At 41.2% G+C, this 144,179-nt stretch overlaps 1 protein-coding gene across 2 annotated transcripts; it reads left to right on the top strand.

The window, feature by feature from the left end:
- Positions 1-29,697: 29,697 nt before the first annotated feature.
- Positions 29,698-133,385, top strand: mtmr12 (myotubularin related protein 12). 2 transcript variants are annotated; one of them, XM_059989572.1, is made up of 17 exons: positions 29,698-29,849; positions 63,674-63,725; positions 65,213-65,352; positions 70,428-70,500; positions 74,224-74,360; positions 84,938-85,031; positions 91,980-92,118; positions 94,413-94,488; positions 111,316-111,422; positions 117,973-118,103; positions 119,295-119,373; positions 121,512-121,582; positions 121,797-121,966; positions 125,835-126,005; positions 127,102-127,260; positions 129,973-130,029; positions 131,510-133,385. In XM_059989572.1, the coding sequence occupies exons 1-17, from the start codon at positions 29,781-29,783 to the stop codon at positions 132,089-132,091; spliced, it is 2,307 nt and encodes a 768-aa protein (XP_059845555.1). In that variant the 5' UTR covers positions 29,698-29,780; the 3' UTR covers positions 132,092-133,385. The 2 variants fall into 2 exon arrangements, with proteins under 2 accessions (XP_059845555.1, XP_059845556.1); XM_059989573.1 differs by lacking the exon at positions 129,973-130,029.
- The last annotated feature ends 10,794 nt before the right edge of the window (positions 133,386-144,179 follow it).

Genomic DNA, 144,179 nt, shown 5'->3' with positions numbered 1-144,179 from the left:
TTAATTATGGGTTATATGTAAAAATATGTTAATTGCATACATCATACACGTCACTGAAAGTAAACTTGAAGTTACACCCATATTTTCAGACTCCCTTGAGTTTATTTGAACTTGTTTTATGTTTTTAAGTTACAAACATAACAGTCCCCCATTACTCGTCCCCCATTGCTACCTCTCCAGACTCATTTCCCAGCAGGATGATATCCATTATCACCATTCTTTTATTCTTTATGTAGTATATCTTAAAAAATTGGTTTTCTCTTTTATATTATTGGCTAGTTTACTTTCATATTTCATCTTTTCTCTCCTTATAGCTTTTTAGTTGCCTTCTGTTGATCTTTTAAAGCTTCCCAATCCTCTAACTTCCCTTTAATTTTTCTCTGTTTTATGCCCTCTCTGTGGCTTTTATGCTGTTCCTGAGTTCCATTGTCAGCCACAGTTGCCTTGTCCTCTCTTTAGAATACTTCTTCAACCTTGGGACTTGTCAATCCTGCACCTTCCGAAATTGCTCCTGCAAGCTCCAGCCACCAGCTGTTCTGCCATCATCCCTATAAGAATGAAGGTGTTATATTTGGATGCTCACAGTGTACGGAATAAGGTAGATGATCTTGAAGCACAGTCAGAGATTGACAGGCATGATGTTGTGGGCATCACTGAATGAAGATCATAGTTGGGAATTTAACATCCAAGAATACACTTTGTGTGTCCACTTTCTATCAGCTTTGTCCAGCTCCTCTCTCATGCCTCTGTAAATCCCTTTACTCCACTTTCTATCAGCTTTGTCCAACTCCTCTCTCTTGCCTCTGTAAATCCCTTTACTCCACTTTCTATCAGCTTTGTCCAACTCCTCTCTCTTGCCTCTGTAAATCCCTTTACTCCACTTTCTATCAGCTTTGTCCAACTCCTCCCTCCTGCCTCTGTAAATCCCTTTACTCCACTGTAATACTGATACATCTGACTTCAGCTTCTCCTTCTCAAGCAACTTGGTGAGTTCTATCATATTATAATCACTGCCTCCTAAGGATTACTTTACCATAGGCTCCAAAGTCAAATCAGGTTCATTAAAAAACACCCAGTCCAGAATTGCCTTTTCCTAGTGGGCTCAACCGCAAGTTGCTCTAAAAACACATCTTGAAGGTATTCTACAAATTCCCTCTCTTGGGGTGCAGCACCAATCTGGTTTTCCCAATCTACCTGCATATTTAAATACCCCATAAATATCATAACGCCGGTGTTTTGACATGCCTTTTCTATCTCCCATTGTAATTTGTGTTCCACATCCTGACTACTGTTCAGAGGCCTGGATAGAACTCCTGTCAGGACCTTTTTACACTTGCAGTTCCTTAATTCCACCCACAAGGGCCCTACATCTTGCAGTCCTGTGTAAGCCTTTTTCTGAGGATATGATTTCAGTTTTTTACCAACAGAGCCACCTCACCACCTCTGCCTGCCTGCCTATCTTTTCAAAACAATGTGCATCCTTGGTTGTTAAGTTCCCAACTATGAACTTCCTTCAGCCACAGTTCAGTGAAGCCCACAGGATCATATTTACCAATCCCTAACTGTGCTACAAGATCATCTACCTTATTCCGTATATTGCATGCATTCACATATGACACCTTCAGTCCTGTGTTCATCACCTTTCTGATCTTACCACCTTGTCACACTTGAACTCCTCCCCCTAACTGCAATTTTGCCCTATCATCCACCTGTCCTTCCTGACAGTCTCACTACACACTGCATCTACTTGTATAGCAACTGTCACATTCTCAGCAAATCACAACTCCCCGCAAAGCAATGGCGTTTTTTTAAGGCAAGATATACAGTGAGGGTTTGCCTATTCTCTTGGGTGTTTTAAGAAGGTTATGGAAACTAATTCCTGAAATCCCAGTTGTGATGTATCCCTCAACTAAAAGAACTGGAAGATCTGTTCCCCTTGTTATTATGGTATGTGTGTGTGGGGTGGGGGGAAGCATCCTGTTATATGCATATCAGTTTCAGAATCAGGTCTATTATCACTAACTTATGTCATGCGTTTTATTGTTTTGTGGCAGCAGTACAGTTCAAGACATGAAAACTTACAATAAGTTACAATTTTTTTAAAGTGCGTAATAGGAATAACAAGGTAGTGTTCATAGACTGTAGAGAAATTGAACAGTGGAGCAATTTCAATGCCTGAATTACCTAACTCCGTTCCGTCCTCAGTATGATAGTACAGTTCTTTCACCACCAGCAATCACAAGCCATGTATAAGGACTTTGGACTGTCTTCCCATGATTCAGTGCGTGCTCCAGTTTCCTCCCACACTCCAAGGACATACAGTTAGGGTCAGTGAGTTGAGGACATCCTATGTTGGCATTGGAAGTGTGGTGACTTTTGCCCAGCACAATCCTCACTGATTTGCTTTGATGCAAAACAATGCATTTCACTGTTATGTTTTTGATGCACGTGCGACAAATAAAGCTAATCTTTATATCTAAGAGCATTGTGGTATTAACAGTAGCGAGGAGGAAGCTATTCTTAAATTGCTGAGTGTGGGTCTTCAGGCTCCTTTGTTTCAACAGTGTTTATCTGTTGAAAGCTGCTTATCGAACCATGAAAGACACTAAATAAATTATATGTATCTGCAGAGTAAATGTCAAAAACAATATTTCCACAGAGAGTAGCCTGAACAGTTTGCTGTCTTGTTCAGTGAGCACAGGTATACAGCCAGTTTTTAAAAATAGGAATGCTGCATGACTGATGATCCTACTGTGGTGAACTACATATACCTGTCTGGACACGCCCCCGGCTGACTGCTCCAATGTGGTGAACTACATATACCTGCCTGGACACGCCCCCTGCTGACTGCTCCAATGTGGTGAACTACATATACCTGTCTGGACACGCCCCTGGCTGACTGCTCCAATGTGGTGAACTACATATACCTGTCTGGACACGCCCCCTGCTCCTGTGGCCCCTCCCACTGACCGTGGCTCCTCCCACAGACCCCGGTATAAAGGCGATTGAGGCCTGAGCCTGGCCCTCAGTCTCCAGGATGTAATATGGTGTTCAACTACTGCTTATTCTTTCTTCCAGTCAATAAAAGCCAATATCTCACCTTCACATCTCAGAGAGAGTTATTGATGGTGCATCACCCACACAGAAAGAAAGGCCAGTCTATTGAACAATCTGCCTTGTGGTCACCATCTTCTCCTGGAAGTAGTTAAATTGATTTTCAGGCTTAAGGAGGAATTTCATTTTCTCTTCACTCCACTTGCCCACCCACAATTCGGCCAAGAGATTTATTTTCTCCTCTGTCCTCCCTGAAGATTAATATCAATGAGTGTAGAGCCTGGTGGGTTGGAAGACTTTAGGGCAGCAAGCCTTATTCTGTCAGCAATGCTTTTACTGTTTGCCATTTTTATACATACTCCCTGTATGCACCTATCTCCTCGGTACATTCTTCCACTGTGCTCACAAAACACTGTTGGTAGATTGTAGATTTAGATTGATTTATCACATGTACATCAAAACATACAGTAAATTGCATCAGTGTTAACAACCAACACATCCAAGGATGTGCCGGGACTGCCCGGGGTGTTGTCACACACTCCGGCGGCAGTCGAGCTTGCCCACAATGTTCAGCAAGACAACACAAGCAGCAACAGCAGCAACACAACAGGAACAAAACAAGCCCTTTTCCCACCCAACCACCTACCCGGACAGACGTCCAATCCCAGAACAGGCCTCCAGTCCTCGGCCATGGATACTCAGACTCACAAAAATCAGGCCTCCAACATTGGACTTCACCCCAATCACGGGACTGACAATCGGGCCTCGACTTTTAAACTAAGACGGTCCTCTAGCCGTGGTGACCCAGGCACTCATGCCTCCTTTGGGACTTCCCCTTTGGCTTTCGTACTTCAGGCTCCTGCCTCCAGGATCACCATTCTTTGTACTTTGACCTTCGGCTTTGCCCTCTGAATCCCCAGGACTCACTGATGATGCCTTGGGACCTTCAGGCCTTGACCTCTGGAGCCCCCACGGACCTACAACCCCAGTGATTGGTCTTTTGATCTTCCCTAACACTGCGTCCTCATTATAATATCCTTTACACCATCACCAGTTCAGACTTGTTCCCTGGGCCACCAAATCTGTATTTCTCAGATTCCGCACTCTTCCCTCCCCGCTCAGCCAGCATTGTTTTAAGACTCATCGAACAACCTTTCCATGATTCTTTTCAGCCTTGCTATTGTTTAACAACTTGGCTCAGAATTTCCATAAGACCATAAAACCACCAGATATAGTCAACGTCAAAGTAGATTTATTATCGAAGTATTTATATAGGATATAAGCATATTTTGATAATAAAGATAGGAGATATAGGAGCAGAATTACTCCATTCAGCCCTTAGGGTTGCACAATCCTAAAGGCTAATGCTAATCCAATCATGCATGATTTAATTTTTCAACCCCACTCTGCTGGCTTTTCCCTCCAAAACCTGATGTTGTGTGTGTAAAATTTCAGTAATATTTGAGTAATCTTGACTATATACTGTATATTTGATTAAGCATACTTGTTCATTTATATAATTCATTATGATTACATGTATAAATATGTGAATTGCATACATCATTGTGTACCACATGATGTGTGTGCACCTCGATTAAAGTAAAAACATGAAGTTAGACCCACGTTCCCAGACTCCCGTGTCTTCCTTTGAATTAGTTTAATGTTTTGAAGTTGTGAAACAAAACACTGGCGACAAGGTATTTTAAAACAAACCAAAGACAGCTACCGGCCTCTTGCAGCACGGCAATATATTTGAACTAAAAACAACATAGCGAGGAAGAGTTTGCTCTGTTTGGGTGTGTTGACTTCTGAGTCTGTTTGTAGCAGCCCAGTTTTTCCCTCTGGTAGCTGTAGTAAAGACCAGGAGAAGCGAGGTGAGATCGTCGATCAGATCTCCGCCAGGGTGGGGAGGGGGTTGTTGAGTCAAGAAGTTGGAGCAGCACTTTCAATTAGTTTATGAACTGGAATGCTGTTGGACGTATTTTGGATATGCTTGTAGAATTTTGCTGAAATTCTCTTCTACAGATCTCCAGGGGTGCCTTTCTGCTCATTGTTGGGAGCCATTGGACAGGTGTGGATTTTAAGGCAATGATGTCCCCCAGGGGTTAGTTCTGGCTCCAACCTTGTTCGATCTGTTCCCCTGTGTGAAACCAAATCTACTTGGATAGGCTGATAACTGGGCCATGGCCTTCCAATCAAACGATTTCAAATCCATCGAAAAAAACTTAACTCAATATACCAACTCCCTATCCAACTACTTCTCTAAGTGGTATCTAAATATGAATGTCAACAAAACAGTAACTTCCATATTTCATCTGGCCTACCAACTAATCAAACTTAAACCAAGTCAGTGAGGCAAGCTGGCGCTGCTCTCCCTGCGCCTGCCCACTCTCCCATCTCCACTGTTTCTGTGATCCTCTTCCACACACAGTTTTCACTTCCGGCTCATGAACGGTTCTCTGGAACTGGAACCTTATCATAACCTGGGGACTACTTGTCAGAGTATAGATCCATAATACACTCAGAAAGGATTCCATCAAGCCCATTCATCAAGATAATGTCCGATCTTGTCCCTCAGTGCCATTTTCTATTGCAACCCCCATATTCCTTATTTTAATGCCCTTTAGGTCCCTGCATTGGATGAACACTATGACTAAGTCTATGCAACCATCTGGAGTGGAGAATTTCCTGTCTGAAACAAGAAATACCTCTTCTTCTGGGCTCTAAATGACTCAAACTATTCTCTTCATTGCTGGATTCATCATTCAGAGGAAATATCCTTTCTACATCCAGCCTTTAAGATAGTTGTGATTTTTGCTGAGATCTCCTCTGATCCTTCTAAACAACACAATTCCAATCTTCTCATTCTGTCTGTATATTTCAAAAAAGTTATCTGTTGAACTAGTAAATCTTGGCTGCTCTCACTGGACGGTAAGTAAATTCATTCTTAGGTAAAGGAATCAGAAATGTACACCGAATCCAGATGCTCCACCCAAATCCTCAACTGCACAGGTGACACGGTAGCAGAACGGTTTACAGCGATTGCGACTGGAAGATAAGGGGTTCAATTCCTGCAGCTGCTGTTAAGGAGTTTGAACGTTCTCCCCAGAACTGCGTGGATGTTGCAAGGATGTGGCTGGAGATGAACCCAAGTGCAGAACACAGGTGCTGAGGCAGAGTCGTTAGGCATTTGCACCACTGCAAACGGAGAGCCGGTATCCAGGAGAGTCTTGATACAGAGACAAGGTTCACGTGGAGAATCCAGGAGATGATGCAGAATTTAGAACTGCCAGTCCTAAATAACCATGAGACAAGGTTACTCATACAGGAGTCGGCCAATGAGCTGGCAGCTCCTTGTTGTGATTACAGAGTTTTTATCCTGCAGTCACTGATGGAAGGCAGGTGTGTGTAATTAGTGGAACTGGGAATGATTGGAAATTAGATGAGGGGATTGAAGCCCAAGTACTGAGGTAATATCAAGGTGGGGAATTGCCAGACAGAACCCTGACAGTGGATTTCCTGCAGGTGTCCCAGGCTCCTCCTGCATTCCAAAGGCGTACAAGTTAGAGTTGGTAAGTTGTAGTCATGCGATGTTGGCAATGGAAGCATTACAACACTTGTGGGCTGCCCCCAGTACATCCTCAGACTGTGTTGGTTGTTGACACAAATGATGCATTTCACTATGCTTCAATGTATCTGTGATGAATAGAATGAATTGTAACCCAGGTTAATTAAACCCAAAGATGTAATGGTAGAAAGCTCCACCTGGGGGAGGGATGGATACAAGGTTTACTGAATTGAAAAAGAACTTGGAAAAAAAATCTATGTGAGAAAGAGGCATGGACAAGTGACAGAAACTCAGTAAACTATTAGAAGCTAATTAAAGATAAAAACTATTAAAAATGGAATTAGTGGTTAGTATCTTTATGCTACTTACTGGAAATCCTCAGGATGAAACCCCCGGAGGAAAGACGTTATTGATAAAAGATTTATTGAAACCATGGCCACGACGAGCATCAGCTATAGGAAGAAGATATCGGCAGAGAGTAGTGTCCAAGGTCTCTACTGCGTAATCTGTAATTAGTTCTGTTAAATCACGACCAAGGGATTTGGTGAGTTAAAACACTTACTGTTCTGAGTGTATAACTTGTGTGTGAAATATGTTCTGTAGCGTAGTAACTAAGAAATGTTTGGAAATGACAATGTGATATTGAGTTATTTTGAAATAGTAAATAGAATATATATATATATGTAGAATTTACGGATTGCAATGCTGTTGTATACAGGTCAGGCATTTTTGCATGTGAGTATTGTGAATTGATTTTCCATGGATGACCAACCACTTCATCCAATGAACCAAGAATCAACATGTCGAGCCACCCAAGGTCGCAGATCCAGTGCAGGAATGGAACGTTCCAACGCACAGAGGATTTAATACGGTTGGATGTACAAGTTTATTTCTCATTTGAAGGATCTAAATTTGTTTCTCTGGAAGAGCTGATTGTTCTTGCAAAGATTTGGATAAGTTGCTGAATGAAATTTATTTTGTTTAAAGGTTGTGATGTTGAAGAATTGTCATGAAAGAAGTTAAGCTGTATTTCTATATATTTTGGGTGTTGAATTTGAATTTGTAGTCTTACTGACCTGAAATGAAACTGAAGTTAACCATTACACTTAAGAATAGGCATTCAATTAGCTTTCTCATTAACTAGGGATAAACAGAAAGGCAATTGTTAGTCTGTAAACCTTTAAATTGGGAATAGCACTAGATCTAATTAGTTAGAGAAATGGGAGTAATAAAGGTCACTCTAATGAACCTCACTGATTTAACTAAAAGGAATTTGGTTTTCATTGATATCTTAGACTTGGAACCTAAACAGAATATTGGAATTCTGAATTTTCCTTACTCATGTAAGTATTTTGTGTATATTGCTAATCTTTTTTATAAACAAACTTACCTTTAGAAGTGTGTAATTTCTACTCACTGCCTTCTTCAATACCTAGAGCTTCTGATGGCTTACTAGTACCTAGTGTAGTACTATGCAATGTGATTTTCTCATAAAGAGTGCAGAGACTAGTCACACAAGATAAGACAAGCACTAAACAGGTATTACTTAATTTTTATTGTGCTCCATAGATGCTGCCTGACCTGCTGAGCTCCTCCAGCAATTTGAATGTATTAGAGTCACTGAAACAGATCCTTCAGTCATCTAGTCCATGTCAAACCATTAATCTACCTACTCACATCACCTGCAGCTGGACCATAGTCCTCCATCCATGTACCTATCCAAATTTCTCTTAAATGTCGAACTTGAACCTGCATCCGCCACTTGTGCTGGTAGTTCATTCCATACTCTCACCACCCTCTAAGTGGACCATTCACGATCCCCTTCAAAATTCCCTTCAATTTTTTTTCACAGCTGTGTGAACCAACCCTTGCTCCGAGCAGGAAATCTTTACTCAGTCTTATAACAGCACAGCACTTTTTTTTGTAATATGCATACTACGAATATTTTGAATGAACATAGAAACTTCACATACTTTAGATTTTATTGAATTGAAGGGTGTAATGAAATACAGTACAACAAAGAAAATCTTTCACGCTTCATAAACTTTTCCTCATCTAACTTTATTACAAATCCGTTGTCTATAAACACTGTCGGGATTAATTTTGCATTCAGATAAAAAATGTCTACACCCTCATTAGATAATGTTAATGTTCTGCTTCTAGTCTGTTCATGATTTCCATTTGATTGAATTCATAACACATCACCAATATCCTGATGTTATCACCAATTGTTATTTATTTGTCATGATGCAAAGGTGGTAGTTCAGTATCTAGGAGTTGTAAAAGCCATTCTACTTAAAATGTGTACAAACTTTGCTCTTCAAAGCATTTAACTCTTCTGCTTTTCTTTACAACATCCTTAGGATACAAAAGATAATAATTATTATTTGAGAATACTAAAAATAATAGTAATTATTATTATTATTTGTAAAATTAACAAAGTTAGTCAAAACTTTAAAACTTTAGTAAAATAACCAGAATCATGCAAGCAATTTTATAGAAATTAATTTTTACCTTGTTCTAACAGTGCTTAAAACAGTTCTTAAATTTTAAAAATCTTACCAAGATAACGATTTTTTTGAAAGATTACTTTTTTAATCAGAACGTACAATATTTCACATCCAGACAAACACAAACACAACACAAGTAAATGATGTCAGGTAATCAAAGCAATCACAGGCACAATGGTAAAAGTAAAATGTTTTGACGAGACAGTGTCTGCATTCAGCGGGCTGGCAGTTTCTTAACATGAGCTACTGACTTAAATTCTGTGTTTATTGTTAAAATGTGTAACAGTGAGTTGTGATTTGTGTTTGTCTGGATGTAAAACACTGACAATGTAAATACATTGAAGCTCTAAAACGTTTCAAAATAAAGGATGTGGTACATTTATTTAGAAAAGTTATGGATTGTATTCATTAATATAGAATACACAGGGTATTCCACAATTATATTAACATAGGTTTCAAAATTATCATAATTTCAAAATTACATCAACATTATATAAAAGAAAATTCCAGCTGTGTGGCAGCAAGATTTAAAAGGACAGAAATCCAGATCTGGGTTTAATTTGGAGAAGGAAGTCTGAGAATCAGAACGGGAGTGTTGCGGGAGCCATTTTGATTTTTTCTTCTCTTCGGGGTTAAGAGAGGCCGGACTGCGCAGGTGTGTGACGTTGGGCAGTGAAGCGCGGAAGATTTAAAAGGAACACAGCCTTATACAGCGGGCAGCGGAGTGAGCCAGGAGCAGAGTGAAGTCTTAAGGGCTTTGGCTCAACGGGCTTAGGCGGAAACAGGCGAGGCAAGGTAGGTTTAGTTTTTAATTTTTCCTGTTATTTGAGGAAAGGGGCAATTATAAGTGTGAGGGCAACTTGTTGTTCTCAGTGTCGGATGTGAGAGGTCCTGGAGTCTCGTAGCCTCCCGGAAGTCCATATCTGTGCCAAGTGCGCTGAGCTGCAGCTCCTAAGGGACCGTGTTAGGGAACTGGAGCTGCAGCTAGATGACCTTCATCTAGTCAGGGAGAGTGAGGAGATGATAGAGAGGAGTTACAGGCAGGTGGTCACACCGGGGTCACAGGAAGTAGACAAGTGGGTCATGGTTAGGAGAGGGAAGGGGAAGAGACAGGTACTAGAGAATACCTCTGTGGCTGTACCCCTTGACAGTAAGTACTCCTGTTTGAGTACTGTTGGGGGGGGGACAGACTACCTGGGGGAAGCAATAGTGGCCGTGCCTCCGGCACAGAGTCTGGCCCTGTGGCTCAGAAGAGTAGAGAAAGGAAGAGGAAGGCAGTAGTAATAGAGGACTCAATAGTTAGGGGGTCAGATAGGTGATTCTATAGACTCAGCCAGGAGACCCGGATGGTAGTTTGCCTCCCTGCTGCCAGGGTCCAGGATGTTTCTGATCACGTCCAATTTATCCTGAAGTGGGAGGGTGAGGAGCCAGAGGTCGTGGTACATATAGGTACCAATGACATAGGAAGGAAAGGGGAAGGGGTCCCGAAAGGAGAATATAGGGAGTTGAGATGAAGGACTGCAAAGGTAGTACTCTCAGGATTATTGCCTATGCCACGTGACAGTGGCAGTAGGAATGGAATGAGGTGGAGGATAAATGCACGGCTGAGGGATTGGAGCAAGAGGCAGGGATTCAAGTTTCTGGATCATTGGGACCTCTTATGGGGCAGGTGTGACCTGTGCAAAATGAACAGTTTGCACTTGAATCCTAGGGGGACCAATATCCTGGTGGGGAGATTTGCGAAGGCTACTGGGGAGACTTTAAACTAGAATGGTTGGAGGGTGGAAATCAAATTGAAGAGACTAGGAGAGAGGAGTTTAGTTCACAAATAGAGAAAGCCTGTAGACTGTGTGAGGGAGGATAGGCAGGTGATAGAGAAGGGAAGTACTCAGACCGAAGATGTAGGGAAGAAGGAAGAAAAAGAAGATAGTACAGTTGTTTGCACAGTTATGGATAAACAGAGAGTAAGAGGTGGAGAATTTCTTAAATGCATTTATTTTAATGCTAGGAGCACTGTAAGAATGGTAGTTGAGCTTAGAGTATGGATTGATACCTGGCAGTATAATGTTGTAGCTATTAGTGAAACATGGTTGCAGGAAGGATGTGATTGGCAACTAAATATTCCTGGATTTCGTTGCTTCAGGTGTGATAGAATTGGAGAGGCAAGAGGGGGAGGTGTTGCATTGCTTGTCAGAGAAAATATTACAGCGGTGCTTTGGCAGAATAGATTAGAGGGCTCGTCTAGGGAGACTACTTGGGTGGAATTGAGGAATAGGAAAGGGGTAGTAACACTTATAGGGGTGTACTTTAGGTCACCTAATGGGGAGCAAGAATTAGAGGAGTAAATTTGTAGGGAGATAGCAGATATTTGTAGTAAGCACAAGGTTGTGATTGTGGGAGATTTTAGTTTTCCACACATAGACTGGGAAGCCCATTCTGTAAAAGAGCTGAATGGTTTGGAGTTTGTAAAATGTGTGCAGGATAGTTTTTTGAAGCAATACATAGAGGTACCAACTAGAGAAGGGGCAGTGTTGGATCTCCTGTTAGGGAATGAAATAGGTCAGGTGACGGAGGTATGTTTTGGGGAGCACTTCGGGTCCAGTGATCAAAATACCATTAGTTTCAGTATAATTATGGAGAAAGATAGGTCTGAACCCAGGGTTAAGATTTTTGATTGGAGAAAGGCTAACTTTGAGGAGATACGAAAGGATTTAGAAGGAGTGGATTGGGACAATTTGTTTTATGGGAAGGATGTAATAGAGAAATGGAGGTCATTTAAAATTGAAATTTTGAGGGTACAAAATCTTTATGTTCCTGATAGGTTGAAAGGAAAGGTTAAAAGTTTGAGAGAGCCAAGGTTTTCAAGGGATATTGGAAACTTGGTTCCGAAAAGGAGAGAGATCTACAATAAATATAGGCAGCATGGAGTAAATTAGCTGCTTGAGGAATATAAAGAATGTAAAAGGAATCTCCAAAAAGAAATTAGAAAAGCTAAAAGATAAGAGGTTGCTTTGGCAAGTAAGGTGAAAATAAATCAAAAAGGTTTCTACAGTTATATTAATAGCAAAAGGATAGTGAGGGATAAAATTGGTCCCTTAGAGAATCAGAGTGGACAGCTATGTGTGGAGCCAAAAGAGATGGGGGAGATTTTGAACAATTTCTTTTCTTCAGTATTCGCTAAGGAGAAGGATATTGAATTGAGTAAGGTAAGGGAAACAAGTAGGGTAGTTATGGAAACTATGATGATTAATGAAGAGGAAGTACTGGTGCTTTTAAAGAATATAAAAGTGGTTAAGTCTCCGGGTCCTGACAGGATGTTCCCTAGGACCCTGAGGGAAGTTAGTGTCGAAATAGCCGGGGCTTTGACAGAAATACTTCAAATGTCATTAGAAACGGGGATGGTGCCAGAGGATTGGCGTATTGCTCATGTGGTTCCATTGTTTAAAAAGGGTTCTAAGAGTAAACCTAGCAATTATCGGCCTGTAGGTTTGACGTCAGTGGTGGGTGAATTAATGGAAAGTATTCTTAGAGATGGTATATATAATTATCTGGATAGACAGAGTCTGATTAGGAACAGTCAACATGGATTTGTGCGTGGAAGGTCATGTTTGACAAATCTTACTGAATTTTTTGAAGAGGTTACTAGGAAAGTTGACAAGGGTAAAGCAGTGGATGTTGTCTATATGGACTTCAGTAAGGCCTTTGACAAGGTTCCACATGGAAGGTTAGTTAGGAAGGTTCTATTGTTAGGTATTAATACTTAAGTATTAAAATGGATTCAACAGTGGCTGGATGGGAGATGCCAGAGAGTAGTGGTGAATAACTGCTTGTCAGGATGGAGGCCGGTGACTAGTGGTGTGCCTCAGGAATCTGTACTGTGTCCAAAGTTGTTTGTCATGTACATTAATGATGTGGATGATGGGGTGGTAAATTGGATTAGTAAGTACGCAGATGATACTAAGGTAGGTGGTGTTGTGGATAATGAAGTAGGTTTTCAAAGCTTGCAGAGAGATTTAGGCCAGTTAGAAGAGTGGGCTGAAAAATGGCAGATGGAGTTTAATGCTGATAAATGTGAGGTGTTACCTTTTGGTAGGACTAATCAAAATAGGACATACATGGTAAATGGTAGGGCATTGAGGAATGCAGTAGAACAGAGTGATCTAGGAATAATGGTGCATAGTTCCCTGAAGATGGAATCTCATGTGGATAGGGTGGTGAAGAAAGCTTTTGGTATGCTGGCCTTTATAAATCAGAGCATTGAGTATAGGAGTTGGGATGTAATGTTAAAATTGTACAAGGCATTGGTGAAGCCAAATTTGGAGTATTGTGTACAGTTCTGATCACTGAATTATAGGAAAGTTATCAACAAAATAGAGAGAGTACAGAGGAGATTTACTAGAATGTTACCTTGGTTTCAGCACCTAAGTTACAGAGAAAGGTTGAACAAGTTAAGTCTTTATTCTTTGGAGTGTAGAAGGTTCGGGGGGGGGGGGGGTGGGATTTGATAGAGGTTTTTAAAATTATGAGGGGGATAGATAGAGTTGACGCTTTTTCCATTGAGAGTAGGGGAGATTCAAACAAGGGGACATGAGTTGAGAGTTAGGGGGCAAAAGTTTAAGGGTAACATGAGGGGGAATTTCTTTACTCAGAGAGTGGTAGCTGTGTGGAATGAGCTTCCAGTAGAAGTGGTAGAGGCAGGTTCGATTTTGTCATTTAAAAAACATTGGATAGGATGTATGGACAGGAAAGGAATAGAGGGTTACGGGCTGAGTGCAGGTCTGTGGGACTAGGTGAGAGTAAGCGTTCGGCACAGACTAGAAGGGCTGAGATGGCCTCTTTCCATGCTGGAATTGTTATATGGTTATAACAAAGGCTATGTGCACAGGAACATTTCAGTCATTGTGTAGCTGCACACCATGCAGCTTGGGGGAACTGTATTTCACCTTTCACCCTTAACCCATGACCTCTAGTTCTAGTCTCACCCAGCCTCAGCAGAAAAAGCTTGCTTGCATTTAACCTTATCTATACCTTCAAAATTTTGAATACCTCTATCAAATCTCCCCTCAATTTTCTACATTCTAGGGAATACAGTCCTAACCTATTTAACGTTTCCTTATAACTCAAGTCCTCAAGACCCAGCAATATCCTTGTAAGTTTTCTCAGCACTCTTTCAATTGTATTCACATCTTTCCTGTAGACAGTTGACTAAAAATGCACACAATACTCCAAATTAGGCCTCACCAACATCTTATACAATGTCAACATAACATTCCTACTCCTGTACTCAAGACATTGATTTAATAAGGCCAATATGACAAAAGATGTTTATATGACCCTGTCTACCTGCGGTGCAACTTTCAAGGAATTATGTATCTGTATTCCTAGATCCCTTTCTTTTTAACACACTCCACAGTGCCCTACTGCTCACCATATAAGACGTAGCCTAGTTGGTCTTCCCAAAATGCAATGCCTACACTTGTCTGCCTTATATTCCATCTTCCATTTTTCAGAGCAAACACAAGGAAATCTGCAGATGCTGGAAATTCAAACAACACTCACAAAATGCTGGTGGAACACAGCAGGCCAGGCAGCCTCTATAAGGAGAAGCACTGTCGACGTTTCAGGCCGAGACCCTTCGTCAGGACTGACTGAAAGGAGAGATAGTAAGAGATTTGAAAGTAGTGGGGGGAGGGGAAAATGCGAAATGATAGAAGAAGACCAGAGTGGGTGGGATGAAGCTAAGAGCTGGAAAGGTGATTGGCGAAAGTGATACAGATACTCCTCTACTGTCAAGATGAAGCCACACTCAGGTTGGAGGAACACCAGCTTATATACCGGCTGGGTAGCCTCCAACCTGATGGCATGAACATTGACTTCTCTAACTTCCGTTAATGCCCCTCCTCCCCTTCTTACCCCATCCCTGACATATTGTTTGTTTTTTTCTCTCTCTCTGCCCATCACTCTGCCTGTTCTCCATCTCCTTCTGGTGCTCCCCCACCCCCTTTCTTTCTCCCGAGGCCTCCCGTCCCATGATCCTTTCCCTTCTCCAGCTCTATCCCTTTCGCCAATCACCTTTCCAGCTCTTAAGCTTCACCCCACCCCCTCCGGTCTTCTCCTATGATTTTGCATTTTCCCCTCCCCCACTACTTTCAAATCTCTTACTATCTTTCCTTTCAGTTAGTCCTGACGAAGGGCCTCGGCTGGAAACGTCGACAGTGCTTCTCCTTATAGATACTGCCTGGCCTGCTGTGTTCCACCAGCATCATGTGTGTGTTGTTTCCATTTTTCAGCCTATTTTTCCAGCTAGTCCAGATCCCACTGCAAGCTTTGATAGCCTTCCTCACTGTCCGCTACACCCAAAATCTTGATGTCAGCCGCAACTTTTCTGATCCAGTTTACATTATCAACCAGATCGATTAGATAGATGATAAACAACAACAGAACCAGCACTGATCACTGTGGCACACCAGTAACTTCACTTGTCCCATCATTGAAATTGTGGTGTTCTACATATACCTGTCTGGACACCCCCCCCCCCCCCCCCCCCCCGCTGACTGCTCCTGTGGCTCCTCCCACAGACCCCTGTATAAAGGCGACTGGAGGCACTGCTCCTCCCTCAGTCTCCAGGATGTTGTGTGGTGGTCACTTGCTGCTGATGGTGCTTTCTTCCAGCCAATAAAAGCCTACCTTGACTCACATCTCCGAGAGTTATTGATGGTGCATCAGAAATGTTCCCACAACCAACAGGCTCACTTCTAAGGACACTTCACCTCATGTTCTCGATATTTATTGCTTATTTAATTATTATTATTTCTTTTTTTTCTCGTATTTCCACAGTTTGTTGTCTTTTGCACACTGGTTAAACGCCCAAGTTGGTGCAATCTTTCATTGATTCTTTTATGGTTATCATTCTATGCAGTCATTGTGTATACCCACAAGAAAATTAATCTCAGGGTTGTACATGGTGACATAAATGTAATTTCAATAAGAGGAACTCTTATTGAAAGTGAGTCTTATCATTCACTAGAAAGATGAAATTATGAACTGGTAAGTAATTCCAGTTTTTCCAGTGATCACATGCTGCATATTCAAAAATCAATTCTTATGATAAGATATTCTGGGAAAAGCATTTTTAATGTTTATTACCAAAGTTTATTGAATTTTTTTCTCTTTTTTCTCAGCAATAAATAACAGGGAAGTATCTCTTTGATTGCGAAATAGTTTGAGAATTTTTGAGATATCTTAGAAGCTACACAAATGTAAGGTTTTTGACTTACAACAACATGACACATTTGTTTGAAATGCCACATCTTTAGACTGTTATTTTGTTTGTGGCCTCTCTGTCTACTGTGAAGATTTATGAGGGATGAATTAGCACATGGTTTCAATCCGTACTGCAAAGCAATATAGTACATGGCCCAACTATATCAAAAACTATGTGTCAAATATCCACACAATTTCCTTCCCTTTCCATTTTTCATGTTAATTGCATTCTTGCTTCAATACTTAAATGTATTTCCTAACCAGTCTGGGCCACATTCTGGAGACACCCTGTTCAGGGGTCAGATGCCCGTCTGTTTATGTGGATGAGTATGGGGGTGGGCAAGAGGTTTGTTTTGCAGTTGTTGCTTGTTGCATATTTGCTGTGTGTTCTGCTGAACATGCTATGTTGCTGCCGGAGTGTGTGGCAATACTTGCAGCACATCCTTAGGTTGTTAACGCAAATGGTGCATTTCACTATATGTTTCGATGTACATGTGATTACTAAGTAAATCTAATTTGATGTCATTTAATATGTTAATTTAATAAAGATATTTTGCACCAATTGCTAAATAGGTCACATCATTAAATTTCAAAACACCCTGAAAATTGTGAAGTCAACTTCTCTCTGGAAATACCCACTTTAAAAATGTCAGCGGACTTCACTTTTTATGTTGTTATGGAGTCCTAGAGATCACAGTATGGAAACAAGTACTTCAGCTCAACTGCTAGTCCTGGTTACCCATTTCCGGTCCATAACTCTCAAAGTCCTTCCCCTCCATTTACCTATCCAAATGCCTCCTAACTGTTGCAGTAGCATTTGCCTCGAACAATCTCTTTGGCAGCCCATTTCAGGCATTCACTACTCTCTGTGTAAAGAAGTTATCGCTCGAGTTTCTTTTGAACTTATCTCATCTTATCTTGTGTCTGTGCCCTCTAGTTTTTGACTCCCCATCTCTGGCGAAAAGACAATGACCATCCCTCTACAAAAGACTGCAAAGCTCTATGAGATCACCCCTCATTCTTCTGAACTCCAGAGAATAAAGGTCGAGTGTGGCCAAGCTCTCTCTGTAATTCAGACCCTCTAGTGCAGGCAGCATCTTTGAAAATCTCTTCTGCACACACTCAGCTTGACAATGTCTTTCCTATAACATAGTAACTAAAACTACACACAATACTTCAAATGCAGCCTCACCATTGACTTATAAGACTGCAACATAATGCCCTATTCCTAAACTTGATGCCTTGACTGATGATGGCCAGCATGCTAAACCTCTTTTCATTATCCTGTCTGCTTGGGTGACTGCTTTCAGTGAATTGTACACTTGAGCGATCATCTAACAAGGCCATTTAGATAGAACCTAGAAATAAGAAGGAGTTGGCCACCTTAGTAGAACTATATTATAGAACACCCAATAGTCAGTGGGTCCCAAGTCCCAGGTCGCTCTATTTGACAATACGTGTCAGTGCTCTGCCATTCACCGTATATGTCCTAATCTGACTTGACTATCCAAAATACATCACCTCACACTTAACTAAGCTGAAGTTAATTTGCCATTCTTCAGCCCATTTCCCTAACTGACCAAGTATCTTTGCAATTCATTGTAACCAGCTTCACTATCAACAAGCCCCCTTCAATTGTTATCTTCAGCAAACTCATGCAAATTGACTAATCATGCCATATCCAAATTATTTACATGGAAACTGATTAGCAGAAAGCATTCCACTAGTCACGGGCTTTCAGTCCGAGAATTGACCATAAACCATCATTCTCAGCTTCCTATTGTCAAACCATTTCTCGTTTCCCTGAATCCCATGTGACCTAGCCTTCCTGATCAGCTTGCCATGTCGGACCTTCTCCAAGGCCTTAATAAAGTCCATATATACAACATCCTACTTTAATTTATCCCCATAGTTACCTCTTTGAAAAACACCAAAAGACTCATCAGACATGAACTCTCATGCACTAAACCATGCTGAAGATTCCTGATCAGGCCCTGACTTTCCAAGTGCTGGTGAATTGTGTCCCTCAGAATTCCTTACAGTAACATCCTAACAACTGCCCTGCAATTCCTTGGCCTATGTTTGCTACTCTCCTTAGACCAAAAGATATAGTAACAGAATTAGGCCATTTGGCCCATTAAGACTGCTTTGCCATTCCATCATGGCTGATTTATTATCCCCCTCAGCCTTATTTTTCTGCCTTCTCCCCGTAACCTTTGATACACTTACTAATCAAGAACCTATCTATCTCCATTTTAGGTACACCTACAGCTATTTGAGGCAACACATTCCACAGATTTGACACCCTCCGGGTGAAGAAATTTCTCCTCATCTCTGTTCTAAAGCGACCTCCTTCTATTCTGAGGCTGTGCCCCTGATCTTAAGCTCTCCCACTGTAGGAAACATCCTCTCTACATCAAGCATTCTTGGACAATAGAACAAGATTAATTATCCTCTTGTCTTCTGGAACTTCGCCAGTGGCTAACAATAAAACAGTTATCTCTACAAAAGACGACACAAGACTCCTTGCCTCCCAGAAGGTCCAGGGTTACACTTGGCCTGGCCCTGTAGATTTTCCCACTGTATTGCACTTTAAGACTACAAATACCTCCTTCTTCATAATATGCAAATGAACTTAGACCTCACTGCTTAATACCCTCATTTATTTGGCATCCATAATATTCTCCATAGTAAACATCAAGAAGAAATGAACATTAAAATTCTCAGCCCTCGAAGTCTCCGCACACAGGCAGCCCTGGTGGGTTTTAGGAGGAAATGGCCTCTCCTTAGTCACACTTTTAGTTAATAGATTTGAAGAAGCTCTTCAGATCATCTTTAACCCTGACTGCCAAATACATCTCATACAGTCTTTTTCCCCTCCTGATTTCCCCCTTAAGTCTGCTCTTACACTTCTTATATTGGTTGAGGGATTCATTCACACTCAGCAGCCTAAACAAAATGTACACCTTTTTCTTTTTCCTTACATTTTTACAATTTTTCTTTTACCTCAACACCTCGTCAGCCAGGATTCCCTGAACTTGGTATATCTATCTACCCTTCACCCTAAAATGGATGTTGTTTTTATTTTTATTATTTTCTTCCTCATAAAAATTGTGTATATTCTATGTTGTATTTTTGATTTTCTTGCTGCTTATATGATGCTGCTGCAAATAGGTTTTTCATTGTACCTGTGCATACGTGTCCTTGTACAGATAACAATAAACTTGACTTTAACTTTAATTTGATATATACTGTTGGTGCCTAGGTAGATTAGTAAGGAAAGTAAGAAGTATGGGCATAGCAATATTGACTGAATAAATGAGAGGCTAAGAAGGTGGCTGGTTTCTGTAGCTTTGATGGACTCTGGATCAAGGTCTCTCTGAGGGGCTTTCTGCTGTGGCTTCCGTGGTGCGGGGGGAGGGGGGGTCAGTGTTTCTGCTGGCATGAGTGGGTCAATGCTTTTGATGCTACTTGTGCAAAAGGGAGGGGGAGAGGGGCTTTGGGACTTTGATCTTTCTATCATTTATTCTATGGTGTTCCTGCTTCATGGATTTCTGGAAAGAGTAAGAATTTCAGGTTGTACAGTGTATAAATTCTCTGACTCTAAATGAACCTTTGATGCAGTATCTGCAGGTAAATGCACAATATTTCACTTTGGAAGGAAGGAGAAGGACAGAGTATTCGTAAAGAACACAAAGCTAATTACTAATGTATAGCAATAAAAGACAACTTGGATAACTTGACACTAAAATGCAATTTGATGTATTTTATTTTAATTGTGTCCTCTCTTGTTAAAAAAAAGTCCAATTTGTTTGTGTTTTATTTGTGAATGCCATTTTTATGTTGCTATGTGCCTGCGATACTGCTGAAAGTAAGTTTTGTCCATACATGTAGTTGCGTATATGACAACAAACTCGAATTTGAAATAGTGCAGCAAGAGCTGATAGATTTGTGTAATTCTGTGCACTTTGAAATTCTGAACTTTGGCCACTAGATGGCTCTGTACCAGTGCATTACTTAAGGTAATTTTTGTGTTAATTTATGGACACAGGTGTTACCAGGACATTTATTGACCTTGATGAAGGACTCCCTGGCTGAGGACTTCCATAACTTACAACCAATGCTGATGAAAGATATATTTCCAAGTCAGGAAAAGGTGATCTTTGCAGTCGGTGATGCTCCTTTTTTATACAAATCTACAAGAGTTTATTCACACATAAATACAAACATCAAGTATTTACAAGACAGTGAACAAATTCTAATTAAAATATTATTATTACTGTATATAAAACAGTCAATTCCCTGGAGGATCTACCATTCCCAGAAATTCCCCACTGTACCCATGGTGACCACATGCTCTCCCTCTCTCTCCAAGGACAGCCAGGCACAAATGTATGCCCGAGGATAGGCATTTAGCCTCTGCACAGCCCTCGACTGCCAGCCACCTGGACCCATGAAAGGCCTTCTTGACCAGGCCTGGGAGCAAGCCTCCCAGTAGGTCCTCCAAGCCACCCACTCCCTTCTGTACTGAATGCTCAATGGTGTTCCCTTGTATTTGCTGGCCTTGACCTACCAGATGATTGGTATTTCTATTGGTTTATTATTGCTGCATGTACCTGTGCCAAGAATGGAAGCACCAATGAAATGAAGGTACCCATGCACAGGACTAGAAAAAGCTTCAAAAAGTCTTAAGCTCAGCCAACTCCCTGTAGCCCTCCATCAAAAGTTGCCTTGACGCCAAAGACAGTCACGTCTAGTAAAGAGTTTAAAGATTAACTTTACTTGTTGCATGTCCATCAAAACATCAATACAGTGAAATGTGTTCTTTGCATGAACGACCGGTACACTCCGAGGGTGTACCGGGGCAGCCTGCAAATGGCGCCATGCTTCCAGCTCCAACGTAGCATGCCCACAACTTACTAAACTGCACGCCTTGGGAATGTGGGAGGAAACTGGAACACCCCGAGGAAACGCACGTGGTTACGAGGAATGTACAAACTCCTTACAGACAGCGGTGGAAGGAATTCCCTTACCAATACTTGGACAAAGACCAAGAAGATACCTAGAGCTGAGTGCAGCTAGTATATTCCAAACTTGGTACTGATGGTCAGACAACTGGTTAACAAGTACTGCTTGATGCTATTGTTTATGCTTGAAACTACTGTTTATGGCACCTACCATCCCTTTGTTGATGATTACAAAAGGACTTCTCGGGTGGTAGTTATCCAGAATAGTTTGTCTATCTTTTTGTGAAGAGAACATACCTGGGTAACTTTCCAGATGGCAGAATAATTTCCAGTGTTGTCTCTGATCTGAAATAGTTGGACCAGAGGTACCGCTAGCTCTGCAGTGCAGGTCTTTAGTGTTACTGACAGATTGGTGTTACAGGTCCCATAGCTTCTCCCCCTCTGCCATCAGATTTCCAAATGGATAATAAACCAACGCAGGAACACTACCTCACTATTTTTGCAGTACTAATTTAAAATGTTATATATAAACCTCCTCTACCTAATAATGAGGCCACTGAGTGAAGATTTGTAGTCTTCTGCTGCTTAGCCCATCCACATCCAATGTCAACGTGTTGTGCATTCAGGGATGCTCTTCCACACATCACCATTGTGATGCATGGTTACCTGAGTTACTGTCACCTTCCTGTCAGTCTGGCCATTCTCCTCTGACTTCTCTCACTAACAAGGCCCATAGAACTGCTGCTCGCTGGATGCTTGCTGGTTTTTTGCACCATTCTCTGTAAACTCTGGAGACTGTTGTGTGTGTGAAAATCCCAAGTGATCAACAGCTTCTGAGATACTTAAACCACCCATCTGACACAACTATCTTGACCATGTCTGCATGCTTTTATACATTGAGTTGCTGCCACATGATTGGCTGATTAGATATTTGCATTAACAAGGAGATGTACAAGTGTCCTAATAAAAAGGCCACTGAGTATATGTAGTGCTGTACTGCAAATCAACTTTCCTTCTAGTTTAAGATGGTGCGACTGAAGATGAGCGACAACTTACTGGCAGTTCTGAAAGCAAGAAATAAAACTAAATACTTTATTAGTACACTTCTGTAAAAATTGATGGTAAATGATCACAAACAATGAAGGGGCAAGCAAGGGGCAGGCTGACTTAGAGATCGAGGCAAGCAGCATGCAGAGTGAGGTGAAGGTATGTTGGGGGAGAAGTGGTCAGAGAGAGGCTGAGATGGAGTGAGGCCGTGTGAAGCGGAGAAGAGGGAGAGGGCGAGAGACAAAAAAAAGAAAAACACCATGTCAAAATAATGACAGTGTTGCTTGCTGCACTGTTTGCAACAGTGACTTTTCTATTGCCCGTGGTGGGTTAAATGACTGTAACAGACACGTTGAGGTGAGTTTAACAGGTGTCATTAATTTATTAGCATTGCTAACTTTATTTAAACTGGCTGGCTAGCTGCTAAGGAGCTACTCTATTGCAGACATCCCATCTCTCCCGGGAGTCTCCCACAAATTGATGGTGCTACTTCCCTGAAATGAGTCTTTGCAGGGTGCAAAAACTTTTTTTAGGTCTGCCATCAGCTGAACCGAGAGCGAGGTCTGATCGATTTAAGTGCCAGGTCAGTTTGGAAAGGATGGGTACAGGACAGAACGTGTCAGTGAGGTACAGGCCCAGATTGTATCGATGCGACAGGGCCCAGGTCTTACAGTGAGGAACAACCCAATGTTTGGATGATTTAAATGCTGGATTGAAAAGGCAGGGCATTGGGCTGGCTCTGCTTGCTGCTGCATGACGCTTGCTCTGTTCTTGGCTGCACTAAGGCTGAGGCTGTGGGCCCACTCCAGCTCATCCAGGTTTCGTGTCTGTAGACTCACTTTTGTTCTGAATGCTGTTGCTTGTTTTTATTGTTAGCACAATTTTGTGTTTTTTTTTTTCCTCTCTCTCACTGCACATTGGGTGTTGGACTTTTTTTAATGGGTTCTCTCAGGATTCTTGTTTTGTGGCTGTCAGGAGACATACACCAAGGTTATGTAATGTATACATAATTTAACAATAAATGTACTTTGAAGTTTTAAAGTTTAACAGTGGTAACAAATCTGATTCAGATTCTGGCATAGAAAACATAGAAAATAGGTGCAGGAGTAGGCCATTTGGCCCTTCAAGCCTGCACTGCCGTTCAGCTCTTCGAACCTGCACCGCCATTCAGTGTGATCATGGCCGATCATCCAACTCAGAACCCTGTACCTGCTTTCTCTCCATACCCCCGATCTCTTTAGCCACACAGGCCATATCTAACTTCCTCTTAAATATAGCCAATGAACCAGCCTCAATTGTTTCCTGTGGCAGAGAATTCCACAGATTCACCATTCTCTGTGTGAAGAAGTTTTTCCTCATTTCGGTTCTAAAAGTCTTCCCCTTTATCCTTAAACTGTGACCCCTCATTCTGGACTTCCCCAACATCGGAAACAATCTTCCTGCATCTAGCCTGTCCGATCCCTTTAGAATTTTATACATTTCAATAGAATCCCCTCTCAGTGAGAAATTCCAGTGAGTATAAGCCTAGTCGATCCAGTCTTTCTTCATATGAAAGTCCTGCCATCCCAGGAATCAATCTGGTAAACCTTCTCTGTACTCCCTCTATGGCAAGAATGTCTTTCCTCAGATTAGGGGACCAAAACTGCACACAATACTCTAGGTGCTGTACAACTGCAGTAGAGCCTCCCTGCTCCTGTACTCAAATCCTTTGCTATGAATGCCAACATACCATTTGCCTTTTTCACCGCCTGCTGTACCTGCATGCCCACCTTCAATGACACCCAGGTCTCGTTGCACCTCCCCTTTTCCTAAACGGCCACCATTCAGATAATAATCTGTTTTCCTGTTCTTGCAACGAAAGTGGATAACCTCACATTTATCCACATAAAATTGCATCTGCCATGAATTTGCCCACTCACCTAACTTATCCAAGTCACCCTGCATCCTCTTAGCGTCCTCCTCACACCTAACACCGCCGCCCAGCTTCATGTCATCCCACAAACCTGGAGATGCTGCATTTAATTTCCTCGTCTAAATCATTAATATATATTGCAAACAACTGGGGTCCCAGCACTGAGCCTTGCGGCACCCCACTAGTCACTGCCTGCCATTCTGAAAAGGTCCCATTTACTCCCACTCTTTGCTTCCCGTCTGCCAACCAATTCTCTATCCACATCAATACCATACCCCCAATACCGTGTGCTTTGAGTTTGCACACTAATCTCCTGTGTGGGACCTTGTCAAAAGCCTTTTGAAAATCTAAATATACCACATACAACCTGAAATTCTTACTCACCACAGACATCCATGAAACAAGAAACCCCCAACGATAGAGTCAGAGTCCTGAAGCACCTCACCGCCCCCCCGCCACCGAATTACACAAGCAGCAGCAGAAGCATTGACACTTAGAGTCCGGTTCAGACGTACTCAAGGACGTCTTCCTTCGAAAGGGATACCCAAGGATGCTCGGTGCTATTACAGACATTGAAGTGGAACGGCCAGAGGGGACAGATGTCCAGCACAGGAAACTGGACGCTGACCTGTTTGTTTAGCACAGGCTGCTGCAGCCCTTCAAACAGCCGTCTCACCCCCCTCGTACTTGGCCTCTTCCCCAATGCACTTCACAAAATAATCTGCCAAGCAAAGAAACAATTGTAAAAACCAACAATATTTACAGAGAAAGTCAACCGGATACCCTTTGAACAAATCGGAATATTAGAATCGTTTATTATCACTGGCACGTGTAACAAAATTTGCCGTTTTGAAGCATCAGTACAGTTCAATACATAAAAGGATATGGCAAATTCCATCATAAATTAAAGAAGTAGCACAGAAAGAGAAACCCTGAAGGGCAGTATTCAACCAGATGGGATTTTACAACAGTTGCAGATTTTTAGGAAATTATAAACGATTAGTTTTTAAAATAGGGACGGAGTTCCAGGAATAAGGTCAGCAACAATGAAGGAATGCTTATGTACTTACACATCAGTAAGTGTCATTTAAAAAAAAATTGGATAGGTATATGGACAGGAAAGGAATGGAGGGTTGTGGGCTGAGTGCAGGCCAGTGGGACTAGGCGACAGTAAGCGTTCGGCACGGACTAGAAGGGCCGAGATGGCCTGTTTCCGTGCTGTAATTGTTATATGGTTATATAAGTAAAAAGAACTATAATGCTGAAAGTCTGACCCAAAGTGGGAAATCCTCAGTCATAAAAACCTCTAAAGATGTACTGTAGAGAGCACTCGAACTGGCTGCATCACCATCTGGGATGGAGGGGGTCTGCACAGGGTCGAAATAAGATGCAAAGAGTTGTAAAATTAGCACCATCATGGGTACTAACCCCCATAGTATCCAATACATCTTCAAGGAGCGGTGCCTCAGAAAGGCGGCTTCCACCTTTGAGGACCCCCCCACCACCACCACCCAGGACATATGTGTAGTCCTGTGTTGTGATTTGGTTACAACAAAATGGAGGTTTAATGTTCTTCTCTTTAATGTGCACCTTGCCAAATCCTTCTAGAGCTTCTCTCTTGATCATATTAAGAGAGGGAGGGATGTCTTGGACTGAGACATTCCAGATTTCACTTCTGTTTGAGTCCCACAATGCCTCACGGATGCAGTTTTGGTTGTTCAGGTGCATTTACATTTAGCCCATTTGACAAATGTTAGTGTCAAGAACGACCAAGTCCACAAGACCATCCAGCACCACATTGGCCCCCATGAAGACCTTCTCACAACAGTGAAGAAAAGAAAGCTGAGATGGTACAGCCACGTAACAAGATCCAGTGGCCTTGCAAAGACCGTTCTACGAGGAACTGTGGAGGGGAAAGGAGGAGAGGCAGACAGAGGAAAAGATGGACGGACAATATTAAAGAATGGACAGGAGGAAAACATTTGTGGTGACCCAGGCCCTGGCACACAACCGTGACAGATGGAACAGACTGGTGCAAAGCTTGTCACGACAGTGCCCCGACGACTCCACCAGGAGTTAAGGGCGCAAGGAGAAGAAGATGTGTCAAGAGTAACATGAAGATGTAGGAACGGATCCATGTCTTCACAAGGAATGAGTATACAGTGTTCATATCACTGTGATGGAGTGGTAGGACAATGAAATTTCATTCAAATCTTAGTTCACTCATCACTGACTGTTTGACTGGAGGAACTCAGCAAGTCTGGCTTCTTCTCCCTTCTTTTCCAGTCCCGATGAAGGGTCTTGACTGTTTATTCCTCTCCACAGATGCTGCCTGATTTGCTGACCTCCCCCAGCATTCTGTGTGCGTTGCTCATTATATCCAGCATGTACAGAATCTCTTATCTTATTTTGACTTTGTCCTTCAGGACTTAGCCAACCCTTTTAGAAGTGGCAGTATCAAATTAACAACCATAAACACATAGAATCATAGAACACTAAAGCACAAAAACAGACCCTTGGGCCCATCTAATCTGTGCTAAACTATTAATGCTGCCTGGTCCTATTGACCGGCATTTGGACCTTGGCCATCCATATCCCTCCCATGCACGTACCTATCTAAACTTCTCTTAAATGATGCAATCCGCCACTTTGACTGACAGGTCGTTCAACACTTTCAGCACCCTCTGAGCGAATAATTTCCCCCTCAGGCCCTCTTCAAATATTTTGGCTGTCATTCTAACCCCCTAGTTCTAGTCTCACCAAACCTCAGTGGAGAAAGTCTGCTTGTATTTGCCTCTCGCACATACAAGGGGATGAGTTATACATTTCTCATTACATGCACGTGCAGTTCAACTCTCTGAGTGATTATGCAGTAAGTGTGAATCATCTCTTTCTACCTTAAGCCATGAACTTATCAATCACCCCTGCTGTGGACCACCTCTGGAGGTCCAAGACGCCGACTTCTACAAAGAAGGGATCCGCATGCTCCACAACCGCTGGACTAAGTGTGTAAATGTAGGAGGGGTCTATGTTGAAAAACAGATATGCTAGGTTTTCTAAAATTGACGCCTACTTTAGGTCACAAACTTATCAATCACCCCTCGTACTAGGAGAAGCAAGACAGCCTGTAGATGCTCCAGATGGAATCTGAGCAAAGAAAATTACAAAACAAGCGACCATAAAAGCAAACTACTGAGGGAACTCAGCAGATCAAGCAGCATCTATGGAATCAAAGAGACATGGGAAAGGGACATTTCATCAGGAGTGTAGAGAGGGGAGAGGGAGGAAAGGATGAGGAAAGGGCTGGCAGGCAGTAGGTAGAACTCAGTGACGAGGGAGATGATGGGAAGATGGAGCCAGGTGCAGCTGAGGGAGGGGTGGACCATAGACAGCAGAGGGGAAGTGATGGATAAAGGCAGATGGGGTGGGGGGTAAGAGGGCAGATGGAGCCATCTGGGAAATGTAAAGATAATGGGAAGGTGATTATAAGACCATAAGTAGAATTAGGCCATTTGGCCCATTGAGTATGCTCTGCCATTTCATCATAGCTGATCCATTTCTATCTTAGCCCCAATCTCCTGCCCTCTCCCTACATCCTTTCATGGCCTGAAAAATCAAGAATCCACCAGCCTCTGTCTTAACTATACCCAATGACTTGGCCTTCACAGTCATCTGTGGCAATGAATTCCATAGAATAACCACTCTCTGGCTAAAGAAATTCTACCTCAGCTCCAATCTAAATGAACGTCACTCTATTCTGAGGTTGTGCCCTCAGGTTCTAGCCTCCTCCACCATGGGAAACATCCTCTCCACATCCACTCTATCAAGGTCTTGCAACACTTGATTTGGATCCCCCCCCCCCCATTCTTCTTAATTAAAGGGAGTACAGGCCCAGAAACATCAAATATTCCTCATATGATATGCCTTTCAATCCTGAAATTATTTTCATGAACCTCATTTGAACACTCTCGAATTTTTTTCCTAGATAAGGGGCATAAAATGCCTCACAATACTCCATGTGAGGCCTCACCTTATAAAGCCTCAACATTACACCCTTAATTTTATATTCCTGTTCTCTCAAAATGAATACTAACATTACATTTGGCTTCCTCACCACCGATTCAACCTGCAAATTAACCTTCAGGCAACCCTGCACAAGAACTCCCAAGTCCCTTTGCACCTCAGATTTTTTAAATTTTCTCTCCATTTAGAACATTTAGGAAACAGTCTACACTTTCATTTCTTCTACCAAAGTGCATGACCATACACTTTCCAACACTGCCCAATCTCCTAATCTGTCTTTCTGCAGCCTCTCTGCTTTCTCAAAACTACCTGCCCCCTTACCCATCTTCATATTGTCTGCAAACGTCGCCACAAAGCCATCAATACCTTCACCCAGTCATCGACACATAACGTAATAAGAAGCAATCCCAATACAGACCCCTGTGGAACACCACTGGTCACCAACAGCCAACCAGAAAAAGCTTTCTTTCTTTGCCTCCTGCCAACCAGTAACTGTTTAATCCATGCTAGAATCTTTCCTGTAATAGCAGGTAACTTGTTAAACAGACTCGTGTGGCACCTTGTCAAAGGCCGCCTGAGAATTCAAATAACTGTACACATCAACCGATTCTCCTTTGTCTATCCTGCTTGTTATTTCATCCAAGAATTCCAACAGATTTGTCAGGCAAGATTTTCCCTCGAGGAAACCATGCTGATTATGGACTATTTTACTATGATTGGACAAAAGAGGCCGCAGATACTGGAATCTGATCAGGAACATAGAACATGGATGACGGGCAGATGGAACCAGTCGGAAAAGGAGTAGCGTGTGGGTACTGGACAAAACAACGTGGGGAAGGAAAGCGTGAGTTACCTGAAAACGTACATTTCAATGTTCATGCCCGGCAGGAATTTGAGTTGCATACTTCCTCCACCGTTAGTGTATCAAGACTACAGCGAGCCTCGTTTTGTAATTTTGTAATTCTAGAGAGTGACACAGCCGATCTGTCAAAGCAAGCTCTGCCCCAAAAGTGAATGAAGTCACCAGCATTGGCCGCACACCGAAAGGTTACACCGAGTCAACCTTCAGAGTAAATGACAGACTTCCAGCAAATATCGTTGGCCAAGACGCCAATGATCGATACTTCAACTGACCAATAAACGGAGAGGCCACTATTTTCTCAGCCCATAAAAGGAGCGCACGGAGCCAGCGGCGGGCGAATAAGAATGGAGTGGGATGGCTGGTGGGAGGGGAAACGCGCTCACGTTGATTGGCACAATTATTAACCAATAAACCGGCGGCTGGAAGAAGCGACGTCTCGAAATCGGAAACCTATATTTGACCTCGTAGAGCCAATCAGAGGCGTGCGGAAGGCGGGTTTGAGACGGGCACAAGTTTAATTAGTGGCCGCACCACCTAAGGAATCAGCAACAAAGTAACCCGGAAAAATCACGAAATGTTGAGTTTAGGGTCGGGAGGTGGAAAAACAGCGAAGCCTTCTTTCGTGTCTTACGTTTCCCCTGAGGTGGGTCTGCACTCGTTTAATTAACTAAGAGCCAGGGCTTTGGTTGAATCTCTGGCTGGCGGTGTGAGTGATTGAAAGGGACCTGCGGAATGGGTGCGGTGATTGTTTATTGCTGTTGCCGCAGCACAGGCTATGCCCTGGCATGACAAGGTTTGCAGTAATGGATGTAATTTTAGACCTTCTGCTCTTGCACTAGTATTCTGTCTGTAAACAAGGTCAGGAAAATCAAAACCACCAACTGATAATTGTCACTGTGTTGAGATAGATGCCGTCATTCGACACTGGTCATACGGCGAGTGGAATTTAGATCCGAGCTGAGATCCTTTTAATTAATATTGTTCTTTTGATTAAGCTACAGGGAAGTTGGTGACGGAGGCGCCTTTGGTAGCACAGGAAGACAAAGTGGCAGAGCGAAGCAGGAGAATTTAAATGATTTAGTTCAACTTGAACTAAACATGGGAGTTCAACTTGAAACTGAATGGAAACTGGTCTATGTAGCTATATTTTGTGTCGATAAGTGAAATACAGATCACCTAGTCTTAAGCTCTGGCAATTCACCATATTGTGACATATATACTTACTTAAACTATTCGGTTATTTCAATAGATCTCAAATGTTTTTGGTTTCATGTTAGGTTGAGCGAGCTAGGAGGAGGATGAGAGGAGGCTTGATAAAGGTGTACAAGATGATAAGAGGTATTGATAGAGTGGATGGCCAGAGACCTCCCAAGGTGGAAATGGCTAATAGGAGAAGGGATAAGGTTAAGGTGTTTGAAGGGAAGTGTTGGGGGGGGGGGGGGGGAAGACTGTTCGAGGTGTGTTTTTTTATTTCAGAGGCAAGTACATTGAACACACTTACCAGAGCTGGTGGTGGTAGAAATGGATACGTTAGAAACATTTAAGATATTCCTTTGGTTGAAATAAAAATGGAGGGCTACGTGAGAGGGAAGAATTAGATTGATCTTGGAGTAGGTTCAAGGGTCAGCACACCACCATGGGCCAACGGGCCTGTGCTGTGCTGAGTTATCTATGTTAGATTCAGTTTTGTGTACTTTCAGTGTCTGTGAAAGTATCTTCTACATGCAATAGTTTATCATCAGGGATCAATGAAATACCCTAGATAAATGTTTTACTCACTTAGGCTTGTTTAGTTATGGTGTAAAAGTAGTTTCTTAATTGCAGAGCTCTTTGTTAGAACAAAACTAAATGATGGCCACATTTTTCTCCAAATGATCTTTTCCTAATGTTATTGTTTTGAGATGATGACTTTGGCTTTTCAGTAAAGATCTAGATTGCAAAGTGTAGGTCTCATTTAAATTATCAGGTAGAGATTCTTGAAATTCTACTTTCTTTTACCGGGGAAATCCTGTCTCACAAGTGAGTTCTTTAATTGGATAATTAAGATAATGTAGCATGACAGTCATAGTTTACATCGTCTTTAGCATTTCTTTTGACAAAGTCCTGCGTGGTGGGCTAGTCTAGAAGGTTGGAGCACATGGGATTCAAGGTGTATTGGCACACTGGATCCAAAATTGGCTTGTTAATAGGAGCTGATCGATAGTGTTGGGGTATTTCCTGACTTGAAGTCTGTAACCAGAGGTGTCCAGTAGGGGTTAGTGCATTGTTGTTTGACCATTGTTTGGCTTGATGACAGAAAAACCAGTGGAATAATAGATGGCAAAAAAATGAAAAGATACTGGGACAGAAATCGGTACAAAAGTTGGGTAGAGTGGTGGCCAATGGAATTTAATGCAGACTTGTGAAGTCACTACTTCACTACTAAGTCACTACTTGGTGATGTCAAATACTAACATGATAACATAGGAAATGGTATACAATCGCATTAACTTGCAGTGCTAGTTCATAGCTCCCTGAACATGGAGGAGAGCATTTGCTTTGCTTGCCTTTATCAAGGCGTTGATTATAACAGTTAGAATGTTATATTACAGCTGTATAAAATATTGGTGAAGCCACACTTGGAGTATTATGTACTGTCTGGCTGCCAAAGTACAGGAAAGATTTGTAACATTACAAATGGTACATAGAAAACTTCACTAGGATGTTCCCTGACTGGAGAGCTTTAGAGGAGAGATTGGATAGGCTGGCCTTATTCTCACTGAAATGTAGGAGACTGAGGAATGAACTTTGAGATTTACAAAATTGAAGGGCATAGATCAGTAGACAACCTTTCTCCCAGCATGGAGAAGTCTAAGAATAGAGGGCAAAGATTTAAGTTAAGACGGGATAAATTTAAGGGAGCTCTGAGGAGCAATTTTTTTCAAACAGTGTAGTGGTTATATACAATGAGCTGGCAGTGAAAGTGGTGATTAAAACCCGCTTTCGCAATGTTCGGAAGGAATTTGGACAGGTGCTTAGATAAGAAAGGAGAGGAGGAATGTGGGCCTACGGTGGGTAAACATGATTAGTGTATTGGTTTATTATTGTTACATGTACTGAGAACAGTGGAAAATCTTTGCGAGCCGTCCATGCAGATCGTTTTAAGGCATAAGTACGTTCAGGTAGTACAAGGGAAAAGCAACAACAAAATGCAGACTATGGTGTTGCAGTTGGAGAAAAAATGCAGTGCATGTAGAAAATACAGTACAAGCGCCATGACAATGTAGAACGTGAGGTCACGAGTTCATCTTTAATGTCCATGGATATTAAAATGGGATAGAAGTTCTTGACCGTAGTGCTGAGTGTTTTCAAGCTGGTTTCTTGTGTCTGATGGAAATTGGGTGGGGGCAGGGTAGAAGATAGAATGTCCAAAGTGAGTTGAGCTTTAATGCTGGCTGCTGGAAGTGTGGACAGAGTCCATGGACGAGAGATTGGTTTTTATAATGGTTGAGCTGTGTCCGTAACTCTCTGCGATCTCTTGTGGTCTTAAGCAGAGCTCTTGCTGCTCCAAGCGATGATGCATCTGGATAGGATGTTTTCAGTGATACACTGAGGGTCAGCTGGAATATGCCAAACTTTCTTGGTCACTGAGCTTTCTGAGCTATAGCGTCCACGTGGTTGGACCAGGATAAGATGTTGGTGATGCTTATGCCGAGGAACTTGACCTCAGCACCAGAGCGACGTGTGTTCCATTCTGCTTCCTGAAGTCAATAGCCAGCTCTTTTGTTCTGCTGATATTGAGGGAAAGGTTGCTGCCTTGGTACACACTGGACTCTCCTTCTTCCTATACTCTGTCCTGTTGATTATTTGCAATCCGGCCCGCTGTGGTGGTATCATGTAGATGTAGTTGGAGCAGAATCTGGTGACACTGTCTCGAGTGTATGAGGAATTGAGCAGGAAGTGGAGGACACAGCCCTGGTGGGACATCAAGATCGGGGATAAATGTGGCAGAGATTTCTCATCTGTTGGTCAGAAAGTTAATGTTCCAATTGCAAAGGGCGAGGGGGTAGTTGCTGAGCCTTAGGTCTTGGAATTTGGAGGTAAATTTACTTGGCATTATGTATCGAAGGAGGTACTGTAGTCAACATAGATGTCTTTACTACCTGGATGCTGAGTGTTCAGCCAGGGAGATGGCATCAGTTGTGTTCCTATTTCAATGGTAGGCAACTTGCTGTGGATCAGTTGCGTGGAAGGCTGGAGTTGATGTGGGCCATGACCTGCCTCTCAAAGCACTTTGTGATAGTGATAGCAGACCCATCAGGTGATAGTCATTAAACATGTTATCTTATTTTTCTTCGGCGCCAGGATGATAGAAGCTTCAATGCAGCTGAGAATCTCTTGATTGGAATAGAGAGACGTCAAAAATGTCTGCAAATACTACTACGAATTAATCAATGTCGCCTGATGCCTTTTGTGGATTTACTGAAGGCTGCAATGGTGACTGATGGTACTAGAGCATTAGAGGTTGTCAGGATAGACATTACAGTCAGCATACATGAGTCAAGCAATGTGCCATCTCTGATTCTATGACTAAATCATAAACACAGATCCTGCAATTGCTGGAAATCCAGAGTAACACATACAAAATGTTGCAGAAACTGATGTTAGGCAGTATCTGTTGAAAGGAATGAACAGTTGACTTTTTGTGCCAGGACCCTTCATTCAGTCCTGATGAAGAGTCCCAGCCTGATACATCAAATGTTTATTCCATTCCGTAGATGCTGCTGAGTTCCTCCAGCATTTTGTATGTGTAACGCTGACTAAATCTTTGTTTTTTATCAGCAATGTATACACTCTTGTTTCAAGACTGGCTTGGTTGATGAGTGAACTATCTTTTGTGAGAACTTAAGGTATGATTATATCAAATTTTGAATTGCTGATGTGTTGTGGCATCCATTTTGAAAGGGAATTCATGATTATAGTCGTGTGATTTGTCTGACATGACTAAAACTATATACATTTTCAAGACACTGTGTTGGTTTCTATAATTAATGTGTTTAAAGAGAGCAAGGTTGCATTTGTATCGAGTTTCTTGCAACCTATCCATAATCTGATGCACTCACAGCAAGTTAACTTTGGAAGTGTAGTTATATTTTAATTTCAGTAAATAAGTGAGCTGATATAAGCACAACTCAGCATGATGCAACCATACCATTTATCAGAGCTGTTTTTAACATATTAGTTGAAGGATATATATTAACGATGGAACAACATGCATAGTGCTGGGGAAATGGTTCTCGTGTGTCTACGTTGACAAAGGTTCTGCAGAACTCCCAAAGCTGCTCCGTCCTCACTGATTTGGTTTGACTCATTTTGCTGTATTTACCAATGACGTGACAAATGAAGCTAATGTTGGTCTAATTCAAAAGGTGGCTTCTAACACTTAGCTCTGCTCAGAAATATGGGGTAGGATTCTGTTTGGTAGCTCTTCTACAGTTCCTTCTTTGACTATGATTGTTCTTGGCAGATTTTTCTACTGAGATGGTTTGCCATTTCCTCCTTCTGGAAAATGTCTTTACAAGATGGGTGACCATAAGATATAGGAGCAGAGTTAGGCCATTCAGCCCATTGAGTCAGCTCTGCCATTCTATCATGGCTGACCTGGGATCCCACTCAACCCCATAAATTTGCCTTATTGCCATATCCTTTGATGCCATGACCAATCAGGAAACTACCAACTTCTACTTTTTAAAAAAATATATACCCACAAACTTGCTCTCCGCCAGTGTCTGTGGCTGAGCATTCCACAGATTCACTACTGTAGCTAAAAAAAAAATTACTCCTTACCTCTGTTCTAAAAGGTCGCCCCTCAATTCTGAGTCAGTGTCTTGTAGTTCTGGATATCTCCCACCTAGGAAACAGTCTCTCCACATCTAGCTTATCTATCTAGTCCTTTGAACATTTGGTAGGTTTCAATGAGATTTCTCCCCCCCCCCCCCCCCCCCCCCGTATCCTTCTAAATTCTAGTGACTACAGACCCAAAGCTGCCAAATGCTCCTCATATGTTAACCCTTTCATTCATGGAATCATCCTTGTGAACCTCCTCTGGACTGTCTCCAATGAAAGCACATTCTTTCTGAGATGGGGCCCAAAACTGTTGACAATATTCCAAGTGCAGACTGACAAGTGTCTTAAAAAGCCTCCGCATTATCTCCTTGCTTTTTAGTCTATTTCCCTTGAAATAACTGCCAACTTTGCACTTACCACCTTTGACATTTGGAGCATGATGGACACCTGCAGTAACACAGTTTTGTACCTATAGTATCAGTAACTGATAGAAACATGGTACTGCTGTGGCCCATTGCTTTACGTGGGGCAGCACAGCAGTGTAATGGTTTGCATAATGCAGGGGTTGCCATTAACTAAGTGGTCCATGGACCCCAGATTGTGTCCCTGCCTGGCATTACGCGATACAGGACCTGCTGCAAGATCAAGATTTGATTCCCGCTGCTGTCTGTTGGAGTTTCTGCGATTTCCCTGTGACTGCATTAGTTTCCTCTCGGTGCTCCAGTCTCCTCCCACATTCCAAAGACTCGTGGGTCAGTGTTAGTGAATTGTGGCCCATTTTGAAACATAGCAAAACTTGTGGGCTGCCCACAGCTAATTTGATATGACTCATCTTGCTGTGTTTTTATGTACATATGACAAGTAAAGATAATGCTTATCTCATTCAAAAAGTGGCTTCTAACACTTAGTACTGCTTGTATTTTGGCTAGGATCTAGCACTTCTGCTGTTCTTTCATACAGCTTTAATCAGAGGTGTACTGCTTTTTGAGGAAGTTATTATGAGTATCCTGCTAGAACATTTAGTTTGCATATTAAAGACATACATGCTGTAGCGTATCTACAAAGGAAAATGAATTTAGAAAAGTGCATCTTTTGTACGGTGTTTGGTTTGACATGATGGCTACTGAAATTGATCTTCTTGGGCCCCTTATCTAAGAAAGAATTGGTGACATTAGACAGGGTTTAAAGGAGGTTCAGGAAATTATTCCAGGATTGAAAGGCTTGTATGAGTGTTTGATTGATTTGGGCATATACAGACTGGAATTGAGAAGGATGGGGGGGTATCTCATTAAAACATATTGAATGTTGAAAGACCTTAATAGAGTGGATAAGTTTTTAATGAAGTGTATACTCTTGATCATGTGACCATTGCAATTTACTACCTAATCAAATGTTACTAATTGAATGTTCCAGCTTGCAGTGACTTTTTTTTATAATCCAGATCTTGATAGTGCTGGGTCAACAATCTGTTGAATACCTAGACACAAGATTCTACAGATCCAGGGGCACACAGACACACAAAATGCTGGAGGAACCCAGCAGGTCACACGGCAATAACGGAGAGGGGGTTTAGAAAAAGTTGATATGTCAGTCTGAGGGTCTTCATCAGTACTGGAATGGAAGGGGGAAGAAGCCAGAATGTGGGTTGAATAGAAGGAGTACAAAAAGGTGGGTGACAGGTGAAGCCATTGGGGGGGGGGGGGGGGGAAGGTGGATGATAGGCGGGTAAGGGGAAAAAGCTGACACGAAAAGGGGAATGGTAAAAGAGAGAAGCGGAATGGAAAAGAAATTGCCAGAAGCTGGAGGAAATCGATGTTCGTGTCATCGATTGGAAATGACTCAGAATATGAAGTGTTGCTGCTCCAACGTGAGTGACCACATCATGGCGCTTGCAATCTAGATTGGAATAATGTTTAGTCAAAATGTTCCTGAGAGCCAGATGAGCTTAAAGGAAGCAGGAAATAGAAAAGCAATCTAGCTCTGATCACAACTTTCCCACAGCCCTGACCCATGCTTTTCTGGTATACCCTAGCCCTTGGCTGTAGGTGTACACCTGGTCCACAGTGTGGGCCCTGGCTGCACTCACTCCCTGCACTCTGGAACCCCGGCTCACGTTCCAGATTAATGAGTAAGCCAGATGCCAAAGCTGTCAGGCTTCTGAACAGCAAACACGAGGAAATCTGCAGATGCTGGAAATTCAAACAACACTCACAAAATGCTGGTGGAACACAGCAGGCCAGGCAGCATCTATAGGGAGAAGCATTGTCGATGTTCCGGGCCGAGACCTTCGGCTTCTGAACAGTGGAGGTTTCGAATTTATTTATCACTTGCACATCGAAGTGTACAGTGAAATGTGTCATTTGCATTAACAACCAGCACACCCAAAGATGTGCTGGAGCAGCCCACAAGTGCCGCCACACATTCCAGCACCAACTTTAGCCCACGGTTCTCAGCAGAACGCAAACAACAGCAGTGAGACAAGCCCAGTACCTCCCTTCCATCCTCATGTGTATACTGTCATCTAACCCCAGAACAGTTGGTCTTCTCCAGCCTCCAGTGGACTCTGACTCGGGCTTGAGTTGGATTCCTGAGTGTAAATTTTATGAGGTGATCTTATTCATTTTTGTGAGCCAATTTATAGTTTCACAGGTTATACAGATACCGTTTTGGCTAGGTAATCTGTTCTAGCCTGTAAGTTTGTGTGGTATCTAAAATTAAACATCTAATATAAAAGTGAAGTGACTGGAGCATTGGAAATGAGCACTGGCAGCTTTCCATTACTTGTGGCAAAAAATAATCTCTGCTCGTTTACCTCTCCCCAAAAGATTTCCATCGCTGGTGAAGTTTTAATTCAAAATAAAGGCTTTTGATTTTTCCCGCTATAATGAGATTCTACAGAATATTATAGTACTTCAATGCCTTTTTTTAGTTGACCAGGTTAAGAAGAGATGTATTTAAGCAGTTGTAAAATGCCTTCATGTTTCTTAGTGCCTCTGATGGAGTAAGCGGTTTAACTTCAAATTTGAGCTGTTGCCTTCGGGAGTATAATTTAATCCATGAAAATGTATACAGGGAGAGCAGTTTAGATTTGGCACTCCCATCTCTCCTGATCCTGCTCATCACTCTCTCAACTTTCACACCCGCATTGCTAGGAGAGCCTTGGTCTCTCAGAGCTGGAGATCTTGTTCAGTCCGACTTCAGTTTCTCTGTGTGGAGCTTGCACACTTCCCTGAGACTTTGTGGGTTTCCTTGTAGACCCTCGGAAGGTATCCAGGTTAATTGGCCACTCTAATTGACCTCGAGTCTGTGAGGTGTTGGTATAAATGTGGGAAGGATAACTTTTTTTTAATTGGTTAGGTTCAGACTAGTGTAAACAGGTGATTAGTACTAAAGGACCTGAGGTAAATGAGACTAGGACTAGAGGTCCTAATTTAAAGGTGAAAAGGAGGACCTAAGGGAGAACTTCACTCAGAGGTTGGTGTGAGTGTGGAATGAGCTGCCAGTGGAAGTGGTGGATAGGTTTGAGTTCAACATTTAAGTTAAATTTGGATAAGTACATGGATGGGGGGAATATGAACGGCTAGCATCCATGTACGGGTTGATGAGACAAGGCAAATCAATGGTTTGGCATGAACTAGATGGGCTGAAGGGCCTGTTTCTGTTCTGTAGTACTGATGACTGTGAATAGATGGGACAGAACATGCAGGTGTCCCGCAGTGTTTTCCCAGGCCCTACTGGAGAGGAGGCAGCACACAAATTCCGGTTGGGAAATGAGGGCAGGCAAGTGGCTGAAGGTTCAGTGGGGCAACATTTTGGGCCCTTTGACCATTCATCTACTACTGGTGGAAAAACATGGGACTGGTCCACAAGTTAAAATCTGGATTTTTACGGTATGAAACAAGACCTTGCAAAGATTGATTGGGAGAGATTGTTTGCAGGTGTAGCACATCTGGCAAGAAGGAAGCTTTTAAAAGTGAGATGGGGAAGAGTTCAGGGTCAACATGTTAATGTTGGTATGAAGAGTAAGCTAGTCAAATTGATACAGAAAAGCTAGGGTGCACAGTCTGGTAGTAATTTTATGCATTGCACAACCCTTGCATTACAAGATCAGCTGTAACATCAGGATTTCATTTAAGCCAGTCTGTAGGAGTTTGCCCTCCCCATGCCATAGTTTCCTCCAGGTGCTCCAGCCTCCTCCCACATTCGAAAGACGTACGGGTCAGTGTTTAGTGAGTTGTGGCCACATTTTGTTAGCACCTGAAGCATGGCAACACTTGCGGGCTGCCCCCAGCACCATTCTTGCTGATTTGATTTGACTCATTTTGCTGTGTTTTTTTTTTAATGCACATATGACAAATAAAGCTTGTCTTATTCAAAAAGTGGCTTCTAACACTTAGTCAGCACTGCTAGGAAACATCGCCTTTTGAGGAAGTTATTCTGAGTATCCTGCTGGTATGGTTAGTTTTAATAATATTAAAGGCATTATGTGCTGTAGAGAATCTGCAAAGGGCAGTGCTGTACAAAAATGTACCCTTTACACAGGGTTTGGCTTGACAGCTACTGAATGAATATTGTAATGCTTTGAACTGTAAAAGGTTTATTGTTTTATGAAGTTGTTTTAATGTAGTGATTTTGAACTTTAGCATGCATTTCCCTTTGCAAAGTGGAGATCTTTGCAAAGCTTTTAATGAAGTGTATACACTTGATCATGTGACTATTTTAATTTACAATCTGACCTAATGTTATTAATTGGCTGTTCCAGATTGCGGTGATCTTTTTTCTATGATCCGACTGTTGATAGTGCTGGGTCAACAAACTGTTGAATACCTAAACACGCGATTCTGCAGATCCAGTGTCACGCACACAAATGCTGGAGGAACTCAGCAGTTCGGGCAGCATCTATTGAGAGGAATGAAGAGTCGACGATACAGTCTGAGACTCTTCACCAGTACTGGAATGGAAGGGGGAAGGAGCCAGAATGTGCTTGAGGAGAATGAGTACTAGAAGGGAGATGATGGGTGAAGCCAGCTGAGTGAGAAGGTTGGTGGGTGGAGGAGAGAAGCTGGGAGGTGATGGGTGGGGAAGGTAAAGGGCTGAAGAAGATGGAGAGGAGAGTGGACTGTGGGAGAAATGAATGGCATGGAGGCACTGGAGGGAAATGATAAGTGGGTGAGGAGAAAAGGAGAGACAGAATGGGGGATGTAAAAGGAGAGGAGTGGGATGAAGGAGAAATTAGCAGAAGTTGGAGAAATCGATCTTCGTGTCATTGGTTGGAAATGATGCAGGCAGAATATGAAGTGTTGCTTCTCCAAAGTGAGTGACCACATCATGGCACTTGCAATCTAGATTGGAATAATATTTCGCTGAAATGCTCCTGAGAGCCAGATGAGTTTAAAGGAAGCAGGAAATATAAAAGCAATCTAGCTCTGATCACAACTTGCCCAAAGTCCTGGCCTACGCTTTTCTGCTGTTCCTTAACCCCTTGCCCACGGTCTAGGCCCTGGTTGCACACATTGCCTACACTCTGGAACCCCGGCTCACGTTCCAGACTAATGAGTGAGCCAGATGCCAAAGCTGTCGAACTCCTGAACAGTGGAGGATTCAAATTTATTTATCACTTGCACAGCGAAGTGTACAGTGAAATGTGTCATTTGCATTAACAACCCAAAGGTTGTTTTTGCAAGCAACAACAAAACAGCAGGAAAACAAGACTCATTCCTCCCTCCATCCACGCATACATACTGTCATCTAACCCCAGGACAAGCTGTCTTCTTTGGCCTCCAGCCTCTGGCAGACTCTGACTCAGGCACGAGCTGGATGCCTGAGTTTATTTTTGTGAGCCGATATATGATTTTACAGACTGTAAGGATAATATTTTCACTAGATAACATGCTGTTGGGGCCTCTACATTGGGTGGTATCTACAACTAAACATCAAATATAAAACTGAAGAAGGGACAGTGGAGTCTTGGAAAAGGGCACTGGTAGCTCTTCATTACTTGTGACAAAAAATATTCTCTTGCTCGTTTACCTCTCCCCATGAGCTCTCCATCCCTGGCGAAATTTAAATTCAATATAAAGGCTTTCAATTTTTCCCACTATAATGAGATTCTGCACAATATTATAATATTTCAGAGTCTTTTTACTTGACCACATTAAGATTCAAAGTACATCTGTATCAAAGTTTGTATGAATTATACAACCTGGAGATTCATCTGCTTGCAGGTAGCCACAAAAGAAGAAATGTGAAAGGACCCAATTTTTTTTTTAAAAAAGTCCCACACCCAAAGCAAAGAGAAAGAGGAAAAGAAAAGCAAATCATGCAAACAGTAAAAGCAAGCAGAAGCGTTCCAAACCAAATTGAGTCCACGGTCCCGAATCCCAGTGCAGCCAGAGTAGGCCCATAGCCTCGGTCTCAGTTAGTCATTTAGTGGGGCAGATTGTCAGAAAGCTCGCAGACATGAAATGCGTAGCAGCTGGAGCAATCCCTCTACCAGAGCCTCAGTGCCAAGGAGAGTGAAGTAAAACATCACAGAGCAGAACCAGGCATCGGGGTTTCTTTCCTTCAGAAGGAGATGTACTAGCACTTCTGATGGGTTAAGGGGGACTTGAGGTAGAACTTCTTCACTCAGAGTTTGGTGTGAGTGTGGATAGTGGAGGACCAATGCAAGAGGTAGATAGGTTTGATCTCAACGTTTTTAAAGTCTAATTTGAATAAGTACATGTTGGGAGGGATATGGAGAGCTGGCTTCCATGAGGCAAAATAATGGTTTGGCGTGGACTGAAGGGTCTGTTCTGTGCTGAAGGACTGTGATTCTGAATAGATGGGATAGAACATGCGTGTGTCCAGAAAAGTTTTACTCAGGTTATGTATAGATTGCCCTACTGGAGAGGAGGCAGCACATGAACTCCATTTGGGGAAATGAGGCCAGGCAAGTGGCTGAAGACCCAGTGGGGCAACATTTTGGGTCCTTTGACCATTCTTCCATAAGTGATGGTAAAAGGTGGGACTCTTCCACAAGTTAAAGCCCCAATTTTGATGGTATGAGTCAAGACCTTACAAAGATTGATTGGGAGATGCTGTTTACAGATAAAGCATATCTGGCAAGAAGGAAGCATTTAAAAGGGAGATGGGGAAGAGTACAGAGTTAACATGTTAATATTGCTATGAAGAGAAAGGCTAGTCAAATCTTTTAATGGTCCATGAACACTATTTTGTTAATCTTTTCTTTCTTCTGTAAATTTTATAATCATTATATCTTGCACTGTACTGCTGCAACAAATACAAATTTCTTGACATGTGATGACTGATTCTGATGTGGGTCTGTTGTGGACAGAGTGGGAAGGGGGCAGGGAGAAGGGAATTGTTTGGAGAAAGGGAGAGAGAGAGAGTGGGAAGCACCAAAGAGTCTTTCTGTAATGATTAATAAACCCATTATTTGAAATCAAATGACCTTGCCTGGTGTCTCTGGGTTGGGTGTGTCTGCACCCATGCCCCGGCACTCCTCTGCCACCTGTCCCACACCCCTCCCGCAGCACTCCATCCTTGCTTTTCCCAACGTTCTTTGCTCCCATCTGATTTACAAAGTCGCTCCTCACACCACATTCACAAATACAGTACTGTGCAAAAGTCTTAAGCACCCTAGTTTTCTATATGTGCCTAAGGCTTTTGCACAGTACTGTATGTCAGCAACCATAAACCTGAATCTGATATTGAGCAAATCTGCAGATGCTGGAAATTCAAACAACAACACACACAAAATGCTGGTAGAACACAGCAGGCCAGGCAGCATCTATAGGGAGAAGCGCTGTCGACGTTTCGGGCCGAGACCCTTCGTCAGGATATTAAGGTTCTCTTCAGCAAAATTAGAGGCTTGGTGCAGTGTAAGAAGCTTAACCGATCCCCTTAAAGAGTATAAAGGATTACACTTGAGGAGACAGAATAACAAGGGATATGAGATGTCCTTGGGTAGTGAAGTCAGGGAGAATCTGTAGAGGTAAGGGTATAATGAAAGCAAAAGTGTGACGTTGAGTCTGTGAGGTTGTATGTTATGCTGAGATGTACAAGGAATGAAACAACTGACATGTCATGGGACCATATCTAGAATATTGTGCACAGATAAAGTTCACTAGGATGTTTTTTGAGATGGGTGGGGGTGGTGAGGGTGTGCTTTGTGAGGAGTGACGAGAAGGCTGGGGTTGTTCTCACTGGAAGGAAGGAGGCTGAGGGGGTGACGTTGCAGAGTTGTAGACAATCACGAGGAGATGGATGGCCAGTTTTTCCCCTCCCCCCCTCCCCCTCCCTGGAGAAGGCAAGAGAAAGACTAGTGGGTGTAGGCTTGAGGTAAAAGAGGAAACATCCAGAAGGTGGTGAGTATATGGGAAGTGCTGCAAAAGGAAATGGTGAATTTAACAATGATACCAGTGTTTGAGGCTTTTCGGCAGGAGTGGAGGGATAGGCCAAATGCAGACAAATGGGACTCGCTTAAGGTTCCTTTGTTGACATGAGTGAATTGGGCTGAAGGGCCTGTTTCTGTGCTCTGTGATTGTTCTGCAGCATGGATTGCCCATGAGTACAAAATATCAGTTTGGCCCTGCAGGCTGGCTTGGGCACTTTAAGATTCCTCATATGGTACTGATTTTAAAACCTTTTTTAATATAATAAGTGACATACACTATGCCCTGCTATGTTCTAAAATTTAATGAAATGACCGTATACCCCCCCCCCCCCCAAACCCCACTGTGTTTGTGCTAACCATCAATATCTATCTGTGCTCAAATTTCTTTTTCAACATGGTAGAATGCTGTTGCAGGGGTTTGACAGTTAACTGCTCTGGTGTAATGTAAAAGTTGATCTGTAAATCTGATTTATTTTAGTTGACCGACTTGTTTTATTGTGATGTTATTTATAATGCAGGATGGAATTGAAGGATTGCTGCGTGGTATTGGTTGGTTTTTAAGTGGTCACTTTAGAGCTGCTCCTTCCAAAGGAATTTTTTTTTTTGTTTAAGGAATCTTACAAACCTCTGCACAGCTGTCTTCTTAGCTTTGATCGTTCCACTGCATGGTGGGCTGATTTGTCACAAGAGTGAAGATTGGCCAGGCTGTGATGCAAATCTACAGGAAAGATCAGTGAAGGAGAGAGAGAGAATATACAGTGTATTGTGAACTGTGCAGAAGATTTCAGTGGAATTGTTTGCTGCAAATGGTGTATCGTTTGTGATAACATAGCTTCAGTGTTGTGAATGACAAGTTTTGCTGTAAGAGAATGTGGCTTTAGATCACTAAGGACCCTCACCATCAGGGATGTGCCCCTTTCTCATTGCTACCATCAGGGAAGTGGTATAGGAGTCTGAAGGCACACACTCAATGTTTTAGAAATGAGTTCTTCATCTCTGCCATCATTTGTGTATGGTCCATGAACCAATGAACGTTGCCTCACTATTTTGCTCATTTTTTTCACTAATATTTTGTCTATGTCTTAATGTAACTTTTTTAATATATTGCACTGCAGTGGCTATATACGTTTCAGTAGGAGTTTGGGGAGATCTGGTGCATCTCCGAAAATGTGCTCTAATTTCTACAGATGTACCCTGGACATTCTAACTGGCTGCATCACTGTCTGGTATGGGGGGGGGGGGGGGGAGGGGTTGCTGGAGGTCTACTGCATAGGATCAAAGTAAGCTATGTAAGTTGTAAACCTGGTCATGGGCACGAGCCTCTGTAGTATCCAGGGCATCAAGGGCGATGCCTAAAAAAGGTGGTGTCCATCATAAAGTACCCCAGGTCACGCCTTGTTCTCATTGCTACCATCAGGGAGGAGGTACAGAAGCCTGAAGGCACCCACTCAACAATTCAGGAAAAGCTTCCCCTCTGCCATCAATTTTCTGAATAGGCATTGAGCCCATGAACATTACCTCACTACCATTTTTATTTCTGCTTTTGCACTACCTATTTAATTTGTGCTTGCTGTAATTCACAGATTTTTTTTCTATTATGTATTGCAGTGTACTGCTGCTACAGTCAACAAATTTTATGACAAATGTTTGTGATATTAAACTGGTTTCCAACTCTATACTGCTGTAAAACAAACTTCATGATGTATGTCGATGGTAGTAAACCTGATTCTGGGTTGGGGTGAGGAGATATTCAAGGACTCGGCTGAAAAAGAAGGAAGTCCACAAATAGTGCAGTAATTTGCAAGAATAATGGAGCAAGCACTTGCTCTGATAGCAGGACAGTGATGGTTTAGTTGGGAAAGGTGCAATATTTTTTTAAAAATCATCAAACCCTGACACAGCCTAGTGGTCAATAGGCACATTGAGTCTTTGGCTTCTTGTTGAGCGATTATTTTTAAACTCCATTTTCCATTACCCCTGCAGATTATTATTTCTTGATTAAATGTGTTTTTGATTCCTATTTTTCCACCATTCAACCTATCATTACTAGAGTAAAACTCAGTACTGTAAGTCACTGAGTGTTGTGAAATCCCAGTGGTTTGGCATCTAGTACACTGAAAGATGCTTGCCATGTTCTCCTACCATGCTCACTGGGAATTTTATTGTAATTATTAAATGTTTTAAGAAAATGAATTGAAGGTGTGAGCTTAACATCCAATAATCTGGAAAATCTGTGGGTTCAGAACCTCCAGAGCCTGAGTGTGCCAGACTAGCAGGGTTTGTGTTATTAAGAAGTGTATCCACTGTATGTTGAGTACACCACTCCTAGATGTAAAGATTAGGAACACTTTTTTTTTTCGTTTCTCATGTCTAAACTTGTTATAATCTCTCATTCCTTTGTCATATCTTGACTCCAGCTTCCCCAGTCTAATTCTTGTGTCTAAGATGGCATTGTAGTAAATCTCTCTCGCGCCATATCTGTGATCTTTGCACCCTCTTAAAGTGTAGCTGCAGCAAAAAACTGCAGATGCTTGAAATCTGAAATAAAACCTGGGGATGTTCAGTAAATCAAGCTGCATTTTATTTTGGGACATGCAGGGCGGATAGGTCATTCAGGCCCTTTGAGACATGCTGCTCAGCAATCCCCTATTTTAATCCGAGCCAAATCATGGGACAGTTTACAATGACCAATTAACCTAACAACCAGTACATCTTTGGATGGTGGGAGGAAACTGGAGCACCCAGTGGAAACCCACAGGGAGAACGTCCAAACTCCTTACAGGCACTGTGGGAATTGAACCCAGGTCGCTGGAACTGTAAAGCGTTGCGCAACCAATTACACAACTGTGCTGCCCCTCACAGTTCGTTTCTCTTGTGGGGAGAGAAACATCGAAAGTCTGGCCCAAACTAGACATGCTATTCCAATTGTGGTCTAACAAGATGGTAAATTTCAGTATAACTTCCCATTTATTTAGCATTGCCCCTTTTGAAGCCCAGTTTCCCATTAACTTATAAACCACCTTCATGGTTTCCTGCAGGTTTCACAACTTTCTTTGTGCACTTGTATACTCAGTCAGTTCCTAGATCTTTTTAAAGCTGTTCTGTATTGTCTGTAATGCTTTTCATTCTGCAAAATGTATTACAACATAGATGCATGTTCGCTTCCATCTGGTCACCTTGCTGGTCAGTTACTATCTCTCTCCGTTCCTCAAGTCTGCAGATTTTCCCTGCGTGCCCATATCCTTGTGCCCTATTACCGATTCCCTAGGCATACCAATGTGTTTTGCCTCATCTGCCAATGTGAAAAAGCACTCTTTACCACATTATTGAGAATGCCAAATCATCTATCCCAGCCAGTTGCACTCACTATTCTAAACATGAAGCGTGTTGAGGGAAGAAAGGCTAAAAGAAAAATATTAGATTTATTAGTCACATGTGTATCAAGACAAAGTCTGAAATGCATTGTTTGTATCAAGTCGGTGAACATTGTGCTGAGCAGCCCACAAGTGTTGTCATGTTTCTGATGCCTATGTAGCATGCCCATAATTTACTAACCCTACCCACTTAACTTTGGAATGTGGAGGAAATCTGAGCACCAGGAGGAAACCCGCATGAGTATGTGGAGAATGATAGATAGATAGATACTTTATTCATCCCCAAGGGGAAATTCAACATTTTTCCAGTGTCCCATACACTTATTGTAGCAAAACTAATTACATACAGTATTTAACAGTATAAATATGATATGCATCTAAAATCACCCTCCCGAAAAGCATTAATAAATAGCTTTCAAAAAGTTCTTAAATAGTTTACTAAAGTGCATTGAGTGGTAACTTAAGCTCAGTCCTAACCCCGGCACTTAACATGTCTTGCCCCTGGTGGTTGAATTGTAGAGCCAAATGGCGTTGGGGAGTAATGATCTCTTCATCCTGTCTGAGGAGCATTGCATTGACAGCAACCTGCCACTGAAGCTGCTTCTCTGTCTCTGAATGGTGCTGTGCAGAGGATGTTCAGGGTTTTCCATGATTGGCCGTAGCCTACTCAGCGCCCTCCGCTCTGCCACTGATGTCATACTCTCCAGTTCTGTGCCCACAACAGAGCCCGCCTTCCTTACCAGCTTATTAAGATGTGAGGCATCCCTCTTCTTAATGCTGCCTCCCCAGCACGCCACCACAAAGAAGAGGGCGCTCTCCACAACTGACCGATAGAACATCTTCAGCATCTCACTACAAATATTGAATGACGCCAGCCTTCTGAGGAAGTACAGTCGACTCTGTGCTTTCCTGCACAGGGCATCTGTGTTGGCAGTCCAGTCTAGCTTCTCGTCTAACTGCACTCCCAGATACTTGTAGGTCTTAACCTGTTCCACACATTCTCCATTAATGATCATTGGCTCCATATGAGGCCTAGGTCTCCTAAAGTCCACCACCATCTCCTTGGTCTTAGTGATATTGAGACGCAGGTAGTTTGAGTTGCACCATATCACAAAGTCCTGTATCAGTTTCCTTTTCTCTTCCTCCTGACCATTTCTGACACACCCCACTATGGCCGTGTCATCAGCGAACTTCTGCACATGGCAGGACTCTGAGTTATATTGGAAGTCTAATGTGTACAGGGTGAACAGGACCGTGTAAGAGGAATGTGTAAGAGACCTTGTAGACAGAGGTGGGGAATGAACCCTGATCTTGTATCTGCTTGTGAGGCATTGTGCTAATCACTGCAATACATCATAGCATCAGCTTATGCTACACATTTCCAATTGTAATAATGCAGGCATGATGCATTACTTCCATAATATAGGACTTGTTCATTTCCAAAAGAATGAAGTGACTTTGTACTGTATTTTAAATGTATCTCGAGTTTCTGTGGTGGCAAAAAATAAAATGATCTTGGTCTGTTGACCAGCTGCTTGTACATGTGAATACTGAAATGGTTGCACTTAAGTTTGCAGCACAGGAAGGAAATATTGTGATGGTGTACTGTATTGCATAGTCCAGCAGCTGCAACGTTACTTTTAGTCTTTTCTGTCTATTAGATTGTGGTTTAAATATTTTAAGTCTACTTGTTTGTTCTTCAAGACAACACAATGTGGCCTCTTTTAGCCTCTTTTTGAAGAATACTATGAACCCCAGAAAAACTGTTTCTCTTTATTAAAAAAAGAAAGTTGTCCCTTCATTCATTCATTCCCTCATTAGAAAAGCTTTCAAATATCTTTTATGTTCTACATCATTACTCAATGGATAAATGTAAAATAGTTTATGGATTTACTGGAAGTTGCCTTGTCGTTTACTAAAGTGAACTTTTTCCATCCTGATCAATTTAATCCATTCTTCCTCATAACTACAACATCTGTTTTGGCTGTTGATTGAATGCGCTGTTGATGCTTGATTATTGCCTTGTGGTGTTTGCGCTTGCTAAGTACAAATCTGGGGAAAAACTTTCAATTTTTACCTTATTTTTCAAACCTTAATATTCTTTTTTTTTCCTTTTGAGACATTGTCAGTGTTACCTACTTCGATGTACTCTTGTTATTTTGGATAATAATAAAAAGATTTGAAAAGAAAGAAAACTTGCAATTTGGTCATTTATTTCTATAAATTAAAAATTGACTAACTTTTGTTTTACTAACCTAAGCTCATCTACCTCTCAGTCTGGTTTTCCACATTATCACCTTCTGTTTTAAAAAGACTTAACATACTTTCTCATTAGTTGGATGTCCCAGTTTTCTACTTCTAAAATGTTTGTGTTCTTCTTATTAGATTAGCTTTATTTGGCACATGTTTATCAAAACATGTAGTGAAATGTATTGTTTGTACAAAGACCGAGTCCAAGGATTGGGGTGAGGGCAGTCTGCAAGTGTTGCCACACTCTTGCTCGTAACTCTAACTATACCTCTTTGGAAACGGAAGTACCAGGAGAAAACCCATGCGGTCATGGGGCAAACTTAGACTCCTTAGAGACAGCGGCAGGAGTTGAACCCTGATTGGTGATTGTTTCCTCCAAGAGGACCACAAACTTGCCGTAGGGTTTGGAGGCTTGCGTACCTCAATGACCCGGACAGCTATGTTGGCTGGAGTCTGGGCTTTGTGCTTTCGATCTTGGTATGGTCACTCATGCCAAATAGGTTAAAGGGTAGAAGCCAGAATAGGAGTGGTCCAGTGGTCCTACAGGTTCGTGGGTTCAACTCGGGACCAATAACACTGGTTGTTATTTCTGTAATGATTGTTTTTTTGACCAAAGAAGAATCCCTCTGTACAAACAGATGAAGGAACTTCATTACTGCCCAAACACCAGTGGCGTAGCAGGCACTAATCAGGGTGATAATTGGTGCTGTAGAGCATTGTGCTAACTGTTATGCTACTTTGAAAATGCTACTTTTATTTTGGTGACTGCTTTGAGAACAGCAGTTCAAGGTTTTAAAAACATCAGAATATCAAAGAACAAAATACAGACATCTTTGTTCTCATTTCATAGCATTTGTGCCTGAGGTGCAGTATTGTGCTGACATCCTACCTCAGAGATTCAGCCACCAGAAACCGGCTGTGCTTTGCAATATGAAGGGAATGTGCCATCCCACTGATGTGCTGAAGCAAACCAGTTAATTCGGAAGACCTGGACAATTCCCCCCCCCCCCCCCACTTTCTATTTATTGTTTGAGCTTCTTTCCCTTGTTGGCTATCAGATATGATTGTGATACTTGTGTTCGTGGATGCCTGTGTTTTATACCTGGAGTACTTTCACTTTTGTTAATGCTGTCAGCATTTTCAGTTTTTGTTTCTCTTGGGATAAACCAATAGTTGGCAAAGGAAAGTTACTTCTGCAACCACCCCACCCCCCAAAAAAAAAAGACTATGATGGGGAGAAGTGGGGAAAGGGAGAAGATGATACAAGTTGCCACAACAGTATCTAGGCCTATGGAAAACTTCTGAAGCTGCATGGGGAGAATAAGTGAATCTGTTGTAAAACAGTTTTCTGTATTTTTCCCTATATAAGCTGCAATAAAAACTAGCCGTGTTCAGCTTCTCTAATGTTTAACAAAATCAGTTCCTAATGTGTACATAAAATTCCATATTTTTGTTCCTTTTATTTGGATTCATTTACTGAGCATGGAATTGGCCCTTTGAGCTATGCTGTACAGCAATCCCCTAAATTAATCATAGTCTAATCACAGGACAATTTACAATCAGCAATTAACCTACCAACAGGTACCTCTTTGGACTGAGTGGAAACCCACGCAGACACGGGAGAGCTTACGAACTCCTTCCGAGTAGCAGCAAAACCCAGGCCACCTGTACTCTAAGGAGTTGTGCTATCCACTACACTACCATGCTACCCAGGTAATTTGCAATAGGCAGTCTGTTGGATTCAACCTATTAATGCAGCAGTCACATTTGCGTTCTCACTGAAGGGCTCAAATTGTCACATAATCTCTCAAAGAATAGGGAAAACCTAATTTGTGTTGATCTCCTGCTAGGGCAGGATGTATAGGTAACACTTCATGAAAGTGGGTGACACAGTAGCGTGACAGTTGGGCTACGTCCATACTAGATCGGATCATTTTGAAAACGCCGGTTTTGTGTAAAAACGATGGGCGTCCACACTATGCATTTTTAAAGATATCTGTCCTCATTGAAACGGATATTTCAGTGAATCTCCTCCTACTGCGCATGCGTAGAATACATCTACCAAAAACAAGCGACATGTTTGGTGTTGAATCTTGCTGTGAAAGACGGTGCGTGTTTGTTCAGTTACAGACTAGAAAAACTTAAACAACGGGCAGATGTTGGCTCTCGCGCAGGAGGACTTAAAAGTTTAAAAAAAAATAATATTGGAGCATATGGAGACAACCGACAGGGAGTTCGTGGACAGTATGACCCGGCTGACGACGAACATTGAAAAACTGACTAACTCTGTTGCATTAATAAAGCACCTTGTTAAATGTATGAAACATGTCTGCATCAGTGTTATCTTGTATTTCCATACAATGTTACATTAGGCTGTTACACATCTATTGTCAGAGAAGTACTTGCATAAATAGGTAAAACACCTTCATATCAGCAAGGACAGAAAACAGGGCAAAGTAAGTATACTTATTTATTCAGTGAGTTATGGGTCAAAGTATTTGGTGAGTACATTTCTAACTCTTCTGGCTTTAGTCTCGTTGCCGTCTGTTCTGAAATTGTTAGGTTGCGTTCAAGAAAACCATAAAATGGTGCACTGCCATCACAATCTGTTCTGGCACGTCATAACAGCACTTTCAGATTTCTCCGATTCCCCCCCATCCACTCTGATCTGATCTGCCCAAGCGGCATTTTCAAAATTACACACCCTGGAGAGCGTTTCTGAAAAGCTCCGGTTTAGGAGGATGAAAACACTGTTTTAGTGTGGATGGAGGGTAAAAATGAACAGAGAAAGCTTTGATTACGGACTTATCTGGTGTAGGGTGGACATAGCCTTAGTGTACCGCTCTACAGTGCCAGAAATCAGCAGTTGGGATCTAATTTCCCCCCTTGCACAATCTCCCCGTTTCATCCAGGTGCTCTGGTTTCCTCTGGTTGGGTTAGTAAGCTGTGGGCATGCTACATTGCCTCTATAAGCATGTTTGGACTTGCAGGCTGCCCTCAGCATCCTCTTGCTGTGTTGCATCATTCATTATATTCTGAGGTGCATGTGGCAAATAAAACTGAACTTTATCATCTTTTCAAAAACATGGCTGGAAAAAGAATGTCTTAAACACATAAAGACTTTCAGATAAATAAGTAATTGACAGAAAACTGAATTTGTTTTGGTAGATATGCCCTGCTCGGAGTTTCAGTACTTTCTTGGACCAAGCGTGACCAAAATGAAATGAAGAGGTGGGAGTACCTATGGTATTCCATGACACTGGATAGGATTGTAAACTGGCCTGAATTGAGTTTGAAGGCATCCTGTTTCTGAAGTATTCATAAACCAGTTGTCTAACAGTTCGTGTTTAACTTTTCATGCCAGATTTATTGAATTCTAATTGCTGATTTGCCATGGTAGAACTTAAACTTGGAATTCCCAAGATCCTAGCCCATACATTATTTTCGTAGGTCACAAATATATAAGGGTTTAAAATTGCATAAAAGATCTTCAATTCCTTGTTCCTGGAGTTTCAGTCACTCAAAGGTCAAGTGTAATGCTGATAAATAATGATCTTTACGAGCAATTGCATGTACAGCAATTTATGTTTACATCATAAATTTCCAACTGCTATTGCTAACATTTAATGAAAGTTGAGTGTTGACATACAAGCATGAAGTGAAGTTTGTGTACAGGAAGTTTGCACCCTACATAAGGTTAAATGTAAATATTAACAGCAAAGTTTATTCATACAATGAGAAGGCACTAATCTGGTTTCATTATCATGTTATAAATGTCTTTTAGACCTGACACAGTAGACCAATTGTGTGCATAAGGTGAGTGCAGTTTCCACAAGGGCCAGCTTGTCACCACGTTTATTTATAACTGACCCTGTTTACTTTCTCCAGATAATGCCAACAGAATTCTTGGTGTAACTCTCCTGAATTTTCAGCTTTTGGATTGGAGAGTCAAAATTAACTTGAATATTTATCTAAACTTGGATTTTATTGGAAATGGGAAATTCAATTAAATTTGAGACAAGAGGATTAAGGACAGGGTGATAGACACTGTGTACGTGGACTTCAGCAAGGCTTTTGATGAAGTTCTGCTTGCAGGCTGGTCCAGGAGATTAGATCATGTGGGGTGCAGGCGCACACAGTAAGATGGGGTGGTTGTTTTTCAGATTGGAGACCTGTGAAGAGTGGTATGCTGCATGATCGGTGCTGGGTAGCCTGTTGTTTGTCAAATATATTAAAGAATTTGGGTGGAATATATTCACCAGGTGGAGCGTGGTGTATGAAAATTGAGAAATCTTTTTGTCATGTAAAAGACATTGATACCACGTGAGGAATACTGTGGGTACAAACAAGAGAAAGTCTGCAGATGCTGGAAATCCAAGCAACACACACAAAATGCTGGAGAAACTCAGCAGGACAGGCAGCATCTTCGGAAAAAGAGTAGTCGATGTTTCGGGACGAGACCCTTTGGCAGGACTGAAACATCAACTGTAGATGCTGCCTGGCCTGCTGAGTTCCTCCAGCATTTTGTGGATTACTCTGGTGCCTGTATTGAAGGAAGGAGGTGATTAAGTTGGAGAGAATGCAGAGAAGATATACAAGGATGTTACTGGGACGAGAGAACTTGAGTTAGAGGAAAGGTAGGGACTATTTTCAATGAAGCAAAGGAGCCGGTGAGGTGAACTTGTACATCCTTAAGGCCATAGATAAAGTGGATGGTCAAAGATAGTTTTTCCAGTTTTTTTTTAACTGGAAGGCATACGTTTAAGGTGATGGGGGTAGAGGACCAGGGGGAGGCATGATTTTCTACAATGAGGCTGATGGAAACATGAAATGGCTTGCCAGAGGAAGTGGAAGAATTGTAATGTTGAAAAGACTTTTGGGTGTATTGATGGACAGGAAAGGTTTGGAGCGAAGTGGCCAAACGCTGGTAAATGGGACCAGTTCAGGAAGCTGACTTGGTTGGCATAGACAAGCTGAGCTGAAGGTCCTGTTTAATCTGAATCTACACAATTCCTAGGAGATCATCAGAAGTTGGTGCAGACCATGTTAGCATGTTTTAATCCTGGCCTTGCATTTGTCTGTTTTCAGGCATTTTTTCCTTCATCTGTTTTCATTTCACTCTCCCAATGCTGATAAATGCAAAGACTGGAAAATGATTGAAATCATAACTCGTGTTTATCATCAGACTCCAAATCTTGGTAGTTGACTGACTATTGGATTTTGGTGGCTGTACCAAATTTGATATCATTACTTTAGGCTTTTCTTTTAGATTACTTCCCTACAATAGAGTAGAATTTCTGATTTGGGTGAAATTTGCCAATTTGAGTACATCTGCATTTGTGTATTTTTTAAAAAATGCTTTGTTTTATCCCCTTGTCTTTCAACATATTTTGCTTATTGGCGAATGTCACATTTGATAAATTGTTAAAATAAAGAGAATTATTATTGTGTATACTTGTGACTAATGTTGAAAACATCTGACCCAAACTAATCATTTTTTACTATGTTAGTCATTTGATTTTAAGTTGTTTGAGTTAAAAAGAAAAATTTGCCTGGTGTTTGGAATGTAGCAGGCAGTTAATTCAGAAGTTATTAAAGTTTGTTGTCCTTTTTTGCCCACAGAAACAGCTTAAGATTTTTAAGCCTTCAAAATGAGTACATTGAGCAGAAGTAGCAAATGACGGCAAATTCCTCTGCATCTGGAAAGTTTTGTGGCTGGGACAGACTCTAATTTATCATTTGCTAGCTAACACAGAAATGTGGGAACTTTCAGCGATGAACATTTGTGTTTACGCACTTCAATAATTTTTGGTTGCAGATGGTTTTGTCATTCTCGCACATACAGAAACTAACTTCCAGATGCTTGATAAGAAGCTTTGGTTGTATGGAGGAACTGTGACTGCCTCAAGCTGACACGCAGCAGTGAAAATTGGTGAATCTGCATGTTATGCACACTGCGGCAAGCAGAAACTTGTGCATTTAAGTGCATCGTGCTCAACATTGCAGAATCACTTTAAATGTGAAATTGATTTGAGTTCAACAGTTGGGTTATGTTGCAACTTTATAAAATTCTGGTTAGGCCACATTTGTGTATAATTCTGGTCGCCCCACCATAGGAAGGATGTTGAGGCTTTGGAGAGGGTGCAGAAGAGGTTTATCAGGATGCTGCCTTGTTTAGAAAGCATGTGCTATCAGGAGAGGCTGGGTAAACCTGGGTTGTTTCCTCTGGTGTGTTGGAGGCTGGGGGAAGATCTGATGGAGGTTTACATGATTGAGAGCATAGACAGAGTGGACAGTTTCCTGGTGTTGAAATGTCTAATACCAGAGGGCATGCATTGAAGCTGAGAGGGGGTAGGTTCAAGGGGGATGTGAGGAGTACATTTTTTTTTACTCGAGTTGTGGATGTCTGGAATGGCTCTAGAGTCAAATGCATTGGAAACTTGAGAAGTGTTTGGATAGACGCACAGATGTAAGTAAGATGGAAGAGTTGCAGGCAGGAGTGATTATTGTTTGGGTGTTTTTGATTTGCTGTTTAGCTCATTCAGCACAACATTGTGGGCCGAATGGTCTGTTCTTGTGCTGTGCATATGACAGCATGAGAAAGTACTTTTGGAGGGAATTAGAATTTCAGTTATGATTCTTTAGGGCTCTACAGGGAGAAATAGTTTGTGTTTCAGTTTGATTAATGTTTCATCTGCTCAAATGAAAGATCAGACTGTGGCCTGGCCTGTGCTCCCACAGCGAAGACCTGGCTAGCTGCAAGGCTGCATTCTCGATGTAATTAATGAGGGCTGATTTTATTTGTTTGGAACACCCTGAGCTGAGGGACTGCCCTGCACCTCTAATGTGGCACAGTAGCTTTATTCCAGCCATATAATTGGTTCCTGAGTTTGCCCAAAAAAAAGTAAGAAGATTTTAAAATTTACCATGTAACTTTAAATGAATTCAGTATTGATTCACATAGATTAACACTACAGCACAGTAGAGGCCCTGCGGCCTACGATGTTGTGTCACCCTTATAACCTACTCTAAAATAAATCTAACTCTGCCCTCCCATATAGACCTATATTTTCACATCCATGTGCCTATCTGAGAGTTTTTTAAATGCCCCTAATATATCTGCCTCTATCACTACCCCCAGAAGGGCATTCCATACACAACCACTTTCTGATTTTTAAAAAAAAAAGCTTCCCTCTGACATCACCCCTATAGTTTCCTCCAATCACCTTAAAATTATGCCTCTTTATCCTAGCTATTTTTCCCTGGGGTGAGGGGAGCAATGTTCCCTCTAAGGTGTGCATGCACATCTTTTGTCACTAGCGCACAAAGGAATTTAAACTGCGCTTAAAAGGTTGCCACGCTCTACCTTGTTGGCATATGAGAAGGTTGATAATATTACATGCTGTAGGATAGTATATGAGAAATGAGACACGTTGCTGAGTATTTAATTTCTTTTAAACAATGAACAACAAATACGACTTGGTGGTTTCTTATACAAAGAATAGCTTCAGGTTTACTTCCACTTAAAAATTCAGCGCACGCATGTTGTTGTCACTGGGCAAAAAAAATTGCACAGCACAAGATTTTTACACACTCCTCATTACAAATTAGAGGGAACATTGTGGGGATGATTATCCACTTGATCTGTGCCTCTTATGTATACCACTGTCAAGTCACTTCTCTTCCTCCATCACTCGAAAGAGAAAATCCCTAGCTCGCTCAACCTATCCTAATAAGACATTCTCTTTTAATCCGGGTTAAATTGGCACCCTCTCTAAAGAGGCAACAAGTGCGGTCTGACCAGGGTTTTGTAGAGCTGCAACATTACTTTGCAACATTTCAACTCAGTTCTCCAACTAATGCAGGCTCACACACCATACACCTTCTTGATAGCCCCATCAACTTTTGTGGCCACTTTAAGGACATAGACTCCAAGATTCACACCTCTATCCCTCCGCACTAAGAATCCTGCCATTACACCTGCAGGCTAATTCTATTCAATGATCCCAAATACATCACTGATCATAGTAAAATGCCTTCTGAGATCCAGCCCTGTGCAGCTGGATCCTAGACTTCCTATCGGTTCGCAGAAAGGTGGTAAGGATGGGCTCCCTCATCTCTGCCCTTCTGACCTTCAACACAGATGCTCCCCAGGGTTGTGTCCTGAGTCCCTTCCTCTGCTCCCTTTACACCCATAACTGCGCTGCCATACACTGCTCCAAACTGCTGATCAAATTCGCAACTTTGATCGGCCTTATTTCCAGCAGTGATGAGACGCCTTACAGAGGAAAGGTTGACCCCCTGTCAGAGTGGTGCCAGGATGACAACCTCTCCCTCAATGTCCAAAAGACAAAAGCTGATTGTGGATTACAGGAGGAATGGAGGCAAACTCACCCTGATCAATGTCAATGGGACTGCAGTTGAGAGGGTGAGTAGTTTCATGTTCCTTGGTATTCACATTACCAATGATCTCACCTGGATTGTACACACTGGCTGTCTGGCAAAAAAAAACACAACAGCATCTCTTTCACCTCAGACAACTGAAGAAAGTTTGGCGTAAGCCCCCAAACCCTCACTGTCTTCTACAGTGGCACCATTGAGAGTATCCTGACTGGCCGTATCACCTCCTGGTACGGGAACTGCACCAACCTTGATCGCTGGGCACTGTAGAGAGTGGTGTGGACAGCCCAGCACATCTGTGGATGTGAACTTCTCTCCATTGAGGACATTTACAGCAGCTGGTGCTTAAAGAAGGCCTGGACACCAGTCACCCCAACCATAAACTCTTTCAGCTGCTTCCGTCTGGCAAACGGTACCACAGCATTAAAGCTGGAATCAACAGGCTACAGGACAGCTTCTTTCTACAAGCCATTAGACGTTTAAATTTACATGTCTGTACATTACAATGGAGTCATAACACAAAGATTTTTACTCCCCCACATTGTGGGATGGATGTAAGATTTAAATAAATTCAAATATACAATCTGATGCCTTTGGGGCAGTGTATGAATGTGGCTATGATTCTACTTGTGGGCTGCCCCACCTACTGTCAGGATATTGTGAGCTACCTGACCTAAGAAGCCAAGTAGAGTGTGAGAATGCATTTATTAGATTCAGATTTGTTTGAGATATACATGGAAACATACAGTGAACTGTGTCGCTTGCATTAGCCAACATACTCAAGAATGCGTGGGGGGCAGCCCGTGAGTGTCTCCACACATTCTGGCACCAACATAGCACTGCCACAGTGCTAGGCAGAACAATGCAGGGTACAACAAAACAACACAACAAGCACTAAATGACAACAAAACAAGCCCCTTGCCTCTCTCCCACCCATGCACACAGAAATCAAAGGAAACCTTGATGTCAGGGTAAAGCTTTTTTTGACTTTGGAGCTTTTCACAATGAGCAATGCTACAACGATGTCACAATACATTTAAGCTATAATAATGTTAGTTGATGACCAGAATTGCATATGCCATGTTATTCTCAGCAGGAAAATACTTTTCATTCTAAGTACTGAACATCTACATCACTGATTCTCATTTTTATTTATATAGAGATATGACACAGAACAGGCCCTTCTGGCCCAACAAGCCCAGCAAACCACCTATTTACACCTAGCCCAATCATGGGGCAGTTTACAAGGACTAATTAACCTAATCACTGGTATATCTTTGGGCTGTGGGAGGAAACCCACACACTCATGGGAAAGTTCAATAATTCCGTTTGGTATCAGAGAATGTATATAGTATACAACCTGAAATTCTTGCTCTTCAGACATCCACAGAATGGGAGAAACCCAAAGAATGAATGACAGAAAACATTAGATACCCCAAAAGCACCCCCCCATGCAAAAGCATCAACCCCCACCACCCACCATGCAAGCAATATCAAAGCCTCCAGAGATCATGATCTAGAGCCCATAACAAAAAAATTACGGTCCTTCTCAACACTTCGACATCTCAGACAGACTCTCTCTCTAGTGAGGGGAGAGAGAGAGATAGCTCCTGCTGCAATGAGAGATGAGACCAACAGCTTGCTGTTTCAGTGTTACAATCTGCCACATCACTTGTCTGAGAGCCCCCGGATCAAAGATCGACAAACTCTCATTTACCGTCGAGAGAGTGAGTGATCGTTTGAGCGCAGGGGCCTCCAACACGCTGCGCCCACCGCCCTCTGTCTCAGAGTTTCATTCTCCTGTGAAGATTCAGTCAGCGACTTCGGTGAGCAATCGGGTTGTCCACAGGGCGGCATCCTGATGGCGCACGTTTTCCAAGCCGGATCTGGAGAGAACGAAACATCAGGTTGCTCAGCAAGTTCCGAAAGTGAGAACCCACTGTCCGTGAAGAATGGTAGTTTGAGCTGCAGCTGTAGATCACAGACACAGGTAGAACTTCAGCCATCTTGGAAAAAGAAAAGAGAGGCATGAGAAGAGGAGAATTAAACTTTTCGCAGATGAACTGAAGTTGCCTGGGTCTGCAAAGACCTCTGGTGCCATCTTTAATCCTCCCTGTCCAAAACTCTGACAGATGGTGTGAACTCCAAACTCAACCGCCCCGAGCTGTAGTAGTGCAGCACTAAGCAGTATGCTACAATGATGCCCAAATTCATTTCACCAAGAGAAGAGGAAAAAGTATACGTGGTTCTGTTTTGACTTGCAACTCAAAGGAAATGAAGAATGCTTTTAATCAAATGTACTTTCTTTTATTGCCGAGAAAGAAGCTAATGATTTAGTTACTCTGGGTAGTTGGAGGTCAGTGCAATGCTTGAAAAATCACCATTTAGTCTGCAAACTGACTTAATTTCACCAAATATGAATTGATGCTGCAGCAGCTGTGACAGGACTATTGTTGTTTGCCATCATTGCCCTGTGTAAGTATTTGTGAATGAGTATTGTTTAATTTAGAAGATGGCCAACTTTTTTTTTTGCAGCATTCTTCAGTGTAGTGGAAGGAAATTGAATTGTTCTTGTGCTAAAATACTCTGGGGAAATGTTGCACTTTGCTGAGCGCGAAGTGAACATAAAGCTGTACAACTCACTATATACACCTTTTAACCTACTCAAGATCCATCTGGCTCTTCAAGTTGGCTTGCAAAGGCATGTTCACTTACCTTCCCACTCAATTATCCATTGCTGTCTTAACTTAGTACTCTGCACAATGTTTAAAGTGTTAATTTTTTCCCTCCTCCTGAAATCAAGTGGCTTAGTTAGGTTAACTCCTTAAATAGATCTCTCTAGGTATAGAGAGAGGCAGCAGGTAGCATTAAAGCAAAAACTGTTAGGATGGGAAACAGTTCCTTCCACCAGGCTGTAAGACTAGTGAATTCCCTGCCATCACCCAGGTCTCATCACCTATGAAGTGCCTGTAGGGTTATACTGTTTGTTTTAACTTCTGTCGTTAATGCACCTTATTGCATTTATTTATGGTAATATTACTTTGAGTGTGTGTGTTTTGCTCCTTGGTCCAGAGAGACACTGTTTCATTTGGCGGTGTGCATGTGCAGGATTGAATGGCAACTAGCTTAGCTTGAACTTGAGATCTGTGCAAATGTAAGTACATATCTTGGCGAGATTTTTTTTTGCTTGAAGGTAATGGCTACTGATGGGTTGCAATGGGAGTGATTGTCTCAGGAGGGTAAAGGAAATAGCTCTGCACCCAGACCATTGACAGTTGTATGATTGGAACTAGTTCAGAAGATGTGTAGCTTGGAAGGTTAGGTTGAGTCGTTCTTCAGTCTTGGAAATTTACCTGCAAACATTTCATCACCCATGCAAGGAGACATTGGTAGTGCTCTGTCAATTTGTGGAGTGCCCTCTGAATGCTTGCTCTTTATATACTTTTTAATCAGCTGATTGGATGTCATTTTAGAAACTTGTGATATGGAGAGGAAATCTCATCACTGACTAGCTGTGTGCTGTGGTCTGGAATTTTGCCTGCATTGGCTCATAAACAGGATTGAGGTCTATGTGTTTGTTTACAGAATTGTTTGCAGAAAACCACACTTGGGAGTATTTCTCTAGCATGCCGTGCGTTTGCTTGCACCGTGACATTCACTGATGCCTGGTTGAATTTGTGCCCCTCCTGATCTTCACAGGTAGAGACTAGGGAGAGTTGGTCATGCCGTTTCACAGCCCGTTGATGTTCCTGGATCCGTGTGGATAGTTTTCACTCAGTTTGGTGGGTGTAATATTTGCTGCAATCCCCACATTGGGTTTTGTAGGGCAAGTTGGAGGACACAGCAATATCAACAGAGCACTGACTTGTATCATTGTGATTACAAAATGATTTCAATTGTGGTTAAGAAGTCTTCGGAGTTGAGGTGGTTTTTAAAATTCTACCCGATTACAATCGCCAAAAGTATATGAACCAATGGACTCTGCAGTGTCTAAGAGGATTCTAAGAAGTGCACAAGAACTGAGGGATGTTGGAGCGTAATGACCTATGGTTCCTTTTGAGTCGGGTCTGGGTTCATGGTCCAGTCCAGTAAACTGAACACAAAAACCCAGGCTGATCTTTCAACGTAGAAGCAAGTGAGTACTGCCTGTTTAAATGGTTTTACTTGAAATGAGGCACTCCCTGCCTGATGGACTGTCAGGAAATTCTGTGACTCCCAGTTCAGAGAAAATAGAGATTAGCTTTATTTGTCAAATGAACATGCAGTGAAATGCAACATTTGCAGATTTCCACGTTTCCAGTGTCAAAACAGCATGCCTACAACTCGCTAGCCGACCCAAGTGTGCTTGGAATGAGGGAGGAAAGTGACACACCTGGAGGAAACGCACAGTTATGGGAATTGAGCCCAGAAAGTGACACACTACGCTACCATACTGTCCATACAATCTTGGACGCTTATTTTTAATATCCTATCCTTATCCTGTGCTCAACTTTTACTGAAACCAGAAGAGTGAGTGAGTGAGTGTGTGTCCTACACCTGAAATAGTGACTGAAAAGGTTTACTGCAGTGGTGACATCAGATGCTAAGGGGTGTACCATAAGGGATCAAAAAGGCATGTGATGACTCAGTGAATTAGCCATTGAAGTTGACCAATATTAGAGTGAGCTTGAAGAACCATGTGGCCTAATGCATTTTTTTATGAGAATGTTGCAAGGGTAGGAAAGATTGACTTACAGAAAAAACTTGTTTAGGGCAAGGATTTTTTTTAAGCAAACCAGAGGGGAAGTTTAATTGATGAGACCTAAATAAAGTGGTTAATAATGATCCATTGTGGCAGCACAGTAGTGTAGTGGCAAGCACAACACTGCAGTATGGGTGACCCAGGTTCAATTCCTGCCACTGCCTGTAAGGAGTTTGTACATTCTCCCCATGACTGCTTGGATTTCCTCTGGGTGCTCTGGTTTCCTGCCATGGTCCAAAGACTTGCAGGTTAGTAGGTTTTTTTGGTCATTGCAAATTGTCCTGTGATCAGGCTCGGATTAAATTGGGAGATTGCTGGGCAGCATGGCTCAAAGGCCAGGAAGGGCCTATTCCGTGCTGTAGCTCAATAAATAAATAAAAATAAACATAGGAAATTCTGCAGCTGCTGGAAGTCCAGAGTAACGTCTCACACACAGGCACACAGGCACACAGGCACACAGGCACACAGGCACACAGGCACACAGGCACACAGGCACACAGGCACACAGGCACACAGACACACAGACACACAGACACACAGACGCCTGCCTGCCTGCAGGAACTCAGCGGGTCAGGCAGCATCTATGGAAAGGAATAAAGAGTCGTGTTTCATGCATTGAAAGGGCCGGGGGTGAGGGGTGGGCTGCTCACTGCTCTGCAATGTTTTACTCCACTCTCCATGAGCTCTTGTGCTGAAGCTGAGGCTGCAACCTGCTCCAGGCTTCGTGTCTGCGAGGCGCGTTAAGATTTGCCCTGCACTGTGATGAGCTGAGGCTGCTCCTGGCTTCAAAGCTATGGACTCACTTTTTTTCCCCCCTGAATATTTTTGCATGCTTTCATTGTTTGCATGATTTGTATCTTTCTTTTTCTTTGTGTATTGGTAGGTCTTTTTTTATTGGATTCTTGTTTTGTGACTACCTGTAAGCAAATGAATCTAAGGTTGTATAATTTGTACATTGATAACGCACTTTCAATTTCAGGACCCACCTCTGTTAGCAGAGATGTCGATGTTTGAGGCATTTCAGTTCCTTTTCCACTTACTATTTGGCATCTAGTTTTTATTGTATTGCATGGGAAACAGAAAAGCAGAGCATTTAGAAATCACGGGTGGCAGGAAATGCTGTAATTGTGTGGCTTTTTATCAAGAGAATTGGGCTGGCAACAGAACCAAAGAATGCTGTAAATCTGAAATAATGCTACAATGCTGGAAATACTTAAATCAGTAATGATCTATGGAGTTATGAAACTGTTGAAGCTTCGAGTCAGCAATTGTTTAACATGATACCAGTCGTAGATTGCCTATCTCTCATGAATTTCTATAATTCCTCTATTCATATTGAAGAATAATGCTCTACAAGTTTACCTACTCTTGAGCAATCCTTTAGAGATCATGTATCATATAATTATGATTGTTCCAGAGATTATCCAGATTGTTTTCTACAGTCTTGGGTTGATAATATTTTTTTCTCTCTTCATCAGGAAATTAAAAAAAAGGAAAGTAACGATGACTTGAAGCCACACTTATTACCAGGTAAAAAATGTATAATCCTTAGAGTTGATTGTTATTCATTGATTTCCCTTTTGGAAAATAGACAAGGACTTCCGGTGTGGCAGTGGATCCCACCCAATTAAATTGGCTGGACGACAAATGGGTGGGATGCCCGAATGATGTGAATTTACTTACTAAAGATCCAAAGTTGAAAGGGTCACCAGCATTATCCAGGCATGTGAGCTTGCTGGTTTCCATAGCAGAACTGTATCAAAAAGGAAATTAATTCCTGTTTCCTTTCCAATATTTTCAGGCTTCCAGTGATAAACTGGGTGCTGATCAACTCATTTTGGAGTTGTAGTGTAGAGTCTCTTACAGGAGGAATCCGGAAATTTGTAGCATTCTACTAATTAAGCACATAAATTAACTTTGGTTTCCTGCTATTATTTTAAAATCCATTAACAGTGCAATATTATAAAGGAGAGTAAACATTTCATATTTATTATGCCTCAACTGTATTATTGTGTCTGGTCTTGAATTGAATTTATTACTTACTTCCTAACATACTTGAAGAGTAAAAATCTTTACATTATGTCTCCGTCTAAATGTAGAATGTGCAGTTTATAGTAACTTGTAATAAATAGTATGTACAACAGGACAGTCAATATAGCATAGAAATACAATTGTGTCAGCATGGATTAATCAGTCTGATGGCCTGGTGGAAGAAGCTGTCCTCGAGCCTGTTGGTCCTGGCTTTTATGCTAAGGTACCATTTCCCAGATGGCAGCTGCTGGAACAGTTTGTGATTGGGGTGACTCGGGACTCCAGTGATCCTCCAGGCACGTTTCACACACCTGTCTCTGTAGATGTCTTAAATAGTGGGAAGTTCACATTTATAGAGGCGCTGGGCTGTTCCCAGCACTCTCTCCAGAGTCCTGAGAATGAGTGAAGTACAGTTGCCACACCAGGCAATGATGCAGACAGTCAGGATGCTCTCAGTTGCGCCCCTGTAAAAAGTTCTTAGTATTTGGGTGCCCATACAAAACTTCTTTAACCAACTGAGGTGAAAGAGGTGCTGTTGTGCCTTTTGCACCACACAGCCAGAATGTACAGGCCACATGAGATCCTCAGTGATGTTTATGCCAAGGAATTTAAAGTTGTTCACCCTCTCAAACCCAGATCCATTGATGTCAATAGGGGTTAGCCTGTCTCCATTCCTCCTGTAGTCCACAAACAGCTCCTTTGTTTTTGCAACATTGAGGGAAATGTTTTTTGACACCGCTGTCAGGGTGATGACTTCTTCTTTGTAGGCTGCCTCATTATTATTTGAGATTAGGCATCAGAATTTATCAAGGATTTCTGTACCTTGGAGAAAGTACAGTGGAGTTTTACTGGGATGAGGGATTTAGTAATATAGTGAGTCTAGGAATAAAGGATTATCTATTTTAACTTTCTCTATTGAATATGTCAATGCAGTGTAAATAATTGACTTTCCAATTTTTTAATATTTTCCACCTTGCCTTGCACAGGGGAACTTGTAATTTGTGAAGCAAACACTGTTGTGAAATATAGTCGAGAAGATTCGTTGCAACGGGGATTTTATGGAAAACTCATCTGTACAAATTTCCGGATTTCCTTCCTAAGTGCTGAACAGTTGCTGGACGATGTGGTAAGCTTCAGAAAAGCTACTCTGACTGCACCACCTAAATCCCAAAGCTGCTCTATAATGAAGGAAAGACAGCAGGCACATAGCAACACCATGTTTTCTTTCAAGTAACATGCATTCAGTGCTTGGCAATCTATCAATTGTTCCGCTTCATTATTGGCGAGCACTGACTTGCTGTACAAGTTGATAAGATTGTTGAGAAATCATATAGTGCATTGCCCTTCATTAGTAGGGATTAAGTTCAAGAGCCTTGTCGTGATGTTGTAGCTCTGTAAAACTCTGGTTAGAGAGCACTTGGAATATTGTGTTCAGTTCTGGTTGCCTCATTATAGGAAGGATGTGGAAGCTTTGGAGCTTCCTTAAGGTTAATATAGCTGGAAGAGGGTAGTAGTGGGCATGAGCTTCCACGATCTACTAAATGCTCCCAATGGACTGTGTCCATTATAATCTCTAACAACCAAGTCCAACTCCTGGCTTTTACATGTGGCTTAGCTCCTGGGCTCAGAGGATCCATTTCTATGGACATGAGAAGGGGCAAAGGTGGTTTACTGGTGCCTTAAAACCAGTCATTTCAGGAAGACGGGGCTGATCGCCCATGAGTAAGCAGCTCATAAGACTGTGTAAGACATAGGAGCAGAATTAGGCCATTCAGCCCATCGAGTCTGCTCCACCATTCCAACATGGCTGATCCTGGATCCCACTCAGCTCCATACACCTGCCCTCTCGCCATATCCTTTGATGCCCTGACCAATCAGGAAACTATCCAATTCCACCTTAAATATACCAACAGACTTGGCCTCCACTCCAGGCTGTGGCGGAGCATTCCACAGATTCACCACTGTAGCTAAAAACATTCTTCCTTGCCTCTGTTCTAAAGGATCGCCCCTGAACTTTGATGCTGTGCCCTCTTGTTCTGGATACCCCAACCAGAAGAACATAAAAACATAAGAAATAGGAGCAGGAGTAGGCCATCCGGCCCCATTGAGCCTGCCCCGCCATTCAATAAGATCATGGCTGATCTGTCTGTAAACTCGGCTCCATCTACCTGCCTTTGTTTTGTGGCTGTACCCACTCATGGGGGAAGGATTCAGGAGTAAACCCCCGGGTAGGAGGGAATCTGGAGTCCCTAAGGCAGTCCTGTGTTGAGTTCAACACTGACTGGCAACTCCTGCAATGTCGTTGATGCCAAATTGTATCGGTCTCTGCTGTTAATTTTGATTCATCAGCTGAGGGTGGGTGGGGGGGGCCTGCTACATGGGCAACAGCTTGCTCTCCGTATTGTACTGCCCTGGCTTGCATGCTGGTTTGCACATCACATAGACAGGTGGGGTGCAGCGTCCAAGTCGATCCTGACCAATGGAGAGCCTCAAAGAGAGGGTACAGAGGAGATTTACCAAGATGCTGCCAGGCTATGGCTTGAGTGAAGGAGGATGAGGGGAGAGATGTACAAGATAATAAGAGCCACAGATCAAGTGGATAGTCAGAGACCTTTTCCCAGGACAGAAATGGCTAATTTGAGGGGACGTATTTTTAAGATGATTGGAGGGAAATACAGGGTAGACATCAGAAGTAGGTTTTTTTGTTACCCGAGTAGTGGGGGTGTGGAGCACTCCTGCAGGAGTGCTGTGAGAGGGAGATACATTAAGGATTTTGAAGATACTCGTATATAGAGAGGTATATGGGAGGAAAGACTTGGGTTGATCTTAGAGTAGGTTTAAAAAGTTGCAACAACAATGTGGCTAAAGGGACTACTGTGTTCTGTTCTATGTTCTAAGAATATCTTTACTGGAAAAAGTGCTGCGATTCAGGAAAGTGACACCGCAACCTATTTGAGGATATTTGGCTAATTATTGAGAGCATTTCCTACAATGTAAATTTTTTTTTAATATACTTTGTGTGAAGATTTTTGTTTGGTTTTGTGGATGCCAGACTCTCTTCATATCTTGAAGGGCTGGAGAAGTCCCATCAAGTCACACTGAGGCTTGAATACATCATAAGCACTTCAGTTTAGGAAGCTGGAAAACATCCACTTCACTTTCTCAGGGAGAGGGCTGAGGCCAAAATTAAGTTGTCAGCTGGCATGGGGCGCTGGCTGGAACATTGATATACAACAGCAGTTTTAAAGAACAGAAGCAGGTGTGTGCTTAAATAAAGCAAGCAGTTTGACGCTCATGGCAGTGACTTGGAGACGGGAGAAGCTTCGAGAAGGAACGAATCCTGACTGAGTGGTGGCAGAAGTGGTGCTGCTGTAACATTGATTGCTCTAGAGGGTGTGATGTTGTGTAAATGTTTCTTTTGTAGTTTGATTAGGAGAAAGCTGTTTAAATTGGTTCAGTATCCATGTGTATAAGCATATGATAGTCGGATATGGGCTTTGCTGTTCAGAAGTATGAGAAGTTTTGGCAGTACGGTAGCAGTACATTGTACCACCATTATACCACCAGCAACCCCGGTCCAATTCTGCTGCTGACTGTAACGAATTTATCCATTATCCCCATGACCACTTGGGTTTCCTCTGGGTGCTCTGGTTTCCTCCCACATTCCAAAAATATACAGTTGGAGTCAGTAAATTGTGGGCATACTTTGTTGGTTCCAAAAGCATGGAGACACTTGCAAGCTGTCCAGCACAATCCTCACTAATTTGTTTTGACTCAAACAATGCATTTCACTGTATGTTTCAATATTTTGATGTGCATGTGACAAATAAAGCTAACCTTTAAATTTTATCTTTTCAAAAGTTATCTGGAATGGTAATGAGAATTATTGAGCTAAATAGAGAATGGTACAGAGGTTAATTTTGAACTAGTGAAATTTCTAAAAAATTTTCATGAATAATTGGGAAATGTGTGGAATTGACAATTGCAGATCATAGTTTTTTCTGGGTAAGTAAAAATAGAATAAGGTGAATTATCCCTGACTCATCTAAAAATGATGTTCATTTGGATAATTCGCTGTTGCATCTGTAGTCAGATCTGTACCATCTGATCAAGCTGGCCAATGGAGATGTTGTTGAAATAAAAAGCGCACTAGAAACTGAAGAAGAGTTAAAGCTACTTATTATTCCCAATTATGTACAAAATTGTGTAAGGTTAGGCAGGCGGAAAGAATGTATAAATTGCACTTTGTACAACCAATGCTGGTTCAGTGAGACGTGTAGTAAACGTTCTGGCTTCGTATTATTTCATTATTTGTCTTTTTGCTTTGTCTTTAATCTCCAAACTAACAATCTACTGCAAGAGGGTAGAGTATAGAATTTGCACAGTTTTGTTACAACTGTACAATTTGATATGTTGATCTCCTTAATTAAAGGTATATTGGCTTTAGGGAACATTAATTGGGCTAATTCCTAAGATGGAGGAGGCTGTACATTTTGGGCCTGATCTCTTATGACATTAGCAAATGAGTGCTACAGTAGGGCAGTGATTAGCGCGATGGTATTGCAGCTGGGACATTGGACTTCAGAGTTCAATTCCGACACCATCTGTAAGGAATTTGTACTTTCTCTCTGTGACTACGTAGGTTTCCGCCAGGTGCTCTCGTTTCCTCCCACAGTTCAAAGACATACTATTTAGTAGGTCAACTAGTCATTGTAAATTGATTAGGTTACTGTTAAATAGCTAGATTGCTGGGTGATACAACTCACTGGGCTGGAAGGGCCTGTTCTGTGCTATTCCTCTAAATAAAATATTGTGGCGACCCACTCTCTGTGCAGGCGAACCGGCTCACAAATAGCCAGCGTGCGGGGGGAGACTTTGGTAATGCACCTCCGACGTCATTTCCACCCAGAGAGGGTGGGCGCTAGGGATTTAAATGCCAGCACCACAAAGTTTGAATAAACTAGTCTCGAAATGACTTACCGACTGCGTGTCGTTATTTCCGCGCTGTGTGTAGCACATCACTACAATATCATAAAATAAATAAGAGGTCATCTTATTCCAACATTAAAATTTTTGAGGGAATTTGACAGAATAGATGCAGGGAGGAAGTTTGCCCTGACAAAAAATCAAATTCATTCACTGTACATATATCAGGAATTTGCTGTGGTGTGTTGGTCAGGGTGTGACATAGAACAAGAAAAACAACATTCAACAAATGAATGATATAAAAAAAGTTACAGGTTAAAATACAGATGTGGAATAAAATGTGCACACATACATAAATATCAGCATGTATTTACCGTGTTTAAAAAGTGGTTGAAAGTGTTTAAAGTGAGTGCAGTGACGGGGTAATACAGGGGGGTTGGGGAGGACATTTCCAAAATTAGCGGTTTGTCGTTTTAGAAAGTGGGTCAGCGATTTGAAATGGAGATGAAGAATTTCCTCTGAGTCAGAATCTTTGCTGTCCACTCCAGACTTGTGGAGTTTGAGTCACTGGGCACTTCAAGACAGTGGCAAATAGACTTCTGGACTAAAGGCTTGTCGGGAACAAGCTGGAAAGTGTAGCTGAGACCTAGATGAAATTGTAACTTTTTTTTGAATAGCAGAGCAGACATGAGTGATGTGCTAGTGTTGAGTATATTATTATCTTTGCTACCTAAAACCAATGCCGCAAGTATACTACAAATGTATGTTATGCAACGAGAAGGCTTGTAGAAATTGTGTAGGCAAACATGAGGAAATATGCAGATGCTGGAAATTCAAACAATACACACAAAATGCTGGTAGAACGCAGCAGGCCAGGCAGCATTTATAGGAAGAAGTACAGTCGATGTTTCGGGCCGAGACCCTTCATCAGGACGAACTGAAAGAAGAGATAGTAAGAGATTTGAGAGGGGGAGGGGGAGATCCAAAATGATATCTTCTCCTATCATTTTGGATCTCCCCCTCCCCCTCTCAAATCTCTCACTGTCTCCTCTTTAAGTTAGTCCTGACGAAGGGTCTCAGCCCGAAACGTCTTCTCCCTATAGATGCTGCCTGGCCTGCTGCGTTCCACCAGCATTTTGCGTGTATTGCAGAAATTATCTAGGATAGTTATCTAAGATTGTGGCGGTGATTGAGTATGATCTTGCCATTGGCCTGTTTACCCTCTTTGTTATAAGTATGTAAAAAAAAAAAATTCTTTTGTAATTTGCATCTTAGGAACAAGCCTACAGGAATAAGCTGATGGGTGAAAATGACATATCCTTACTTTGTGTGGACCAGATCTTTGGAGGTAACGTAAGGAATAAATTCTATGTAGCATATTTTTTGTTTTGGGGAGAGGGAGTGTCTGGAATTATTTACATAGTGACTGATTTTCTGTGTGGTGAACAATGGATTTAGACCACAAAGCATTTTCTGTGGTTCAGTTACATTATTGCTGGCTTTTCTCAGCTCCATCTGCCTTGGTTCAGTAATTCTTAATAGCTGGAGATTTGGTGCTCTCTGGCTGCTGTCATTCCCTGCTGAGGACTGTGCAGTGACATGATAGGGACTGTATTGTGGGATAACTGTATTGCAGCTGTATAAAACTCTAGTTAGGCCACACTTAGAGTACTGTGTCCAGTTCTGTTCGCCTCACTATAGGAAGGATGTGGAAGCATTGGAAAAGGTACAGAGGAGATTTACCAGGATGCTGCCTGGTTTAGAGAGTATGGATTATGATCAGAGCTTAAGGGAGCTAGGGCTTTACTCTTTGGAGAGAAGGAGGATGAGAGGAGACATGATAGAGGTGTACAAGATATTAAGAGGAATAGACAGAGTGGACAGCCAGTGCCTCGTCCCCAGGGCACCACTGCTCAGTACAAGAGGACATGGCTTTCAGGTAAGGGAAGGGAAGTTCAAGGGGGATATTAGAGGAAGGTTTTTTACTCAGAGAGTGGTTGGTGCGTGGAATGCACTGCCTGAGTCAGTGTTGGAGGCAGATACACTTGTGAAGTTTAAGAGACTACTAGACAGGTATATGGAGGAATTTAAGGTGGGGGGGGGGTTATATGGGAGGCAGGGTTTGAGGGTCGGCTCAACATTGTGGGCCGAAGGGCCTGTAATGTGCTGTACTGTTCTATGTTATAACTTCAAGGAGCATATCTTAAGGGAATGTACAGGAATATTTTGAGTGCAAAGGATATAAGAAATGACCTTGTTCTATTAAATTTGTTTAACACACCACCCAAGAAGCGCGTTTTGCTTAAAAATAGAGGATCCACGAGTTGTGTTTTGCATGGGTGTATAACAAAATAGGGCCAGATATTGCATTTGTATATCATTCTTTCTTGTTATTTCTCAAAACTGTTTTGAACTTTGGAATTCTTGAAGTAAGTTTGAAATGTTTATGTTGCTTGTGAGCTAAATTTTGCTCTTCAGGTGTTCACAAAGAACTACAGAATTGTGTGTCTGTATCTATGGGGGTGGGGGGGATTAAACTTGCATTTAAATGGTTGTAACAAATATGGTCTATTAAACATGCCAGAAATACTCAGCAGATCAGGCAATAAGTGTGGAAAGAAGAGAGGTCAATAAACTTCCTTCAAAACAAGGAACAGTCAGAAACTTGTAAACACATGAATTTCTGCAAATGCTGGAAATCCAAGGTAACACACACATAATGCTGGTAGAACTCAGCAGGTCAGGCAGCATTCATAGAAATGAACAAAATGATCAATGTTTTGGGTCAACACCCTTCTTCAGAACTGGAAATTAATAGGGGAAGGCAGCAGAATAAAAAGATGTGGGGAGGGGAAGGAGGATAGCAAGAAGGTGATAGGTGAAGCCAGGTGAGTTGGAAGGATGAAAATCTGGCGAGGAAGGAATCTGGTATGAAAGGAAATGGACCATAGGAAGAGTAACACCTTGTATTCTGTCTGGGTAGCCTCCAACCTGATGGCATGAATATTGTTTTCTCCTTCTGCTAAGTTTTTCCCCCTCCCCCTCTGTTATTCCCCATTGCGGACTCTTGCCTCTTACCTGCTTATCACCTCCCCTTTCTCCTCTGGGCCACAGCCAAGCAAACCACACAAAATGCTGGAGGAACTCAGCAGGTCAGGCAGCATCTATGGAAACTAATAACAATAGCTGTTTCAGGCTGAGCCCCTTCTTCAGCACTGGAAAGAACGGGGGAAGACACCTGAATAAAATGGTGGAGGGGAGGAGAATAGCTAGAAGGTGTTAAGTGAAGCCAGGTGGGTGGGAAAGATAAAGACCTGGAGAAGAAAGAAATCTGACAGAGGAGAGTGGACCATTGGAGAAAGGGAAGGAGAAGGGGACCCAGGCTGACGGGATAGGCAGGTGAGAAGAGGTAAGAGGCCACAGTGGAGAATAAAAGAAGGGGGGGGGTGTGGAGGGAAATATTTTTGTACCAGAAGGAGAAATCCACTGAATACAAGGTGTTGCTTCTCCATACCTAGAGTGGTCTTATGAGACAAGAGGAGGCCATGGATTGACATGTCAAAACGGGAGTCGGAATTAAAATATTTGGCCACAGGGAAGTTCCGTTTTAGGCAAATGGAGTGGAGGTGCTTGACAATTTACGATGGGTCTCACCGATGTAGAGGAGGAAGTCGGGAAACTGTAGAGAGGAGACGAGTTGGAAGGAACAGTTGGAATACCTGCGGTGTGAAGGCCAAGACAGAATGGCCGAAGATGGTGTTGTTGGCTGCCTTTGCTGCATTGTCTGTTAGGCTGAAACATCACAGACCTGAAGCATCACTTCTCTGCCTGCAGAGAAGTCTGACATGCTGAGTCAGAGTGTTTGCAGCATTCTGCAGACACTGCAAATTTGAAATAAAATTATAGATTTTCTTTTGGGATTGCTGTCATTGTGGTCAAGTAGATTTGATTTTACCGTTTGTGCTTACTAGCATGGAGAAACTGGGGGGTATTTTGCATTGCATGCTTGTCAGTAGTTTTCAAATGAACGTCAGTGTTGTAAGGAGCTGGGAAACCTAATTGACAAATCATGATGCTCTTAATTTGCACTTTTGTTGGAATAGAGTTTTTAGTTGTTGGTTAACTGTGTAGATGTTACCAAAACTCTTTGTACATTTTTAAAAAGAAATAATCACGAGTTTCTCAACCCTTGGATTTGTTGGAGCGAAATTGGTGGTTCAAATGTTCTGTTAAGGTTCAAGTGCTAAGGTTACAGAGTGGAAATTTGTGATTTGTCATTCATTTCAAATGTTGCTTGTGGCTTTGTTCATGGCAAATCTAAATCAAAGGTCCTACTCTGTAAATCTGAATGCACATACCTTGGCAGACTCTCCAGTGCAGCACTGAAGCAATGCTATGATGTTGGAGTTAAGCATACTAAATGTTGGATGAGCTCAGTGGATCAGGCAGCTCATGTTAGCAGTTGACATTTTGTGCTGTGATTGGAAGGGAAGGGAGAAGAAGCCAGGAAAAGGTAGAGGGATGGGAAGGAGTTCAAGCTGACCAGTGAAACCATGTGAGGGGAAGATGGGTGGGTGAGGTATCTGAACTGAGAAGATGGGAGATAATAATTGGAAGGGGTAGAGGCTGAAGAAAGATTCTGTTAGGATAGTACATTGGACCATGGGAGAAAGAAGGTGGTGGGACACCAGAGGGAGGTGAAGGGCAGATGACAAGAAGTATGGTCAATGGATAAAACGAGGGGTGGGGTGCAGCATGGTATTACCAGTGGCCTCATCGTGACCATGGAGTTGTTGTTGTTCAACTTTGACATTAGATGGAATACTTGTCTACCCTCCCAGGTGGACTGATGCTATTTGAATGAACAGGAAATGTCACCTTTGAGGTATTGGCCCCTTTTTTTTGTCCCATGTTGCATAGCACTAAAAGTAAATTGACCAACAACTTGCTTAGCACAAATTTGGCTACCTACATACTATTTTGATTAAAAATCTCTTTAAAAAGAAGCTGTAAAAGGTGCTACTCAGTCTTACAGGATGAAGCATAACTTGAATTTATGTTTTTTTTAAAGTTTATGATGACAAAAAGAAGCCTCTGCTACCTGGTGCTATAAAGAACAGAATTCCTGAGAAGTTACTTCTCTATTGTAAAGATTTTCGGGTTTTCCAGTTTGGCTTAAGATATTCCAAGGAAGAAGATGCACGAAGGGTAAATAAGAAATTTCCTGCTTCAAATGTAAATAAGCAAGGAATCCTTGTTTGTTTTATTTTGCCCTTGTTTGTTTTTGAAATGCTTCTGTAGTAAACATCCTTGTAGGCGTGTTTGAAACTTTTCATTGCTGTGGGAAAAGCATCATGTGCATGTGGTGATGACCTAGTGATGCTGGACAGGATGGCTACACCTAACCAGTTTTATTGCCGTAAAGTTCACAAGATGTAGTATGCTTGTTTATAACTAAAACAATTTTATATTTAAAAACCAAAATGAGGGGAAAAAATGACCATGTGATTGTTTCCAAAGCAATCAGTTTGCCAAGCTTCAAAACTCAGGCCTTTGAGCCTCCCTCTGCAACTGGATCATCAACTTCCTTGGCAGACTACTGTCACTGCAGATTGGCAATAACATCTCCTCACTGACTATCAGCACAGGTGCACTTCAAGGATGTGTGCTTTACCCACTGCTCTACTGTCTACACTCATGACTGTTTGTCTAACACAGCTCAAACTCCGTCTAAGTTTTCTGATGTCACCACTATCGGTGGTATAATCTTAGATGGTGATGAGGAGGCTTACAAGAGTGAGAGATTGACAGATTTAATGGTGTCGCAAAAATTGTCTCATTCTCAACATCAAAAAAACCAAGGTTCTGAATGTGGACTTCAGGAAGGGGAAGATGGGAGAACACACACTAGTTTTCATTGAGGAGTTAGTGGTGAAAAGGATGAGCAGATTCAAGTTCTTGGGCTTCAACATTAAAGAGGATAAATCCTGGGCCTGATGTGTTGATACTATTCCAAAAAGAGCATGCCAAGTGCCTCTACTTCGTTAGGAGCTTGAGACAATTCGGTATATTCAAGATTTATATATGTATATTTTATATAAGCATTCTGACTGAACATAGAACCCTACAGCACAATACAGGCCCTTTGACCTATGCTGTTGTGCCGAATCGTTAAACCTACTACAAAATTAGTCTAACCCTTCCATTTCACATCGTCTCCATTTTTTCTCTTTCATCCATATGCCGATTGAGTCACAGCAAGGTAGTCTGCAGTGCACAGGATAACAAGCCGTTCTATAGCATAGAAGATCATAGATTCTGCCAGCACCATTATGGGCACAGCCCTCTCTCTGTCTTCAAGAGGCAGTGCATCATTGAAGGCCTTTGCCTTTCAGGTCAAGCCCTCATCTGGTTATGAACATCAGGGAGGAGGTAAAGGAACCAGAAGATCAACACACAGTGGTTTAGGAACAGTTTCTTTTCTTCTGTCATCCAATTGTTGAGTAATCTTTGAGCATGACCTCATTATACTCTTGCACTATTTTTGTAATTTACAGCTTTTTTTTTTAAATGTCTTTGCATTGTACTGCTGCAAAGCAAGAAACATCACGTCATCTATCAGCAGCAATAAAATATGATACTGATTCAATGCTGATGTATTGAAGCCCTAACTTCTAACAATATTGCCAGAGCATCATCAGCACATAATTCACAGGTAAATGAAAGGGTTAGTAAATGACCATTGATCAGTGCTCGCATATTAAGATTTTCGCAGTGAGGGTGAGAGGAAGATCGACTCGTCACTTCCTGGATTTGCCTATTTTAGTGCTTTCCTCTGTTACCAGCTGTAGAACTCTGCTTCCTGTGTCAGTCTCCATTAAGGCTTACTCTAATAACTGATGTGTAATTAATCCCTGTCTCTCCAGTTCCATCCCTAAAATTTTAATCTTAGTTTTTTGATCTGGTTCCTGGGGAGGACCTCTTTGCCTCAGTAATTTCCTTTCCTTCAATTCTGGCCCCGGGCATGTCATAGTCACAAAGTCAAATCAAAATTCTAATCAATTTCAAGATTAATTATCATTCAACCACACAGCACATTCAAGATAGCAAGCACGCATATAAAAATAATATACAGTATATAGACCTACATAGAGCACTACGCTACATAACAGGCCACTCAGCCCATCTAGTCTGCCATGCCATTATTCTGCCTAGTCCCATCAATCCATACGAACATTAGAAATAGGAGCAGGAGTGGGCCATCTGGCCCGTCAAGCCTGCTCCACCATTCAGTAAGATCATGGCTGATCTGGTCATGGACTCCACTTTTACCCCATAACCCTCAATTCCCCTACAATACAAAAATCTACCTAACCATATCCTAAGTATATTTACTGAGCTAACCTCCACTGCTTCATTGGACAGAGGTCCACAGATTCAGCACTCTTTGGGAAAAGCAGTTCCTCCTCATCTCCGTCCTAAATCTACTCCCCCAAATCTTGAAGCTATGTCCCTTAGTTCTAGCCTCACCTACCAGTGGAAACAACTTTACTGCCTCTATCTAACCTATACCGTTCATAACTTTGTTTCTCTAAGATCTCCTCTCATTCTTCTGAATTCCAGGAAGTACAGACCCAGGTGACTCAATCAATCCTCATAGTCTAATCCCTTCATCTCAGATGAACCTTCTCTGCACCACCTCCAAAGCCAGTATGTCCTTACTCAAGTAAGGAGACCAGAACTGCACACAGTACTGCAGGTGCAATCTCACCAGTACCCTGTACAGTTGCAGCATAACCTCCTTACTCATAAATTCAATCCCTCTAGCAATGACAGCCAATATTCAATTTGCCGCCTTGATAGCCTGTTGCACCTGCAAACCAAGCTTTTGTGCTTCATGCACAAGCACTCCCAAGTCCCTCTGCACAACAGCATGCTGCAATCTTTCACCATTTAAATAATAATCTGCTCTTCTATTATTCCTTCCAAAGTGGATGACCTCATATTTACCAACATTGTACTCCATCTGCCAGACCATTGCCCACTCACTTAATCAATCTATATCTCTCTGCAGACTCTCCGCATCTTCTGCACAATTTGCTTTTCTACTCAATTTAGTACATCAGCAAACTTAAATAAACTACACTCGGTCCCCTCTTCCAGATCATTAATATATATCGTGAACAGCTGTGGGCCTAGCACTGACCCTGTGGCACACCGCTCACCTTTGGTTGCCAACCAGAGTAACACCCATGTTCCCAACTCTCTGCTTTCTGTTAGTTAACCAATCCTCTATCCATGCTAAAAACATCACCCCCAAGTCTATGCATCCTTATCTTATGGATAAGTCTTTTATGCAGCACCTTATCAAATGCCTTCTGGAAATCAAAGTAAATGTCCATCTGTTCCCTTATATCCACTACACTCATTATATCTTCAAAGAACTCCAGTAAGTTTGTCCAACAGGACCTGCCTTTGCTGAATCCATGCTGCGTCTGCCAGATGGATCTATTCTTTCCAGATGCCTTGCTATTTCTTCTTTTAATGATGGCTTCAAGCATTTTCCTAACTACAGGTGTTAAACTACTTGGCCTATAGTTAACACGAGGAAATCTGCAGATGCCGGAAGTTCAAGCCACACACACAAAATGCTGATGGAACACAGCAGGCCAGGCAGCATCCATAGGGAGAAGCGCTGTCGATGTTTCAGGCTGAGGCCCTTCGTCAGGACTAACTGTCCTGATGAAGGGTCTCGGCCCAAAATGTCGACAGTGCTTCTCCCTATAGATGCTGCCTGGCCTGCTGCATTCCACCAGCATTTTGTGTGTGTGGCCTATAGTTACCTGCCTTTTGCCAAATCCTTTTTTTAAAATTTTTTTTTTGAACAGTGTCTTGACATTCACTGTCTTCCAATCTGCCAGGACCTGCCCAAGTCCAGAGAATTTGGTAAATTATTACCAAAGCCTCCACTATAACTTCTACCATTTCTTTCAGTACCCTGGGATGCATTCCATCAGAACCAGGGGTCTTGTCTATCTTCAGGCTGACGAGTTTGCTCAGCACTACCTTTTTAGTGATAGCTATTGTATCAAGTTCCTCATCTCCCATCACATTCATAACACCTCTCTTTGTACATTAGGTGTGTCCCCCACCGTGACGACTGACACCAAATAGTCATTCAAAGCCATTTCCTCATTACCCAATATCAATTCCCCATTGTCATCCAAGGAACCTGCGTTCATTTTAGCCACCCTTTTCTGCTTTATATAATTATAGAAAATTTTACTGTCCATTTTTATATGTTATGCTAGTTTATTTTCATAATCTATCTTCACTTTCTTTATTGCTCGCTTAGTGGTTCTTTGTTGCTTTTTAAAGTTTTCCCAATCTTCCAGTTTCCCACTACTCTTGGTGACTTTGTATGCAAATCTTTAGTTTGATACTACCTTTTATTTCCTTGGTTATCCAAGGCTGGCTCTCCCCACCCTTACTGTCCTTGCTTTTAGCTGGAATATACTTTTGTTGAGCACTGTGAAAGATCTCTTTGAAAGTCTTCCACTGTTCCTCAACTGTCCCACCATATAGCTTGTGTTCCCAGTCTACACTAGCCCGATTCCCTCGTCCGATTGTAGTCTCCATTGTTTAGGTATAATACACTGGTTTTAGATCAAGCTATTGCACCCTGCCCCCATTTGTATGGGAAACTCAATCATACTGTGTTCACTCTTTCCAAGAGGATCCTTAACTGCAAGATCACCAATTGCACAGGACCAGATCTAATAAAACATGTTCCCTATGGGTTCAGTAACGTGCTGTTCAAGAAGGCCATCAGGAATGCATTCATTTAAGTTCTCAAGACTACCTTGACCAACTTGATTCACACAATCTACGTGCAAGTTACTTCCTTTCTTACATGCCTCCAGGTATTTCTGTTTATTGCCTGTGCCACTGTAATGTTATTATTCAGTGGCTGATGGGCAACTCCAACCAGTGATCCTTTCTCTTTACTATTCCTAATCTCTACCCAGATGGATTCAACCTTCTGCTGCTTAGATCTTGTATCATCTCTCCCTATCACCCTGATGTTATCTATACTAGCGCTACCCCACCTCCCTTACCTTCCTGCTGATCCTTCTGTATTACCTGATATCCTTGGGTATTTAATTCCCAATCCTCTCCACCCTGCAATTTTCTTTGTAATGATTCCTCTTTCTTTGTAATCATTCCCCTTTGTACTGATTTGTGTCATAAGTTCACTGAACTTGTTTTGAGTACTATGGGCATTCAAATAAAGTGCCCTACTCTAGTTATGCTTTTACGATCTTGTAATCTTTTATGCTTTTACACTTGACTTTTCTTCACTCTGTTCTCTTTTTTATCTTTTGCTTTTACTTTATCTTTATTCACATTTTTCTCTTTTACTTTATCCATTATTCTCCACTGTTGAATCCACACCCCCCCCCCCCGCTATTTAGTTTAAAGCCCTATCCACAACCCTTAGTTATGCGATTCATTAGGATCCAGGTCCCATTAAGGTTCAGGTGGAGCCCATCGCATCGGTACAGGTCTCTCCTACCCCAGTACTGGTGCCAGTTTCCCATGAATTCAAACCCACTTCTCCCACACCAATCCTTGAGCTAAGCATTTAACTCTCTAATCTTCTAGACCAGGCATGGGCAAACTACGGCCCGGGGGCCATGTGCAGCCCGTTAAGCTTTTTAATCCGGCCCGCAGAACTTGATGAAATTATATTAATAAACCTTGTTAACATTTTTTCCCCGCAATTCTGGCGTTTTCCCAATAGATGACGCACTCTATATACGTTGACCTTTGTTGAGGTGCAGCGTATTACTCCACATTTGCGCTTTACTCTTTGTTCGGCTCGACCTATTTGTGTGAACAGGCGTTCAGCGTCATGAACATCAACAAAGCCAGCCACAGATCCAAGTTAACTGACCAACACCTCAGATCCATTCTGAGAATCGCCACAACAAAACAAAATCCAGACTTTGATGCGCTGGCTAAAAAGGGAGACCAACAACACTGTTCCCACTGAAATTAAAAATAAGTTTCTTCGTTGTGTTATGTAAAAAAATGCATTTGAAAATATTTTTTTCAATAAGCCTTACATGTTACATGTCATTTCTGTTAAGTGATGGACATGAGTAGTGCGCAGGTGCACGTAAGTTCTCAAAATAAAAAATGCACTCCAGATCAAATAACACGCTCCGCATACTGGCGCGCTGTCACTGTTCTGTCCTTGTGCTGGTCGTTGTTGAGTTTTGGCACGGGACAATTGAGTAAGAAGGAGCAGGACAAGTAGACCTGCATCTCCTACCATTTTTGAAATAAAGACAGTCAGGAGGAGAGTGATGATGATAATATCTTGAAGGATAACAGAATTTTCAGTGTTTTAAAAGTCATTCAATAAATAGCTAAATACCATGGGACTTCAAAGACAGATATTTTGTTGTAATGCATTTGTTCATTTTCAATTGAAATTAAAGCACATGTTTTCTACATATCCCATGATATTTTATTTTCTCTTATGAGGTGTATTACCAAAACACTCCGTCCATCTGCTCCTGGTCCGGCCTCCCTGTCAAATTTTAGAACCCTTTGTGGCCCACAAGTCAAAAAGTTTGCCCACCCCTGTTCTAGACCCTCTGCCAATTTGCACATGGCTCGGGTAGTAATTCAGAGAATACACCCTTTTTTTGGTTCTGCTTTTTAAATTGGTCCCTAGCTGCTCAAATCCCCTCGGCAGAACCTCTTTCTATGTTGTTGGTAACAACGTGGACCACGACCACTGGATCTTTCCCCTCCCACTGCAAATTCCTCTGCAGGTCATATAAGGTGACCCAGACCCAGACACCAGATGGGCAACATGGCCTTCGGGATGCTCTATCCTTGTGACAGAGAACTCTGTCTATCCCCCGACTATACTGTCCCCAATTATCTGTACATTTCTCTTCTCTCCCCCCTCGTGAATTGCCTGAACTACAGTGCCACAGTTAGGTTGCTCATCCTTGCTGTAACCCCCACTGTTATCCACACAGGGAGCAAGAATCTCAGACCTGTTGGCCAAGCTCAAGGGCTGAGGCTCCTCCAGCTCTGTCTCTTGGATCCCACTACCTGCCTCACTCTCAGTCATGCCCTCTTGTCCCTGACCACAGACCAAATTTGAGGCAGCTAATCGAATGGGTGTGACTACCTCCTGGAACAGAGAATCCAGGTAACTCTTTCCACCCCCTCCCTTGGGCTAAGATTGGTTAAGTAATAGAAAGTTGATTAATAGAAAGCAGAGAGTTGGGAATATGGGTGTTGCTCTGGTTGACAAACAGAAGTGAGCGGTGTGCCACGGGGGTCAGTGCTGGGCCCACACTGTGCCACAGTGTTTGAAGCTCAGATTTCAGGTCATCAGCTTTGAGCCCGAGTTCCTCGAGCAGCCAACACTTGCTGCAGATGTGGTCACCAGGAACTAGAAGGGGTCCACCAGCTCCCACATCATGCAGCTATGGCACATCACCTGATCCTGCATCATCGCTACTTTATATAATTAGCTGTAATGTAGTGACTTTTCATCCAACCACTGCAAAAGCCGTACCTGCCTCTGCCTCCTCGCCGAAGCCTCTTGAGCCAAAGCCTCGAGTTCCTGCTCCTACATTGGTCCTCTCACACAATGGCCGCTCTGCTTTGACCCTGCTTTACTTTTATTTGCTCCTAATGGATCGCAAATCGATTGGTCCACCGCTAATGCGATAAGCCCCACGAAATGCTCCTTTTTAAGCTCTCCTCGACCTGCGTAAAGCTCCCTCTCTGCGACCCGTACCCGGACCATGGCCCTCATACCCCACCCATCCATATATTTATCCAAACTTCTCTTAAATGTTGAAATCAAACCCAAATCCAGCACTTCCACTGGCAGCTCAATCCACCCTCAACACCCTCTGAAGAAATTCCCCTCACGTTCCCCTTAAATGCTTCATCTTATACCCTTAGCCTATGACCTCCAGTTGTAGTCTCACTCAACATCAGTGAAAAACCTTGCCTGCATTTACCCTGTCTAGATCCCTCAAAATTTTATACATGTCTATCAAATCTCCACTTATTCTCCTCGGCTTCATATGCTAGAAATCTCATTTTTTTGCAGCCTAGCTGTCTGGATCATAAACTCCAGAATATATAACCCAAACCTTTCCACTCTATTCCACTCATCTCTAGCACACTCCGTTTGAAACCAAATCTCCAGTGACTTGACCTACTTTTTCTTGATGTGGCTTGGTCCTAAATTATTTCTGACAATGCTTCTATGAAATGCGTTGATGCATCGAAATAAGAGATACCAGTATAAATAACTGCAGACTCTCTCTGGTCCTGTGGTTTCTATGTTTTCCTTCCTGCATTTCAACTCTGCTCATCTAGAAATGAGCTCTGCAGTATTTTTTTCCTTCATTAAAACATCATTATTATTATAATGATATGGAAGTGAGTCCACTTAGAACTGTGCAAGTTCTAGGCCTGTGTAAAGAAATTATGTAAAGTGAAGCAACACAATACTGGAGGAACTCGGCAGACCAGGCAGCATTTATGGAAAGGAGTAAACATTCGACGTTTTGGGCCATGACCCTTCATCAACCCCGAATTCGCCTGCCTCCCCTCCCATGCACAAGCAACGTTAACCCTCCCCCTTTTATTTTTATATTTGATTTCATACTTAGTTTTGGCATATCAAAAAAAATTGCTAAATAGCAGTAAATAGTTTTTTTTTAAAAAAGCTAAATCAAATCAGTATTTGCTGTGACCACCCTTTGCCTTTAAAACTGCACCACTTCTCTTGGGTACATAGTTTAAAAAAAAATTGGTTTGTTTTGTTGTTTCAAGCATCTTGGTGACCTTTCCACAATTCTTCTGCAGACTATGACTGTCTTGCTTGCTTCTGTCTCTCCAGTTAATCTAGATGGCTTTAATGTTAAGATCAGAGCTCTGTGAAAGCCATGCCATCTGTTGTAGAACTCCCTGTTCTTGCTGAAGGTAGTTCTTTATGACCTTGGCCATGTGTTTGAGATCATTGTCCATGCTGCAGAATGAAGTTGGGACCAATCAGACGTCTCCTTGGTGGTATTGTGTGGAGGAACAGAATCTGCTTGATCTTCTCTGCATTGAGGATTCTATTAATTCTGACCAGATCACCAACTCCATTTGCAGTAAAGCAGCCCCAAACTTGCAGGGTAACTCCACTGTGCTTCACTATTGGCTGGGAGCACTCATCCACATTGCACTACCCAGCTCTTCTGCGGACAAGCTGCCTGCTTTTTCAAGTTTCGATTCGCAAGTCTAGAGCACTTGCTGCCGTTGTTCTGCACCCCAGACCTTGCCTTTTTTTTTGTACAGGTGAATCTTGGATCTTTGTTTCCTCTTCAGAGGATTGACTTTTTGGTAGCAACTTTTCCATGAAGGCTACTTTTGACAAGATTTCTCCAGGCTATAGATGGATGTATTTGGGTTCCAGTAGTTTCTGTGAGTTCAGAGCTGATAGTAGTGCTGGACTTCTGATTTAGAAGGGACCTCATTTTGATGTATCTCTTGTCTGCCGCACTCAGTTTCCATGGCCAACCACTATATTTCTGTTCCTGAATCTTGCCCATTTCTTTGTGCTGCTTCAGAAGAGCTTGGGCAACACATCTTGAAACTCCTATCTGCCACAAAATTTCTTCTTGGGAGAAACATTGCTGATGTAGGATGACCACCTTGTGTCTTGTTGCTATACTCACTCTTGCTATGATGTAAGAATTGATGATTTGAAGGTTAAACTGTCACACCCTCACCTTTTAGTTTGGTTGGCCTTCAACCAGGTTGATCCATTCTTCACCCATTTCTGTTTCAGCTAATCAGTTTAGTTCATTCAACTCATTTTATGATTAATCATTAGCACCTGTTTGGTATTTTGTTTAATCATGCACTTGTTTATATACTTACAAAGTAATTTTTTTTTATTTGAGAAGTGGTTACTTCCTTTAATAAAATGCAAAAAAAAAATTCTTCAACTTTCCAAAAAAATTTAAAAGTTAATGTTTGGAAATCTAAAAGTTTGTTCATTTCTATTGACACTAGTGCAAAAGACAAAAAATAAACATCTAAATCAAAATATATATTTAAGGATTCTAGGGTGCCTAAGACTTTTGCACAGTACTGCAAGTCAGTAGCATCTTTACCTCATTTAGATTTCCTAATTTCTCACAGAACATGTGCAAGTCACGTTTGTTGATGTGTTTGTGTAGTGCATGTTGCAGAGCAGAAAGAATATTAAGGAACACCAAATGAATGTCTGCGTTGTTCCAAGGAGAAATGGGCAATTAGGTGCTTGTATCATTTGTGCCAAGGAAGGCTAAAGGTGATATCCCATAGAGGTGGAGAATTATCAATTGATGAGTTATTGAAGGATTCTCTGGGCCAGTCTGGGAGAACTTGGATTTTGCTGTTTGCCGGGGAGCTGGGGCCAAAGGAGGTCGTGGAGAATTATTTGTAAACAGCAAAATCTTTTTTTTCTTTTTCAAAGATGAAAAATTGGTCATTTGTGAGAACTATTTTTGCTTATAGCTTTTGTTTAAAGGAATAAATTCAGTAACTTAATATTTGATTGTCAGTCTTTCAGACTTGGGAATTGATAAGAATATATAATTCATCCTTGTCTTTGACCTTCCTGCCCTTTCCTCCATCATCCCACCCTGAGTCAATAAAATTTCGTATACTGACTGCAGATACCTTTGTTTTTTATCTTTCAGTTGATCCGAGGGATAGTTCACCATTGTTTGAATCCAACTTCTTTAAAATGTTTGTTTGCTTTCTCCTATGTTGGCACAACAGGTGGTCTTAAAGGTAATGCCTCATAAATCCTTCCTTTCCTCTATTTTTACATAATATAATAGATTGAACTAGTTTAAGTGAAAGTGCTCTGGCGTATTTTAGGCTATGCTGTATTTACTTTACCATGTCCTTTTGACTGTGGGGAGCAGCTTGATGCAGTTTTAAAATTATCCACGGTCCCAGTCTGGAAGCTGCAGCTAGACATGCTGAGACAGATCACTTTTCATTTTTATAAACATCATCTTAATATGAGTACAAGTAATGACAGCAACTTTGCTGACAAAACTAGGGCAGAGATAATTCAGTGCCATGGACAAAAAATGAATGTTTGCTTCGGGTGTGGAAACCTAAAGCGACATGATAAAATCTTAAAATTTAGAGAAAAGCTGAATTTTGAAAGAATCTGGGCTCCCCTCCAATATCAGGCAAAAAGTTCAATACCCAATTGGAATTCTGAGTCTTGTGTTTTAATAGTGCTGAAATCTTGATTTTGGTGCAGCGTGTTAGAGTATTACTTGCATTCCCCTATCTTTATTAGGTTGATGCAAGAAATATGACATTTGGAAGAAAGGTAGCAGAAACTAGAGCTTTAAGTTAAAGACTAAAACATAATTGTCTCCCTCTTTACATTAACAAAATATGATAAACGGAACATTTTCTATTCTCTGTGCTTTCAGTCTTGTACTATTCTATGAGGTTAGTTGTATTTTTACAGAGCGGCAGGTAGCAGAGGAAGAGGCGGTGGTGTGCTGCCGAAGGAAGAGGAGCAAGAGGCATCGAGATGGGCAGGGCCTGGAGGGATACACACCAACTTCAGACAAATAGGATTAGTTTAGATTATGGTTGGCACAGATATTGTGGGCCGAAGGGTCTCATCCCATGTTATACCATTTAATGTTCTATCTGGAAGGTAATTCGACACATCAGAACACTAATCCTTCAAGTGACAGTTGCACCTTGTTTAAGCAACAAATCTAAATAAAAACTTCAGAAATAGAGTAAAATATACTCATCATTGTCTGGCAAAAGTATAGTTAAATATATGTACCTCAAGATTTGGCTGCATCACACTCTGAGGTTGGTGACAGTTTCTAAGGGAGCTACAATCTGTTTGCCCTACATATTTTTCATTTGAGTGGATTTGGTGACCTTCTTTATAAAACTAAGTTTAGTTTAAGTTTTTATTTTCCTTTTTTCCTGGCTTACAAAGGCTGTTGAACTTCTAGTCAAGAAGAAAAGTTTACAAAAGGTTCAAAAAAACTAGGTAATGATAGAGATCTAGAAAATTGAGGCCAGCAGGAAGGAGCTTAAGAATGAAATTAGCAGAGCCAGAAGGGACCATGAGAAGGCCTTGGAGAGCAGTATAGGCATTCTACAAGTATGTGAAGAGCAAGAGGATAAGACGTGAGAGAATAGGACCAAACAAATGTGACCGTGGAAAAATGTGTATGGAACCTGAGGATGTAGCGGAGGTAATGAATATTTGCTTCAGTATTCACTACGGAAAAGGAACTTGGTGATTGTAGAAATGACTTACAGCAGACTGAAAAGCTTGAGCATATAGACATTAAGAAAGAGGATGTTCTGGAGTTTTTGGAAAGCATCAAGTTGGATAAATCACCAGGTCCGGACAAGATACACCCCAGGCTACTGTGGGAGGCAAAGGAGAAAATTACTGATCCTCTGGCAATGATTTTTGATCATCAATGGAGATGGGAAAGGTTCGGAGGATTGGAGGGTTGCAGATGTTGTTCCCTTATTCATGAAAAGAAGCAAAAGATAGCCCAGGAAATTATAGACCAGTGAGTCTTACTCCAGTGTTTGGTAAGTTGATGGAGAAGATCCTGAGAGGCAGAATTTATGATCATTTGGAGGTGCACAATATGATTGGGAAGAGTCAACATGGCTTTATCAAAGGCAGGTTGTGCCTTACGAGCCAGATTGAATTTTTTTTGAAGATGTAACTAAACACATTGATGAAGGTAGAGTTGTAGATGTAGTGTCTATGAATTTCAGCAAGGCATTTAATAAGGTTCCCCCATGCAAGGCTTATTGAGAAAGTTAGGAAGCGTGGGATCCTAGGGGACCTTGCTTTGTGGATTCAGAATTGGCTTGCCCACAAAGGGCATAGAGTGGTTGTAGACAGTTCATATTCTGTGTGGAGGTCAGTGACCAGTGGGGTGCCTCAGTGATCTGTTCTGGGACCCCATCTCCTTGTGGTGTTTATAAATGACCTGGATGAGGAAGTGGAGGGATGGGTTTGGAAATTTGCTGATGACTCAAGGTTGAGGTGTTGTGGATAGTGTGGAGGGCTGTCCAAGTACAGCGGGACATTGATAGCATGCAAAACTGGGCTGAGAAGTGGCAGATGGAGTTCAACCCAGATAAGTGTGAGGTGGTTCATTTTGGTAGGCCAATGATGGCAGAATATAGTATTAATGTTAAGATTCTTGGCAGTGCGGAGGATCAGTGGGACCTTGGGGTCAGAGTCCAGATGACACTCAAAGATGCTGTGCAGGTTGACTTTGTAGTTAAGAAGGCTTATGGTGCATTGTCCTTCATCAACCGTGGGATTGAGTTCAAGAGCCAAGAGGTAACGTTACAGTTTTATAGGACCCTTGTCTGATCGCAGTTGGAGTACTGTGCTCAGTTCTGATCACCTCACTACAGGAAGAATGTGGAAACTATTGTGCAGAGGTAATATACAAAAGATGTTACCTGAATTGGGGAGCATACCTTATGAAAACAAGTTGAGTGAACTCTGCCTTTTCTCCTTGGAGTGACGGAGGATGAGAGGTGAGCTGATAGAGTTGTATAAGATGATGAGAGGCTTTGATCATGTGAATAGTCAGAGGCTTTTTCCCAGGGCTGAAATGGCTGACACAAGAGGGCACAGTTTTAAGGTGCTTGGAAGTGGGTACTGAGGAGATGTCAGGGGCAAGTTTTTTTTTTAGGCAAAGTGTAGTGAGTGCGTGGAATGGGCTGCCAGCAATGGAAAATGGCGATGGAGGCAGATACGATAGGGTCTTTTAAGAGACTCTTGGATAGGTACATGCAGCCTAGCAAAATAGAGGGCTGTGATAACTCTAGGTAATTTCTAAATTAAGTACATGTTTGGCACAGCATTGTGGGCCAAAGGCCCGTATTGTGCTTAGGTTTTCTATGTTTCTACAGAAACATAATGTACTTTCACTAAATTTATATTAATATTTTGCTGTAAGTTAAACAGTATAAATTATCTTCAAAATTAGGGATATTTTAAAATGATGTAGCGTGTTATTAATAGCAGCGCTTGACTTAGAAGTCACTGGCAGTAAGGAATTGGGTTGGAGACCTCCAATTAAATAAGAAATGGGAGGGGAAAAAGGCCATTTGGCCCTTTTTGAGCCTATTGTGTTCTTCATTTAAAACCATGACTGACCTACTGACCTACCCATTTCAAAGTTCAAAGTAAATTTATTATCAAAGTACATGTATGTCACCATGTCCAACCCTGAGATTCATTTCCTTGCGGGCATACTCAGTAAATCCATAATAGAGTGAATGAAAGATTGCACCAGTGAACAAAGACAGCAAGCTGTGTAAATACAGCAAAGAAAGAATTAATAAATTAGCAATGTATCATGAATATGAGATGAAGGGGCCTTGAGTGTGAGTCCATAGATTGTGGAAATATTTCAGTGATGGGGTAAGCGAAGTTGTGTGAAGGTATCCCCTTTGGTTCAAGAGCCTTATGGTTGAGGGTTAGTAACTGTTCTTGAACCTGGTGGTGTGAGTCCTGAGGCTCTTGGACCACCTTCCTGATGGCAGCAGTGAAAAGAGATCATGACCTTGGTGGTGTAAGACTATTTATTAAGGGAATCTAGAGATGTCTAAATATATATCTGAATCTATTTATCAGTTTTGAATCTGAATTATTTTAATATTGTCACATGTACCAGGAAGCTCATCTTGCACATTGTTCATACTGGTCAAATTATTATACAATGCAATGAGCTAAAACAAAGTAAAACAGTAACAATGCAGAATAAAATGTGACAACTACCGAAAATACAGTGCAAGTAAACATTGAGGTGTAAGATCATAAAAAGGTAGATTGTGAGGTTAAGAACCCATCATATCAAATGAACTTGATAGGGTAGTGAAGGCTCATTGAGATGATAAAGAATTCTGTGTCTCTGTGTGTAAATTCTTCTTAAAGCACCTCTCCTAAGTGTTGTATTCAATACCACAATACTGTGACCCTTGCTTCTAGACAGCTTATTATATGTGGTCTGCTGAGTTGTAAGAATTTCGAGTTATAATAACTGGAAACCCGAATACAAGCCTGATCTATTTGATCTCTGACTCCCTTTGTATGCACCAAAGTAACTAACTTCATTTTTTTCCCCCACATGATATTGCATCTATTCTTAGTATTCAATTGTTTTTTTAATCCCCCTGAAGGCTCTACGTCCTCTTGCCTGTTTTCAATCCCATCTAGTGTGTTATGGTTCGGCATCAATGAGTATAGAATTGAGACTTTTTTTATAAACAAATAAAACGTTTATTAAACACAACTCAATAAAAAACCAAAAGTAAACAAACAACTAACTTAACTGGAAGTTAACTGCTATATGGCAACTCGAACAGTTCTTAAAGCGATAAATGCGAACACAGTTCTTAAAGTGATAAATGCAAAAATCCATAAAAAACACAAAATGCTGGCAGAACTCAGCAGGCCAGACAGCATCAATGGGAAGAGGTATTGACAAAGTGACAAAAAAAAGTCCAAATGATTTATACAGTCAATTAGGAGAGACTTTCCTGAAGTAACAAATTCCTCAACGATGTGACATTACTGCTGATCCCAGCCAAAATATTCCTGCCCAAAGGATTTGTGATGAAGGAAATAAGGCGGCTTAAAGGTACTGACCTTTCCTTGGCAAATAACCCTGCTCCAGCCCTTTCTGCTCTTATAGCAGGGACTATCTCGAATGCAGGTTACTATCCCTTCTGAATGAGGATTCAATAAGGTCGATCCTATATTACCGATGACGATACCAACTTTACTCAATCCTTCAGGTCTCCTGCACTTCAATAAATCTTCACTCTCAGATTGAGTTGCAAAGGTAGATACCAAATCACAACTGGCAATGCTTAGCGAAACTGCCGGCAATAACCTTTGAGAATTACAACAGAAAGTAAAACTCCACTTTAAAACAAAACTGCGTCATGAAACGAATATGCAGCATAACGGAGTCACTGACGAATTAAACCATGAACTGACCTGCATTACAGCAAGGCTTTCCCGTTTTATACCTGTTGAAACAGGCTATCACATGACCTCTCAATGGTGGGAAATTACATGACTCCACCATCACAAGACCATTACATCATGCTCAGCAGAGACTCAATTACGTCATGGTCATGTGACAGTCTCAAGATACCCACGGGGTATGTACAAGTGTCATTAGTGCATTTGGTCTTATGATAGATAGTCCCCTTGGCCAATGTGTGGGCCAAGCATAGATCCCTGTACTGTCCCACTAATCAGTTTTGCTGCAGCTGCAGGAAGGTTGACGATTGAGGTGCAGGCAGGGTGGACAATTATCCTGCCAACTCTCTTTTGAAGAATATTGACGGTTATTCAGACTATTAGAATTTTTTTAAAGCTTCCATTTGATCATCTTTGGGCATTCTCTGGTGCAAGGTGTTCCCAATCTTACACTCTTAGACTGTATTATTAATTCTCCTTTGATCCAGATAGTACTAGGCCAGTACTTTAAATCCAAATGGAATCCTGAGATTTAAGCAACATTCTTGTATGGCTCCAATTTTCTATTGGCATGTGTTTTAAAGCAGGGCTGTGTTCCTATTAATTGTTTGTGACCCAAATAGTTCACAAATCAGAAATGCAATGGAAAATGGAGATTCCTTCATGAGAGAAAGTGCCAACTACCTCTCTGCCTATGACAAATCCATCGCACTGGTCTCCCAAACACTTGCTCGTGTGTTTGTTGGGTGTTCATAAACTGGGCAGGACCTGTACTGTGTGGTATGTAGCAGACTATACACCCAGATTCTCCAGCGTTGTGACCTGCAGATTTCTTGGGTAAACAACGGCTAGCTTGGGAATTAAAATGCTGGAGGATTTCAGCAGGTCAGGAAGCATGAGACCCTACATCTGAACTGAAAGTTGGAAAGGAGATAGCCCATATAAGAAAGGGTTGAAGGAAGAGCTAGCTTGCATACGTTCATTGTCCTCACTCAGCCTTATGTTCTCATACCTTTCAAACCTCACTTGTGTCTAATTTTAATTATATGGTGTGCTTGGGCCAAAGTAATGGAAAAGAAAATAAGATTTTTGTAGCATACATACTGAATAGGCAATCAAATTACTTAACTGTTATTCAGCTTTATAGTATCTATTTCAATTGATTGATTTTACTCACTCCTTAACTGGCGCGCGTGAAGGCTGGTGTAAGAAGTATGTATTGATCAAAGTCTATAAATAAGGTGTTGCACATGGAACCAAAGAAAAAATATGCAATAAGTAATCCTGAAAGTGCAAGAGGAAGGTTTTAATCTCATGAATATGTGTGTATATTTGAGAACAAAAAGTATTAATCTTTGGATGTATGTATGCAGACTGACAACCCTGAATGCCAGAGGAGATTTGCTTTGAAGTTGTGATGAAGTTGTTACTCAGTTATTAACAGCTTCATGTAGCCACCTTATCTTCATAGACTTTCCTGCCTTTGCCTATTCTAATAGTTTTGCAATTATTAAAGCAGTTTTTTCCCTCGTTAGCCCATTATTTCTTTGATCCTGTTGAAATTTAAGTTGTAACTTTTTGGAAAAGTATTTCATATCATCAGTTCTTGTGTTGTGTCCGAGTTATATAGAACAATTAAAAGGAAAGTGATGAGCAGTATTTAATTGTCAGAAGTACAAGAGGTTAATTATTCTTTCTGCCAGTTGGTCCTGGAGCTGAAGAAGAACCACCAACTGTAATGTTTGAAACCAAAGTTGACTGGAAAGTAGAACTGGATCGGACTGGGGGTCTACTGAGCAACAGAGTAATTTCCATTAACGAAAATTACCACATCTGCACTCGGTGAGTATTCAGCAGTTAGATGATGTACTTTTAACCAAATAATTCTTTTAACTAGGAATGCAGTAAGAAAATTTGACTATCTTTTTACCTCTCCAAGTAAAACACAATGTATCAAAATGCCCTCTTACTTTAAATCCTGTGCTAAAGAAAATGGTCCACATCCAAAGTAAGAGGGTGCAATGTGGAAGATATAATTAAAGATATGTATTAAGTATCTTTCCTGTCAATTTTAAAAATGCTGCTTGGAGAATAAAGTGGTTTTGAAGCAGTCTGCATATGCACGGAGAAATGCTATAACCAGTTAATACACAGCAAGGTCCCAGAATTGGGGAGATAAATTGCTGTAAGTGATGCATGTTAACTAGTATAAGGTGAGTTCCTTCATCAATAAACACCCCATTGGGGTAGCCTATGCCAGACCAGTTCTTTGATATAGAAATTTCTTAGTACTAAATTAATGGTACCTAAAGGGACTGAAATAATGAAAGGAATTATTTAAAATTATTCAGTATGGGACCGGATCAAAAAAAGGCTGAAGAAGCTCTATCATGGACATTAGCTTCCTTATCATTGAGGACACCTTCAAAAGGAGGTGCCTCAAGTAGGCAGCATCTTTCGTGAAGGACCCTCCCTGTCTGGTTAACTTTTCAGATTCATTGCCTTTCATGTTTTATTGAGATACAGTGCTGATATAGTCCCACCCAGCAATCCACTGATCTAATCCTAGCTTAATCATGGGACTGTTTACAATGACCAATTAATTAACCTATAACTGGAGCATCTTTGGACTGTGGGAGGAAACCAGCACAGCCAGAGGAAACCCACACATGCATGGGGAGAACCTACAAACTCCTTGCAGGCAGCGGCTGGAATTGAACCTGGGTCGCTTGTACTGTAAAGTGTTGAGCTAACCACTACATTACTATGTCACTCCTATCTGCTCTGCCTTCAATACTTGATCTTTTGTGCAAGTATTGTTTTGTCATTAGTTTTCATACTGGGATATGTAATTTGTTTCCTTTGCTGCCTGAATTAGGCATTTTGGACTCTTTCAAGGTAGTATTTCTAAATCTTTAAATATGGTAGCTAAATGCATGATATGCAAAAATAAACTTGTAATTTTATGTCCCAAACATATGCCAAAGCAGTCCGTGATTTCCTAGTATTTTGAAATCAGTGCAAAGTCATCAACATGTTATGTTATTATATAACTTAAAAAGACTTGCTGAAGTAGACTTTTAGTTTTTTTTTTAAAAAATGACAGCTGAAATTACAACATGTACACTTTTCCTCATCTGCATTTTCTCCTTATTTAGTTATGAGCCCTGCACTAGCTGTGGCAGACAGATGGAATAAAAATTTGAGTGGTACGATAGCATAAGTTGGCATGATCTATACCATCCTCCCCGTGACTGTATGTGTTTCCTCCAGGTGCTCCAGCTTCCTCCACATTCCCAAAGACTTGCAGTTAGGGGTTAATGAGTTGTGGGCATGCTGTGTTGGTGCCAGACACTTGTGGACTGCCCAGCACAATTCTCGCTGATTTGATGCAAACGACACATATCATTCATAAATACTCGTTAATAAATTAATCCACATAAATACTTGTTGACCCACTGCTTAAAATAACTTATCAAGTTTTAGATATCACTATTTTTGTCAAATGTCAAGACCATGGTGACCTTGCAGCAGTTAGAACCTTGGATAGAAGAAGAATGATGAAGCTTGAAGGCAATAGAATTCCACAGAAATGGTAGAGATCTGACAGACACAGTCAAACTTTGGGTGTTAATGTGAATGGTCAAGAAGTAACAACTACAAAACAGTAATTGCATTTGGCTAAAATGAAGGTCGCCCATCAGGATAACTGCAAATTTTGAAGGTAAGTTCACACATCAAGGATAATTAGAGCTTGTCATTAAGTAATTGCCAGCATTTCTTGAATGGATTGCTGACATTGAGAGCAATGGTTTTGCATTAAATTTAAAGTATTGACATCTTCCCCCATCAAAGCAGAAATTGTGGGAAGCTCAGAGGAAGGTGAAAAGGATAATCTTTATAAAAAAAAAAGGAAGAGTGCAGAGTTTAAATGGTTAATTGAGAAGTGCTATGGTTATAACATGCTGTGCAATCATCTGACTTTATTTTAGGACGATGTGATATCATCGGGTTGAACTTCCAACTTGGCATATTTTTAACATAATGAACAGAAGGATCATCAATAAAATTCATCAAGTTTGTTATTCAGTGACTGGATCTAGTATTTTCAAAATCTGCTTTTTTTTAATATGCAGACTTCCACAGTTCTTTGTTGTTCCTTCATCTATTACTGACGATGATATCAAGAAATACAAAGGAAAAGGAATACCTGTAAGTTTGATTTTGTTTTCTCTCTCTCTTTTAAATTTTACTTCCTCCCCTTACTCCATGCCGCCAGTACCATTGTCTTCCATTACAATCTGGTCTCTCTTTAAGCAGGGGTTCCCAACCTGGGGTCCACGACCCCCTTGGTTAATGGTAAGGACCCCTGCGAGTCTACAAATCCTATGAAGAATTACATTGTTAGAACCCTATTTTGTTGCATTTACAAGATTTTGTAGTCTGAAGAGAACCTCGTCAGTGAAACAGTACAATGTTGCAACAAATTAGAGAGTTACATGGTTGCCTGGATACCATGGAGCATAGCGGCATCGATCGTGGTGTACACTGTCGACTCTGCCAGTGGCCATCAGTTTGATCATTTCAAGACTTGCATCCCTATTTTCAAATAACTCAGCTATTCTTCTCGTCTTGCTGAATTCCCCTTGTTTAATTGTTTTTTAATCATGCCACCAATATACTTCTGGCTTTCTTAGCCTTAAGTCCTCTCCCTTTTGTTTTTAATTTTCCCAACGTCCTTCATTTCTTATTGTCAGATTGCCTTCTGCTTGATACTGTTGCATTGTCTTGAAATGACTTGCTACAATAAAGGTAATCAATCTGTTTATTTCTTTCCTCCCACCCCACCCTTAATATGAATTTTGATTAAGCTACCCCAAGTCCTTCTATGAATAGAAATGAGTTACTTTCTGTATGTAGTGCTTTAGATTTAATAATAGTACAATGATGGGCTGCTCTGATGTGCATCTAATAATTTGTTGGTCCATCTATATACCAAAATGCTCATACCTTTCCAGTCTCCATCTTGGGTAGTCTTTAATGAATTAACTTGATATTGCCAGGTCAAAGGCCCCTTATAATATCAATGATAATGTAAAAATGAAGTTTTGCCGTAAGCTGAGTTTTAACACTGGCACCAATCTGGGTACATGCACAAAAGAAAAATAGAGGGACGAGTTAAATTTCTATCTATCCCGATGATGACGAGGAGCCTGTGCAGGAAAGCTGTTAAAGTGGGGGAAGCCACTGGGGCAGTTCCACTCTCTTTACTTTAGAAGCTCTATTCCAGTGGTAAGAGTGATCTTCACAACTGGAGATCTCCATGGTTGCAGTGGATGGCCTTGATGTCTTCCATGCCTCGCTGGGCCCTTGGCTCTGCTCGGAGCGCTGCAGAACCACCTGCCCGGCGTTTGGATCACACCGGTGATCTCATCAGCCCAGTGCACCAGAACTGATTTTGCATGCAAGGATAGGCATATGCCTGTGTCATTGGCTTTTGAGGCAAGCCTCACCTGGTTTAACCTGCCTATTTGAAGTGGTATTCCAGGGTCTGTCCGCTGTCCCATACAAGCAACTGTTTGAAGCCACAGGTGAGAGCTGAGTGTCAGGTGTGGACCAAAGGTGGATGAGCTGTCCTGAGGGGTGAGGCACGGCAAGCCCTTTCACCAGAGGTGCTGCCCCTCCTGGGACACCCCATACATTCCTAGATTGAACATGGTGGTGGTGAAAAGGTCAGCACAACATCAAGGGCTGTAAGGCCTGTTCTATGCTCAATCCTGTTTGAAATTCCTTTCCCACTAAACCATCAATTTGTCAGTTTCTGGTTTAATAAGTATATAAACTACAAGTGTGATCAGTGGTTTTTTGTGATTTAGAGAGAAAAAAGTTGAGAATTCTTAAGTTTAAGAGTTCCACTGCGTGCACGATTTGGTTGCAAACTTTACATCATTAGGCAATGCTTTATCATTGGGCATGGTTTCAAACTTGAAACGATTCTGAGGCATTGCCTTTGGCTGTGTGAGAGGCTCACATGTCAGTGCTGAGATTTATTGAGAAAACTGGCTTTTTGAAAATATGAACTTTTGTTTCCTGTGCTCTTTGAAAATTAGGAATTTCCATTGTCAGCTTTGGTTAATTAAGAAAATAGATATTCAACTTGGGGCCCAAGTCCATATTATCCTGAGTAGATACACAATTAGATAGGGTTGTAAGGAAGGCATATGGCATGCTAACATTCATTGCTAGGAGCATGCAATTTATGGGTCAGGAAGACATGCTGCTGTTGTATAAAACTCATGGTTAGCCCACACTTGGAGTTCTGTTTGTCCCATCACAGGAAAGATGAAGAGGCCTTGTAGAGGAAGAGGGTTGTCAGGATACTGCCTGGAGTAGAGGACATTAGCTATAAGGAGAAGTTGGATAAACATGGGTTGTTTCTCTATGATGTGTCAGAAGTTGTGGCATGCCCTGATGGAAGTTTATTAAAATTTCAGGATGTGTTAGGGGGAGGGAGGAAGGGTTGATGATTTTCTTTTTTCTTTCTGTAACCTATTTGAAAATTCAATTAAAAAATGTTTTAAAAATAAAATTTCAGAAGTCTAGATAAAGTAGTTGGCCAGTTGTCTTTAACCCAGGGAAGAGGGCTTTAAGGTGAAAGGGAGATGGTATTCAGGGAATGTGTGGGGCAAGTTTTTGTTTTAGAGCATATATGTCAAACTCGAGGCCCGCGGGCCAAATTTGGCCCGCGGTGGAATTATCTTTGGCCCGCGAGATAATATCTAATTACTATTAAAGCTGGCCCCAGTAATCGAAGTGCCTATGGCGTATGATATGGCTAATGCTGAGTTTATTCAGGTACCAGGTTTTCAGGGTTTTTAGTGTTTATTCGGCAGTCTTGCTCGGCAGTCTTCTTCATAAGAAACGGAATTTGTAAAATAAAACACTTTGTAGTTATAGCAGAGACTGAGACACATGAGAGCAGGCTGAAAAAATGGAGGCAACGAAAGCTGCGTTCGCACGCGTCCGATTGATCCGGCCCGCATGAAGCTGCATTTTGCTCAATCCGGCCTGTGACCTAAAATGAGTTTGACACCCCTGTTTTAGAGTAATGGTAGATGCCTGGGACGTGTTGCTAGCGTTGTTCTGGAAGTTGATATGATGGTGGCATTTAAGAATCTTCTAGCTGGGTATATGGATCTCATGCAGGCATAAGGAATTGGTATAGTTTGGCATCATGCTCAGCACAGATATTGTGGGATGAAGGGCCTGTTCCTGCCCTTTGGTGTACTGTACTGTTCTGTTCTGTGTGCTTAATCATGATAATTAATGGTCTATTTGGACACCCCTTAAATGGTATAAAGATATTTAACATGTTGCTTTCTCATCTCTTCCCATGGGTGTTGTTAATATAGTAATATGGGAACCTGTCGGGTCTTCTGGGTAACTGCCATGTACTTTGTAATTTCACATGGAATCTCCCAAAGCATTTAATTCTGAAGTTGCTATTCACTGCATGCATCTTGAATTGTACTCTATTAACATATTTGTGGTAATATTTTGTTTTGTGTACTGTTTGTGGGGTGCATCATAGTCCAGATGATAATGAATTTGAACTTGAAATTAGGCATTCACATCAGGCACCGGACCACAATTGTAGTTTCAAATGGTGAATATAAATGGAATGTCTATACTGTAATTGTATATAACGAATAAAATATTCATAGCATTTCACACACATTCTTTGCTGGGCTGTAAGTGAGACAGTGTATTTGAGATCGTCTGAGGATTCGGTTTAAACAATGGTTTGATCCATTGATACTATTTTTATATCCATTTAATTTGTGCATTAGAGCTTCTAGAGAAATCCACGATATTATATTCTTTTTTTTTAAATAAAACTTCAATGTATTGCCAGACAGTAGCACAAGACTTGTAAATGGGATTTTCGGGAAGTTTCATAGGACAATAGTTATGTGGAACAGTCCATGTTCCAAGCCTATTCCTGAACTGTTTCTGTGCTACATTGATGACTGCATTGGTGCTGCTTCATGCACCCATACTGAGTTCATCAGTTTCATCATCTTCGCCTACAACTTCCACCCTGCTCTCAAATGTACTTGGCACATCTCTGATTTCTTTCCCTTTTCTTGATCTGTCTCTCTCTGTCTCCACTGATATCTTTTATAAACGTAAACCTACTGAATCTCAGATATTTTGACTACACTTCTCACCCTGACACTTTTTAAAAACAAAAATGCCATTGCCTTTTATCAGTTCCTGCGTCTGCATCATATCTACTTTCAAGATGATGCTTTGCGTTCCAGAACATCTGAGATGACCTTCCTCCAAGAACAGGGTTTCCCTACTACCATGCTGCCTCAACCACATTTCCTGGACATCCACCATCACCCCATTTTCCCACCACTATAACAGGGATAAAAAGGGTTTAAAAAGGTTTCCAAGAGTAAACCTAGCAATTATCAGCCTGTAAGTTTAACATCGGTGGTCGGTAAATTAATGGAAAGTATTCTTAGAAATGGTATATATAATTATCTGGATAGACAGGGTCTGATTAGGAACAGTCAACATGGATTTGTGCATGAAAGGTCATGTTTGACATATCTTACCGAATTTTTTTGAAGAGGTTACTAGGAAAGTTGACGAGGGTAAAGCAGTAGATGTTGGACTTCAGTAAGGCCTTTGACAAGTTTCCACACAGAAGGTTGGTTAGGAAAGTTCAATCATTAGATTCCAATATTGAAGTAGTAAAATGGATTCAACAGTGGCTGGATGGGAGATGCCAGAGAGTAGTGGTGGATAACTGTTTATCTGGTTGGAGGCCGGTGACTAGTGGTGTGCCTCAGGGATCTGTACTGGGTCCAATGTTGTTTGTCATATACGTTAATGATCTGGATGATGGGGTGGTAAATTGGATTAGTAAGTATGCAGATGATACTAAGTATGCATTGTGGATAATGAAGTAGGTTTTCAAAGCTTGCGGAGATATTTAGGCCAGTTAGAAGAGTGGTCTTAAAGATGGAGGATGGTGTTTAATGCTGATAAGTGTGAGGTGCTAAATTTTGGTAGGACTACTCAAAATAGTACTTACATGGTATATGGTAGGGCATTGAGGAATGCAGTAGAACAGAGTGATATAGCAATAATGGTGCATAGTTCCCTGAAGATGGAATCTCATATGGATAGGGTGGTGAAGAAAGCTTTTGGTATGCTCCCCTTTATAAATCAGAGCATTGAGCATAGGAGTTGGCATGTAATGTTAAAATTGTACAAGGCGGGGGGACGTCACGTGATGATGTAGGATCAAGACGCTGGATCCCAGCTCTCCCGTTTTAAAAATTAATTAATTAATTAATGTCTAAATGCAGAAAAGTTAGTCAATACTTTCTAAAAGTTACTTATAAACTACTCTGGATTGTTTCAAGTTATGCCTCACAAACAGAAGATGAAGAAAACTACTACCGTGAAAGCAACGCAAGTTGGAACAGAATCAAGGCCCACTTCTGCCAAAGAACAGCGGGCTCAGGTACATGATACCGCCGGCGATACAGAACAGTAAACTGCGGCGACATCGACCATTTCTAAAGGAAAAGATCAACGAGTACTGCGCAAGCGTGAAGGAAGGAGCATGCGCAAACGGGAGCAACCAGAACTACACATCCCAGTTACGACTGAAACTGAAAGTGAAAGTGAATCTGAGAGAGAGTCAGATTCTCTGGAAAAATCAGACGAAGATAGAGGCAAAAGTCTTTCTGGAAATATGGAAAAGACGTTGAGGCAAATAATGCGTAAATTAGAAAAATTAAACGCATTAAAAGTAATCAAATGACAAATATGGAGATGATGTTTAATAAAATGACAAAAAGACAGGATAAAATGGAAAAGAGAATTATAGATTTGGAAACTACAACGGAAGACATAGTTTAAAGAATGAATAAAATGGAAGATGATACTACTGCCTGGACATTAGAAAGAAAACAATATGGAAAAAATTGATAAGCTTGAAAATTTTAGTAGACGAAACAATATTAAAATTGTTGGACTTAAAGAAAATGTAGAAGGAGAAGATCCAATAATTTTTTTTCAAAAATGGATCCCTGAAAAATTGGAAATGGAAGAAGATACTCTAATTGAGATCAAAAGGGCTCATAGAGCCTTAAGGCCAAGATCTCAAGCTGATCAAAATCCACAATCAATTTTGATAAGATGCTTAAGATACCAAGATAAAGAAAAGATCCTGAAGGCGGCTGCCCAACGTGCCAAAAAGAGAAACGGGCCATTGATGATAGCAGGGAAGGCAGTTCTTTTTTATCCTGATAAAAGTTATAACCTTTTGAAGAGAAAGAAGGAATTTAACCCAGCGAAAAATGTCTTATGGGAAAAGGGTTATAAATTCATAATGCTTCACCCTGCAACGTTGATAATTTTTTTGGAGGAGGGAAAAAGAAGATTTTTTAACAATTATTGAGAAGCGGAGGAGTTCGCACTAAAACTTCCACCCATTCGCTAATTATACATAGAGACTTCCAAGTGTGATGGATTAAAGATGAAGATAGAGACAGTGAATGGAAGTGATGGACATTTAAGGATGATACAGGGGAGAAAAGCAAAATTTCAGAAATAATAATTGAGTATAGTATTTTTTTCTTCTTTTTTATATAGAGGGGGGTAATGTTGTGTTCCTTTTTTTTCACAACATTAGTAGGGGGTTATTTTGTTTTTTTCTTTATACTCTATTTTTCTTCTATCTTTCTGCCTGGATGATTGGTGGGGACACACATAGCAACATGGAGAATTTTAAAAAGATTTTCCAAGATACCACGAAAGTTGAAAGATTAGGTATTATTATAGCTTGGAGTAACATAATTAAAAATAATGACTAATTTACTGAATTTTTTAAGTTTTAATGTTAATGGGCTTAATGGACCGGTAAAAAGAAAAAGAATTCTAACATACATTAAAAAAATGAAAATAGATATAGCTTTTTTTTTACAAGAAACATTTTTAACAGACAAAGAACATCAGAAATTAAAAAGAGACTGGGTTGGAAATGTTATTGCAGCTTCATTTAATTCAAAGGCGAGAGGAGTTGCAATTTTGGTTAATAAAGAATTACCAATTAAAATACAAAACGTATTAATTGATTCGGCGGGGAGATATGTAATTATACATTGTCAAATTTTTTCGGAACTATGGACTCTTATGAATATTTATGCACCAAATGAAAATGATGTAATATTTTTACAAGAGGTCTTTTTGAATTTGGCTAACGCACATGACAAAATATTAATAGGTAGAGATTTTAACTTTTGTCTAGATCCAGTTTTAGATAGATCAACAAAGGTGGTTGGGGTCACAAAATCAAAAGTAGTAAAATTAGCTCTATCATTGATGAAAGATTTAAACTTGATTGATATATGGAGAAGAATTAATCCAAAAGAAAGAGATTACTCATTTTATTCAAATAGACATAAAACATATTCAAGGATAGATTTTTTCCTATTATCAATGAATATTCAAGATAGAGTGAAAAATGTGGAATATAAAGCAAGAATATTGTCAGATCATTCTCCCTTGATAATGACAGATAAAGAGGAATCAATTTATAGATGGAGATTTAATTCAATGTTACTAAAACGTCAAGATTTTTGTGATCTTATGAAAAAGCAGATTCATTTCTTTTTGGATACAAATTCACATTCAGTTGATGATAAATTCATATTGTGGGAAGCAATGAGGGCATATTTGAGAGGTCAGATAATAAGTTATACTTCTAAAATTAAGAAGGAATATATGATAGAAATAGATCAATTGGAAAAAGAGATTACAAAGTTAGAAAAAGAATCTTAAAGAAATATGACAGAAGAAAAACAAAGACAACTTATTAATAAGAAGTTACAATATAATACACTACAGACATATCGAACAGAAAAAGCAATTATGAGAACTACACAGAGATATTATGAACTAGGTGAAAGATCACATAAGGTCCTTGCATGGCAGTTAAAAACAAACCAGACTTCTAAAACAATAAATGCAATTCGAACAAGAGTAAATAAAATTACTTATAAACCTTTAGAAATTAATTAAACTTTTAAGAATTTTTATTCTGAATTGTATAAATCAAAATCACAAAATGATAATGTCAAGATAGAAAGATTTTTATCACAAATAACTCTTCCAAAATTAAATATGGAAGAACAGAAGGGATTAGATATGCCTTTTACATTGAAAGAGGTCGAAGAAGCCCTAGGATCACTTCAAAGTAATAAATCTCCAGGAGAAGATGGTTTTCCGCCTGAATTTTATAAAAAGTTTAAAGATTTATTAATTCCTCCTTTTATGGAGTTAATACATCAAGCGGAAAGAACACACAAACTTCCAGAATCTTTTTCGACAGCTATTTTAATAGTATTGCCAGAAAAAGATAGAGAACTTTTAAAGCCAGCATCATATAGACCTATTTCTTTATTAAACACTGATTATAAAATAATAGCAAAAGTCTTATCTAACAGATTATCCAAATACTTACCAAAATTAGTACATATGGATCAAACAGGATTTATTAAAAACAGACAATCGGTAGATAATGTAACTCGGTTATTTAGTATAATTCATTTGGCACAAAAGAGGGAGGAAATGAGTGTGGCAGTTGCTTTGGATGCAGAAAAAGCATTTGATAGATTGGAATGGGATTTTTTATTTAAAGTATTGGAAAAATATGGATTAGGAGTATCTTTTATAAAATGGATTAAAACCTTAAATATTAATCCCAAAGCTAAAGTAGTGACAAATGGTCAAATTTCAACACCATTTCAGCTAACAAGATCAACTAGGCAAGGTTGTCCATTATCACCTGCTTTATTCGTGTTGGCGATAGAACCATTAGCTGAATTAATTAGAATGGACCCAGATATTAAGGGTTTTAGAGTTAATCAGGAAGAATATAAAATTAACTTATTTGCTGATGATGTTCTGCTTTATTTAACAAACCCATTGCACTCTTTGCGTAAATTATCCTATAGACAATAGACAATAGGTGCAGAAGTAGACCATTCGGCCCCTCGAGTCTGCACCGCCATTCTGAGATCATGGCTGATCATTCACTATCAATACCCAGTCCCTGCCTTGTCCCCATATCCCTTGATTCCCCTATCCATCAGATATCTATCTAGCTCCTTCTTGAAAGCATCCAGAGAATTGGCCTCCACCGTTTTCTGAGACAGTGCATTCCACACCTCCACAACTCTCTGGGAGAAGAAGTTTTTCCTCAACCATGTTTTAAATAACTGACCTCTTATTCTCAATCCATGCCCTCTGGTACTGGACTCTCCCAACATCTGGAACATATTTCCTGCCTCAATCCTATCAAATCCTTTAATTATCTTAAACGTTTCAATCAGATCCCCTCTCAATCTCCTCAATTCCAGTGTGTACAAGCCCAATCTCTCCAATCTCTCTGCGTAAGACAGCCCTGCCATCCCAGGAATCAACCTAGTGAATCTACGCTGCACTTCCTCAATTGCCAGAATGTCCTTCCTTAAACCTGGAGACCAAAACTGTACACAATATTCCAGGTGTGGTCTCACCAGGGCCCTGTACAAATACAAAAGGACATCCTTGCTCTTGTACTCAATTCCCCTTGTAATAAAGGCTAACATTCCATTTGTCCTCTTCACTGCCTGTTGCACTTGCTCATACACCTTCATTGACTGATGAACTAGGACTCCTAGGTCTCTTTGCATTTCTCCCTTACCTAACTCTACACCGTTCAGACAATACTCTGCCCTCTTGTTCCTGCTTCCAAAGTGGATAACTTCACATTTATTCACATTGAATGACATCTGCCAAGTATCTGCCCACTCACCCAGCCTATCCAAGTCTCCCTGTATTCTGCTAACGTCCTCTTCGCATGTCACACTACCACCCAGTTTAGTATCGTCAGCAAACTTGCTGATATAGTTTTCAATGCCCTCATCTAAATCGTTGACATAAATCGTAAAGAGCTATGGTCCCAATACAGAGCCCTGTGGTACCCCACTAGTCACCTCCAGCCAGTCCGAGAAACACCCATTCACTGCTACCCTTTGCTTTCTATCTGCCAACCAGTTTTCTATCCATGTTGAAACCCTGCCCCCAATGCCATGAGCTCTGATTTTACTCACCAATCTCCTATGTGTCACCTTATCGAATGCCTTCTGAAAATCTAGGTACACTACATCCACTGGCTTACCCTCGTCTAACATCCTTGTTACACCCTCAAAAAACTCCAACAGATTAGTCAAGCATGATTTGCCCTTGGTAAATCCATGCTGGCTCGGCCTAATCCTATTACTGCCATCAAGATATGCCACTATTTCGTCCTTTATAATGGACTCAAGCATCTTCCCCACGACTGACGTTAGGCTAACAGGGCAATAGTTCTCCATTTTCTCCTTCCCTCCCTTCTTGAAAACTGGGATAACATTAGCCACTCTCCAATCTTCAGGAACTGATCCTGAATCTAAGGAACATTGCAAAATGATTACCAATGCATCCGCAATTTCCTGAGCCACCTCTTTTAGAACCCTCGGATGCAGACCATCTGGACCCGGGGATTTATTAGCCTTCAGTCCTATCGGTCTACTCATCACAGTTTCTTTCCTAATGTCAATCTGTTTCAATTTCTCTGATATCTTATGACCCTGGCCCATCCATACATCTGGGAGATTGCTTGTGTCCTCCCTGGTGAAGACAGATCTAAAGTACGCATTAAATTCTGTTGCCATTTCCCTGTTTCCCATAACAATTTCTCCCAATTCATTCTTCAAGGGGCCAACATTGTTCTTAACTATCTTCTTTCTCTTCACATAGCTAAAAAAGCTTTTGCTATCCCCTTTTATATTCCTGGCTAGACTGAGCTCATACCTGATTTTTTTCTCTCCGTATTGCTTTTTTAGTTAAGATCTGCTGTTCCTTATAACTTTCCCAATCATCTGTATTCCCACTCATCTTAGCCCTGTCATACTTCTTTTTCTTTAATGCTATACAATCTCTGACTAGATTAGAAGAATATGGGAAAATATCAGGTTATAAAATAAATTGGGATAAAAGTGAAATTTTACCTCTTACTAAAGGAGATTATAGTCAATGTCGATTAATAACAATTTAGATGGCCGACAAATGGTATAAAATATTTAGGTATAAGTGTTGATAATGATATAAAGAACTTGTATAAATTAAATTACTTACCATTACTGAAAAAAATTCAAGAAGATCTTGATAAATGGATGGTATTACCAATAACATTAGTAGGTAGAGTAAATACCATAAAAATGAATATATTCCCTAGATTACAATACCTATTTCAATCATTACCGATACAACTACCTCAGAAGTTTTTTCAAGAGTTAAACAAATATGTGAGGAAGTTTCTTTGGAAAGGTAAGATGTCAAGAATATCGTTGGAAAAATTGACATGGAAATTTGATCTAGGAGGGTTACAACTTCCAAATTTTAAGAATTATTATAAAGCAAACCAACTTAGATTTATTGCATCTTTTTTTGAGAAAGATAAACCGGCGTGGATTAGAATAGAACTAGATAAAATAGGAGAAAATGCACCAGATTTTATATATAAATGGGAATCTAAATGGATACAGGAAAAGAAAGAATCTCCTATATGAAAACATTTGATTGACTTATGGAATAAGATAAATGTTGATGAAGAGACAAAGAAATCTTTATTAGCAAAGAGATCTTTAATTCAAAATAGACATTCCTTTTACAATGGATAATCAACTTTTATATAATTGGTTTCAAAAAGGGATTAGATATATAGGAGATTGTTTTGAAGGTATATTAATGTCATTTGATCAATTAAAGAATAAATATAAAGTATCAAACAACACTCTTTATTGTTACTTCCAACTAAGAGCTTATTTAAGAGAAAAATTAGGTCAAACAATGTTATTGCTGAAATCTAATGAAATAGAAACTTTAATTCAAAAAGAAAAGATTAAAAAATTTATTTCTTATATGTATAACTTGATTCAAAAACAGGCAATTAAACAAGAAGTCCATGAGTCAAGACAAAAATGGGAAAGTGACTTGAATATTAAAATTGAAGAAACAAATTGGTCAAGACTATGTCTTGATAGTATGACAAATACAATAAATGTCCGGTTAAGATTAGTGCAAAATAATTTTTTACATCAATTATATATTACACCACAAAAAATAAAGAAATTAAACCCAAATTTATCCGATCAGTGTTTCCGATGTAAACAAGACATCGGTACTTTTTTACATTCTACTTGGTCGTGTTCTAAAATTCAACCTTTTTGGACAAATTTAAGAGTTTTATTGGAACACAACTTCCACATAATCCAATATTATTTTTACTAGGCAATATTGAAGAGATAAAACCAAAACCCAAATTGAATAAATATCAGAAAGAATTTATAAAAATTGCATTGGCAGTAGCCAAAAAGGCTATTGCAGTTACTTGGAAATCGGATACATACTTAAGTATAGATCGTTGGAAGAAGGAAATTTATGGCTGTATTCCACTTGAAAAAATTACTTACAATTTAAGAGATAAATATGAAACATTTTTGAAAATTTGGCGCCCTTATTTACAAAAGACAGGATTAAATATATCGGTGCTCCGACGATGAAATAATTGGTTATTTGGGGAAATAAATAAATATATATACTAAAGTTATTACGAACTCCATGGAGCATGTGGGGATCTTCCGATACCCAGGCACTCTTTCTTTCTTTCTTTCTTTCTTTCTTTTTTTTCCTTTCTTTCTTTCTTTTTTATATAGGGATGTTAGGGGGGAGGGGTTAAGGGGAGGGGGGTAGGGTATATATATATTTTTTCTCATATTTTCTTTTATTTCTGTAACTATTTGAAAACTCAATAAAAAAAGTTTTTTAAAAAATTGTACAAGGCATTGGTGAGGCCAAATTTGGAGTATTGTGTACAGTTCTGGTCACCAAATTATAGGAAAGATATCAAACAAAATAGAGAGAGTACAGAGGAGATTTACTAGAATGTTACCTGGGTTTCAGCACCTAAGTTACAGAGAAAGGTTGAACAAGTTAGGTCTTTCTTCTTTGGAGCCTAGAAGGTTGAGGGGGGACTTGATAAAGGTACTTAACATTATGAGGGGGATAGATAGAGTTGATGTGAAGAGGCTTTTTCCATTGAGAGTAGGGGAGATTCAATCAGGAGGACATGAGTTGAGAGTTAAGGGGCAAAAGTTTAGGGGTAAAAAGAGGGGGAATTTCTTTACTCAGAGAGTGGTAGCTGTGTGGAACAAGCTTCCAGTAGAAGTGGTAGAGGCAGGTTTGATATTGTCATTTTTTTTTAAAAAAGAAAAAAAAATTGGATAGGTATATGGATAGGAAAGGAATGGAGGGTTATGGACTGAGTGCAGGTTGGTGGGACTAGGTGAGAGTAAGCGTTCGGCACAGACTAGAAGGGCTGAGATGGCCTGAATCTGTGCTGTAATTGTTGTATGGTTATAAAGTTTCCCTCATCCTTATCTATCATTCCACACATCTTTGGAAAATCCATCATCTTTAACGGGATCCCACCAATAAGCATATATTCTATTTCTTCCCCCCCCCACCACTCCCAGCTTTCTGCACAGATCGTTTTCAATGTGACTCCCTTGTCCACATCCCTCACCACTGATCTCCCTCCTAGCAATTATCCCTGCAGGCAGGATGTGCAACACTTGCCCATTCACCTCCTCCCTCCCTTCCATTCAGGGCCCCAATAGTCTGTCCAGGTGAGGCAACACTTCTCCTGAAAGTCTGTTAGGGTCTTCTACTGTATCCAGTACTGTATCCTAGTGCAGTCTCTTCTACATCAGTGAGACCTGATGTAAATTGTGGGATCGTTTATTGAGCACCTTTTCTCCCTCCTCCACAACAGGTGGGACTTCTCAGTGGCCATCCATTTTTAATTCTACTTGTCATTCCCATTCCGACATGCTGGTCTATGACCTCCTCTACTGCCATGAGAAGGCCACTCACTGATTGGAAGAGCAACACGTTATTCTGTCTGGGTCACCTCCAACCTGACAGCATGAGAATTGATTTCTCTAACTTAGGGTGATTTATCCCTCCTCACTCCTCTCCTTTTCAGTTTCCCATTCTGGCTCCCCTCTTGCCCCTTTCACTCACCTGTCTATTACCTCCCTCGAATGCCATGCTCCTCCCTTTCTGCCATAGTCACTCTCGCTTCCTTTCAGATTCCTCTTTCAGCCCTTTACCCTTTCCACATATCACTCCCAATGTCTCATTCCATCACCCTTCCTCCACCCACATACCTTCCCCCTCATCTGGTGTCAGCTTTCACCTAACTCCTCCCCCCCCCCACCACATTTTGTCCTGTTTTCTCCTTTGTTCCCAGTCCTGATGAAAGATCACAGCATGAAACGTCATCAGTTTATTTGATGCTGCCTGACCTACTGAGCTCCTCCAGCATTTTGTGTGTGACAAGAAAAAGAATTGTTCACTCTATCTAATTTTGTTTCTTAGAAAACAAACTCTGCTGCTTCACCTTGCAAGCAGACTATGAATACTGTTTATCTGAGCATACTAAAGGCAAATATGAGTGGTGAAGTGGAGATACATCTGTACCAAGGGTGCTGTAAGGCACTCGTACCGTCCGCTAGCCTGCATGTCGCCCTTGGGAAAGGTGCTACATCTGCTTAGCCCCAACTCCCCCCCCCCCCCCCCCCAACAGTCAAGCCATGGGAGTAGGTGGTGGATGGTCGTATGAGCAGCTGGTGCAGATCACAAGTCCTGGTTTTGCGACCATTGACACCAGGCAGGCAATCTCTGAAGAGTGTTGGTAATGGTTGGGGGTCACCCGGCTTGTAAAGACTCTGCCCAGAAGAAAGCGATGGTAAGCCACTTCTGTAGGAAAAACTTGCCAAGAACAATCAAGACCATGATCACCCACATCAAAGGATGCAGCACATAACAAACAAAGACATTGATTAAAGTACCAAGACAGTCAGAATCTTTTTTCCCAGGGTAAAATGTCAAGTAGCAGAGGCCATGCATTTAAGGTGATAGAGGGATCTTGTGGGACAAATGTGTTACTCAGATAGGCATAGTGGTGGAGGCAGGTATGATAGCGACATTTAGGAAGCTGTTAGATTGTCGGCTGTATTTTAGAGAATAGAGGGATATGGATCATGTACTGGCAAAAGACATCTAATTTCATTAAGCGTTGTGTTTGGTGCAGATATCGTGGGATGAAGGGCCTCTTCCTATGCTGTACTCTTATGTTCCATGTTTTCATGTACTTTCAGCTAAAGTTGGATCTCATGAAATTGAAGGCAAATTAATGATCTGGTTAGGAAATTGGTACTACAGGAGAAGACTAGAAAGAAAGAATAGAGTGACAACTAAGTAAAAGGTTTCCACCAGTGGTATGTCCAGCTTTTGGAATATTGATGCAGCTCCGACACAAAACTTGAATGATGAGATAGAAAGCCACCAATCAAAAAGTTCGTAAAAACACAGATGGGGGACTTTGTAAGCAAGGCAAATGCAAGGATTCTAATTACAGGGAGCAATTAATTACAAGATAAACAACCGGGATTTTTTTGGTGGCAAATGGAAATACAGTGCCACCTTGGGGTAGAATAGTGACAAACTAGAAACGAAAACAGCATTAAAGGGAAGTGGAAATCGATTACGTACTGCTTTAAATTGCCATGGTCACAAATGAAATGTAGGTCTTTTGTATCTAGAAATTGTGTCATATCTTCACAATGCCCTGCTAAAAGTTAAAGCTGCTTGGGGACTACACCTTGGGAAAGATTTACAGGGACTCGTAATAGCTGGACTATGCACATCTCTACCTGCTTCCTTCTACAATACGCAGTGAAGAGCATCCTGACTCGCTGCATGACTGTATGGTATTGAATCTGCACTGCAGTGGACAGGAAGGCACGGTGACACGTAATCAAACAACGCAACACTTCACTGGCAGCAGCCTACCGGCCATCAAGGACATGTATGCAGAAAGGTGCAGGAAAAGGGCCAGTAACATGATGAAGGATCTCACCCACCCTGCTCATGGACTGTTTGTCCCACTCCCATCAGGGAAGAAGCTACATAGCACCCATGCCAGGACCACCAGACTTAAAAGTAGTTGCTTCCCCCAAATAAAGGCTCATCAACGCCTCCACCCACTAACTCACCACCACTACTTGATCATTTTTTGCCAGTCACCTTATGCACAGGCTCTCCTATACTTAGTGTCGCTTTATGGACATACAATCAATCTATACTATATATAGGCTATCTTAGATATTCATATTTATTGAGTTATTTGTCTTATTGTGTTTTCTCATGTTGTGTCTGATCCAGAGTAACAATTATTTTGTTCTTGACACTTGTGTACTGAAAATGACACTAAACTATCTTGAATTTCCAAATGTTAAAACTCTGAGGAGGAATTTGAGAAACTAAGTTTTAAAACTCTTGAAGTGTGGAATGTTTAAGATCTTAAGAAGAAAATGCTGCTAGAATCAATATTTTAAGGTATTTCTCTGGAGCATTTAGATAACAAAGACTCCCATGTGGACTATTGTTTATTGACTACACTGTAATTCCAAGCACTCATCCCCAAACTCCTAGACCTAGGGCTCAGCACCTCCCTGTGTACTGACCAATGGATGCAATCAGTAGGGACAGGCAGCAAACACTTTGCCATGAGCAAGAAAGCTTCTCAGGAAGCTGAAGGAATTGGCCATGTTCCTTCTGACCCTCACCAATTTGTATTGAACCATTTCTGCCTGTGTTGCAACTGATTATCTTCAGCTTGGTGTCTTGCTCTTAGAGGCGGCATGGGCCATATTTCTGTACTCCTGTAAATTTAATTTCAAAATTTCAGACTTTGCTGTTGTAGATGTGGGGACCAACCAGTTTTGTCTTGCATCAATATGTTTTGTTTTTAAAAAAATTGATTTAATAAATGAGTTATTCTTTCTTACCTCGGCACAGCTTTGGTGCTGGTCTCACTCCAGTGGTTGTGCGTTGATGAAGATGGCAGCTATTCCTGAAACTGCTGATGACAGCACTTCACAAATGGACAAAGGCTGGATTGACAGGTTGGTAGTTGGCTTCCACTCCCATGCTCACCTTCTTATTCTGGTTTCTTCCCACCCCCACCCCGTGGATACTGCCTGACCTGCTGAGATCCTCTAGAATTTTTTGTGCTACTCTGTGGCTGGGTCTTGTTTGTAATGTGCATGTAGCTGAATTTCAAATTCAAATGGATATCTTCTACAGTTTGAACTTTTTTATTTTTACTCCTATTTGGGGTAATGTAAACTGCTATGGCTTGCAGATGATTTTGATGACTTGCTTACAAAATGGGTCTGAACAAAATAAAATAAGTACTGATAACACAAACAATTTTGAGTTTGTTAAATACAACGATGTGCTTTCTCAATGTTGCATTGACACTAGAATAAGTTTTTCTAATCAGTCATGCAAAGGTCTTGTAGTATGACCTTACATCCTGCTATTCTTTAATATGACCATTTGTTACCAATCTCTTTTAATAGAACCATAGAACATTACAGCACAGAAACAGGCCCTTTGGCCCTTCTTGGCTGTGCTGAACCATTTTTCCGCCTAGTCCCATTGACCTGCACTTGGACCATATCCCTCCATACCCCTCTCATCCATGTACCTGTCCAAGTTTTTCTTAAATGTTAAAAGTGAGCCTGTAGCGGTGTGCTACACGCAGCGCTAAAATTACGACACGGAGTCGGTAACTGCAGTCGAAGGAAAAAACCTTATTCGAAATCTTCAGCCTCACTTTTAAGCCTCCCTCAACCTGCCCCCCGTGGCGCAGAGGCTCCAAAGCTCTGTGCTCGCAAACCCCCATAGGCTATCTAATTGTTAGTCGGTTCGGATGTGCCAGGAAATCGGTCGCCACATAACCCCCCCCAAGAACCGGCGATACACCCCCCAATGTCCACAGTCTGGGCCAGAACCTGCTTGGGAGGTCGGCCTCTGCACCGAGGTGCCGGAAACTCGGCCGGTTGCGCCAGGTCCACATGGGCCGGTTTGAGGTGGTCCACCGTGAAAACCTCCTCTTTCCCCCCAACGTCCAGCACGAACGTGGACCCGTTGTTCCGGAGCACCATAAACGGCCCCTCGTATGGCCGCTGCAGCGGTGGCCGATGCCCGCCCCTTCGTACAAACACAAACTTACAGTTCTGTAGGTCTTTGGGTACGCAGGTCGGGTGCCGCCCGTGCTGTGAAGTGGGTATGGGGGCCAGGTTACCGAGCTTCTCGCGTAGTCTGCCCAGGACTGCTGCGGGATCTTCCTCTTGCCCCCTTGGGGCTGGTAGGAACTCCCCGGGGACGACCAGGGGTGCGCTGTATACCAACTCGGCCGATGAGGCGTGCAGGTCGTCCTTGGGCGCTGTGCGGATGCTGAGTAGGACCCAGGGAAGCTTGTCCGCCCAGTTGGCTCCTCGCAGGCGGGCCATGAGGGCCAACTTCAGGTGACGGTGGAAACGCTCCACTAGCCCGTTCGACTGTGGGTGGTAGGCAGTGGTGTGGTACAGCTGAGTCCCCAAAAGGCTGGCCATAGCTGACCACAGGCTGGAGGTGAACTGGGCGCCTCTGTCGGAGGTAATGTGGGCTGGTACACCAAAGCGAGATATCCAGGTGGTGATCAGGGCTCGGGCGCAAGATTCGGAGGTGGTGTCGGTGAGCGGGACCGCCTCTGGCCATCTTGTGAACCGGTCCACAATAGTCAGGAGGTGCCGCGATCCGCGCAACACTGGCATGGGGCCTACGATATCCACATGAATGTGGTCGAAACGCCGGTGGGTGGGATGGAACTGCTGCAGTGGGGCTTTGGTGTGCCGCTGCACCTTGGCCGTCTGGCAGTGCATGCACGTTTTGGCCCATTCACTGACCTGTTTGTGGAGTCCGTGCCAAACGAACCTGCTGGAAACCATCCGGACAGTTGTCCGGATGGAGGGATGCGCCAAGTTATGAATGGAGTCGAAAACGCGGCGCCGCCAGGCTGTCGGGACGACGGGACGGTGCTGGCCGGTGGCAACGTCACAGAGTAGGGTCCTCTCACCCGGGCTCACGGGGAGGTCCTGGAGCTGCAAACCGGAGACTGCGGTTCTGTAACTCGGAATCTCCTCATCCGCCTGCTGCGCCTCGCCAGTGCCTCAAAGTCTACCCCTTGGGAAAGGGCATGAACGGTAGGGCGAGAGAGCGCATCCGCCACGACATTGTCCTTACCCGAGACGTGCCGGACATCCGTCGTGTATTCAGAGATGTAGGACAGGTGACGTTGCTGGCGGGACGACCAGGGACGCTTTCGTAAACGCAAAGGTAAGCGGTTTGTGGTCCGTGAACGCGGTGAAGGGCCGACCTTCTAGGAAGTACCTGAAATGCCGGATTGCCAGGTAGAGCGCCAACAGTTCCCGGTCGAAAGCACTGTATTTGAGCTCGGGTGGTCGCAGGTGTTTGCTGAAAAACGCCAGGGGTTACCAGCGACCTGCGATGAGTTGCTCCAGCACCCCACCGACTGTCGTGTTTGATGTGTCCACTGTGAGGGCGGTCCATTCTGGGATGTACTAGCATTGCGGCGTCAGCCAAAGCTTCCTTCGTTTGAACGAAAGCGGCGGCGGACTCCTCGTCCCAGGTAATGTCCTTGCTCGGACCCGACATCAGGGCGAACAGGGGGCGCATGATCCGGGCAGCTGAAGGGAGGAAGCGGCGGTAGAAATTGACCATACCTACGAATTCCTGAAGGCCTTTGATCGTGGTGGGTCGGGGAAAGAGGCGGACCGCATCTACCTTAGCGAGCAGAGGGGTTGCCCCGTCTTTAGTAATCCTGTGGCCCAGGAAGTCAATGGTATCGAGTCCGAACTGGCATTTGGCGGGGTTGATTGTAAGACCGTACTCACTCAGTCGGGCACAGAGTTGACGGAGGTGGGACAGATGCTCCTGATGACTGCTGCTGGCTATGAGGATGTCATCCAAATAGATGAACGCGAAGTCCAGGTCCCTTCCCACCACGTCCATTAACCGCTGGAACGTCTGTGCGGCATTCTTCAGGCCGAACGGCATGCGGAGGAACTCAAAAAGGCCAAACGGGGTGATGAGAGCCGTTTTGGGGACGTCGTCAGGATGCATCGGGATTTGATGGTACCCTCGGATGAGGTCTACCTTGGAGAAGATCCGTGCGCCGTGCAGGTTTGCTGCAAAGTCCTGAATGTGCGGCACAGGGTAGCGGTCCGGTGTGGTAGCCTCGTTCAGCCTGCGGTAGTCGCCGCACGGTCTCCAGCCCTCCGTCGCTTTGGGCACCATGTGCAGGGGGGAGGCCCATGGGCTGTTGGACCGCCGGATGATCCCCAATTCCTCCATCCTCTGGAACTCCTCCTTCGCCAGTCAGAGCTTGTCCGGGGGAAGCCGCCGAGCGCGGGCGTGGAGGGGTGGTCCCTGGGTCGGGATGTGGTGCTGTACGCCGTGCCTGGGCATGGCCGCTGTGAACTGCGGTGCCAGAACCGATGGGAAATCCGCCAGGACCCTGGTGAAGTCGTTGTCGGACAGCGTGATGGAGCCGAGGTGAGGGGCTGGCAACTAGGCTGCACCCAGGGAGAACGTCTGAAAGGTCTCGGCGTGTACCAGTCTCTTCCTGGGCAGGTCGACCAGTAGGCTGTGAGCCCGCAAAAAATCCGCACCCAGAAGCGGTTGGGCTACGGCGGCCAGTGTGAAGTCCCACGTGAACTGGCTGGAGCCGAACTGTAGCTGCACCTGACGGGTGCCATAGGTCCTTACTGTGCTGCCATTCACGGCCCTCAGGGGGGGACCCGGTGCCCTGCTGCGGGTGTCGTAACTCGTCGGGGGTAAAACGCTGATCTCAGCCCCAGTATCGACCAAAAACCGGCGTCCCGACCTGCTATCCCACACATACAGGAGGCTATCCCAATGGCCAGCCGCCGTAGCCATCAGCGGCGGCTGGCCCTGGCTTTTCCCGGGCGGGCGACAACGGCTGGCTTCTGCACTCCACCGCTGGTGGTAGAAGCACCAGTGTTCATTGGGCTGGGGGTTGGCAGGCTCTGCGGCCGGGCCTGGACTGGTTTGCTGCCGGGAGCGTGGCTGGGAGATCTGTGCGATGGACGCCCCGCTCACCTTTTTGGCGTCCCACAGCAAGTCCGCCCGGGCTGCCACCTTCCGGGGGTCACTGAAATCCGCGTCGGACAGCAGCAGGCGTATGTCCTCGGGCAGCTGCTCCAGGAATGCCTGCTCAAACATGAGGCAGGGTGTGTGTCCGTCGGCCAGAGACAACATCTCATTCATTAAAGCCGAAGGAGGTCTGTCGCCCAAGCCATCCAGGTGCAGTAAACGGGCAGCCCGCTCACGCCGTGAGAGTCCGAAAGTCCTGAGGAGCAGGGCTTTGAATTCCGTGTACTTGCCATCTGCCGGGGGCGACTGTACGAACTCTGCGACCTGGGCCGCTGTGTCCTGGTCGAGGGAGCTCACCACGTAGTAGTAGCGGGTGTCTTCTGAGGTGATCTGGCGAACGTGGAATTGGGCTTCGGCTTGCTGGAACCATAGGTTCAGTCGCTGTGTCCAGAAACCCGGCAGTTTCAATGAAACCGCATGAACAGAGGCGGCGTCTGTCATTTCTGGTCCAAAAATCGTTTGGACTTCGGGGTCACCAATTGTAGCGGTGTGCTACACGCAGCGCTAAAATTACGACACGGAGTCGGTAACTGCAGTCGAAGGAAAAAACCTTATTCGAAATCTTCAGCCTCACTTTTAAGCCTCCCTCAACCTGCCCCCCGTGGCGCAGAGGCTCCAATGCTCTGTGCTCGCAAACCCCCGTAGGCTATCTAATTGTGAGTCGGTTCGGATGTGCCAGGAAATGGGTCGCCACAAGCCCGCATTTACCACTTCATCTGGCAGCTCATTCCACACTCCCACCACTCTCTGTGTGAAGAAGCCTCCCCTAATACTCCCTTTAAACTTTTCCCCCTTCACCCTTAACCTATGTTTTTGTATGCAGTTTTCTAATTAATTACATGGAAAATAGAATTCAATGTTTTAAGCTTTATTTCTGCAAAATGTCAGTCATTTGGAAGTCAGCAGTTCTTGCAGTGCCCTGTTACTTGCAGGAAAACCAAATCATTGGGTGTTTTGGACCATCTCTGTCCCATTGAAACTACCTAGGGAAAGGCAACAGATGAATGTTCCAGCTATTAGCACATTATGAAAGATGTATCCCAGCCACTCAATGCACAGTTTAAGGACAGATGTTTTGTTTCTTAACTTCCTGGTCAGTTGTATATTCATGCAGCCATTCCTCAAAACTAACAAATAATTGGCTATATTTTGGTGTCTGCAGTTTGTATTCAAAAGCTTTTAAAACAGAAAACTGATGACTATTAAAAGAGGTTCTGCTCCTTAGGATTTGCTACCATTCTAAATAAGATTCTTCAAATTTAATTCTGTATATTCAAGATGTTGAAGTTCGAAGTAAATTTATTATCGAAGTTACATGTATGTCACCATAGAACCCTAAGGTTTGTTTTCTTGTGGGCATACAGAATACCTTAAAGAAACACAATAGAATCTATCAAAGACTGCATGCAACAGGCCAAACAGCCAATGTGCAATAGACAACAAGCTGCAAATACAAAAGAGAAAAAAAAACAGAATAAATAAATGAATATTGAGAACATGAGATGAAGAGTCCTTGAAAATGAGTCCATAGGTTGTGGAAACATTTCAGTGGTTGTGGCAAGTGAAGTTATCACTTCTTGTTCAAGAGCCTGATGGTTGAGGGGCCTGGTGTCTGGTTTCTGGCACCTCTGGGTTAAGGGTAGCATGTGTAGGAGACTTGGTCTCTTTCCTTTTGTCTTAGTGGTTCTTTACACTGAGGTGATAACCAGTACTGAAGAGCCATTGGGAAAATATGCTCCAGTCTTAGAAGGCCTGACCACACTCTTGGCTAATTATCTATTTGGTGAATATTTAATTTTGTAGTCTGTCTAACTTGGGGGGGAATTTGGATGCTTGGCCAAATCTTTTACTGTTTGTAAATAAATAAAATGCTTATTTGTAGTCAAATGTCCTATGCCTCATTCATCAAACCCGTGAACCTGCTTCACATTACACAGTTGGAAGTTCTTGTACTGCCTACCATAGATGAGTAAGATAAAATGGTCCATGAAATGGAGTTCTCCTGCAGATGGTGTTCACCTCATATCCTTGCTGACCTGAGTTCCCCAGTCTCTGCTGCATTGTTGTCGTGCAATTCAGGTCTTATAGAGAAAGTTGGTAGGGGATGGGTGTTGAATCCAATATCTGGGGCTAATTAAATAATTGATCTGTCAAAGTGATTAGTATTAAGAGTGACTTCTTAAGTCACTTAAAAAGATCAACTTTTAGAATCAAGAAACTTCAAAATTCCTACTTTGTTTGCCTAAAGGAAAATCTCCTGTAATATTTTAAAATGTATCAGTAGAGCATGCCCCAGAATTGCTCTTTGCCCTAAGCTGCATGCACTATGAATGAGAGAAGTATACAGAAATAGTAAGGACTGTATACAAATCAATGTATCCTGCCTCTCCCTTTTTACACTAATATGATATTCTCTTGTGGTTATTTTAGGTTACTTCATGTTCTTGGAGAAACGCATCCCTTGAATCATACCGTCAGGACAGAGGTCCTTTCAACCACTCTCCCAAATCTGCAGGATATACAGGCTTCGTACAGTAGATTTAAACAGCTATTTCTGATGGGTAATTTTGTACATTAAATAGAAACAATATACCATATACATTGGTTTAGCTGCATTCAGCTCTTTATGGATTTAGTTTATAATCCCAGTTTGAAACCACTTGTTTCTTCAATTTTCTTTGAATAAACACTTAATTTCTGACGATTGTAGATTTGGGATTAAGGTATCATTCTACATTTCTTGATTTTTTTTTAAAATGAGGAATCAATTTGTTGGTATTTTATGAGGGTATTTAATTCGGGGTATCTAATTGTTCCTTTAAGGAAAATTTATATTTGATATTTTTTACTGTGTGATCTTAGATATCATTAGTTCTTGAAGCTTGTTTGAATCGTTCAAGAAACTCAAATATATTCGGCCTGATATCAGGAAATGTTTCTCTCCAAAGTTTAGAAGTGGATTCATATAAAAAGATTTTGTCATGGATGAATGTTTTTAAATATGGTTTGTATTTAAGTAGGTGGAAGTCATAAAAAATGGATGCTTGGTGGTATTGTATAAGCAGTGTTCTTCTATTTAAAAAAAAATCCAACTGGCTCTGTATAGTTTCTTTGCCAATTGAACCGTTCAGTAGTATGTACATCTATTTTTTTATCTTTATCAAATTTGGAAAATAATCAGATGGAGAGAAAGTTCAAAATTCTGAGGTGCAAAGAGACTTGGGAGTCCTCTTGCAGGATTCCCTAAAGGTTAATTTGTAGGTTGAGTCGGTGGTGAGGAAGGCAAATGTGAAGTTAGCATTTGTTTTGAGAGTACTAGAATATAAAAGCAAGGATGTAATGCTGAGGCTTTGTAAGGCTCTGATAAGGCCTCAGAGTATTGTGAGCAGTATAGGGCTGATCATCTGAGAAGGGATGTGCTGTCATTGGACAGAGTTCAAAGGAGGTTCACGAAAATGATTCTGGAATTGAAAGACTCATTACGTGAGGGGTGTTTGATAGCTCTGGGCCTGTACTCACTGGAATTCAGAAAAATGGGGGTGGGGATATTGAAACCTAGTGAATTTTGAAAGGCCTCATTGGAGAGGAGGTTTCCTATGGTGGGAGAGTCTGTGACTCTCTCCTAGGAACTCTGCTCCTATATCTTATGGTTTTATATACAGAATTATTTGAAGACAGCTTTTGACCAATCTGATTATATTTTGAACTATATATCATTCACCTGTAATTTCATTATTGTTATCTTTCTCCAGATAATGCCGCAGATTTCTGGGAATCTGACATTAAGTGGCTGTCTACCATAGAGAATGTAAATTGGTTGGAAATTATCAGGTTTGTGCATCTTTTCTAAATGACTCTTAAATCCTGGTCCGTGTGCTGCTTATTTCTTGGGTAAACATACTGAAACGTTTGTTTAAAAATCTCCACTAGCAAAGCGGGTCATAGTCTTACAGTGTGGAAACAGTCCTTCAGCCTACCCCATCTGTGTTGCCCAGAGAGCTAATCCCGTATGACTGCATTTAGACCATCTTCTAAATCTCGCTTAACCATGTACTTATCTAGATGGTGTTTAGATATTACTAATGTGCCTACCTCAACCACCATCTTTGACAGTCCATCTGGCATGGTAGCATAGTAGCACAATACTGTACAGCACCAGAGATCCACAATCGGTGTTCAATTCCCTCTACTGTCTGTAAGGGGTTCGTACATTCTCTGTGTGTGATCGCAAAGGTTTCCTACATGCACTCCAGTTTCTTCCCACGTTGGAAAGATGAACGGGCCATGGTTTAAGTTGTGAGCATTGCCTATTGGTGTCAGAAGCATGATGCTTGGGGGCTGCCCCAGCACATGTTTGGATTGTGTTGTTCCTTAATACAAATGACGCATTTCACTGTATATTTCAATATACATGTGACAAATAAAGCTAAGTTTTAAAATCTTTCCACCAGTTAACCAGCACTCTGAAGAAGCTGCCCTGGTGTCCCTTTTAAATCTTTGACCTATTGTCTTAAGCTTGTGCCTTTTTTTTTCAAAGCTCTGGGGAAAAAGACTACCTGTCTGTGCCCCTCATGATCTTGTATACCTCTGTCAGGTCACATCTCAATCTCCTACATTTCAGTGAATAAAATCCTAGCCTACACAGCCTCTTCTTGTGACTTGGACCCCAACTCCAGGCAACATTTTGATTAAATCTTTTCTGCGCTCTTTCAAGCTCACTAACTTCTTTCCTATAACAGATCAACCAAAACTGTACACAATACTCCAGGTGCCACCTCACCAATGCCTTGTATGACTGCAGTCTAACTTCCCAACTTCTATACTCGCTGCCTGATTGATGAAAGTCTGCATGCCAAATGCCGTCGTCTTCACCCCACCCCATGTACCCGTGATGCACCTTTATAATCCGAGACATGTCTTCTCCCAAAATGCAGTACCTCACATACTATGTCCTCATCTGCAACATTAAAAACCTCGTACTAGGTCCATGAGTAGTAATGTTTAAAGTAATTATTTTTTGCTTAATTTAAATTTTAATAATTATGAATTATTTATTGCTTCCTTCTCACAAAAATTGTAGAACATCCATGTTAGTGATAATGTAATTCTGGATCATTTAGACCATTGGGTATATAATACACATTCTGTCTTAGAGCTGTTAATAGAGTGCACTTAATGATGAAAAATTTAATAATAACAACTGAAGAAATTCCCATTGCTTAATCTCAATGCACAAAGCTGGTGAAGAGTGAAATGCTAAGCCAAAGCAGGAGGTTCTACTGATTACTACAGACAAGTGCAATCTTTCAGTCATTGCATCTATGTTAGAAGCAGATTCTCTTTGAATTTGTGGCTGCGCGATTGTTTCTTTTTAACCTCTACAGTCTGTTCCAGTTTGAGATGTACACTCAGAGGCCACTTTATTATATACTGAGTGTACTGAATCAATTGGCTGCTGAGTGTATATTCATGATCTTCTGCTGCCGTAGCTCATCCACTCCAAGGTTCGACATGTACATTCAGAGATGTTCTTTGGCACACTGATGTTGTAATGCATGGTTATTTGAGTTACTGTCACCTTGTCAGCTTGCACCAGTCTGGCCATTCTCACTGACCTCTCTCACTAACAAGGTCTTTTTACCCAGAGAAATGTTGCTTGCTGTATGTTTTTTGTTTCTTATACCATTTTCTGTAATCTGGAACTGTTGTACATGAAAATCCCAGGAGATCAGCAGTTTCTGAGATACTCAAACCACCTCGTCTCGCACTGACAATTATTCCACAGTCAAAGTCTCTTAGGTCACATGTCCCCACTCTGATGTTTGGTCTGAACAACAACTGAACCTCTTGACCATGTTTGCATAATTTTATGCATCGAATTTCTGCCATATGATTGGCTGTTTAGATGTTTGCATTAGTGAGGTGTACCTTCTAAAGTAGCCACTAACTGTAGGCTCTATCCTTTGCAGGCAATGTCTGAAAAAGGCCTTGGATGTTGTCGAATGCCTGGAGCATAAGAACACATCTGTGGTGCTTGTTGGTGAGAAAGAATTTGAATATTCTGTGCATGATATTGATTCCTTTGAAAAATTAGCATTTTTCAAGTTGGAGAAAATGTAATAAATTAGAAGAAATGAAAACCATTCCTTTGTGTTCATTTATATAATCAGTACTGTTTCAATTTTTGGTCCTAATGATTTTCCTAATTGGAAAACCTATTTTAAGTGTGTTCCTATTTTGTTTCCAATATGCAGAAGAAAATTGCTCTGATCTGTGCTGTGTAATAGCTAGTCTGGTCCAGGTGATTATGGATCCACATTTTAGGACCATAACTGGCTTCCAGAGTTTAATTCAGAAGGAGTGGCTGATGGGCTGCCATTGCTTCCTCGACCGATGTAATCATCTGCGAGGCAATGATAAAGAGGTAAGGGTGAAGCTGCACGTGGCAGTGACTTACCACTGCTCGGTTAAAAGTAAATAGTTAAGTCAAATGTTGAAATATAAGTTCACCTCAATTTGTCTATTACATTTGTTACATTTTTGCAAATATTAAAAAGATAATAGTTGGGGGGGGGGGGTATAGGGCCAGAAGGGCCAACCTCAGAATAGAAGGACATCTCTTTAGAACAGAGATGAGAGGGAATTTCTTTAGTCAATGGGTTGTGAATCTGTGGAATCCAGTGCCACAGATGCCCTTGGAGGCCAAGACATTGGGCGTATTTAAGGCAGAAGTTGATAGGTTCTTGACTAGTCAGGGCGCCAAAGGATAAGAGAGAAGGCTGGAGCATGGGGTTGAAATGGATAATAAATCAGTCATGATGGATTTGCATTGCAGACAAGATGGGCCGAATGGCCAGAATCCGCTCCAATGCCTTAGTCTTGGCGAACTAGGAGAAGGAGTCGGCCTTCTGGCCTCTCGCGCCTACTCCGCCATTCAATAAGATCATGGCTGAACTAACTGTGGACTGAGCTCTGCCTTTCCCCAAACCCTTAATTTGCCTGCAATGCAAAAATCTATTTGTATATTATATATTTAATGAGGTAGCTCCTACTGCTTCCCTGGACAGAGAATTCCACAGATTCATTACTCTGTGGGGTGGGGGGGGGGGGGGTTGGGGGGAAGAGAACATTGCCTTCATAAATCTATTCCCCTGAAATTTGATGTTCTGTTCCCTAGTCCTAGTCTCACCTATGTACCAGTGGAAACAACTTTTCTGCTCCCACCTTGTCCACCCCTTTCATAATTTTGTGTTTCTGTAAGTTGCTTTCTCATTCTTTCGAAATCCAGCAAGTATAGTCCCAGGAGGCTCACTGAATAAAAGGCTAAAATCCATCTCTCCTCTGATTTGAGTCACGGAATTACCCATTTTTACATAGACCAAGCTTAAATCAGATATTGAGGAGGGGTGTATGCTCAGTGTTATCATGGGAACGCTGCATAATTTTAAGGTAATAGTTAAACGAGAACTGATCTTAAGGTTTGAATTTCACCACTCTGCAAATCAGCATCATGGAATGAACTGATCTGTGTCATTAAATCATACCCCAGTCAAGGTAATGAAAAGCAGGCATTGTAAGGAATATGTAAGGATTTCAAAACTATTGCCTTCAGCCAAAGAAGCAACGAATAGGGCAAATTGCTTGCCACAGGAATTTTAAATTAATAACTGCTTAGCTTTATATTGCAAGTGTAGAAAATTTGGGTTACAACCCTGATGACAAAACACTAGACGTTCTCAAAACCAGTAGTAACCATGGAGCAAAAAAGGTAGTTAATATTTTGGGTAAACACAGGAGATTCTGCAGATGCTGGAAACCCAGAGTAACTCAGACAAAATGCTGCAGGAACTCAGCAGGCCATGAAGGGATATGGGGAGAAGGCATGAGATTGAGGCTGAGAGGAACTTCAATTCTTAGCTGAAGATGAGCGTTATAGAAGAAGCTTTGAATACACAGGATAATCCATTACTAATATCTATCCTGTATGGTGGGGTAGTTAAACTAAAGGTGGAATTGACCATTGTAGTAAACAAAGGTGGCATTTGATGGTATTGAAAAATGGAAGTTGAAAGTAATGTTAATTAAAATCATTCCAGTTCTATCTGGGCCATTTCCCGTGTATTTTCCCATGAAGATAGCATTTAAAGATTCAATATTCAGGATTGAGTATCATTTCCATACATAAGTGTAAAGAAGAACAAAACAATTGTTACTCTGCCTCCAATGCAGCATTAAAAAAACACACCAAGCATAAAGGCACAACAAAAATCACAATAAATATAAGATTAGCTTGCATATATCAGCTGATTTAATGTGCATAAAGTAGTACTAGGTACAGAAGAATCTGTACATGAGGTAACATAGGAAATGATAAAATCGTGCTGGTGGAGCGGTTGGTTAGTCAGTGGAGGTGGTGATCACCCTGACTCCTTGGGGGAAGTAACTGTTTTTGAGTCTAATGGTCCTGGCATCGATGCTGCGTAGCCTCTTCCCTGATGGGAGTGGGGCAAACAGTCTGGGTGGGATCCTTAAGATACTGCTGGCCTTTATAATGGCATCTTGCTGTACATGTCCTTGTCGGCCAATAGGCTGGAGCAGTTGATGCATCCAGCTGCTGTCAAGCCCTCCTGTCCGCCTCTGCAGTTTCCATTCCACACAATGATATGGAAAAAGTAAGGTCAATAAAGCTAATGTTTTTAAACTTTGGCTTTGAAAATGTAGTGACTTGCAAAACCTTCCCTAACCCTGTATGGGTCTTGGAAACCTGCCTCTCCCCACAACACTGGCCACATTCAGCATTGGACAGAGGAGTGGACAGCTGTTGACTTCTGGCATTTGGGTTTGACCTCTGCTGTTGTTGGATCTAATGTACAGCAAGGCCCCAGGATTAAAAAGGAAATGTAGAGATGAATGGGTTTACTCACTGCCCTTCTTGGTTATTGTCTCAATTGCCACGACAACTGGCAGAAGCCAGGTTGCCTTTTAGTCTGCATCTCTGCCCAGATCCAATGCAGTATTAACTGAATCCTCTTTCATTGCCCTGAAAATGATAGCAATTGCATACCAGCTCAGTCTGCCCACACCCAGAGCAGATATATACCTGCACTCCACCCCTCCCCTTGCAGGGCCTTGCCTAAGCTTGGCATTGAGCATAACCAAGGTATTCGATGACGCCTCATTCAGGAATGCTGGAACTGGCAGAACAAAGTTGGGAGGATTGTAGGACTTTAAAATCTGAAGATTCAGGAGAAATTGTTAGAGATTACAAAGGCAAAATGTTTTCCTTTCAGTGGCTAAAAATGGGGTATTTTACCATTTAACAGAACAATTAAAACTACAGTGAATGTAGAACCCTACAGCACAATACAGGCTCTTAGTCCCACGATATTCTGCCATGCTGTTAACTTAATCTGAGATCAATCTTGCCCCATCTTCAGCATTCCCCTCCATTTTGCTATTGTCCATGTTCCTATCCAAGAGTTTCTTAAATGTCCTTAATAGATTTTGCCTCTACCACCACCCCTGGCAGGGTGTTCCAAGCACCCACCACTCTGTGTCAAAATAAAAGCATCAACTTGCCTCTGACATCACCCCCCCCCCCGTACATTCTTTCAATCACATTAAAACTATGCCCCCTGGTATGAGCCATTTCCACCCTAGGGGGAAAGGTCTGAGCATCCACTCAATGTATGCCTCTTACCATTTAGTACATGTTTATCAAGCTTCCTCTCATCCTCTTCCCCTCCAAATAGAAAAGCCCCAGCTCACTCACTCGCTGCTCATTACATCGCTAGTGTTTAGTACAGCAATGAAGGTCCTCCCTCTGCCTGTCCATACTGTCACACTCCAATAAAGAAGGATTCTTCATAGCTGTTTCCGTAACGTTCTTTTTGACCAGTCATGGTTGTTAGCCCTGTGGTGACCCCCATCCCCTCCCCGAACCTGGATGACCAGTGGACCACTCTTGGTCTGGCCTCTACCCTTTGACCTGTTTGACATGGGTGACCCTACCAGGAGCCAAAGCACAAGGACCTGACTCCAGCCAACATAGCTCTCCAGGTCATTGAAGTATGCATGCCTCCAAACCGTACGACAAGGTTGTGGTCCTCTTGGAGGAGGTCGCTTCACTTTATTATTCCAGTTGTTTGACTGTGCTGCAGATCAGATTAGTAAGAGACAGGCTTTGGTTTTATTACCTATTGTAATAGTTACATACAGTTTGCTTAGATTTGTGCATTTGCTTGTAAAATATGATTTTAAAAATATCTTTGCTATTTTTCTTACACTTAAAGGCACCAGTTTTTCTTCTCTTCTTGGAATGTATATGGCAGTTGCTTCAGCAATACCCACCGGCCTTTGAATTTACAGAGACCTACTTGACTATATTGTCAGACAGCATGTATGTCCCCATCTTTAGCACCTTCCTGTTTAATTCACCACACCAAAAGGATAATACCCAAATGGTAGGTGTCTCTAATTAGTATAAAATGTTTATAGATTGTTTGCAATTTATTTGCTTTAGTTACTTGGTTTGCTATCTAATGTTTTATGGTGTCTGTGGTACTTAGTGACTTCATAACTTTCAGTGTAACGTTCCTGAGGAGCAGCAGATGCTGATCAAGGGAAGGTCCTTGAGTGAATGTCAGACAACAAATTTCAAGACATGCCACTGATATTAAACCTGATTCTGAGGTAATGATGCAGGTTGAGAGGACAAGTCTTCTATTGGCTGCTATTTCTGGCAACTGGAAACAGAAGATCATGGCTCCATCTACCAATAAAATAACACTTCTAAGCTTGTCAGGCAGCATCAATGGAAATGAATAAACAGTTGACATTTCAGGCTGAGAACTGTCCTGATGAAGGATCTCTGCCCAAAATGTTGACTGATTATTCATTTCCATAGATGCTACCTACAGTCTTATAAAATGGCCCAGTGTATCAGATGTAAAGCCCTTCCCACCATTGAGCACATTTACACAAAATGTTGTTGCAGGAAAGCGATATCCATCATGAAGAACCCCCACCGCCGCCACCACCACCACCCAGGATGTACTCTCTTCTCGCTGCTAGCATTAGGAAGAAGGTACAGGAGCCGCAGGACTCACAGCACCAGATTTAGGAATAGTTATTACTCCTCAACCATCAGGCTCTTGAACCAAAGAGAATAACTTCACACAGCTTCACTTCATCATTGAAATGTTCTTACAACCTATGGACTCACTTTCAATGATTCTTCATCTCATGTTCTTGATATTTATTGCTTATTCATTTATTATTGTTTATTTCCTCATTTGCACAGTTTGTCTTTTGCCTACAGGTTGAAGCTCAAGTTGGTGTGGTCTTCCATTGATTTTATTATGGCTATTATTCTATTGTGGATTTATCGAGTATGCCTGCAAGAAAATGAACCTCGGGGTTATATATGTTGATGTACTTTGATAATAAATCTACTTTGATCTTTGAATAGTGCATATTGTCATACCATTTGGTTAAGGTCAATGAAAGCTGCCTTGTAATCTGTTTGTCAAAATGACATGTTATTCATTTGCTTTGCAGCTTGGTGAAGATCGGGGTATGCTTTGTAGATCTTTGAAGCTTCCCACTGTGTGGGAATGGTCTGTTCAATTTGAGCATTCTGTTCAAGCACTCTTTTATAATCCACTTTATGTTGGAAAGCCAAAATCTAGAAGCGTTAAAAGGACTCAGCGTGCTAAGGTAATTGCTTTAAATTTTGTTTCGAATTTGAGTCAGATGCAGCAGAGAAGTGGGCCCTTTGACCCATATGCTGACCAAAAACCATTCATTTGTACCAATCCTACATTAATCTAATTTTGTTCTCCGTACTTTCCCATCAACTCCTCCCAAATTTGACCATTCATTTACACACTAGGGACAATTAAGTGGCCAGTAAACCAATCAACATGCACATCTTCAGGATGTGGCAGGGAAGCAGAGTGCCTGGAAGAAACACACAGAGTCACAGGAAGAATGGGCAAACACCATAGGGACAGAAGTCAAGATTGAACCTTGATCTCTGCTGCAGTGAGGAGCTACTTTACTAGATGCACCATTTTGCAACCTGCTGAGTATGTGTACATACAAGATTCTGCAGATGCTGGAAATCTAGAGACACCCACACAAATGGCTGGAGGAACTCAGCAGGTCACGTAGCATCTACAGAGAGGAATATAAACGGTCAATGTTTCAGGCCTGATGCATTGTCCTGGCCCAAATCATCGATTGTTTATTATTCTTGAAATAAATGTGTATACTTCCATCTTTAAAAACAGGGAATTTTCTTTATGACCATAAGAAATAACCGAATTAGGCCATTTGGCTCACTGAGTCTGTGCCAATATTTGATCACAAATGATTCCCTCTCAACCCCTTCTCCCCATAACCTTTGACATCCTTTCTAATCAAGAACATATCAACCTCCATTTTAAATATACCCAATAATTTGGTCTCCACTGTCCTCTGTATTAATGAATTCCATAGATTCACCTCCCACTGGCTAAAGAAATAAAGCAACATCTCTGTTCTAAAAGGACATCTCTCTATTCTGAGCTCTGTCCTCTGGTCCTAGACTCTCCCACTAGAGGAAACATCCTCTTCATTTCCACTCTATCTAGGCCATTGAATATTCTATGAGCTCTCTCTTCATCTTATTGAACTCTGATAATTACAGGTTAATTATCTAGTCCCCTAGATGACTCTCACAAACCTCATCTTGCCCCCGGCCCCTCAAACAGCAGCACATCCCTTCTTAGATATGGGGCCCCAAAACTGTTCACAATGTTCCATATGTGGCCTCACTAGTGCCTTGTACCTCAGCCTTACATCTTTGCTTTTATTTTCTGGTCCTCTTGAAGTGAATGCTAATGCTGCATTTGCCTTACTGCCCAAACAACCTGCAATTTAACTTTGTGAAATCCTCACTAATACACTCATAAATTAGATGTTTGGGTTAGTTTCCGTTCAGTCTTAGCATTCTATTAAAAGCTCAGCTGCATCACATTCAACATGATTTTAACTTTATCAATCCCCTTTACAGTGCAAAGCATTGGCATCCACATCAGATCACTGCTTCTGTCTTGGTGGCTTCACTGAAGTTTTTAGAAAAGTACTTTGTGAAGGATTGGGATATGATTGTGATAATTTTTAGGGCCACCAAATAAAACCTCAATTTTCAGTCTTAAATTGCACCTGCCATGTATTCTCCCACTTACCTAACAAATCTGCATCACATTTGCTCCTTCCTCAGAGTTTATTTTTCACACATCCGAATCTTTCACACCAGTTTTGTGCCAGCTGTGTACTTGGAGATATTAATATTTAGAACCATTCAAATTATTGACATATCAAAAATCTGGCCTTTATTTAACATCAGGAAACCTCTCTAGATAGGCAAATAACTGGAATTCAGCGCTGATTCCTGCCACCCAGAAAATGGCCTGTTTATTTCTAGTGTTTCATATCTTATCAACAAATTCTCAATCCACATTGGCAAGTTACACTCAATTCCATGTATTTTATTTTGCATTTTCTTGTGACTTTTTCAAATACCTTCTAAACGTCCAAAAACACTGCATCTTTACTAGTCACACCCTCTAAATACAATGTAGGTTTTTCAAGCATGACTCCTCTCTGATAACCCCAAGGTTCTCCATGTTGGTCTTAGAAATGCCGGTCACGGTCATCATGCTAATATTTTCCATGTTCTGTTATATTTTATAATAGGTGCCAGTGTTTTCCTTGCTGCTGGTGTTGAGCTTATGAGTACTTCCCAGTTTTTCCTCCTCATCCGCCCCCCCCCCCCAATAAAGAGAAAATACTGCTAATATTTGGGCTGGGTATCATATATGGAAGGAAGGAAAATAGTGAGTGTTTTGTGTTAATGTGCTTGTTTAGTTTTCAATGAAATGGGATTTTAGCAAGCATTTATTTGTCACCAAACTATGCAAATGCTTGAGTCAAACAGCATTAATTCAGGCTTTTGGGGATAAAAGCATTTGCGCATTCTACTTGTTGAGGTATGCAAGTTATTTTCTTTTAAAGGCAACCTGTGAATTATTAATAGGCTTTTGGATTCCCAGTGCATTTGTTTCTCCAAATAAGCTGTGACTGGAATTTTGCCTGGAGAAGGTAACAGGTGTGAGCAAAAGGGCAGATTTTTGAGAAGACTGCATAAAAGTCCCATCAAATGAGTTAGTGAGAATCGAGTATTTGTTGTAATGAAACCATATTTATTGTAAGTAGCTAGCATTTTTTAAAAAAAACTTCATTAACTCTATCTTGGAAAGCAGAGAGATTTCAATTATGACCTTTTCCATTCAATAATGTGCCAGTTATGACTGACTGTAGATTATTCACAAGGGGAGTGGTATTGTCATCTTTAAGTAAATTGCCTTATTCATATCATCAAAGGAATCTGCACAGAAGTACTTGGAGATTGTCCATGAAAAATTTCTGGATATACCAGAGGTATTTTAAGGTCTTCAATTTTTGATCAGAACCATCTACTAACTTTAGTGGGAGGGTGCATGTGGGGTAAACTTGCATTTCGGTTACATGTGCCTAAATTCTAAGAAGCTATTGTTCATCAGCGGCTATATTTAAAATGGTAACATTGACAGTGGATGGATAAACTATAGTTCAATTAGACTGCATAAAACCATCTAAACTCTTCCCATAAAGTTTGCATTACAAAGAGCCATTGTATTAAAAGGCTCTGTGTGAGCCCTCTGTCATAGATCTTCTTCTATTGGAGAAGTTTTTATGTTGGAACTTTTAAGTTTAGAAAAAGTCTGTCCTTGGATCTTTCCAAAAGGGGAAGGTCTTTCTAACCTTGCACCAGGATGAAAAAAGGATATTATATCATTTAATATCCATAGCTTTTATTACTTTAGTGGGATGCCTGAAACAGTCCAGAATACTTGAAACTAGAATAATATTTCCATGTTTGAATTTTATTGTATTCTTTGATTTTTGTATTCCATGGTCCTTTTTAGAAGCTTCAAAGATATTGTCCATGTACAAGGCCAATCAATCATAAGTGTTTAGAGAAAACATTTTGCAACTTCATATAAAATCAATCTTTGGATTTTCCCCCTGCTGTGCTCCTCACTAAGTAAATGTGGAACTTGGCCAAATGGATTGGAAATCTTCTTAAGTTGACCTGCATTGATAAGCTGGCCATGGTCAGTGATGAGGAGAATCAATCTTGTCTGCTTTTCTCCTCCCCTCTCCTCCCCAGGTAAATTGCTTATCAATATTCTAGTTTAGGCTAGCACAGAATGAATAGCTACATTTCATTAAGGCATTAGAAGCCTACTGTTTTCCCGGAAGCCAGGTCCCAGAATTATGTTGGACTCTTGAATGGAGGGAAGGGAAGCAGCATTTTGATCTTTCACATTGTCCACATTTTATTTTGTAGTTTCAGTGCATCTTCATCTTTAATTCAGGAAACTTAGTTATAATTGTTTCATAAATTTCCAACGTGCTTAATTTGTGGGGGTGGGGTGATGGTTTGAAATGAGAAGGATCATTTGTATAAAAGATTTTTATTTTTTTTTAAAAGTAATCATGTTGATATTTTAATTTACCACATCTATCTGAAAGTGAAAATTACCCCCATGAATCTTGCCTGTGTGCATGCTGTGCTGATTCACTGGCTGTTTTGTTTGAATGGAAACAATGCAAATGGCTCACCAATATCAATTACTTCATGCTACACTTCTATAAGCCAAACAATTCTAAATATTTGATGTGCTGTCATTTTCTGCTTCTTGATTGACTACTTTATCCATGCATGTGGGTCTTGCTATTTGGTATTGTTACCATCAATCACCAACACTTTAATAAAAGTTCATTCAATTCCACCATCTTGGAAAGAACAAGTTAAATGGCAATTTAATCCATTGAAAGCTAACCCTAATAACATTGCTGTTTTGTTTGTCCTTAGCCACAACGTCAGATGTCCCTGCCATCAAGCCCATCATATCACTCTAGACCTTCACCCAAAAAAGGATTTTTGAGGGAAGAGACTGATAACTTGATAAAGACTTTCTTGGGCAAAAAGATAAGCAAGTGGACATTCACAGCTGAGGATCCTTCAGCTGACTACAGACAGTTCTATGAAAATTGGTGCAGTAAGCCAGTAGATCATCATGGACTCCTGCTTCCTCTACACAATGGTCCAGCTTTAAAAGTCTGGGGCCAGCGGTACTTACGCTGGATTCCAGAGGTTCAGATACTGGGTGGCGGTTCAGCAATTGCTCTGAACAAAGCCTGTGAAATTGCAGATGAAATAAAGACTTTACAGACAAAAGTATCGGAGAGGATGCTTAAAAACCATCCTTGCTCCCCGAGCACTGATGCCTTTGCACCGTTTCAACAGAGCTGCCGTCTGTCTTCCACTTTTCCTTTTGGCACGTTGCGTAGGCAGTCTATAAAGCCTCGCATTCCAGTTTCTACAAATCTCTCCATGAGTTTTGGGTCAATGGAGAACTTGCCAGATGATGAGGAGGAACTTGGTTTGCTATAGTGCAGAACACTTTACACAACATTACAGTTTTGTTCTTTGCCCAGTGACTTTACCTAAATAAGTTTGCAAAAAATTAATTTAATTTTGTCTTAAACAGCTGTGAATTTAATGAATTTCAGTGGCATTCTGTTCCAGGGTTTTCTTGTCTCATTTAGATAAAGTTTGAAGCTGCTGTTGGTCCTTAACAGAAAGGACAATAGAACTAAACTATTTGTTTAGTAATTTTGGCCTAAAGTTGGCTGGAGGGCATTTTTGTGTTATTATTGTAGGACATTTGGCATAAAACAATTCTAAAGTACCAGTGTTAAGGTTGGTTAAAATGTCAGGACATTTTCTAAATTACTGGTGCTGTGTAGGAAACCTGCTTAATGAAGCGAAAAGATATGACTCCATTCTAAAGAACTCGTACTCTGTGTTTTACAACTACTTTTCCTCAAACAGTTTAAATCAATCTTTTAGAATTGTTCTTTTTCAGGTGATTGTTTCTAAAACATTTCTCAGATAGTTTATATTAAAATATACTAGTTTATATAAAAATATACATTTTCAGTGGATATTCTCTCTTCCCCCAAATAAGATTTTTGAATGCTGATAACTGGAAAATGGGCAAGATATGGAATTTTTCAATATATGCACAACATACCAACACTTGGATTTTGCTGAGAGAAAAGCAAGTAATATTTACTGTCTATTCAAATTATGGTTGCAATTACCAGGCAAACACAGGGTTATCCATTTATGGATAATATGTAGTGTCTTGCATGCAATTTTAGAGCTGCTTCTAGCTACTGAGCTCTGAAAACATCATCCTATTTGCATTTTCTGTTTTTTTTTAAAAGGAGTTGCCATTTGTCGTCATAGTTTCATTTCAGAAAATGGCAGCATAATTTACTAATATCAGCAGTGAATTACAAATGTACAAAATAATATAGATATTAAGCTGTATACAACTTTCTAAAATGTCTAATGCATCTAAAATCCAACAAGAACAAAGAATTTGCTCCAGGACTTGTACATAATGGTGTGACTTTGGGCATTAGAAACTCCCACTGTATTAGCAGATTCTGGTGAGATAGTTGATACCGGATTAACTGGTGTATGAGTTGACCTGCTGTACTTCTGACTACATAAATGGGTGAAATGGGGGGAGGGAGGCATAAAATCTAGTGAACACTACCAGGAAGTGTTGATGTATGAACTCTGAATGATAGGCTTGGTATTCATGCAATAAATCATGTTTAAGATAGTATGGTCAGAGAAGCAGGATTAAACTAATAAAGTTATTAAGCTGAAATGTTAACTTATTTTCTCTCAATTCTCCACATATATACACAGCTTGACCTACTGAATTCTGTTATTTTTGTACTTTTACCATCTACAGTTCTTTAAATTTATGAGAAATCCCTTACCAGATACCTGAAATGGAAAAGTGTATTTTTTTCTTTGAAAAGCATTACTAATCAGAAATTATTACAATCTTTTTTTCATAAATAGATTCAAAACACATTTATGGAAATACTGTTTGTTCTATGGGGGAAAACATCAGTGTACTTCTGGTATAACTTGCAATTTGTTCACGGATAAGACTGCAGCAGAACCACTGTTACTTTGTTCTGTATTTTGGTATTTTTTCCTCAAGCATTTCAATTGTGGATACTTATGCATTTTGTTTAATTCTTTTAATACCTTTGTGTCCCGAGTTCAAGGACACGGTGATAGCTCAGTAAATCAAACTGCTCTATGCCAAAGAAATAATCATTCAATGGTTAAATTGCAACTGGAAGGTAATGGGGTTTAAGCCTTAAATGATTTTACAGCTTAAGAGTGTCATCTGTCTTGAAATGCTTCTGCCAAATGATAAAGGATTAGTCGCATTTATGTATTTTCATTTCAATATAGGATTTAGCTTGAACTAATATTACACCTATTCCCTTGGAGATACTGAAGCTAAAATCTAATGAGGCATAAATCTTGAATTATAAAAAAGGCACAGAGACAACCTCTCTATACCATAAACTGCTGATTGTACAGTGGTTGCAAAATCTTATTAAAATTTACTATTGAATGGATTTTGTCTTTTAATGAATAGTGCATCTGTAAGTTGTTTTTGACTAGATTATAGATTTTAATCTAGTTGAAAAAGTAACTTTCCAAGTCTTCAACTATCTATTTATTTACAAACCATTCCCACAATGAGCATCAAGACCCTTTTGTTCAAAAAGCTCAGATTTCTTATTTGCATTCTCAAATGTTTACATGGAGTAATTTGTTATCCATTCAAAAGTCCTCAGTTTCAGCATTTTTGCACATTAAATATACCTTTCAAATTGTTGATTTTTTTCACTTTTCCTGCATTTTCATTTTTATTATGGAAAACTTCACATCCATTACATAGATTCTAGAGCAGATTTAATTGAACCTGCCGAAGAAAGTGATTTTTGTTTCCACCAGGATATTATTTCTCATTCAGCATTAATATTTTTGTGTGACCATAAATACTAAGTGTAATATTTGATTTTGAAAAGTCTATTTTTCAGTTCATTACCTTATTTATTAAGAGCCCTTTTACATTTGTTTTCCAACAAAGGTGTGTTTATTGTTCTCAAAATGCAACAGAATATTTTTATACAACCTTACAGGAAATATTTACATGAGCCCACAATAGTTTTCTTGTACCTGGGTAAACTGAATATTTTTAGTCACAATGTTCTGTACTTTTGGTTGAATTTAATGCATATTTATAGTTTGGCCTTTAATACAAAGGCACTAAAATTTAAAAAAAGCTTTAATTTTAAAGCTATAATCCCTATTTAATCAACCTGTTGAATCTGGTGGTTAGATATGGCTAGTTTAGGTGGAATTGGACAATGCAATGACTAGAATTAGTATGTTGACTGTATATAAATGTGAGCTTTTTTTTCCTGATTATAGGGTGCTTATATACAATAAAAATGACTGGATGTATTAAAAGAAAAGCATTACTATGTTTATTCTGCTGTGCCAAATGTCATAATACCTGCCGGTAAATGAAGAATTGGCAGTTTGCTTTTTAATAATTTGTACAAATTACACTGAGCTTAAGCTTCAAGTAGACATGCGAAGTGAAAAACCAAGAACATTTTCTTTAGAAATGGAACACGATTTCAACTTCTCTGTCCCATCCCCTTAAAGTTCTCTGCTTGTAGAAATTGCAGTGAATCTTTTACCTTCTTGATTTTACTCCATTTCATACATTAGGTAAATCTCAGTCACCACAACACTTCATATTTCCAGTGTTTTTAATGTAAAGGCCATATAATTTGTCTCATTTCCTGTATATGGTAGTTCTCATTTTGTGATTTGTATGCTTCTGTACATTGAACATTTTAGTTGTTTTAGAAGTGAGAAATTGACTACTGATCTGATTCACAAGCAGCCTTAACCATACTGTATAATACTGTAAATTGTGTCAAATTGCTGTATTGTGCCTTGTTAATAACAAATTTGCAAATAATTTAAGAACACTGCAAACATGGTCTGTATTTGTTGTTTTTTTTTAATATTATGGCACTGATATCAGAAAGGATGGGTGTTGCTGTATCCAGTGTTTTTAAAAATGAAACATTACAGATACTTTGCTTCAGTTATTTTCATCTTTAAGGCCCTGTTTCCTTAGAAAATTGTTGAAATTGTAATGTTTTCACAATTAAAACATGAAATGAAATGTTTGGTGCTGCTTTTGTATAAACTTATCCAATATTGTACCTATGTATTAATTGCTACAATCATTCACACTCCAATCTGTCAACTAGTTTTTTCCATTGACTTTAGTTGGTGTACATAACCCTGGCATAAAACCTACACAATTAATATTATAGTTCATGTTGAAGAATAAAATTAAATTACTGAACAGTCCTTTATTCTCCCGGTACAAACAAAATGCTGGAGGAACTCAGCAGGCCAGGTAGCATCATGGAAAAGAGTAAACAGTCTGTTTTGGGCCCAGACCCTTCGTCAGAACTGGAGGGAAAAAGACAAGGTCAGAGTAAGAAGGTTGGGGAGAGGGGAGGAAGAAATGCAAGATGATAGGTGAAACCGGGGGACGGGTGAAGTAAAGGGCTGGGAAGTTGATTTGTGAAAGAGATAAAGGGCTGGAGAAGGGGGAATTTGATAGGAGAGGACAAGGGCCATGGAAGAAAAGGGAAGGGGGATGAGCACCAGAGGGAGGTGATAAGGTGAGAGGGAGAAATGCGATTGGGGAATGGTGAAGAGTGGGAGGGGCAATGACAATTACCAGAAGTTACAGAAATCGAAGTTCATACCATCTGGTTGGAGGCTACCCAGACAGAATATAATGTGTGCTCCGCCAACATGAGTGTGGCCTCATCACAGCAGTACAGGAGGCCATAGACCGACATTAAGAGAAAATCTGCGGATGTTGGAAATCCAAGCAACATGCAAAATGCTGGGGAAGCTGAACAGGTCAGGCAGCATCTATGGAAAAGAGTAAATAAGTCGACGTTTCAAGCCGAGATATTGACTACCTTTTTTTTTAATTGATACTGCCTGGCCTTCTGAGTTCCTCCATATTTTGTGTTGCATGGACTGACGTGTCGGAATGGGAAGTGAAATTAAAATGGGTGGCTACTGGGAGATCCCACTTTTTTCTGGCAGACAGAGTGTAGGTGCTCAATGCAGCAGTCTCCCCATCTATGTTGGGTCTCACTGCTATACTGGAGGCCACACTGGGAGCTCCAGATAGAGTAGATGACCCCAACAGACCCACAGGTGAAGTGTTGCCTCACCTGGAGGGACTGTCTGGGGACCTGAATGATAGGAAGGAGGTGTCAGGGCAGGTGTGGTGCTTGTTCTGTTTGCAAGGATAAGTACCAGGAGGGACAAGGGAGTCACGTAGGGAGCAATCCCTGAGGAAAGGGAGGGGGAGGGGTGGAGGGGAAGATTGGTGGTGGAATCTTGTTGGAATGGCAGAAATTACAGATAATTATGTGCTGGATATGGAGGCTGATGGGGTGGTAAGTGAGGATGAGAGAAACCCTATCCTTGATGGGGTGAGGACAGCATGGGTGGTGGAGGAGGAGAAACCCCATTCTTTGAAGGAGGAGGATATCATCTTAGTTCTGGAATGCAAAGCCTCATCCTGAGTGCAGACACAGTGGAGACAGAATGAGAGAAGAAAATAACGTTTTTACAAGTGAGAATTTGGGAAGAGGTATTGTTCAGGTAGCTATGAGAGTCAATGGGTTTATAAAAAATGTCAGAAGATAAACTGTCCCCAGTGATAGAGATACAGAGCTCAAGAAAGGGAAGGGAGGTGACGGAAATGAAGCAGGTAAATTTTAGGGCAGGGTGGAAGTTGGAGGTAAAGTTGATGAAGTCAACGAGCTCCGCATTGGTGCAGCTCCTACACCACCTCCCTCACTCATATTCAGGACCCCACTTCATTCTTCCAGCTGAGGCAACACTTCACCTGTGAGATTGTTGGGATCATCTGCTGTATCTGTTGATGCCTCCTGCATATCAGTGAGATGTCCTACACTCCGTACACTAGAAAAAGCAGGATCTCCCAGTGGCCACCCATTTTAATTCCACTTCCCGTTCCCATTGCAACATGTCAATCCATGGCCTCCTCTACTTCTGCGATGAGGCCACACTTGGGTTGGAGGAAAAACACCTTATATTCTGTCTGGGTTGCCTCCAACCTGATGGCATGAACATCAATTTCTCAAACTTCTGGTAATGGCTCACAATTCCCCATTCCCATTTCCCTCTCTCACTTTATCTCCTCACCTGCCCATCACCTCCCATTGGCACTCCAACCCCTTTCCTGTCAGATTCCTCCTTCTCCAGCCCTTCATCTATTTCAGCAACTAATGTCCCAGCTCTTTCTTTCACCCCTCCCAGTTTCACTTACCACCTACTACCTTGAGTTTCTTCCTCCCCTCATCCACCTTCTTACTCCGACTTCACATCTTTACTCTCCAGTTCTGATAAAGGGTCTCAGTCCAAAATGTCAACTGTTTACTCTTTTCCATAGATGCTGTCTGGCCTGCTGAGTTCCTCCAGTATTCTGTGTCTTGCTTGGATTTCCAGCATCTGCAGATTTTCTCTTGTTTGTTTTTTAGTCTCCCAAGTTATGTTTTACTGGTGGATTAGTCTCCCAAGCACGGTACTGAATGTTTGTGGTCTGATTGGCTCTAAGCGCCCTCATAAAATAGGTTTGTTGTATCCTTGAACATTTTTCAAGTGCAAAGCTGTCTAATTTGGCAGCAACTAGTCACCTCTGTGGTGAACTAGTCTGGCAACTAGTCAATTGAGACTATTAAGAGCTTCATTTTTAATCATACAGCACCAAAATGTGTCCTTTCAGCTACCATGTCCATGTTGCCCATTAATTACCTAGTTATACTAATCCCATTTATCAGTTCTTGCTCTGTTATTTGTGCTTTTAAAGTTCAATTGCTTGTCTAGATACTTGAAGCGTGAGATCATACTGCTAGATTACAACCAAGCTCCTGGCTACATAAAGTTCTTTTCTAGGTTTTCTCTTAACCTCTTCTCCTTTGCCAAAGACCTATACCTTCTGGTTTTAGACTGGAGCTGGTAATGACAAAGATTTGCATTTGTATAATCTCTTCCCTGTCCTTTTTAAGAACATCCTAAAGAGCATCATAACCATTGACTAACCTGGAATGTAGCCAATTTAGATTTTCTTCCCATGCTAAAATCTTTCTGAAAACCCCATACCAAATTGTTACACCTTCTACCTCTGTACTCGGTTTGTGTTTCAGTGTACTGATAACCTTTGTGTGACAGCACAACCTGAAAGCAAACTGTGCCAAATGCAACAAAATTGGAATAAAAACAATGCTGTAAATAGTTAGCAAGTCAGCAATCAGTGGAGCAGTAACAGAATTAACATTTCAGGTTGATGAACTTCCATCAAAATTGACATGAGTTTTTCAGCACTTTGTATGGCAGGACAATTTTTTTTTACTATATTCATTGGCTTGGTGTTGTAAATTCCATTTGATCTATACTGGATCATATGAGGTGCATGGACTATTTCTACATCCTAGCTTTTGTTCTTTTAAACCTGTAGGTTATGTAACACACTTGTCGAGATGATTTTTAATGTGATTTCTTTTTGTCTCCACCAACTTTTTCAGGTACCTAGTTCAGTTTCCCAACAAGTTAGGTGAAAACTTCAGTTCCTTCTCTTGTGTCCTTCCACTAATCACCATGAATCAGTATCTTTTCACCAGTTGTCCAAGGAAAATGAGCATTTTGTGATCATTTTATCTTAATAGCATAATTTTGAAAATGTCTGGCCTCCATAACAAAAGAAAAGGCATCCACAAGTCTCTTTTTAAATCATAATTATCCAGCCCTGAGAACACTCAAATCTCTGCAACTCTGTCTTACCATGTCCTGCAGTGTAGTGACGAAAGTGCGCCATTGTACTCTAGTTGTGCACTTCTTGTGTCACGTGGTTCCAGCAATACCTCCCTGCCCTTAAATTCAGTCTACTGCCTAATAGATATAAATTCCTGATATGCCCCCTTAATTGCCCATCTTACTGTATTACTGAACTCTATGCTCCATGTTTCCATTATTGTATCTAGGAAACTACAATTTATTTCCTTACCTTGGTTGTTATCCCTACCTGTGCCACCTTGAATTTTTCCAGAATGAATTCTGTTTAGAGCCATTTCCCCATCTGCCTTCTCCACAGTTTTTGCAAACTTGTTAAATATACAGGTCATATAAAATATAGAACATTACAGCACAGTACAAGACCCAAGGTCCAAGATGTTGTGCTGACCTTTTAACCTACTCCAAGATTGATCTAAAGATTCCTTCATATTTACCCCTCCATTTTTCTATCCCCCATGTGACTATCTAAAAGTTTCTAAAATGGTTCTAATGCATCAGCATTTACCACCACCCCTGGCAGCACATTCCGTGCATTCACCACCGTTTTAGAAAAACACAATTTATCCCTGACATCCCCTCTACTTTCCTCCAATCATCTTAAAATTATGTCCCTTTGTATTATACAACCATATAACCATATAACAATCACAGCATGGAAACAGGCCATCTTGGCCCTTCTAGTCCATGCCGAACGCTTGCTCTCACCTAGTCCCACTGACCTGCACTCAGCCCATAACCCTCCATTCTTTTCCTGTCCATATACCTATCCAATTTTACTTTAAATGACAATACCAAACCTGCCTCTACCACTTCTACTGGAAGCTCGTTTCACACAGCTACCACTCTCTGAGTGAAGAAATTCCCCCTCGTGTAACAGAGACATTATGAAAGTGGATCGAAATCTATGAAAATACTGGCGTGGAAACTGAGAAAAAAGATAGCAGAAAATACAATTCATAGAATTAGGGACCCAAGAACGAAAATGATAAAAATAAGCTAAATGAAATTCAAGAAGCTTTTGACGTGTTTTACAAAACTCTATATTCCAAAGTTCCAGGGGGAAGCATAACCCAAATTGACACCTTCTTGAATTCTCCAGAGTTACCCACTTTAAGCGAAGAACAAAATAGAATGATGACTGCTGATATAACTGAAGTTGAATTAAAAGCTGCAATTAGTAGGCTTAAATTAAGCAAGTCACCAGGATCAGATGGGTATATGACAGAGTGGTACAAAGAATTTAAAAATGAGTTACCCTTTTGGTAGGAAGTGATAATCTCAGCTATACCGAAAGAAGGCAAGGATAAAATGGAATGCGGGTCATTTAGACCAATATCTGTTCTTAATGTAGATTATAGATTATTTACCTCCATCATGGCCAAACTATTAGAGGAGTTTCTACCCATACTGATACATAATGATCAGACAGGTTTTATACGACAACGCCAGGCACAAGACAATATACAAAGGACACTTCATATTATGGATCATATACAAAAAATAAAATTGAAGCAATAGTGATAAGTATGGACGCTGAAAAAGCATTTGATTTGGTTAATTGTAATTTTCTTTACAGAGTTTTACATAGATTTGGTTTCCAAGACACAATTATTAAAACTATACAGACACTATATGACAATTCTACTGCTAGGATTAAAATCAATGGATATTTATCAAATAGTCTTACCCTAGAAAGGGGCACGAGACAGGGTTGTGCATGGTCACCGCTACTCTTCGCGTTATATCTGGAACCATTAGCTCAATACATCAGACAAAATGAAGATATCGGGGGAATTACTATTAAAGGGACAGAGCATAAATTGGCTTGTTATGCGGATGACATTTTGATCTATCTAGGGCAACCAACATACTCTTTACCTATATTGATGCAATCCTTTGAACAATATAGTCAATTATCAGGATGCAAGATCAACATAAATAAAACCCAATTACTTTCATATTACTGTAGCCCACCAAGAGAAATTGAAAGTCGATACCCTTGGGCATTGCACACAGAGTCTTTCAAATATTTGGGTATTATTATGCCAAAAGATCTGGCAAAATTATCAGAATGTAATTATCAGCCTTTATATTAAAAAAATAAGGAAGATGTGGCAAGATGGAACCTGATTCCTTTTTTCAGTCTCAGTTCAAGGATTGAGTCTATTAAAATGAATATACTGCCCAGACTATAATATCTCTTTCAGACCCTACCAATAGAGATGAATCAAAATCAATTCAATGAATGGAACAAGATGCTATCAAGGTATATTTGGCAGGGTAAAAGGCCTGGAGTTTGTCTCAAAACTTTGCAAATAGCAAAGGAAAAGGGGGGATGGGCCTACCTTCTCTTAGAGGTTATTATTTTGCAGCACAGTTGAGAGCTGTGATATGTTGGTGTAACCCATCATATGACGCTCAATGGAAAAACATTGAGGAGCGGGTACTTCCCATCCCCATACAAGCAATTTTGGCTAATAACAACCTGCAAAGGTACATAAATACTATTGATGACCCATGGGTGAAATTGACTCTAAAATATGGAAAACTACTATAAAAGAATATAATCCAGAGGGAGATATTGCAATTCTTAAATGGTGTGCATATGACTCCGATTTTACACCAAATAAATTGGATGCAAGATTTAAGGACTGGACAGCTAAAGGAATAACAGTTCTTTGCAACATAATGAAAGAAGGAACACTGTTCAGTTTTGATATGCTTAAAGAGAAACACTTATTAGAAAAACAACATTTTTATCAGATGCGACAATATGTTAATAAGACGCTTAAAAATGTAACCAAGGCAAGTACATGCTTGATAGAGCTCTTTAGAAAAGCATATAATTCAGATAATGGTAGTAGAATCATTTCAAGCATGTATAAGGGGTTGTCAAATCTTAAAACACATTTGACTTCATACATTAAAACAAAATGGGACAAGGAAGGAGGGATAATTATATCTGAGGAAGAATGGACAACAATATGGAGATATCAATGGAAGTTTACCAGTTCGCAGAAATGGAGGGAGTTTGGATGGAAAAACTTGATAAGATATTTTATTACACACTCTCAGAAATCCCATTATGATAGTAACCTCCCTGTTTGCTGGAGAAATTGTGGAAATCAAAATGCACATCATTATCATATTTTTTGGTACTGCCCTGTTATCAAAAACTGTTGGAGGGGGATAAACAATGCCCTACAAGACATCTTTAAATGTGAAATACCCTTAGAGAGTAAGACCATATATTTTGGATATATACCTCAAAAATGGTTGAAAAGAGATAAACATTTAACAAATATGCTGTTGGTGGCTGGTAAAAAGACTCTTACTAGGAAATGGTTATCACAGGAGAGCCCAACTTTAAATACATGGATGGAAATTACAATAGACATTTACAAAATGGAGAAGATAACAGCATCTGTTAATCATAAGCTGGAACAATTTGATTCATACTGGGAAAAATGGTTTAACTACATAATGCCTCATAGGCCTGATTTTATTCTCACAAATCAATTAATCTGTTGTAAAAAAAAGATCACTCCCTACTTGTACATAGTTCTTTCCTTTTGCTTGTTTTTTTTCCTTCCACTCTTTACTATAAGTGTATACCTCAGATAAATACTTTGTGGAGATTTGTGATATATATGATTATATGATACATATGTACAATGTCTGAAATACATCTTATGAAAATGTTTGTTTGATGATGAACGATAAAAAAAAATAAATTACAAAAAAAACTTTTGCTCCCTAACTCTCAACTTACGTCCTCTTCTTTGAATCTTCCCTACTGTCAGTGGAAAAAGCCTATCCACGTCAACTCTGTCTATCTCCCTCGTAATTTTAAATACCTCCCTCAAGTCCCCCTCTACCTTCTACTCTCCAAAGAATAAAGACATAACTTGTTCAATCTTTCCCAGTAACTTAGGTGCTGAAACCCAGGTAACATTCTAGTACAAACGTAGATCTTCTCTGTACTCTCTCTATTTTGTTTGACATCTTTCCTATAGATGTTTATAGAACAATACAGCACAGTACAGGCCATTCAGCCCACAATGTTGTGCTGACCCTTATACCCTGCCCCCGCATATAACCCTCCACCTTAAATTCCTCCATATACCTGTCTAATAGTCTCTTAAATTTCACTAGTGTATCTGCCACCACCACTGACTCAGGTAGTGCATTCCACACACCAACCACTCTCTGAGTAAAAAACCTTCCTCTAATATCCCCCTTGAATTTTCCTCCCCTTACCTTAAAGCCATGTCCTCTTGTATTGAGCAGTGCTGCCCTGGGGAAGAGGCGCTGGCTGTCCACTCTATCTATTCCTCTTAATATCTTGTACACCTCTATCATGTCTCCTCTCATCCTCCTCCTCTCCAGAGAGTAAAGCCCTAGCTCCCTTAATCTCTGATCATAATGCATACTCTCTAAACCATCCTGATAAATCTCCTCAGTACCCTTTCCAATGCTTCCACAGCCTTCCTATAGTGAGGCGAACAGAACTGGACACAGAACTGAACCTCGCCTCACATCACCAACAGGACCCACTCCAATTTGCCTAGCACAGCAGCAGTTCCACAGCATGTGCCATCTCATTACAACCATATAACAATTACGGCACGGAAACAGGCCATCTCGGCCCTTC

Source organism: Hypanus sabinus, chromosome 14, assembly GCF_030144855.1.
Source record: "Hypanus sabinus isolate sHypSab1 chromosome 14, sHypSab1.hap1, whole genome shotgun sequence".
In the NCBI taxonomy this organism is placed as follows: domain Eukaryota; kingdom Metazoa; phylum Chordata; class Chondrichthyes; order Myliobatiformes; family Dasyatidae; genus Hypanus; species Hypanus sabinus.
Note: the sequence above shows the minus strand (reverse complement) of the source record. Positions and strands in the feature narration are given on the sequence as shown.

Coding starts and splice junctions, on each gene's coding strand:
- mtmr12 (XM_059989572.1), top strand. CDS start 29,781: ATGTTGAGTTTAGGGTCGGGAGGTGGAAAAACAGCGAAGCCTTCTTTC. Junction 29,850..63,673: donor TGTCTTACGTTTCCCCTGAG/GTGGGTCTGCAC, acceptor TCTCTTCATCAG/GAAATTAAAAAAAAGGAAAG. Junction 74,361..84,937: donor AGGAAGAAGATGCACGAAGG/GTAAATAAGAAA, acceptor TTTATCTTTCAG/TTGATCCGAGGGATAGTTCA.